We start from the raw sequence: 123031 nt of genomic DNA, 5'->3' as shown, positions 1-123031 counted from the left end.
TGATACCAGACCTTTGTGTCTGTCCATCACTGAAAATATATGCTACCTTTCAGAATGTGCTAACAAACTTATCATAATGTGCAATAAAACATGTCAGAATGTGCTACTAAAACGATATTCGCAGTTTTAAGGTTAGGATTAGGGTTTGGGGTGGGTAAGGAGTTAGTAGCCACTTACTATATCATTATATATATGACAGTTATGTTGGTAGCATATTCTGACAAGATGTCCTACGTACATTTTTATCACATTTTACGTGGTGGTAGTACATGCTGACAGGTTCTCCTGTGCCTCACGCCAATGATACTCATTTTAACTTAAAATATGACCGATTGGCGCTATAGTAGGAAAATCTGACAAGGTAGGCATGAACACTGGTATAGTCTTTGCCTGTGATCATGTGCAAATGTTTTTACTTGCGCTGACAGTGTTTATTTTGCTTTTATTTTCACAGTCACATTAGATCAGTCACATCAGAGTCAGTGCTCGGGCACGGTTCAAGGCAACTGGGCCAAGTGTGAGTACGCCCTGTGACATGAAAGAGTTATCACTTAATGAGTCATGTAGTTGTTTGGATTACATGTCCATTACTGTATGGTACGTCAATAACGCATGGTTCAAAAGGTTAGAGGAAATTATGATCAATTCATTCATCAATTCATTAATTATTCACACTTGGTGACCCAATATCTTTTATGTAGCAAGGTTCCTGCATATATCCAAATACTTAAATTACCCCATAGCATGATTTTTACATGAACGTATTTTGATTTTATTTATTTTTTTAAATTCATTTACTTTATTATTTTTATTATTATCCATCCATTTTCTGTAACACTTATCCTACATAGGGTCACGGAGAGCCTGGAGCCTATCCCAGGGAACTTGTAGCACAAGGCAGGGGACACCCTGGACAGGGTGCCAACACACACATTGCAGACACATTCACACACCCATTCACATAGTACAGACTATTAGGAAATCAGCCTACAGCACATCCTACACCACACCGTATATTTGGACTGGGGGAGAACCGGAGTACCCGGAGGAAACCCCTGAAGCAGGGGGAGAACATGCAGACTCCAGGCACACATGAAGAACCCCCAAGCCCAGAGGTGCGAGGCAAACTTGCTAACCAGTTTTGTCTTTGCTGTATACTGCCTCCTGAGTCCAGGTGAAAGGTATACACTCCTTGAGTAAATATCAACATGCCTGATAACATGCCAGCTCATTATTGAATAGTAGTAAAGTGGCTAAACAGGCTACTTTTAAAGTGATATAGTGGGATAATCTTATTTCTTTTGTCTACAGGTTGAGATTTGGATATTTTTGCACGTCTTAGATCACAGGTTCCCATCCCTGGTCCTAGAATACACCATGCCTGCACGTTTTACTGTTTTTCCTACTCTAACACTCCCACTTCAACTCAGGATGTGATATTTATTAGCTAATAAGTTAAATGTAGTCTGTTAGAGCAGGTAAAGCATTAAAATGTCCTGGACAGGGGGTACACCAGGTCCAGGGTCAGAAACCTGTGCATTAAATGAATACAAACAGTTTACTTAGTGAAAATCAATTAGGCAAGCTAATTTGCATAGCCTGTTACCCATGTGTGTGGGCTTTGCTTTATGATTCTGATTAAAAAGCAGTAAATTAACAGGTGAAACATTTGACATGTTTTATACGTTTGTTCATACTTCTATTGTATAGTTGTGCTTGTTATGCATCAGTGAATCGGTCCATTCCTGTTCAGAAGCATTCTCTATTTAAGAAAATGCACTGTACGTAATAATATGAGACCATTTTGCAACCTTGAAAGTGTTATTCATGGAAAATGCATGGTTGATTTAAAATGCTTCATTGAAAGCATACGTATGCTTCGTTTAAAATACCTATTCATTTATACCACTTAGATCCTCTTCACAAGCCAGGTAGAAATCAAAAGCCTACCTGCTCAACGAGGATTAGGCCTCATATTCCACAGCTAGCTAGCTAGCTACACTGTATGACTATATTTACACCCTTTAATGCATCTACACATAAAACCTCAGCTATAAACAGACTCACCCTTCAGACTTCTACCGTTATTACTTCCAAGTGCCAGAGAGTCTGCTTACATAGCTTATCAAAAAAAAAAAAACGTATGGCCTTCTAACTGATATGCATTCTGATTTTATTGCATAATATTATTTAATGATTACTTTAAGCCTGACTCAATTCTCTTTCTGGATGAGTTTCATATTTTAATTCCTCTATTAACATGTGCATTGGACATCAAGAATCAGTTAAACAACATTTTTCATGAAAAATAAATAAATACAGTGAATCAGAGATGCTCCTAAAATATTATTTTATTGAAACACAGTGAGATTTTAAAGAAAATCAACCTCTATCCTTCACACATTGGACACACTCTCTCACTCTTCCCTCAGACGTGCAAAGTAAGTGTTTGCTCAATATGTGTGTGTGGCTCTGTGTTTTCTGTGGCTCAAGATCTTAATATTATTTATTTGGCTAATGTGGAAAAAAAAAAAAATGTATATGATATTGACTTAAAAGCAATACCGTAATTCTGCTGGCAAAATCACAAATCACCCGTCATCTGTTTGCAAACTGGATGCAGATTTCATCCTTTCCCCCCCCCCATCACTAACTTAACTTTAATTATCCGAAAAAAAGAAAAAAAAAAGTACTTAATACATATTTACTTAAAACAGAAAGGTGGAGAACATGTCATATTCCAATGCTCCAACAAAAAATATATATATTTATACATCTATATATTTTTGTTAAAATAAGTTAATTAAATCTACAGTATGTAAAGTTCTTCTCGTCAAAGACGTACATGACAGGATGGGAACGGCGGTTGTACTCTATACATCCAAATAGAAAACCTGTAAGTGTACTTCCCTTTTCAAGGTAGCATTCATTGTTCCTTGTCTGTTAACAGTGTTTCTCTACAGGTTAATGAAACATAAAATATCCTCTCCTGTCAAGATGGTATAGAACAGCCGAGTTGCAAAACTCTGTGTGAGTGAACATGGCACAGAAACAACATCTCATCCTAAGACTTTGCAGTGCAGAACAGTTCATTTAACATTCATACAAAGTTTGGGTCAGTTTTGTAGGATATATAAAATTGTCTCAAGAAAGAAATTTTGAGAAAAGGCCTTTGGTTAGGTTCCTCTCAAAGATCGCATATTAACGTTTTATATTGCGTAGAGCATGACTTTAGCAGTGATATGGCTCTGGTTCTGTTGCTCTAGTATGTATGTGTATAAATACACATGAAACCTCAGCTATAACATACATAACAGACAAAAACATCATATAGTGCACTAAAATCCAGTCTGAAATATTATTCTAATCAAACTATGCAATCTAATGATAATTAAAAAAAAAAAAAAGGATCAATACTGACATCCTATAAAGCAGTATCACCATACCTGCCATTATTGTAGTTTATTCAGTATTAGGCACTGTAATGTTTTAAGATCCATAAAAACATACAGACAAGACTGAGAGATGGCAGGCTCGAGCATTCTTTTTTCTTTTTTTTTTTTTTTTTGGTCTGATATAATCCTTCATATTTTCCCACATTAAAATAAACTTTTCTTACCATCAACTTTCTTCTCTCGGTCTATTGCTCTCTCTCTCTCTCTCTCTCTCTCTCACACACACACACACACACACACACACACAAACACAAACACTGATACACACGCATTGCATACTGTATTCATCTTTCTCTTATTCTGACAATAACGTGAGTAAATAAAAGGCTTGGGTTGTAAATGTGTTGCTCAAGTTTGTTCTCAAATAGCAACACTGGAACAATTACATTTGCTCTCCTTCTGTATTTCCAAGCACACTCACACACGTACTAGTGCACCGGCAACGTAAAATTAGCCAGCGAGCTGATCCTCGTATTGCTTTCTGAAACAGTCGCCAGCTGGGAAGAAGTCCCAGCATCGCTCCTGGTACATTTTCCACACATAGGATTCCTACAGGGACAGAAAATGCGGATAAAGGAAATAAGAAAGGAGGGAGTAGAACAAAATAAGGGGGCCTATGCACTGTGATACCAACCTGTCCAGTGTGCTCCGTTTCATCTTTATTAATTAGATACATCAGGAAGAACCTGTTGGATAGAACAAAACAGAAGATGAGGTGATGTGTGTGTGTATATATATATATATATATATATATATATATATATATATATATATATATATATATATATATATATATATATTCTGGTTTTTTTTTTGTTTTTTGTTTTAAATCTGTTTATTATACACTATATATGTAGTGTGCTCACCATTTACAATACCATATTAGAAGGTGTGCATTAATGTAAACCTATCATTTGAATTACAGTCAGCACTACTGTCAGAGCGGCTGTTCTAGAAAACTCCTTCTAACCAATCGGATTTCAGAAATAAACCGTGCTGTGATATACTAACACGTTTCTCACCTTGCTTATCATTTTGCATTATTGTCTACGAGTGTGCCTTTGTATAGATGGTGAAGCATCTGACTTTAGATTGGAAAATATAGTGAATGTTCTCAAACCCAAAAGTATACCTTGTAAAATTCTCTTCTTAAGTGATATTATCTCTTAGACTGAGGGAAATGCGGGCTCTTAAAAAGGTTTGCTTTATCCCTGAACCAACACCACCTCCAGAACCAGCGTCCTCCTTCCCAGGTCAGTGCAAAAGGGGTATCTACAATCCCTGGAACTGTTTTACTCACATGTAGTTGGCTAAGTTGTGCTCTTCCATCGTATGTGTCTCGAAACCATGCGGAGTCGTGTCAAAGTAGTCACTTCCAATTCCACAGATGAAGCATTTAGTCTGAGGAGGAGAGGAGAGGTCAGTGTACAACTATTTTTTTTTTCCCACAGTCTTATAATTAACTACAGCAATCCCTCACAATGTTTACAATAACAATTAATATAGGATATTGGGCTGTAAACTGTAAGTTGTGAATAGAAAAGACGTACCTCCATGTCCTCTCTGACCTGTTCCTGCTGATCTCTCAGCTCACCGAAGGCATCAATGATCAGACCTATACAACCCAATATAGCAGTTAACAGTAGTATCTATGTTTTGATTGATATTCATGATAATAATCCAGTGAGACTCTATTACCATATACGTAACAAGCCTTTACTTTAAATTCCCTTTACTGACTAATCTAATAATCTGTGGAGATTAGGTATGGTATGATAATCACATACTCCAAATGTAATGTTTCCAATGTATGAAGTACTTGCTTTACATCTTTAAATGTTCAATATTACATGAAATTATACTAAACAGCAATAGTGCAGGCATTTAATTACTTGATCAGAACAACCTATGGGCCAGAAAGACTTTAAACAAGTGGTTGATATCACAGCCTTCCATTTTTAGATTTTATTATTATTAGTCAATCCATCCATCAATTGTCCATATCGCTTACCCCATGCAGGGTTCTGGGGGGTCTTGAGCCTATACCAGGGAACTCTGGGACACCCAGTATGGGGTGCCAACCCATCACAGGGCACAATCGCACACGTTCACACACTATGGACAATTTGGACTAAAATGCAGGTCTTTGGAGTAGGGGAGGAAACTGAAGTACCCAGAGGAAACCCCCGAAGGATGGGGAGAACATGCAATTCATGTTATATATAATATATATAATGTTAACTTGTGCCCAACTAATGTGTTCTACTGATGGAAATTTCAAGGGATACAAATAAAAACTATTTTTGGAGAAGGTCCATGAAGTGTACACAATATGGCCAAAAGTTTGTGACACCTGACCATCACACTCATATGTTGTTCTTCCCCAAACTGTTGACACATATTTGGTAGCACGCAATTGTATAGATTGTCTTTGTATGCTGTAGCATTACACTGGAACTAAGACGCCCAAACTTGCTCCAACATGACAATGCCCCTGTGCACAAAGCGAGCTCCATGAAGACATTGTTTGCCATGGTTGGAGTGGAAGAACTGGAGTGGAAGAGTGTCCTGCACAGTGCCCTGACCTCATACACACTAAACACTTTTGGGATGAACTGGAAGACCTGCCAGGCCTCCTCGCCCAACGTCAGAGCCTGACCTCACTTATGCCCTTATGGCTGAATGAACATAAATCCCCACAGTGGGAATATAGTCCTCCATCAAAGAAGGACTAAGTCTGGAATGTTATGTTCAAAAAACACATATCGGTGTGATGGTCAGGTGTCCACAAACCTTTGGCAATATAGTGTATTTTGGCTGCAATTTGGCAATATAGTGTCCCTGGTTGCAAAACATTTGAGAACCCCTGATTTCCTTTGCTGTGTGTAAACAAAACTGTCCAAGTCCTCACCCTGAATGATGGCCAAAAGAATGACAATGACGAAAAAGAAGAAAGTGATGTCAAAGACCACACGGTACAGCTCATATTCATCTCCAGCCGGATCCTCAATCTCGTCACCTATACCACCACCGGCTCTCACACCCACATACATGTGGAACAAGTAGCACTGAGAAGAAGAGGGAGACAGAATAAGTGTCACCTACATAACATCTTTATTATAAACCTGAAATTTCCGAAGTCACTTACAGTCATCATGTCATCACACTTCATGTCTGGCTCATCCTCATCCTCGCTCTTGTTGTAGAACTTGCGGAAGAAGTTGAAGGCCACGACAGTGTACAGGTACACGACTACAGCTAGCAAACCCACTGTCATCACCAGCTGCACCAAGAACAGATATGGAAGGTAAGCAAATATCAGATACGTTTAAAAATAAAAACAATATTAATTTTTTTGATATCCACTCAAACAATAATTCTGCTGCACCTGCTTGCCATTGTGTGTCACGGAGGACAGGATGGTGCGCAAGGTTTTGACGCCCATGGCGATGTCCAGCAGGTGACAGGCGAAGAAGAAGTTGTTGTAGTGACCGAGCAAGGACATGACCATGTACCACACCAGGTAGAGGAAAGTCTGGAATAGGATTTAAACAAAGTGAGCAGATTAAAATGAATTCAGACAGGAATACAGTAACACACACACATTTGGTAAAAAAAAAAAACTTACATTATCTGTGAACACAACTCCAAACTTCCAGATCTGGTACTTGATGTCGATGGAGGTCAGCCTGAAGACACACAAGTACATTTTCTAGTGAACCAAGTGCATGTATTTGTGTGTATGTGAGAGTGTGTAGTGATTCTGTACCAGGTGAACATGGAGTTGTCAGGTTCAGGCTTTTTCTCATGCGTCATTGCACTGACATCCAGCGATGCCAAGTCCATTCCTAACAGCTCGGCAATCCTCTCTCTGCCATAGATATCTCCGTACTTCTCCAACACCTGCCATCACACACAAATGTTTTCACAGGAATATGTGAATGAATGCGTGGTTAAGGTTGTGGGTAGTTTATTATCCAGTTGTAGGGCTGTAAACACATTTTTTCTTGTAAATTAATACATGAGCTCCGTTATGCATGAACAGTAATACACTGGTTGCATTGAATGTACATTGAAACATTCAATGAGAACAGATTTAACACTCACCTTTCTCTTGACAAACTTGTCCCAATAGTTGTTTGGGAAGGTTCTGCATGAGGAAAAGATCACTTTGAAATGGTATGTAATTACAGCTCTTAATACACAGTTAATACATTGTGTCCAGTTTATCAAGGGTGTTTACCGCATTTAAGGCTTATTTTTTTTATTATTATTCTGTTTCCAAAAATGTTATGATCCACCCATCATTTTTTAACATTTTCAGGAACGGCACATTTGCAGATGTACATAAGATTAAATATCTTACATATTAAATATCTTATAGCTCTATATCTTACGGTGTATTTAACACCAGTCTATCCCATTGGCCCTTGATGTCATCATCTTCTGGCTGTTCAGTCACATAGAGACCGTCAAATTCCATCTTACGGGCCAGCTCCTTCTCCCTCTTAAAAATAACCAAGGGAACCTAAAGCACACACAAAGAATACAAAAAAAAAAGGATAAAAACATATTTTTTGAGGAAAAAGAACATAAGACTCATAGATTTTGTTTGTAAACTGTCAAAATACCAACTTTGTCAGCTTATCTATGATTTACACATCATCGTGTCAAAATCAACAACCTACAAAAATGGCTGCCTCAAAATACAACACCCATGCTGCATCCCAAATTGCCCACTATACGTCCTAAATAGAATCCAAGATTAGAATTAACGTGTCCCAAATTGTAGTATGTTGAAATGAGTATCCCAAAGCTACCCGGATGGTCTACTATTTCCAGTAGATGTTTGTAGTAGTGTGGACCCATGGACACTTTCTCAGCTAATATTACCCACGACACCTTGTACGAAGGAGGCGGAGTTTTGTGATGGCTTTCGCCGAATTTAACCCGCAAACATGGCGAACGAGTGTAACGTCGGTGATGTGTCTTCAGTATGTAAAAGTAAGAACTTAAATGTTAAGCACTAAACAAAGTTTCTTATTGTTATGTAAAATTAATGGCTGCACGTTGTGTAAAAAGAATAGTGTAAATTATTTAAGGAATAATGAATAAAGAAAAGCTAAAATGCAACGAGGAGTTTGTTTACAGTGACAGTGTGCATAACTAGGCAACAACGATGTGTTAGTGTGTCCCAGTCCTTGCATACTCTTTTGCTACACACTCAAAAGTATGTGCTTTTCCATTTTTAATTAATTTTTTTTTTAACATGATTATAGTGCATATTATAAGTATATTTCATTATTTCAGCACTAATGTAGGAGCAGACAAAAATCAGAAACCAAGGGTGTGGCTCATTATTGTCAAGCTCATATATTTGCAAGCGAAGGTAGTTAGCTTGGTTACACTTTCTACATGCAAAACTACTGCACTGTACTAAAACCCATAGATTAACTGCATAGCACTTCTACACAGGTATAAGTGTATAAACTCACTCACCTTGAGACAGTTGTAGCCAATAATGCAAAGAAAAGATATGACGGTGTGTAAAATGCCGAAGAAGGCCATTGCAGGTTCCATGTAACCGGTGCTCTCTTCCAGGAAGTAATAGAGAGGCCCTTCTTCGTCATCTTCCTCTCCATTCTCCTCCATTCCAGAACCCTCAGGTTCACCGCCAGAGCCCTCAGGCATTCCAGAACCCTCAAACATGCCCGAACCTTCGAACTCCTCACCTGGGGGGCTGCTGGACACCTGGCAGAGTGAGAGAGACAGAGAGAGAGAACAGATTTATCAAGGCAAAGCTGTTTCAAATTCAGCAAAGTTTCTAATCTGTTTGTACTGACCTTGTAAAAGAGCAGGATGAAGTTCAGAGCAAAGGCGATGAACAGAGCCAGGAAGCGCAGGTTGTAGAAGTTGCGAGACAGGTAGTTCTAAAATTGAGATAACAATTATAGCAGACTGTCCAAAGAAAGAGGCAAATGGATTTTCTAGCAATTAGAACGTTAGTTCAACATTAAAATTCATTAAAGAACTGATCAATTGCTAAGCTCTCAAACATAAAACAAGACCTTACCATGAACTTGATCCTCTGCACCTCCAATTCATTCCAGAGCTCAAAGCTATCTCCAGCAGAATGTTTTTCTTTCTTGGCTTTGGCTTTTACTTTTGTCTCCTCCTCCTCCTCCTCAACCACTTTCTCCTCTGGTATGGGCTCAGGTTCTTTCTTAGTTTTCTCTCCATTTTCAGCACTTTGATAAATTTTTCAGCACAAAATTACCTACATTTTTCAGCACAATATTTCAGAACCCTAAACTAAATCTGAAATGACTATAAGGTAGAATTTACAATAAACAGAAGCACACTAATACTTTATCCGTCCCTAAACTGATTGTAGAGTGCTTTGATTTTTAGACTCACTCTGCCTTCTCTGGTTCTGGGGCTGGCTCTTCCTTTGCTGGCTCTTCTGCTGCCACTACTTCTCCCTCTGCTCCTTCAGTCCGCTGAAAAACCATAAGAGACAAGCAGATAGAAAATGAATCAGTACTGTTGATGAACAATGCAGAATAATAAAATGACAAACTTGTCTTAATGGGGCTCACCAGTTTCCTCATCAGCAGTGGGGTACCCTCAGGTGTTGGGGGTTCCTCAGGCTCTGTCTCTCCCATATCTCCTAGACCTCCAGGGGCATCAATTCCAGGTCTGCCTCCTCCTTCTGCCTCTTGCCCATCCTCATCTTCTACCTCTCCACCACCTGCTTCCTCTCCATCTCCTGATCCACCTGCTTCCTGGACGTTTCTAGCTCCAGGCTCAGATGCTTGGTCACCGTGCACCTCGTCCTGAGTTGGATCAGGCATGTTAGTAAGAATTTCTGTTAACGTTATCTTTTTAGCTCCCTCCACAAGGCCACCACCAAACAGCGTTTTCCATATCAGCAGGAAAAAGCCTTTGCATACGCTGTAGATAAAGTGAAGGATTCCAATGATGACGGTATAGAAGAAGGTGACCAGGCATACAATCATTTCCTTTATAGTCATCTTCCGAAGTCTGCGATAGCGTCGTCTAAGGTTGCGGAAGGTAAACATATCGAAGAAGTTCACCATGCTCTTGATGAAGTCTGCGAATGCTGAACTGGACTCGGCTGGGGCCTCGTCTCCATTCCCTTCCTCTCCTTCTTCTCCATTTGATCCTCCACCACTTTCCTCTTCTTCTTCATCATCCTTATCTCCAATTCCTTCTTCCTCTTGCTCAGAGATCTGGGAGGCAATGTTCATCTCAAAGATGGTGTCCTCGCAGAAGTTGACAAATAGCTCCATCTTCTCAGACTCACCACCTTCATTGACCACATCGAATATAAACTGCCTCTTAGATTCTCTGACCTGAGGCATTTCCCACTGGTTCCTGTTGGCCTCACTGATCTCAAAGTAGATACGCTCAATCCTCCGACTGGCGCCCATGATTTCGATGCGGCCCAGGAAGGGACGGAAATAGTTCAAGATGCTTTCAGCTTGCTCCAAGAAGTTCTGCAGGCGCATGTCATGGGGCACATGCTCTGAAAGGTTGGTGAGTAGAACAGCAATGTTAAACCCAATGTCCTTGGCTGGCTCCTGAAAACGATCAGCAAACTCTTCAAAGTTGATCATTTCGTTTTCATCAGCCTCAGAGCACGACAGAAGGAATTGGATCTCAGATGGAGAGTACTGCTTTTGGCTGTCCATGGCTTTGGAAAAGTCCTTTTTAGAGATCAGGCCACGTGGGTCAGTCACATAGTCCCGGAATGCATCCGACGCCACAATGTCTTTCAGCTTAAGGAACATGTCAAAGAACTTGAGGATCATCTCTACATTGCTAGATGACTCCACCAACATGTCCACCATCTGGCGAGCAATGGTGCCATTCACAACGTTACCTGATAAGAAATAACATACGATCCATAAATGTGGCAGCAGTACAGCCTGACTCTCACATATTCATAAGAAGCTAAGCTATTCCATTAAACACGTCTATATTAAACACAATGGGGTGTTATATAATCCACTATGGAGTGGTGTGATATGGCCTCAAGTGAGCCACTCCGAAGTGTCCTAATTTAGTTTTAAAATACTATACATTAATGAATATCATACTTTTTAAACATGTTTAGTTACATTTAATGTTGTTGATCAGCCTTATTTTATCAGCAATTCAGAAGTACACATGGCTGGAAGATAATGAGTGGAGCGGCTGCTCTTCACCCTCCCAGAGAAGACAGGAGGATATAAAAGGGCGAGGCCAGTATGCTGGAGTGAGCCATGTCTCCGTTGCTAAAACTAGTAAGATGGTGCTCTCTCTTTCATTTAAAAGCCAACCAGGAAGACGACGACAACAAAGAAGACAACGCTGCCCGGCCTTCCTGCACTCTCCGCCGGTGCCCACGTACCACTCCCGTCGCTCTGGGCACCGCTTCGACACTGCTACAACCCATACGCCATGCTCCATGCCAGGAAGGCCACACCCTGCACCTATACACTCCCCTCAAGCACCCCTCACCTCCACAAAATGACTTTTAGTGCAAATAAAAGAGCATTTTTTTTCCACGTCTGCCTCCCTTGTGTCTGTTTTCTGCCCTGCTTTTAGCTCTGAATAGCCACGCTCTCCTTTGCATATAATACGACAAAAAAAAAAAAAAAAAAAAAACATACACACAGCCATTCACGTTACCATGTTTCAGTCCTGAAAACTTTCCGGTTGCAGAAAACTTACTGACTGTTAGAGATTCCTGTTTGAGGCAGAAAACTCGCTGACACTGGTTACTCCTTCCAGAAATGTTAAATAAACAAATAAATAAAATCTCCATACATATATCTTCACCTTTTTAACAAACAACTATACCATTTTCTTTGTTAAATAACATTTTTATCCATCTATTATTAGCCTTATATTCTGTAGATCATCCACCATACAAGTCCCTGTGAACGAGTTGCTACTATAGAAACAACGATATATTACAACAAGCGCAATAATTAGATTATTATTACCATTATTATTATTGTATTATATAATCAACACCTTCTGAGCAACCCGATTTGAGAACATCGACGTAGTATAAGGTGTAGAAATATATCCTACCCTCCAGAAGTGAAAGCAGCATAACCACCATATCTTTCTGAAGGTCTAGAAGCTCTTTTAGGAGACCAATCTGACTGGAATCCTAGGAAGGGACAAACACATATACACACACATACCAAAAGGAAACATGTCAAACAGTATTTAACAATTTTGATTCATCATTCACCTTCTCTGAGTACAAAGGCAGCATTCTGTTAAAGGCATGTCATTCATTTTTATTAGATCTCGCACAACAGGAGTTTAATACCGCCTTCTCTTTCCCCATTAGAAAGCTGAAAATATTTTTATGATGACCAGTCAACACAAGTTTAACCCTGAGCAGCATTTTATTCACATTATTTTCAATGTTATGGGAATTATAGCGCCTCTAGGACGAAGCCATATGACTATAACCTTACCTCTGGGTGTGTTTTACTCCAGAAATGATCCTGGGTTTGCATTTATCAACAACAGATATAAATAGAGCATCACACATTGGAAGAACGTTTTACTGTATGTCAGGAGATATGATCGGGGATGGAGGAAAACACACAGGCAGAACTAAAAAAAAAAAAAAAAAGCAGCTGGAAAAATAGTAGCGCTGAAGTAGAACTCCAATAAAGCAGCTAATTTGGGTTACTCTATTTGCCATAACTACATGGTATCATTAAGTAGTAGTCTTAAGCACTACTGGCATTTTATTCCATGACATTTGAATTTGTTATAAATGGATGGATGTTATTATCTATATCCATCATTCATTTGTGGTGATGTATGCCAGGCAGTCTTGACGGTGTCTAGCAATTTAGGTTATAAACACGGGATAGCATGTGGATTAAAACAAGAACCAGGCACACACAAACCAATGGGTTAACTGCTGCCGACTACACGGTGAAAGTAGTACAAAGTGTAAGGAACAGGGCTAAAGGTGTAAGGTTCTCAGATAGGTACGTGGCAGCCGTTAGTCATAGAACAGCTAACACCTCACTCATTCCCTCACTTGTTCTACAATCTGCAAATGCAAGGCACATAAACTGAAGAGCACTGTCTCATTTGTTCTTAGTTGAACAAATAGAGACAAACCTGACTGATCTCAGTGTTCATGTGGAAATAAACACAAAAGCAATGACAGTACACTTCAGAAAATGTACAGCCAGAACATCCCACAAAACTGCCAGAAGCTGGGTGGTGGTGTTTGGGGTGTGTGTGTGTGTGTGTGTGTGTGTGTGTGTGTATGTCAAGCAGCAGATAATTTACAGGTAAGATAAAAGCAAAGGCGGAATACAGATCCTTACGCCATTTCGGAGTCCTGGGTCAGGGTGCATCTGGCGAGGTTACACATCAGAATAAAAAATGTTATCTAACATTTTTCATTCATTTTTGTATTTATGTCTTCTCTCCTTTGTGAATGCACTCCAATGTTAATTAAAATATACCTTTTCAATTGGAGCAAGCCCAAAAGCTGTAGTTACTATGTTTAATAATCTTAAATACAGAATCCCTGCAGCCAAGCTACAAATTTGATGACTATTTTATCAATAAAGGGCTGGCAGTATGCCTCAGATATAATTGGGCTTGGTTTGGATTTGAAGTCCAGTACATTGACCAGATGCGTTAATGCTACCGAATACTATTAAAAACGATCCACAGAAATATATTTAAAAAAAAATGTCCAGGTTAGAAATTGAAATTGGTTGGAAATGCTGGTTTTGTATATAATACTAATATTTCCAATTAATCTAGCTTAAATGACATCTAGAATAAAATCGAGAAGAGAAAGACATACAAAAATGTATTTGATCAAGAAAGATGTGTACCACACTTAGAAACAAGGGAGCAAAACCAGGCAGTAACAGGTTAGAGGGGTTAAAAGAAATAAAGAATGAATTCAATATTACACAGATTATTTTTGAACTGTATCAGTATGCAAAACAATTACGTATTATACTTTATTACGCATATACAAACAATGCAGCAAACTAGCACGGTTAGTCTCTATGCTATTTAAAAGCAGGAAGCAACTGGATTACCAAATTAAGGGAACTATAAATATTATATAAACAATACAGAGGAGGAGAGAGGGGAATATTGAAGAGTTTAAGAAATAAATAAGTAAATAAATACATACTTTACTCTGCAGTCACCATGTGAAAAGAATTTATATAATTATTAAAAGAAAAAGTCAGAAAATAAACATTATAAAATGTTGTAGGTTACACTACAGGCATCACTCAGCATAACGCTCAGAAGGTAATATGCAAGTCTAATAGTATATCATTATTAGTATAACCTGCATAAAACATATTGTATACAGTCCCCTCTGAAAGTATTGGAACGGTAAGGCCAAGTCATTTGTTTTCGCAATGCACTGAAGACATCTGGGTTTGAGATTTTAAAAAAAAAAATGAATATGAGATGAGAGATTAGACTCTCAGCTTTAATTTCCTTTAATTTCTACATCTAGATGTGTTAAATGACTTAGAACATGGTACCTTTGGTGTCAGACCACCCAATTTTAGTATTGGAAGAGATAATATTAAAATTAATAACACTTCTTTGGTTGAATATCTCTTGCTTGCAATAAGTGCATCAAGTTGGTGACCCGCTGACATGACCAAAGTGTTGTATTCTTCTTTTGTGATGCTTTTCCAGACTTGTTTTTGGGGGGTGGCTCATCTCTGTATTTCTTTGCAAATTCCAATCTGGCCTTCGGATTCTTAATGCTCATGAGTGGTTTGATCTTGTGGTAAGGCCTGTATGTTTCTGCTCTTCAAATAATGGATTGTGATACCTTTACCCGTGCCCTGTAGTGGCTGTTTGTGATGTCACTGAATGATGTTTTGGGGTTTTTCTTCACAGCTCTCACAACATTTCTGTCATAAACTGCTGTGTTTGCCTTGGCCAACCTTTTCCATGTCTGGTTGTTAGTACAACACTGATTTCTTTCTTTTTCAGGACATTCCAAATTGTTGTATTGGTTATGCCCGATTCTTTTGCAATGGCTCTGATAGATTTTCCCTCTTCACAGCTTCAAAATGGATTGCTGTTCTCCCCTAGACAGCTCTCATGTTTTCATGTTGGTTTATCTATTTTAACAACAAATGCAGTGTATACATGCAAAACTCAGGGCTCAATCCAGGAGTAGATATTCAGAGCTATTAATTGTTTAAACAATCAATCTATCAGGGCATAGCTGGCCAACAAGAAATACCTGTCAGACACAAGTTCTAATATTTGTGTTCACTTGAAAAATGGGTGGGTTCAAATGAAAGGTGCCATGTTAAGTTGTTTAACACATGATAGATTATATATATATATATATATATATATATATATATATATATATATATATATATATATATATATATATATATATACATGCATATATACATATATACACACATATATACATATACATACATACATACATATATATATATATATATATATATATATGTATATATATATATATATATATATATATATATATATATATATATATATACACACACACACACACATTTTTCCCCACTGCCAGCAGCAGCAGCGCCTTTTAAAAGCTGCCACATTCCGCCCACCTTCAGGCAGCTTTTACATAGCATTCCATTGAAAATGTGCACTGGCGGTTGAGAAAAACAAACAAACAACAAACCAAGAAAAAACAAACAAAAACCCACCACCATCAAGCTCAACAACAAAAATTCACACTGTATCAGAAAAAAACACTGCTTGTGTTGTGCTCACAGACTTTATGAACATTGCTGAACAGCTTGCCAGACATTACAACTGCCAATAAAAATCTGAGAAAAATCTATGTGCTAAAGAAATATTTTCAGGATATCATGTGTGCACTACAACCAGACATTATTCTAAACTCTTAATGTGTGAATGTTAGTGTCTCTGTGTATATGTGTGAGAGTTTGTGTTTCTGGCCTCATACCTGTGCCAATTTCATCATCATGTGTGCAAATACATGGAGGAATCCCACCACGGCATCCCACAATCTACTGTGAGCCAGAGACTGCTGGTTCCCAGTGCATGGGCCCTGAGGAACGGCAAAAAAACAAGGTTCAAGGACGCATTAAGATTATGTAGTGAACACGGACAGTTTACACGGGCTAGAAATCCTACCTGTATGTATTCCGTGAGACTGTTAAAGACCTGCTTGGCCACTGTCATTGCTTTGGAGAAGTTCCTCTTGCCTGGTGCATCGATGATGTCTTTTCCAGAATAATACCAGTAGAAGTCGCTGATAGATTCCTAAAAGTGAGTTGAGGAAGTCAAGGATGTGTGCAAGATAGACGCAGAGAGAGAGAGAGAGAGAGAGAGAGAGAGAGAGAGAGAGAGAGAGAGAGAGAGAGCATAGGAAGTAGCAGTTTAATAGCATTGTGAAATCAGTACACTGTAAAATAATACTGTAAATTTATAGTATTTATTTTACAGCAAAATACTGTTTATACTTATTTTACAGAACTGTACTGTAAACAATGATACGTCTAGAGCAGTGCAGTGGTTTACAATAAAATACCAGACAACACAATGCATAGTGGGATCTCTAAGGTTTTTCACATGGTGGAGAATGGTAAATGATGTCAGCATCTGCAAATTAGTGGATCACGTTTGGGCCCTTCAATGTAGAGACTATTTTAGACAAATACAAACCCTGTTTGAGTTTAACTTTACATACTAGTACAAACTGGTTCAGTTTGTAAGCAGCAACTAAGTACTAGATTATGTTTTATTTAATACTCTGTAAGATATTACACTTTACTGTATATACAGTCCCCTCCGAAGTATTGTAACAGCAAAGCCAATTCATTTTTTTTTTTTTTTTGCTGTACACTGAAGATATTTGGGTTTGATTTCAAAAGATGGATATGAGACGACAGATCCGAATTTCAGCACGCATGTCCTGCTATTTCAAGTTATGTGTTTAACAACTTGGAACATGGCACCTTTCACTTGAACCCACCCATTTTTGAAGTGAATAAAAATACTGGAACATGTGACTGACAAGTGTGTCTTGTAGGTCAGGTTTAGATAGATTGATTGTTTAAACAATTAATAGCTATGAATGTGTACTCTTGGTCTGAGCCCCGGGGAACCAACATGAAGACCAGAAAGCTGTCTATGGGAGAAAAGTAAGTAATTTTGAAGCTGAGAAAAGCAGGAAAATCAAAACAGAGCTATTGGATGTTAGCCATCCAGTACTTTCAAAGGGGACTGTATGTTATACGGTTATTTACAGTAAATTTAAAGCATTTTGCTGCCTGTAAATTACTGTAAATTTTTTTACAGTGAAAGTTTTACAGCACAGGGTCTAATTGTCTATTGACTTGGGTTTATAGAGCAGAATTTACAATAATAGAAGACTATTCTAAAAAAGTACATTTCAAACATCAGTTGCAAGAAGACAATATGAATGTGTAAGTGAGACTACATGTCTTACCATTTGCATGAAATATATGACCTCATATATATATATATATAAAGAAAGAAAGAAAGTGCAAATAGGTATGACTGAGGTAAGACTGAGCCAAACTTTTCCTATTTGAAATGTGTTAATTAACAATGATAATTATTTTAATTGAAAAAAAAAATAACGAGTGATTAATTATAAACAAGTAGTGGCCTCAGATGCTTAGAGAGTACACGATGTTATACCTGCAGTCTCAGCAGGTAGTCCACAGTACAGATGATAATGTTGATGGTGGTGGTGCTGCCAGTCTGGGTGCGTAGGTAGTTCTGGAAATCTGTTGTTGATACACATAAAACGATACATATAAATCACACAGCAATGTTTTATTTATGAATATTACCCATGTCTTTGAGGTATTTTATAACTTGCCGTTATTGTGGCCCTCACAAAGCAGCTGCAGGAAACGGAAGAGGTCGCACGTGAATTCATCATCTGCCATCACTTTCTCATCTGCGCACACGCACACACACACCCACAGTCAAAGCCATTAGATAGTGCTTGTGTGTGAAAACAAGTTAGACTTGAGTAGTGGCTTAAGCACTAGAAGCAATAAGAAGAAGGATTTTCCATGCGATTAAATTTGTTACATGATCTCTGAACTACAGGGAAGCAATTAAGAGAAAGGAGGAATGTATCCTGTTTAGAATATTTCAGAAAGGTTTTCTTCGGAGACAACAAAGCAATATGTGGAGAATTAGGTATGATTACAGACACACACACACACACACACACACACACACACACACATACACACGACATGTGACACAATACAATACATGCTGACAATCACAGACAGCACACTGAAAAACACTTATATTTCACAAATAAAAGGACAGACTCTGGACAAATACTGATAAATGAATATGAACATTGACATTAACTTGGTCCATAGTGGTAACAGGTTGAAGAACATGTGCATGGAGAGATCAGAGAAGAGTCATGGTGGCACATAAAGGGGTACACACAGAAACACACAATCATGCAAGACAGATCTACAGTACTGCAACTCTGGAGTATACAATGGAGTAACACTGAGAGGAAAAAAGAGGGATAGAGTGGAGGAGAACCAGAGAGACACAGCCTGAGAATAAGAATGGGTGTGAAAACCCACAATCTCTTCCGGCGTACAATAACTTGACTTGTCAAAATACACTCAGCAGTTAAGCGCCTTGCTTAAAGATCCAACAGTGTCAAACTTGAAGAACTTGGATCTGAATTGATGACCACAAATATATTTTATAACCAGTGCGGGTAAAGTGAAATAAATATAAACTGAAATGATGTTAATCGGTGTTGTAAGTAGTTGTGTAAATGTTCAAGGAATAAAAAACAGGATCTAATACAAATCTTAACACATAACTAAACGATGTACCAGGCAAATCTGTAGGACAGCCGAGTGCGATAAAATCATTGCATAAATACTCAAAACAATGTAAAAAAAATTTTAAAAAAGTGTCAGCAACAAACAAAAGTTTAGAAAGTCAAGAGAATAACAGTCCCCTCCGAAACTATTGGAATGGCAAGGCCAATTTATTTGTTTGTTCTATACACCGAAGACATTGGGGTTTGAGATCAAAAGATAGATACGAGACGAGATATAGGATTTCAGCTTTTATTTCCTGGTATTTACACCTAGATGTGTTAAATAACATAAAACATGGAACCTTTTGTATCAGACCAGCCAATTTTTAGGCGAGCGAAAGTATAGGAACAGATAAGTCTTGACGTAAATGAAAGTAAATAACACTTAATATTTGGTTGCATATCCCTTGCATGCAATAACTGCATCAAGACTGTGACTCATTGACATCACCAAACTGTTGGTTTCTTCTTTTGTAATGGTTTACCAGGCTTTTACTATGGCTTCTTTCAGTTCTTGCTTGTTTTAGGTGGTTTCTCCATTCAGTCTCCTCCTATTCTGTCTAAAACCTAACCCCCCCCCCCCCCCTCCACAATCCCCCATCTCCCCTTTGTTGAGCTGGCAGTGTGTTTTGGATGATCATTGTCTTGATTGTATGCATTTCTCAATAAATTGGCAGACAAAATGTTCCTGTAAACTTCTGAATTCATTCTGCTGCTACCATCATGAGTTACATCATCAGTAGAGATTAGTGAGAATGTTCCAGAAGCAGTCATGCAAGCCCCAGCCATAACACTACGGCCACCATGTTTCACAGATGAGCAAGTATGTTTTGGACCATGAGCAGAACCTTTCTTTCTCCACACTTTGGCCTTTCTATCACTTTGGTAGAGGTTAATCTTGGTTCCAGAACTTTTGTGGCTCGTCTCTGTGTTTCTTTGCGAATTCCGATCTGGCTTTCCAATTCTTATTGCTTATGAGTGGTTTGCATCTTGTGGTATGACATCTATATTTCTGCTCTTGAAGTCTTCTTCAAACAGTGGACTGTGATACCTTCACCCCTGCCCTGTGGAGGTTGTCAGTGACGTCATGGACGATTATATTTGGGTTTTTCTTCACAGCTCTCACAATCTGTCATCAGCTGTTGTTTTCCTTGGCTGACTCATTCAGTGTCTGATTCTCAGTACACCAGTGCTTTCTTTCTTGTTCAGGACGTTCCAAATTGTTGTAAGACAGCTCTGTGATTTTCATGTTGGCTTGTCCTTTTTAACAGCAAATGCAGTCTTCACAGGTGAAACTGAAGGCTAAAGACAATAATAGATGTTCAGACCTATTTACTGTTTAAACAATCAATCTATCAGGAAACACCTGGGTAACAAGAACAACCTGGCAGTCACATGTTCCAATATTTTTGCTTGCCTACACATTGGGTGGTCTGATACAAAATTTCTATGTTCTATGTTGTTTAACATATCTACATATAAATACCAGGAAATAAAAGTTTAAATTCTAAACTCTCTTCTCATATTCATTTTTTTAAATTCCAAGTCTTCAGTCTACAGAAGAAAAAAAAACAAATGAACTGGCCTTGCTGTTCCAATAGTTTTGGAGGGGACTGTATGGTATTAGCCAGATTAATGTTACATTTTAGAACTTGTTTTAGAAAACTACATTATATATCCAAGAGGTTCCAGGTAATTGTACACCCAAACAAGGTAAGTTTCCACTCAAAACAAGAGTATTATTAGAGAGTTAGCACCACCCTTTGCTGCTGTATCAGTCTATTCTTATGGAATAGTGTTCCATTCAAAGCTTTAAGGCTTTATCTGTTTGGTAGCCACAGACAAGGAAAGCTAAGATGCATTAGAGAAAGATGTTTTGTTGCTCTGCTCTGAAGTCGAACAAAATTAATAAGGCTATTAAGGTTCATATAGGATTACAAAACAGACAAAAAGGAAACACATCAGGAGATAAAATAATTTATTTTGTCGATCTTATAGATGCAGACATCATGTTTTCTGACAGACATTTAAATCACCCAACGTGAAAGACGTCCATGCAATAGATGGAAACTATCAGCAATTCCCGATACTATTGTAAATTGTCCAAAGTTTACCCTAAAGCATCTAATTTTCCTTCTGTGGAGATTACAATAGATGTGTCATTAATAGCTTAAAGGGTGGCTGGATACCTTTGGACATATAGTGTACTTGTGTTAATCCATGATGTGCATGGATTAATTTTTAATTATTAAAAGGTAAATTATTCCATGTTAATACATTAGCAGTTTCAAAAACAGTTGTAATTCATTGTGTACTGCTCTTAATTTTGTTTGCATTACATGCCTTTCAAAATCCCTGCTTTTGATGTCTAATCATTTGATGTCTAATCATAATTATATTGTTTTGCTATAGGACGTTTTGCTACCAAGACGTTAGCAGCAGATTCTTTAAGTCCTGTAAGATGTGAGGTGGGGCCTCCATGGAGGCCAAGTCTTGAACTCTTTGTCATGTTCCTCAAATCATTCCTGAACAGTTTTTGCAGTGTGAAAGAGGTCACTGCCATTAGGGAATACCGTTGCCATGATGGGGTGTACTTGGTCTGCACCACTGTTTAGTTGGTATGCATGTTTGGTGGTACGCGTCATCCAAACATGACACATACCATCCACATGACTGCCAACACTGTCCAGATCATCACACTTCCTCCGCCGGCTTGCCTTCCCATAGTGCATCCTGGTGCCGTCTCTTCTCCAGATAAGCGACATACACACACAGCCATCCACGTTATGTAAAAGAAAACATAATTCGTCAGGCCACCTTCTTCCATTGCTCCATGGTCCAGTTCTGATGCTCACATGCCCACTGTAGGCACTTTCAGTGGTAGACGGGGTCAGCGTGGGTATCTGACCGGTCTGCAGCTACACAGCCCCATATGCAGCAGGCTGTGATGCACTGTATATTCTGACACCTTTCTATCCTAGCCAGCATTAAATTTCTCAGCAATTTAAATTACAGCAGCTCTTCTGTGGCATTGGAGCAAACAGACTAGCCTGCGCATCAATGAGCCTTGGGTGCCCATGACCCTGTCGCCGCCGGTTCACCGGTTGTGCTTCCTTGAACCACTTTCAATAGGTACTAATCACTGCATACCAGGAACACCCCACAAGACCTGCCGTTTTGGAGATGCTCTGACCCAGTCGTCTAGCCATCACAATTTGGCACATGTCAGAGTCGCTCAGATCAACACCAACTTCGAGAACCGACTGTTCACATGCTGCCTGATCTATCCCACCAGTCGCCATTGTAATGAGATAAGCAAAGTTATTCACTGTTATTCAACAGTGATTTTAATGTTATGGCTGATCAGAGTATATCATAGTATTGGTCTTTTTTCCCATTTTTAAATTGTTTGCATTTTCTATCAACCCTCCAGGCTTAAAGGCACATGCTTGTGTTTAAAGCTGGTGGTCTAGACATTATTGAAAACCCTGTCTCTCCGTATTGTACTCAAGAAAAAAAAAAAAAAAAAAAAAATTCTGCCAACCTCAGAACTGGCCTCTGAAATGGCCGTCCAGAAAATCAACTTAAATACCTGGAAAATTGCCCCATGTTGCTACTGGAATAACTTTTACACTCAAATCTCCAACTCTGAATATGATGAAAACAAAAGCTTGCATGGACGTGTCTGGTTCTCATGAAGCCTTTATGACACTTTATCACCTGTCAATGTAAAAGACACAAATAGTGTGTGATGATGTTTTAAAAATGTTTTGTGGCTCCTAATCCCCTTATCGTAACAATAGTAAGAGGAAAATTTCTCTATTGCTGCAATTCATTTCATGATTTTAGGTGACGCTAGCCACCACAGCTCTCTGTGATCTCTTAAGAGAAAACTGGTCAGAAAAGACAGGACAAGAGTCTTTCTTTCCTCACAGCCATTCAAAAGAGCGTTGGAGTTACCGCAGATCTGTGACAGAGCACTCAAGGGACAAAATGAGCAAAGAAACATTCCAGTCATTGGACACTAATAATTCAGTAGTTTCAAAATACTTTCCATAGAATGTCTACATTGAAATCATGCTCTAGTTTTTGTTAATGATTTACAAATAATATGATTTTCTTAAAAAAAAAAAAAAAAAACATGTATGATTTAAGCTTATATAGTTAATAAAACGCTGTGCCCATGACTGAAAAGCTCTTTTCGATTTTCCCTTGAGTGCGAAATGAAATGCAGTCCAAACTACACGCCACAAAATCAAAAAGAAGTGTGTAAAATATAGGTAGAAGACAGGAGGAGATAGGACAGATGGGAAGAAAGAAGGTTAAGAATTATTTACCCCGTTCTAGCTTCATATCTGAGTACCGAAAAAAGGGGGGCAAAAAAGGAGAGGAGAGATATCAATATATAAGAAGATACACTGCAGTGGTTCTGTAGGGAAAAGAAAAGTTAGACACAATGCTAATACCTTCTGTACTTACCACGTAATGAACGCATATGTCGTAAAGTACTATATACAGTACATCAAAATAATATGTCCTGATGTTAGCATTTCTTGACATGATATTATAATGCTGCATTAACGTGGTCAGAATATGTTGGTCACTTTTACGTTACTGTCACTACAGTGCAGTGACTCACTTGTGCCCTCCTCTGAAACCATTCCAAGCCCTTCTGCTTTATTCTGCCTCTCAAATGCATTCAAGTCGAGAACACTGCAACAGACACAATAAGCATTATTGAAATCATGCTTTAAGCAAAAGTCCAGTGCAGAAATTAAATTGGCTACACTGTAAAACTGGATAAGTTCATTTAACTCAAAAAAATTTGAGGAAAGTAATTATCTCGAAATTTTTACGTCGATGAATCAATTTCTTTAAGCCAAATACACTTAAATATAACAAAAATTTAACAAAAATTTAACTCAAACTTGTTATATTTAAGTGTATTTGGCTTAAAGAAATTGATTTATCAACTTAAAAATTTTGAGATAATTAGTTTCCTCAAATTTTTTGAGTTAAATGAAATTATCCGGTTTTACAGTGTCCTTGTTTTTACATTATTAATGACTTTATTCATTATTATTTAACAGTGATTTATAATAATGCAATTTAATAATAATTTTATAATGTTATGTTATTATTAATCGCACAAATACAATTATATAATGATCATATCTATGCTCCATTTAACCCTTTCATGCATACATTATTTAAAAACATCCAGATTCTTTAGATGTTTTTTTAAAAAAATAAAATAAAATAAAATAAAATAAAATAAAATAAAATAAAATAAAAAAACACATCATTGCATGTCATATGAATTTTTTGCATTTTTTCTAAATAAATGGTAATAAATGGTAATAACACCATAAATAATGATTTTATTTATTTATTTTTTTTAAAAGATAAAACTTTCTCCTGAAATGGGAGAAAAAAAAAAAAAAAAAACATTTATAAAACAAAACATTCAGAAGAGACGTCCCCTACCTGCAGGTCTGCATCAGAGCCTGCAAACTCAGGAAGAAACCAACGTCTTTCTTATCCTTAAGGTAATCCAGCATTCTCTGTGAAAGATCAGTACACACAAAGCAGTGAAACCCCTTATAATCAGTTTAGAGCTTTTCAACCTTGGTTTTTCAGTAACCTGGATTAGGATTGTGCATTTCAACAAATTTAAAGTAGTAAGGTGTATCATAGAAAAGCCAATGATTAACAGGTAAATGTTTCTTAATAAATCTAGCTTTTCACACTCACAGACATCATGGCCACACATTTTCATACTAGTTATATCAAGCCATGTTTAATGGACATCATAAGGGCGTTTTCAGACCTGTAGATCTGCACTTTGTTACGAAACAGGACACTCACTGTATTTTCTCCTTGGCTCGGTTCTCTGTCACAAGGCAACATTTTAAAGCGTACCAAAATGTGTTTATGCAAGTCACATGTGATTAAAATGTCCTCTCATTGGTCAGAGTGCGCCTGTTTATGTTCTGGGGTTCTGCTCAATGGGGTCATCCATCAAGATGTATAGACAGAAGCTCTGTGAGCTTATTGTGGCTTTCTTGTTAGCTGTAGTAATTATAATCTATCAGTTTCAGTGGGATTGTGATTTACGTTGCAAGCCATTAGCAAAACAAACACGCTATTTACGTAATGCAGTTCCCATCATGCATTGCTATATAGGTTGGTTCGTTGGTCCGTTGGGTCGGATTGCTTTCTCAACACAAACGAACCACTCCATAGAACCACTCCTAAACAAACTGAAACAAAGGAGAAAAAACACCATGTTCTGAAATAAATGGTCCAAATGATCCAGGTGTGAAAACGACCTAAGATAAAAGCAGGGTAAAGCAGGATAGGTGTCCAAGGAAAAGACAGAAATTAATCCCAAGTTCCACAAATCTGCTCATCTGATCTGCCTTAAAAAAAAAGAAAAGAAAAAAGACTCGACCGTCAGTTAATTGTGTTCTCTGCATCAGCTGTGTTAGAGCATGGAAAACTTCAGGATTTGTGTATAAGTGAAGCTGACCTGCTGAACATCACAGTTGCCTCCGTTAAGGATGGAGATGCCCAGCTTGAGTGTGGAAGACACCATGGCTCCAGGCTCACCTGGTAGCAAACACACAAAAGTTCTTTTAGCCTGTAGATCTTTACATCAAAATGCAGTACTGTGCAAAAGTTTAGGCACCCTGTTATTTTTAGTACAAATTTTGTATGGAAAAAAAAACAAAAAAACAACAAAAAAAAACAAAAAAACATGCATTCTTAAAGGCCAGATCTGTACCTTTGCAGGCGCTTATCATCTGCAGTACCATCTCAGCTGCTCCACGGTCATGGAGTCGCGACTGCTGGTACAGGAGCCTCTGCTTCTCCATCTCCTTCTCCTGCTCATCAGAGAATAGCAAAGTGAGGAAGGAGCCTTGAGCCATATCCTCTAACTCCATTTACACACACACCCAACCATCCACACAGACACACACACACACACACGCAACACACACTTCATTTCATTCACTTAGCCTGGGGGGCCAATCTACTTGATGTTGCTATTGATAATATTTATCTGTTCAGACTTTGTTTGAATGTATTTTTTAATTCATCATTAATTTTATTGTCTGGGAACTCTTTAGACTTAATATGCAATTACAGCGATGCAATTACACCATGTTTATTTACCTATTAAAATTACGTACTTATATAATCACTTATTTATTACATATTTATTCATACTCCATTGCCCTTAATTATACAAATTGTATAAATATACAGTACATAATGCATTTGCTGTAATAAGAAATTACATTAAAAACGCACGTTGTATTGTGCATGATGTGCGATGAAGATAAAAACCGTGATTTGAAGTATGGTCATGCAATGGATCTGTCTAGACTTCTTATGCCTTTTTTTTTTCTGGCCCTGATATTAGCTTAGCCCAAGCCAGAAAAGAGCATCTTTAAATTAAACTGATCATTTTAAATAAATCTTTCTTTGTTTGGTTTATGGGTTTTATATTAACAAAAATGAATAAACACACGCACGCACAGATGCACACGCATGCACGCACACACATACACACACTCACACACACACACACACACAAAGAAACACAACACCACTATAAAACCGAGTGGTGTTAGTGAGGATTGTTATTTTAGCAGCCCACATCTGGCGACGTTTAATGATGCACAAACGTTTGACTACAGCAAACAGCCCTGGTCACGTCTATTAAATATCTAACCTGTGATCAAACATAAAAGCTGCTGAGACCCCAAAATAAACCCCGCCCACTAAACCGTCACCGTCCTACAGTCTGTTGTAAACCTAGTCAGTTTTCACCAGAGATCTTGTTCTAATAAGAACAGGCTGTCTGCATTTATATGCAGTGTGAGCATGTGTGTGTGTGTGTGTGTGTGTGTGTGTTTAAAGGAAAAGAGAGGATAGGTGTAAGGATACAGGGTGTCTGACTGACTGTGCAGGCTTTTACTGTAGTTCTTGGTGAGTACAGAGAGGGAGACTGGAGAATCCAATTAAGTCATGAAGAAGCAGCATGGCACATGGACTAAAACACAAAGCCTGGTACCAGTCCAGAGAAATCATGTGTTGTGAAGTTGTACTAATAAAGTTGGAAGATAAAATCACAGGGGTGCATTTCAATCAGCTCCATAGCTCTCAACATCATGAATCAGTATTTGGTGTACACGAGTCGGGGCACTGGAAAGGACCCTGACTCGCTACACGTTGGGACACCGATGACTCAATTTCCAGCGGCATGACTACGTAGTCGTGTTGTAAAACGCCACCACACCACCAATTTATCACCAACAGGCAGGGCCGATATCTTTCTGACATTACATGTCGTATAAATGTGTTAGCTCAATCACATACGTTTCTGTCACGGTACTTCAAGCAGGATCGTACACTAGCTAGTGGGATTTTTTCACTCATTAAACACTTCAAAGTCGTTAGACTCAAACAAACCATATATAAAACATCAAATAAAGTTAAAACCTTATCGCTAACGTAAGTAATCATTTGAGAGCTACAACAACGATAACAAGCTGCTTACATTTAGAGACAAAGTTGGCTGAGAGTTCGTCCGACAGTCTTTTTTCGAGCTGAGAGGCTTCGGACAATATGACGTCATTTCCAGTAAGAGAACATGGTGAGCATTAATGCTCCCTGGTTTTTGTGGTGCATTGTGGGATTTCTTTAGGGAGCAAATGTAAGTGCATTGGAAGGATTTTACGATTGAGACAACCCTTAAAATAGCCGACTCCCTGAGTACTGAACTAGGGAGTTGATTGAGACGCACCCTGGGTGTTAATTAGCAAAGCTTTACTACTGAAATCCGAAATCTATCAATCAAGGCATCCAAGTGACATCTGATTTCCTGGATTGGAATCAGGCCATAATGTCAAGCAATTTTTTTTTTTTTGTATTGCTTAGTAGGTAGGTAAGGGTGTTAGAGGCAAAGGGAAGCTGATGCAGAAACACACACACACACACACACACACGGCTGAGTCTGGAGAGGTGGGACAGGACTGCTACTATATTAGGGGAAATGTTAAGGACTGTTGTGTGAGTTGCAGTTTGCGTGTATGAGTGTGTTTTGTGTCTCACACACCCAAACTCTAGCACATACACACATCTACTACTACATGGTTTTAGAGGACAAAAAATGCATTATGTCTAGAAATAATTTCAAGAGATACTAATCTTTTTGCTTTTTTTTTTTTTTTTTTTTTTTTGGAACGATATTACAGTGTTCCAGCAGAGGTTTAGTGTAAATCTCAGATATACGCATTAGTGTCCTAAAAGCAATGCTGAACACGAGCACATCACTCTAACAGATGTCTGGTTCACTCTCTGAGTCTGATTTGGTCACATGTTGGTCTGTGTTCAACATGTCTCTTTTGCTCGTAGGCGTTTTGCTTTCCATCTCTCTGCACTCGCTCGGGTCAGACACAGTACACGTGTGACACGATAACCAGGACGCAAGACTCGAAAGAGCAAAATCCAGCAAAGGTGTGCACAAGTCAGTCCACAGCATAAAGACAATAGGTGCAGGGAGAAAGAGAGTGAGAGAAAGAATAGAGCGAGGAAGGAGAAAAAGAAAGAAAAAGGGGCTGTAGGGGTCTAGATGTGGGACGACGGGATGTGCAGGTGCAGTGTTTTATCTCGCTGTGTTCACTCAGTGCTTGGTTTGACGGCTCTCTCCGGTGGCGCGAGACCCCCTTGGACCCCCCATACCATCTCATTCTGCCGCACCTCAAACGATGGCTCCTCGCCCCCCTCCTCCTCCTCCTCCTCCTCCTCTCCCCCTCTGTCCTCCTCACCCATGTGGCAGCTCTGTGGAGAGAGAACAGTACAGTGACGTTTACCATTCATTACAGACCAAAAACAGTAAGTAAGTAAGTAAGTGCATAAGTAAATAAGTCAGTAAGTGCAGTACTGTGAAAAAGTATTTGATTTCTTTTTTTTTGTGTGTATATTTCATACTAAATTGTTTCAGAAATTACAACAAAATCTATGATAAAACACAGGTGACCTGAGTAAACACAAAACACAGTTTTTAAATGATATTGTTATTTAGTGAAGCAAAAAAAGTTATCTAATACCAACTGGGCCTGTGTGAAAATGTATTTGCCCCCGTAGTTACTAATTCCCCAAATCTATGAAGCTGCACTCATAATAGGGTTCAGCTGGACTAGACACAACCAGGCCTGATTACTGCAAACCCTGTTCAATCAAATCAACACTTAAATAGAACTTTTTCAACAGCGTGAAGTTGTTAAAAGGTCTTACCCAGTAACACACTATGCCAAGGTTGAAAGAAATTCCAGAAATGATGAGGAACAAGGTGATTGAAATACATCAGTCTGGGAAGGGTTACAAAGCTATTTCAAAGGCTCTGGGACCCCAAAGAACCACAGTGAGAGCCGTTATCTCCAAATGGAAAAACTCAGCACAGTAGTGAACCTTCCCAGAAGTGGCCGACCTTCCAAAATTCATCCAAGAGCACATGGACAACTCATTCAGGAAGTCACAAAAGAGCCAAAGACAACATCAAAGGACCTACAGGCCTCTCTTGCAGAGAGAATAAAGGCCACTGTTCATGACTCCACTATCAGAAAGACACTGGGCAAAAATGACATCTATGGAAGAGTGGTGAGGTGAAAACCACTGCTAACCCAGAAGAACATTAAGGCTCATCTGAATTTTTCCAAAACACACCTTGATGAACCTCAAAACTTTTGGGAGAATGTTCTGTGGATTGAGTTAAATATGGAACTGTTTGGAAGACAGGGGTCCTGTTACATCTGGTATAACCAAACACCGAATTCCACAAAAAGAACATGATACCTACGGTCAAGCATGGTGGTGGTGGTGTGGTGGTGTGATGGTGTGGGGATGCTTTGCTGCTTCAGGGCCTGGGCAACTTGCAATAATTGAGGGAAACATGAATTCTACTCTCTACCCTGAAAATCCTAAAGGAGAATGTCTGGTCTTCAGTCCATACGTTGAAACTTACTACAACTGGATTATCCAGCAAGACACTGGTCCAAAACGTAGGAGTAAGTCCTAGTCCTAGAAGCAAGTGAAAGACTGATCTCCAGTTATCAGAAGCGTTTGGTTGCAGTTATTGCTGCTAAAGGTGGCACAACCAGATTTTAAGTTTAAGGGGGCTACTAGTTTTTCATATGGGTAATAGGTACTGGATAACTTTTTTTGTGTCAGTAAAAATATATATTAAATAAAAACTGTATTGTGTTTTTTCTTAGGTTGCCTTTGTTTTATGTTGTTTGAATTTCTAAAACTATTTAGTATGATACATACACAAAACAGTAGAAATCAGGAAATCAGAAAATACTTTTTCACAGCACTGTAAGTAAGTAAGTAAGTAAATAAAATAAAAATGAGTGAAAAAATTAAATAAATAAATAAAATAGAATAAATAACGAAAACATTTACAGTTCACCTTCACAGATAGATAGATAGACAGACAGACAGACAGATAGACAGATAGACAGATAGACAGATAGCTAGCTAGCTAGCTAGATAGATAGATAGATAGATAGATACATATTTTTATTTTTACCAACCTTTGCCATAATATCAGCATATGCCATGTACAGATGATCTACATCAAGTTTTCTGCAGTAAAGACAAAATTGGGTGTAAGTGACAGATATAACTCCATTGATTACATCAGTATCAGCAGTGTCTGATACGTAAAGTATCAGTTAAGTATAGGATGAAATACGTAAAGTGAAGGCTTTACGTTTTTTCAGTGAGAGCTGTGCGGCTAAAGTGAAGAATGAGCTGATGCAGAGGATCCGGCTTGGCCTCGGTCTCCTCTTCTTCCTCCTCTTCTTCCTCCAATGTTTTCTGTAAAAAAATTAATAAAAAATAAAAAATAAATTTCCAGAACAATCCCAGCTAACCTTGTATAACCATAGTATGAAAGAAAAGCAGATGAACACACTCACAGACAGATCATTGATCATCTTATCCTCGAATGAGTAGCCCTCGTTCTCCAACCAGTTGCGTCTATAACCGTCTAGGAACATGTTGGACCCCCGGTGCCTTTAGACCGGACCAAGAAAGATATGAGTAATACAGTGGGTGTTAAATATTGCTGTAATGACCTACATTTGGAGTATCAAATGTGAGAAAGTGTGTGAAGTGAATAACCTTGGGATATTATACAATGGAGTCATTCTGAAACATGCCACAACAGCCCGGCGACGCTGCTTCGACAACAGCTTGTGCCAAACCATCTTCTTGGATTTATAAGGGTGTTCAGTCTGAGGGGAGATAACACAGTAAAATCTAAATATTTATACACACCTGTGAGTGCATCACAATAATTAATGGATACTGTATTACTGCAGCAGGTTTTAAAGCAACAATCCTCATCATTAAGGTATTTCTCTGCCCATAGAATACCTCAATCTTTGTTAAGTTATGAAGCTAACTGTTAAAAGACTACACTCCATAGCACAAGAATTGATTCTTGTGAATATTATTAGTAGTAAATATAATTATTATCGAACACTGGATTATATTACGTCTATGTCAGCATTTTAGAAAAGCAACAAGCTATTTAAGGGTGTGTGTTACAATGATTTTATCACACGTAAGTGGGTTTTAGGCACTCTGATAAAAAATAAAATTACTCTAATGCACGCCCCCATGTGGATTATTGATTTATTAACACTCAGGAGTATACATGTATAGGTCTTTTGGGGCATTACAACTCTATATAAAAATGACGAATCAGTAGTTGTTTGTGCACATGTTCGTGTGTATGTCTGCTTGTGTGTGTACAGCTTACCACTTCAATATGGTAAAGCACAGCAGAAACTTCCTGTACTCTCTTCACAACCTTCTCTGGATTTTCAGCATCCTCCGCTTTGCCTGAGGTTTCCTTATACAGAGCCATCTGCCAGCGCATGGAGGGGTCCTCCACCTACACACAGCCACAGAGAGAATGAGATACTTCACACACACACACACACACACACACGCATACAAAATCCATCCTCACCTTGCCTTGCAGATAAAGGTTATTCTGCAGGAACTCCCTCACTTCCTCATCTGTGTCTTTCTGTAATGAGCAGAGAAATGGACTCATATCTTTTCTCTCAATGCTTTCATATGTGCTTCCTTTTATCTGAATTATAAGGTGATCGCAGCTCTATATAAATAAAACGAATAGCAATGATCATACTACAGTGCTACTGAATTCTCCAGTCTGATTGTTCAGAAGGTGTTGATTAATATTCTATAACAGCAGCTGTGACAGTAGTGTAATCACATGTTTATACAGTATTAAAGGATGTACTTCTTGTTATGTGCCATCTTTTTTTTCTTTTTTTTTTTTTAATAGTAACAACTTATTGACATGGACATGACATATAATCGTTGACATTCATGTTGTTTATTCTCCAACAACAGCACACCGCAAAGTGTTTTATTCCATACTTATTGGCTGCAATTAGTCTCTCTTTACCAGAGAATAACGGATCTTCGCCAAGTTGATGAGCTCTTGATCTGCAGGAGAACACATATTCAGACCGATGGGCAGGAGTTTCTTCAGAGCAGCTACAATCAGCGAGGTCTGGACCGAGTAGCGATCACCACGCCGCTTCTTCTTCGTACGTTCGGCATCAGCTCCCCCACCCTGTAAAAATCTTGTCTAGTTAGATGGCAACCATGAATATTCCTGAGGATTCCTATTCCTGGGGAATGTATGGCTTTGTTTATTTTACCCTGGTATCGGGTGCAAAAAAAGTGTTAAAAAAATATATATATATAAAATATCTATTACAAAAATTCTGAAACAAGACAATATAGTAGAACATGTTCCAATGTATCAGCTATATCTATCTTAATATAAAATATTGAATATACAATATTTCTACATCGCCCATTTTTTAAACGATTGTAACATATTGCAAAAAAATAAATAAAAAAGTTAAAAAAATATATAAAAATATCTACCATAAATATACTGGTGGCAAAATAAGTGTATATTTACCTAAATATAAAGTAATGAATTGTAAAATATTTCTACATCGCCCATTTTTTAAACTTTTGTAGCATGTGGCATTTTTCTTTTCTTTTTTTATCTTGCAAAAAAAGGAATGAGGGTGATTTGCGTTGCGGGGAAATGAACGGTGTTATTGAACTATTTTCCGAGGTAACACCATGCTTGTCAGGTAAGTGTTATATATTAAAACCCATTACTGTAAATTGTGTATTGCAGTTTCAGAAGTGCAGTTTAGAGGCAGCGGGAGTTAGAAGTGAGAGAGCAGGTTGGAGAAAATGTTGCTACACACACACACACAATGCATTTCCAGTGTTAGTTGCCCACCCTCTGGCACAGCACACACACAAAAACAAGCAGGAGCCTTCTGCCTCACCCCAAATCCTCTCACTCACCCACACACACATACATTCTACTGCTGCAGGTGCAGGACACGGTTACTGACTGTTATCTGCTGCCGTGTGAGTGTGTGTGTGTGTGTGTGTGTGTGTCTGCATGTGCTTATGTGTGTTAGGCAAGGAGGGACCAGAGGAAATCATAGCTGATGCCCCATTAATGACCATCCTCTAGCCCAGCTGCAGAGTGTGTAATTCTCAAGCCTGTCCTCCTTAAATTGAGAGTATTTGAGCCCATAGACATTTTATGAGAATTGAGTGGGTGAGTTAGGTGACATCATTATCTACATTTTGGGTAACACTTTAACCCTGCGTAGTAAGACGAACATAGCTGTGTCATAATGGTCTCATGGAAAATGTCACATGTTGTCATGAGAATCTTTATAAAATATTTGATATCATAGGAAGGCACAGTGGCTTAATGGTTAGCACGTTTGCCTTGCACCTCCAGGGTTGGGGGTTTGATTCCTGCCTCTGTGTGCAGAGTTTGCATGTTCTCCCTGTGCTTCAAGGGTTTTCTCCCCAGTCGAAAGACACGTGTTGTAGGTTGATTGGTATTTCCAAATCGTCTGTAATGCATGAATGGGTGTGCAAGTTTGTATGTGATTGTGCCTTGACATGGGTGCAGGGTGTTCCCTGTCTTGTGCCCCAAGTCCCCTTCGATAGTCTCCAGGCTCCCCACAACCCTGTGTAGGATAATATGTACTGAAAATGGACACATGGATGAATTTTATACCATGACTATATTAATTTCTAATGGACAGCCAGGTGCCAATTATTTTCTATTAACCACAAGCCTGTTAAATAGTTCCGACTGCAAGGTTTATATTAATGTGCTCATTCTAATATGTTATTGCTTCTATCAACAACGTACACAGGGACTTATATGGCGGACGTTCAGTATAAAGGGATTTTATGAAAGTGTGTAACTGTTGATATGGTGAAGCTTTCTGTGAGGAGATTAATTTCTATGAGAAGTTTATTTAACAATTTTGGAAGGAGTCTCCAGTGTCAGTGCTTGTTACACACAGAGGGAAAGTTGTAAAAGCCACTGGAAAAGTCGTCAGGACAAACATCTTTGCAGTTTCTCTGTAGCATGAAAAGCTGCATCTTTTTGTCTTAATAACTTCAAGAGAGAGAAAAATGAGAGGCTGGTATGGGAACGACTGTTTATAGCTGCTAAACGTTGGAAAATTCATAATCGGAAGCAGAGAACGCAGGATTCAAATATACATCTAGGGCTACATAGGAAAACCCCATGCCTATGTACCCATGACATTTCACCCATAAGAAAGCTAGTGATATGTGATTACATATGTGATTACATTCTGCTAAAACACTGTAATAAACGTTGAATGTTTTAGTCAATTGAAAATGGAAACCTACGGCACATATTCAGTCAATGCTTATTTTTGCTCTATCGAAAATATACGGTATCGAGAGACCACTGTATCCTATAATATCAGTTTCAATTGTGTGTATCATTAGACCACTAACTGCTATACAACAGGACATGCAGTCAGGTCTATAAATATTTCACATTGACAAAGCTAACTAAAGTTAATTTAGGAGTTGAAATTAAATAAGGAATATGAGCTCAAACTTAGACTTTCATTTTTAATTTAAGGCTATTTACATCAAAATCAGGTGAACAATGTATGAATTAGAGCACTTTTTATATGTCTTGGTTGCACATTCTTTGCAGTTAATGACTGCCTGACATCACCAGACATCTGGGGTTTCTTCCCTGGGGATGCTCTGCCACTTCTTTACTGCAGCTGTCTTCACTTCCTGCTTGTTCTTGGGCGTTTTTCCTTCAGTTTTGACTTTAGGAAGTGAAATGTTCAAAGTGTGCTTCGGGTCACTATCCATCTGCACTGTGATTTGCCATCCAATGAGTTTTGAAGCATGTGGCTGAACCTGAGCATATAATATAGCCCCGTAAACTTCAGAATACATCCTGTTACTTTTGTCAGTGGTCACATTATCATTAGTTACAAGGGAACCACTTCCATTAGCCATTCCATACATGACATGAGGTGGTATGCTTCAGATCATGAGCAGTTCCTTCCCTTCTCCATACTCTTCTCTTCCCATCACTCTGGTACAAGTTGATCTTTGAGACATCTGTCCAAATAATGTTGATCCAGAACTGTACAGACTTATTTTTTTAAAATTGGTTTAGATGTTTTGGCAAATTCTAACATGGTCTTCCTGTTTTTGAAACTTACCAATGGTTTACATCTTGTAGTAAACCTTCTTCATTTACCCTGGTGAACTTTTTTCTTGGTTGTTGACGTTGACACTCCTAAAGGGTGTTCTTCATCTGGCCAGTTGTTGTGAAGGAGTTTTTCTTGACCAGGCAATTAGTTTGTCCGTTATCTACCACAATTGTTTTCTGTGGTTTTCTAGGCTTTTTTTGGTTTTCCTGAGCTCACCAGTATTTTTCTTGCTTCATTGGCAATGACAGCTCTTTGGACTCCATATTGAGAGTTAACAGCAACAGATTTAAATTGCAAATCAACTCTAAACCTTTTATCTGCTTACTTGTAACTGACATAATGAGGGAATAGCACACATCTGGCATCTGGCCATGGAACACCTGAACAGCCAATTATTCAATTACGTTGGTCCCTGAGGAACATATATATAAAAAAGTGCTGTAATTCATACACCATCATATTCATTATTCAATTTCAGCTCCTATAAATTCTCCTATAAAGAGTGAGAATAACAAATACTGTACATTATGTCAATGTCCAAATATTTTATGGACCTAACTAACATGTCATGACAACTCATAACAGCGTATGACACGTGACATGTTTATGATGTGGTTGGGTAATTCTTATGGTACAGAGACCAGGTAAAGTGTTACCTAAATCTGCAAATTATGTCAATTAACTACAATAAGTTGATTGAAAGGTATTTTAGAAGTACAGATGCTTTGTGTGAATTAGAATGAAGGGGGGTCAGTATCAGATGCGAAAGGGTATGAAATTATAAAGTCATGCCCACCCCTCCACAAAATACCCACATTTTCCATGATGCCACACTTATAATATACCAAATAATTTCTAAAATCTATGACCAGATGAATTATGGGCAATGATGCATTTGTATTTGTATAAAGAATAGCTTTAAAAAAAAAAAAAAAAACAAAACAGGTAATTTACAGAGAACCCTGCAAGAAAGCTTCACCACCAAACAAGAAAATGCAAGAGGGAAAGAAAAAAAAAAAATAAATAAAATAATGAAGTAAGAGGTAAACTGCAACGATCTGCATCAAACAAGATCCAGCAGGTGGCAAACCCATCAAACTCATCAACTCATTGGCAGGGCAATGGGACTCAAACCCAGCAGCAAACAAGCAGCTGAGCAGAGTGCCATGATCCTGATCCTGCAAACTAGGGCTGAGAACTTTCATCAAGTGCTTTTACAAATGCCTGCTCACACACACACACTGGCAACGAATGAGTGGCACATTCTTTAAAATGTGGCATTTACAATACATGAAGAATTTGTCCACAGCTTCTTACTGTGTATTTTCAATAAGAGTGGGTGTGTGTGTGGGTGTTTTTCCTGCTGTGCCAGTGTGTGTGTGCAAGTTTGATAGAAAGCCTCGGCGATGTGGTGCCATGCGAAACAGCACAGCTTTTTGTCGTGCAGAAATGTATTCTGACCTCTCCATCCCCAGCCTAGAGAACCCGGCGTCCACATCAGGACAGAACGCACACACACATACAGAATTCATCGTTAATATCTTGGCTCCATGTGTATTCAAAGACAAAAGATGGAGACAAAACGGCAATACCAGACAACAAGAAATACCGCTGCTGCATATCGAAAAGTTTTTTTTTTTTTTTTCCTTAGAATAAAGCAAGCAGGTGATTACAAAAGAACAAACACTTGTTGGTTACACTGATTTTAGCTAACATTTACACAATATACTGGTCCAGGTCAATTTCAGAGGCAAAAAGAACAGTATTCAAATAAATGATGGGGAACGTGATGTGGGGAAATTAATCATATTATCACACTAAAAATTCACAACACATAGAATATATAACAGTATTTAGTTTTACAAACAAAATGCCACAAAAAATAGTTATGCAAATAGTGCCTTACATAAGTATGCACCCCCTGTTACCCTTGGCCTCTTGGTCATCCTCTGACTAATGCCCTCTTTACCCAGTCACTGACTTTTGGTGGATGGCCGCCTCTGGGCAGAGTTTTGGTTGAATCATAGTCTTTCCATTTTTTTTCTATGCAAGATGTGTGTATTTGGGTGTGTATTTATATTGAAATATCACAACACTTTAATTACACACAGGTTGAGTCCATTCAACTAACCATGTGACCTCTAATGGCGATTTTGTTTCACCAGAGCTAATTTAAGGATTTCATAGCAACGGGTGTGAATACTTTTGCAATCACTGCAAAAGCACCATTTATATGTTTTTAATTTGTAAATAGTTTTGCAAACTTTATTAACTTCCCCCAAACACTGCAATATTTGTGGAGGGTGTGAATATTTATGTAAGGCATTGCATACATTTGAAAACCCACGGGTTCAATTACATTTTGATTTAATTTTATTTTATATCTATAAAAAATATATATAAATAAATAAATAAATGCAAGGGAATCAAAGTGAGAACAGCAACAAAAAAAATAGAAAAGTGTCCTGTGACATAGTTCAGCACAGCAACACTATCATCATGCCTAGCTCTATTAAGTATAAAATTGTCACTCATTAAATAAATGTGCTCATGCGGTCAGATGACACCTCACCTTGCTCATCTTACTCTTGCTGTCAGCGGTGAGGAAAGACATGTTATTAATCTCATTCATCACCACAAAGTTCTGCTCCTCACGCTTGAAGTTCTGCAATGTTCAGAAACAACAGTAGGTAGTGTTTTATCGTAGACTATTTGTAATGAACATGATTTAAAAAAAAAAAAAAAAAAAAAAAAAGCAAGATGTCTTCAAAGAAAGTGTGTTTTAAACGTGGCTGCAGTTAGACTCACATGAGATTTTGACCAGAAGATGAAAACTTCTCCCACCATCCTGAACAGGTCTTCAGCATCAGGATCAGGGCAGGTTAGCCACCTCGCCCTTCAAAAAGACGAGATTAGCTTGGTTACAGCTTGGTGTCACTCAGTCACAGACAACACTGACACTATGCTCTGTTTCTAGCCTAAGTGTACAGTATTTGGGTGAAAACTTTCCATAGGTATGTTTCGACCTAAATGTGATACACTAGTTGTCTAAATTAGCTAGCTTAGCTTTTAGCACTTCCAGTAAAAATGTTTCCCTCAGCTTAATTGGCTACTTCCTGTGGTTTTGTTCATAATCATATACTACTATAATTTGGGGTCTTACTGCCAGACACAAAATGGATGATAACCGCTGGAGTAAGGAACTAGATCAGGCAAAAAAAAATAATAATAATGGATGGGTAGGTAGGTAGAGAGAAACACATTCTAATTGGTATTTTGAAAACATCGATGCTGAGGTAATCATCTAATCATACACTGTCGCTGATTATGAAACTGTGACACTGTAACAGCCCTAACCTGCAATTTAGCTATTTGTAAGGAGGCTCAAAGAGTATCTCAGCACCTGTTGTTGTCCACATAGCGGATGAGCAGTGGATAGAGGGCATACAGATCCCTGCAGAGCACAGCAAACTCATCTCGGATTGTGCCTTCTTCACTGTCCACCTCTGTCTTGCCCTCCATACGTAACTGATCCTCCTCAGCTACTACCTTCCCTGAGCGTTTCTTCAGCTTCTCCATCGTGGGGATGAAGTGAGACTTGAGCATCTCTGGCTTGGCCCTGCTAACAATGGGCTGGGCAAAAACTGAGGGAAAAGAGAAAGAAAAACGGCAGAAGGATGAACACGTAACATCTGTGACCTTTATTCTATATACGTTTTTGCAATGCAGCGTGGGTTAATGATACTCAGTAAACAGAACCAATATAAAGAATGTGTCACCATATTCCAGACAATTTTTACAATGAATAATATACATAGTATTAAAAAAAATTAATGACACCGATCACAGAAAGAAGATTCTGGAAATGTCATATTCTAGGAGTCAATCAATTTATATGCTACTTCTCAATAAGGAATAATACATTTTCAGATCATTTTCTTGTTTATATAAATCTAGAAAAATAATTTTACCTGTTTGATAACACATACTGTACCTTGTGTGTGTGTTTATACATCTATATATATATATATATATATATATATATATATATATATATATATATATATATATACGATGACAAATCTGTGCTACCAACACGTGTTAATTATTGTGTTGCTACTGGTTTCAGTAAACGAGATCACACCTTTTAAAAACTCCTTGGCCAAAAATGGGACAGCAGATGTAGTATAAATCTAGACTTCAATACCAGATCTTACCCAAATCTAGAGCAATTCCCTTTAGAAAAAAGCTCAAATGTTTATAAGCTTATATGTAAATTCTACAAGAGGTCACTTACGTGATGTTAGTCATTCCAAGTTAACAAGAGACAGCTATATTGGAAATAAGGGTTAACCTGTGTGCCATACTAACCAGCCAATCTCTTCATCCAAGAGGCCTCATCGATGCCCAGGTTGTTGACCACGATCTTCATGATGCTGCCCAGCAGCTGGTTGAGATGTTCAGAAGTGACCTCAGTGCAGAGTTGTCCCTCCTGCTCAGGGAAGTTCTCAGACCCTCTTTCCCACCAGCGCGGGAGGTAGTTACACAGCATGGGCAGCGTGATCTCGATCACGTGCGGCATCTCAGTGTAACGAGCTCCAGACTCTGCCAGGTCACTAATCTCTTTCATTAGCACTTCCAGCTCTGGGATGTCCATGCACAACTCTTGCACCTGACTCGGGAGTCCCAGGACTAAAAGCGCAAGGAGTAGAAATCTCAGTGTACAGATATACAGAATATATGGTAGGTCCACTGTATAAACATTTTACTCCATATTCTTACATTTTTAGTTACAGTAAAGTGTAAAAGTCAAGTCTATTTTTGTTTGTTTCATCAATTCTCAAAACCAGACAGGAATACATTTTCCAGATGATTAATTATTAACGTGCGCTTACGCTCAGGCATTTTGCAAACTTGTAATGAATGGATTTGAGTCAGGGTTAGCGTTTGTAACCCTTTTCTTACGAGTTCATTCATGTCACAGTGCATGAAATCCAACGTAACATTGAATATTTTATAATAAACATATTTTAATGCAATCTAGTTACATATTTAACTCTCATATTATGTTGAAAAAAAAAAATTACCCCTATTAAGTTATGGGTCAAAATGACTTCCACAGTTTAAATACACACAAAAACAGCAAAGAACAGTAAACCTTTATTATGGCTTGTCAGAGAAGACAAAAAGAAGAAATATGAGAACATACAGTATAATTTATAAACTGCATTTAGTAATTTTTAATGTATTTAACTGTATTAAACTCTTTTTAACCACTATTTATTAAACATTTTCTTTCTCATGAACTGTGAAACTTTCCGGTAAAAAATATTTTTTTTTTTACCGTAATGTAAAGATTTTTTATTTACCTAAATAGGCTGTTTCAGAAGAAGATAATAGAGTTTACCTAAATAGGATGTTGTAAAACTTTGTAACCTTAGTTTTTTAAGCTTGGTGCTTTATAAGCATAGTTTCAGATCCTGTAGGGATGATTTCACTCGTTTTCCCTCAAAATTACTCTGTACATGATGAGCACAAAGTAACCCTGTGTATGCTTTCTGCAGATGTATTTCCTGCACTGTACACATGTGGTGCTGGTTTTATTCTGTTTCTGAAGGGGGCCAGACCTGGCATCATTTCAGTTTCTTACACTTGTATCCACTGACACCATTTCTTGCAAATATGGAGATACAACTAAGCTCCCTTTCACCCTCACAGGGTAGTGAGAACAAGACATAACAATATACATCAAAGAAATGTTTTTATTTTGGGTCTGTGCAACTACCTTTGAACATGGATGTGTAAGAGTCAAAATGAGCCATAACATCATCTTTGAATACAAACTATGTTCAGACTTTCCACAACACATCAGTGTGTCCACAATTTGCTTATAAGTTCACGACCCTAAATGAGGAAAAGTCAAAGAATTTCAAAGAGAAAAAGAGTGAATACGCAGTATTTCAGATATCTCAAATGTGGAAATTGGTCAAATTGACCCATAACATAATAGGAGGGTTAAGGATAAATGATATAAAATCTTGCTTAAGTTCATCTTTAACTGAAAACTTCTTTGATAAATATTTGTATGATTGTGATGTGAGAGCCATTATTTAAAGGATGACAAATGTGTGCTAACAACACAGTGTCAGTTATTGTGTTGTTACCGGTTTCACTAAAATTGAACAAAACTTTTTTTTCAAAACTGATATTAATGGAGAACAATGTTAACTTTTCTATGCAGCTAAATTTTCTCAAACACTGCTGTGTACTTAGGCTGGGTAGATGCCACGTTGACAGTCAACTTGTATGATCAAATACACTAAGGCAATGCATATGTGTAGTCCAATACAACTGTAAATGATGGTGGCAGTATAGCACGATATGATCTAATGTCCAGAACAACTGAACAATCTAGAGCTGTGTCGCCACACTAACCAATTTCCCTATTATTGTTAATGTTTGAATAGTAATAATAATCATTTTTAAAAAAAAAACTTCAAACCTAACATAAATTCGGTTTTGCATCTGGACCTAGGTTTGTAAACAAAAACCTAAATACTTTTTAATTTAAAGGTCATAATTGTAGATTTGTGATGCAATTCCTGGCAAAAATAAGGAGGATCTAAGACAGCGTGTGCGTGTTTAACATCTCCATGCCGCTGAGACAAAAATGTTTGCTGATTGATATAAGACAAGGGAATTGCTACTCACTGGCTCTCTCTCTTGGTGTTTTTGTTGTGTAGACCGAGTATGCATTGAACTCATTGAGGTGGGGCTCAAGATAGGCCACAGGCATGGCAGCAGCCAAATGAGCCAGACACTCACCAAGAGCAGGCCTTAGTCTAGAAAATACACATATCAATACTTAATACAGTATTACACACATCTTTCTCAATATACACAAACCTCATGCTACTTGTGTGATGAGTGAAGGTGTTAACTAAACCTTATTTCTATGACATTACAGTAAAACAAAGTTAGAAACAAAGTTACTCACTTTTCAGCATGAGGGGTCTTAACTGTACCCACTGAGTAGATGCTGCACATGAGACGATAGCAAGATATCTGCAAGTCATCCACTGGAAGAAAGACAGGTTAGTATGTCTTTTAATAAGGTTCATTTTTCATGCTAATAAAACACAAATGCATAGGATATCTCTGCAAATGTTTATGGATCATATGAGTGGACTTACAGATGACATCATCGCCAAACTGGTGCTGGGCGATGTGGTCGAAGAGTGAAGTAAGCACTGGCAGTAGGGCAATGGTAGTGTAGTTAATATTTTGGGACACACCTTTAACCTTTGGAATGACAGAAAGATATATATATATATATATATATATATATATATATATATATATAGTGAGGGAGATAATCAGTGTTATGTATTTCAGCAAAGTGAAGATTTTGTTGCAATAACTTAACATACTATAGAAGAAGTCTGTTCTGGTATCTCACCTGGTTTTTGGTGGACACCTTGCCCAGTTTAAGATTCTCAACCATCTTCTCAATGTCATCAGCAGCGCTCTCGAAGAATGAACGGAGACCTGCTTTTACGATCTCGGGTCCAGATTTCATCACAGTTCTGCAGGGAGAGGAAGTTAGTTCAGTGATTCTTGTTTTGCATTTTGATGCTTCACAATTTTCTATACAACCCTAAAATAATCTAAAATAAACAGTTTTAGATGAAAACTGGAAAGCCCCCAATCTTCAACTGTCCAGTTTGGGTGAGTCTGTGCCCAGATTAGCCTCAGATTCCTGTTCTTGTCTGACTGGAGTGGAACCCAATGTGGTCTTCTGCTGTTGTAGCACATCGACCTCAATGTTCAATGTTTTGTGCATGCTGAGATGCTTTTCTGCTCACTACGGTTGTAAAGAATGATTATAATAGAGATAATATATCCTTCTTTGCAGCTTGAACCAATCTGTCCATGTTCCTCTGAGCTCTCTTATCAACAAGGCGTTTCCACCAACAGAACTGTTGCTCATTCGATATTTTTTTGTTTGTTTTTTGTACCATTCTGTGTGAATGCTAGAGACTGTTGTGTGCGAAAATCCCAAGAGATCAGCAGTTTCTGAAATACTCAAACCAACTCATCTCGCACCAACAGCCATGCCACTGTTAAAATCACAGAGATCACAATTTCTCCCCATTCTGATGTTTGATGTGAACATTAACTGAAGCTCTTGACCTGTATCTGGATGCTTTTATCCATTGTGCTACAGCCACGTGATTGGCTGATTGGATAAATGTGCAGGTGTACAGGTGTTCATTAAAGTGGACGGTGAGTGTACATAAATAGTGGTGAGGTTTTTTTCTCTTCTTTAAAAGTAAAATAAAATAAAAGGCATGGCTTGGGTCGATGGGATATCCGTGATTAAGACATAAAAATATAAAATATAAAAACTCATCTCAACTTTACCTGGCATCCAGTGAATGAGACAGGATGTGTAAGCAGTTTACCACTGCTGAAGCATCAGTTCCTGTACACAACACATGCCATAAACAGAGGTCAGGTGCACATTAATAGATGTTAAGCATTGAAGTTTGTATCCAAGACTGTTATTTCAATGAACCCTAAACGATACTGCTCATTTCAAATCAGGATTAGTGTAACAATGAGTGTTTCAGGTCATTTTGAAGGAAATGTTAAATTGTTGATTAGTAAAAAACTTCTGCCAGTACAATATCCATGCCAAGTCACTAAGCATCCTTTGGTGTCAGAAAAGCACTATAATAATAATATGTTGTTGTTGTTGTTATTATTAATAATTATTATTATTATTATTATTATTATTTAGTAGTAGTGGTAGTAGTAGTAGTAGTAGTATTATGAATGCATCAATATATATATATATTTTTTTTTCAGACCGAAAAGGAATACATACCGATACTCATACTGAAATGAATAACTTAGCATTAAGCAATCAGGGAAGTCACTGAACATTTAATTCACCATGAACAGTGGATACAGTGGTGCTTGAAAGTTTGTGAACGCTTTAGTATTTTCTGTATTTCTGCATAAATATGACCTAAATCCAAACCAAACCAAATTAAACAAATGAGACAAAAATATGATATTTGGTACATTTATTTAGTGAGGAAAATTATCCAATATTACATATCTGTGAGTGCTAAAAGTATGTAAACATTTGCTTTCAGTATCTGGTCTGACCCCCTTGTGCAGCAATAACAGCAACTAAACGTTTGCGGTAACTGTTGATCAGTCCTGCACATCGACTTGAAGGAATTTTAGCCCGTTCCTCAGTACAGAACAGCTTCAACTCTGGGATGTTGGTGGGTTTCCTCACATGAACTGCTTGCTTCAGGTCCTTCCACAACATTTCTATTGGATCAAGATCAGGACTTTGACTTGGCCATTCCAAAACATTAGCTTTATTCTTCTTTAACCATTCTTTAGTAGAACGACTTGAGTGCTTAGGGTCATTGTCTTGCTGCATGGCCCACTTTCTCTTGAGATTCAGTTCATGACCAGATGTCCTGACATTTTACTTTAAAATTCGCTGCTATAATTCAGAAATCATCACTCCGTCAGTGACGGCAAGCTTTTGCAGCCAGATGCAGCAAACAGTCCCGAATCATGATACTACCACCACCATGTTTCACAGATGGGATAAGGTTCTTATGCTGGAATGAAGTTTTTTTTCACCTTTCTCCAAAGATAATGCTTCTAATTTAAACTAAAAAGTTCTATTTTGGTCTCATTCCTCCACAAAACATTTTTCCATTAGCCTTCTGGCTTGTCCATCTGATCTTTAGCAAAGTGCAGAGGGGCAGCAATGTTCTTTTTGTAGAGCAGTGACTTTCTCCTTGTAACCCTGCCATGCACACCACTGTTGTTCATTGTTGATCTTCTGATGGTGGACTCATGAACATTAATATTGTCAATATGCCAAAGTGAGAGAGATCTTTAGTTGCTTAGAAGTTGCCCTGGGTTCTTTTGTGATCTCACAGACGATTACACGTCTTGCTCTTGGAGTGATCTTTGTTGGTCGACCTTTGTTGGAAGGTAACAATCGTCTTGAATTTCCTCCATTTGTACACAATCCGTCTGACTGTGGATTGGTTGAGTTCAAACTCTTTAGAGATGGTTTTGTAACCATTTTCCAGCCTGATGAGCAACATCTCTCTCTTGCTGAGGTTTTTCGTTCATGCCATGATACACCTCCACAAACATGTGTTGTTAAGATCAGACTTTGATAGATCTCTGTTCTTTAAATTAAACAGGACGCTCACTCACACCTGGTCGTCATCCCATTGACTGAAAACACCTGACTTTAATTTCACCTTCGAATTAACTGCTAATCCTAGAGGTTCACATAATTTTGCCACTCACAGATATGTAATATTGGATAAATAAATGACCATGTATAATATTTTTGTCTCATTTGTTTAATTGGGTTCCCATTGTCTACTTTTAGGACCTTTGTGTGAAAATCTGATGATGTTTTAGGTTGTATTTATGCAGTTATATAGAAAATTCTAACGGGTTCAGAAACTTTCAAGCACCCCTGTACATGCATGCCCATGAAGATTCTTTATAACGTTAACTAGTTGATTTTAAATGTACATTATCTAGCTACATTATTAATCTCAGATTGAAAAGGCCTGTTATGGAAAAGAGTGGATTTTGCTTCACTTTGGAAAAGTGCTTCTGTTAAGCTTTAAATAAAGTATGTTTTATTGTTTTTAGAATCCTTCAGATTAATAGTGACTTAATGTCAATAACAATATACTGAGTAAGAGCTGTTGTTTTCACTCACCTAGCGTTGTATGTAGACATTTTTTTTTTCTCACCTAGCTAGCATTTTGCGGCTAGCAAAGAACTCATGATGAGTTTTATGTTTAATGTGCTTTACCAGGTTGCTTGTATTGTAGGAAGATGCTGTAGTTCCTCCTCTTGATATTTTCACAGAGCACAGTTTGCAGTCTGGTTTGCTTAGATTGCAAATCATTAATCATGAAATATGTTCAGATCATTTTCATTTCATATCTGCCATTAGTGTAACTTATGTCACAGATTATCACGTGGCATAAGAACATTTTATAAAATAACTGAGTATAATATCTGACCAATACTAGATAGCAGTATTGGTATCAGTGATTAATTATTATTCTCAGTCTCACAGCGCAATCATGGATGATGGGAGAGAACTGGACAGCATTGTGCTCTCTAATTCTAAGATCATAATGGAATAAAACTTTGGTTTAAAGTAACTGCTCAACAATGACTACAGTCACAATGGTTGCAATGAAAAAGCACATGCTGAATACTGCAACAAAAACTGGAGCTGGTTGTCCATTGTTCATTGTATACGATTCTAGTTATAAAACTAAGTAATGTCATCTTCATTTTATCTTCAAGTCAGCATTGTGCTGCAAAGAGTTAAGCGAAGCACAGCAAATAACAGCAAGGCCACAGCAACAATGAGAGTGTGTGAGAGAGGAGGTGTTTATAAGGGGCAGAAATGGCGATAGGTAAGGAGGAAAAGCAACATGGAAGCTTGTATGAATTAGGATAAAAGAGATGGCCAGTGGTTATCCCTTACGCAGGTTTCTTACCAAAGAGGGAAACTCTGTGCCTCACTAGAGCAGCCAACTTACAGAAGATACTGAGGCGTGAAGAAAGAGAAAGAAAGGGGGAGAAGGGAAAGAAAAGAGAGATAAAAGAAAAAAGGAAGAAGGGATGGAGGAGGAAAAAAAAAAGGGTGAAGTTCGAGCCATGAAAACAGAGGGGAAGAAATTAACATGGTCCAGTAAAACAATGAGGAGACAGAAAAAGAGAGGGCATTGGGACATGGAGTACCAGAGGCAGAAGAGAATACAAGGAGCAGATGCATCTTCATCACGTAATAGTTTTATAGTATAGTCATAGTCATTGATACTTATAATCCTAATTTTGCATCATACTGTGCAGTCTTGTGCACTTTTGTCTACAATATCTATCAGGTGGAGGTTTAGTTACCTGGCAATCATCTCTTTTTCCTTGTTGGAGGCATGACCACCGCTGCCCAGAACTTTAGCAGGAGTAGAAAGGAAGTAGAGGCAGTGGTTTTTAAAGTACTGGTTAACCAGTGGCAGCAGGATCTAAAGGTGGAAAAAATGTGACAGGAAACAACACTTTTATTGACCTGATCAAGGTGTAATGAGTTTTCCTATTAGGAAGACTGAAGTTGTCTGACCTTGGCAAAGAATTTGATCTCCTGCTCATGAGGGGATTTCTCGACTCTTCCACTACTCACAACAGCCTCTGGATTGACACACACACAATTTTTTATTTTTTATTTTTTTTTTTTAAGATATCAAGCTGAGTTGAATATGTATTTTACATTTACATTTTATGGCATATGGCAGACGCCCTTATCCAGAGCGACTTACATTAATCTCTTTTATACAACTGAGCAGTTGAGGCCTTAGTCAATTTTCCCAGCAGTGGCAGCTTGGCAGTGCTGGGATTTGAGCTAATGACCTTCTGATCAATAGTCTTAACCAATGAGTTACCACCAACCCCCCCCCCACGAAAAATAAAATATAAAATAAAAAAAAAGAGTGTTTTCACATTGAGTGTTATCAGAGACTAACCCAGGTGTGCAATGAACTCTTGAGCGATCTCCATCCACTTCAGAAGCTTCTGGAGGAAGCCATAAGCAAAACGTTTCTCAATGGAGGAGATCTCCTGCTCCATGTCCTTCAAGCCCCTGCAGAAAATGTGTACAGAGAGATGAACAACACACTTAAGGACAAATCAAACCATTAAAAAAAAAATGGTTGAAAAATTGTACAGCATTGCCAATGGCTGTATGTTTAATACTGTACCTTGTGACAGCATATCCTTCAAACTGGAGGAATTTAAGGAGGTCTTGAGCTTTTTCCCTGTCACGGGCTTTCTCCTTGGCCGTCAGAGTGTCATAAGGAACAAGCAGAGGATGGGTACCACCACCTATAACAACACAGCGTTCGTTCAGAACATTTGTGTATTCACAGTAATGATAGTATACAGCAGTGTTGCAAATGAAATACTGGATAATCAGAATACTTGTACATGAGATTTCTCATGATTCTCAGATTTTTCATTTGTCCTAGACCAGGGGTGTCCAATCTTATCCACAAAGAGCTTATATGGGTGCAGGTTTATATTACAATCAAGCAGGAGCCACACCTGATTCCACCTGTTTAATCAGTTGAGCTTAGCTTTCAATAGACTCAGGTGTGGCTTCTGTTTAGTTGGAATGAAAACCTGCACCCATACCGACCCTTTCTGGATAAGATTGGACACCCCTGATCTAGACCTCACCTTTGGCTTGAAGCTCCATCTTCTTCTTCCTGCCCCAGGTATTGTGGTAATTTTCAGCCAGTTGCTCTGCCATAGACTAGAGATGGAAATACAGAGAAAGTTCTTTGTGCAACTGCAAGCCAAGAACACAGGTATCAGTATATAATGGTTTTATCCTATTGCATACCTGCAGCTCTCTGGACAATGCCATGGTGGTTAAATCCACAGGCTGGGGCGAGTATCCCTGACTAGGATCATAAGTTGCCTACAGGAATGCACAAATACACCAAGTTTAGACCTTTTAGCACTGTTTTGCTTTCTTACAATCTGTTTTATCAGAGAATTACCTGAGCAGTTTGAGAGATCTTCCTAGTGGCGGCCTTTTCAACCTTCTCACCCTCATCTCGAGCTTTCTCTAAAGTCCACTCCCAGGCCAGCATGGCTTTAATGGATTCTTTGATGGGCCAGCGGTAGATCTCCTTATCCTGATGAGCATAGATCGATAGTGTGCTCGTGACACAAACATTTTTTTTTTTTTAATTAAATCAATGAATCATCAAAATCAAGCCTGCTAACACTATATTAGATGAAGTTTTAACCATGAAGAATCAGATTATGCTTTCCATACAAAATATATGACTTTGTATGAATATAATACACACAATGCATGCATTAAGACCTTTTCAGAAAATGTTTTATAAGGCCGGAGCATAGGATGGGTCTTCCCAATCTCATCCAGTGTCTCTCCATAGGTCCAGTTATTCTGGATCTGAACACAGAAAACATTTTGGGGTGTTTCATAATGCAGTGTTTTTTTTATTAATAAGTTAAATATTTTCGGTGAAATTTGTGGACTAACCTTTTCAAACGCCCACCTATCGTGAGTATTCTCTGCAAATTTGTTGATGAAGGCATCTAGTTTTTCTGGGATGATGGTACTGTGAGGAAGTAAGCGAAGGCTTGTTTACTCGAAACGTATATATAATAGACTTCTAATAGGAATTGTTGAGGGAGTCAATAAACAGTCTGTAAAAACGTAATTTATGTAACATGTAGAAGAAAAGAATAAACAAACAAAAAACATGAAAATACCTGAAAACCAAAAAAACATTTGACAAAATATAAGTTGCTTTTTCAATATCTATACATATATCAATAGCTTTAGCAAGACGTTCTCCAAGACAATCTTTTCCTGAAACCTTTATTGTTTAGTATGTTGTTTTCAATTTGTTTTATAAAGACACTTAGTTTAAACGGGACAGCACAATAGTGTTGCCACCTCACAGATCAAGGGTCCATGGTGTGATCCTAAGCTCTCTTTACAGTCTGTGTGGCGTTCCATGTGATATGTGCTTGGGTTTCCTCCCAGCTCTCTGGTTTCCTCCTACCTCCTACTATTCATTGTGTGTTTATGTCTCGCATACAGTGTTCCTGGGATACGCTCCAGATCCACCTTGACTCTAACCAGGATAAAGCGGTTACTGAAGATGAATGAATGAATGAATGAATGAATGAATGATTTTGAACGTTTATTGAGTTTCACACCTGCCCTCAGACATTCATTATAAGTGAGTTTCACTTCAGCAGGTGTTTTCTGAGGACTGCAGTTGCAGATGCTGCAGATGTGGTAAACAGGGATTCGGGTAAATATGCAGGAGTACTCCTTGTAGTAACAATGGCTGAATAGTAGTAACGATGGATTTTTTTTTATTCTGGAACATTTTATACTGTTTGTTTTCATATAACCAAGATACACTGCCATCATAATACTCACTTGGTAGTCTCCACCGGTCTGGGATCGAAGTTGCCCTCAGCATCAACTGTGGCTTTTTTCTCCGTGGCAGAATAGCTGGCATCTACATAGTCAGGAGGGATGGCACCAGCAATGGCACAAATGCATGGCATGGCGATCTTGAACAACTCCGCATCAAATTTCTGTCAAAACAACCAATATGCATGTCTTAGCAGTTGTGCATCCCTGTATTACTTTTTCTCAAACCTAACTTTTATGCATGTGTGTCTCACCTTGTGTGCTAGAGACTCAAAGATTCCCCAGAAAAGTTTACGTGAGAGATGCAACTCCTCCTCTGATGTGGTACCAAAATTGGCCCAGCCATTTGGTAGGCAGTAGTACTTCCAGCAGCGCTCATAGTGATTAGTCAGCAGCTGAGAGATAAGAAATAAAGAGTCACCTCGTATATAAGCATTAGAGTAAGGAAGCGCAAATGTGTGAATATGAGCAATGAATGAGTGCCCATACTTTCAGAGGCATCTTGGCATATTCGTTGAGGATTGGCACATCAAATACAAGTCTCCGCAACAGATGCTGCAGCATTGATGGGTGCAGGTACCTGAAAATAAACAAGGACGCCAAGAGAGTAAAACAGATGCTATCATGCTAACATGTAATATATCAAACTGTGGACATGGCTGAGGTGTGTGAAAAGGTTAACCGTTATGTTATGCCGTATTGTTCAAAAATCAAAAGATGTCCTGTTGGCTGCTGAGTATAGAATATGAATAGAAGCCTAACTGACTTGACCAAAGACATGAGGCAGTCCTCAATGACATCACGCTGGGCTTTGGTGAGTGCGCGGCCGCGGGACAGTCGGTAGATGGTGTGCAGCATGGAGTCAATCATGATGGCACGGTGGTCAGTACCCGCAAACAGTGGCGCACACTTGGTCAGAACTGGTAGCACAGCTGAACACAGATAACGGTTGAGTGCCAACGCCATCTCCGTGGTACTGAATGCCACCTAAACTCCAAACAAACATAAACCAATAAAGAAACATGTTCAGATATCATCACTCTATGACCTAAACCATTAGAGTTACGTTTTGTCAACCACTGTTAAAGTTATTAGAATTGTTCTGTACAGTATCAGGTAACTGAATTATGAATAATATCACTTGACTCTAACTGCAATTCTAATAAAGAACTAGGAAAGGTGTTTTGAAACTACTTTTTTCCATGGTATAACTGGATTGAGTTTTGTGGGTTGAAAGTTAAGGAATTAACATTTCTGATGGCTCCTATGAATAAATATGATGGTAGTAATTATGTTACGTGTTTTTTTTCCCCATAAAACAACTATGTGCTTATGTACTGCAAACATATGGTGTCTTTTTAATATTTAAGAAATTATTTTATTATTTTTTTCTACACTGGAAAGGTTAGGGTTTATACTGTATGTAGTCTAGATTGCTGTTTCTCAATTCTGGTCCTACAGTTTTTGGGAGCAGAAAATACATAAAAATCTGTAGGTTGGTGGTACTCCAGGACCAGGATTGGGAAACACCGGTCTAGACAAAACATATACATATACACTTTACTTGACATTCTGTGGAACTGTTTTTGATGAAACCCAGCTAACAAAGATGTACAGTATCTAAGCATAACTAGGACAGTCATTGCTATTAATGTACTTGTGCCTCTCTGTTATGTTATGAAATAAACAACAGCTCACTGTGTCCAGAGAAGCTGCGGCTCTCATGTCTGGGAGGAAGCCGACTTCCAGCACATGCAGCAGAAAGTCTTGATTATCAATGCCATACACTCTGTCTAGGAACAACACCATGGAGGCCTTGTGGTCTGGTACAAAACTGGCAGACATCTTGGGTTCAACAATCTGTTCATCTATGGAAAGGATAACACTTACAGAAGGAAAACCAACAAGGCGACAAATGTCCAAACATTTTTTAAAAGCAACATAAGGGAAGACATTTTAAATGACGGACTCTTATATTCAACATTCTTATCCCGTGCATTGTTAGCATACCTTTTCCATAGGTTGGGATCTGCACCGGAAGACTGATGACTCCCACCAGGTCTTCTATAGGAACCAAAGACCTCAAGATAGCTCTGATTCTCAGAGCCTCACCCTTGCCAGCCTGGATCAACTGTGGACAAAAGGACAGACCAATATTTATACATTTGTCCCTAAATAAAAACTTAAATTGTTCCAATTGTTTTCAGTTGTCTACAGAATTCAATATGAATTGAGCAAAATGTACACATTATATTGCACTTACATGCATCTCAGGGGCACAGCGACCCAGCAAGTCAATTAGCGCCGAGTAGAATGACATGATGGCATTCCCAAGATGCAACCTGTTCTCCTCCTGTTGCTCCTCTGCACCAAACCTGAACCAATCACAGTATGTAATTCAATTTGAAATTGCTCTAATTCATAAGAAAGTCAATAGGCATTGTGCAATGAATACATAAAAAAAATAATAATTAAACAGTACATGAAGCGTCTGTCTTTCTTCGGGGTTGGTCCATCCCTGGCTGGATCCTCCGAGATCTTAATGGCTTCCTCCATAGCAGCCAGCAGCCCAGCTCCTCCCTCTCCTCTCAGGGCGGGGCCAAAGCACTCAGGACGACGGATGAGCAGGCGCACAACCACATTAGCGTTCTCCTCCACACTCTCACCTGCAAAAAAAAATTAAAAGGCTCAGTGTTATTCTCAGGAAAACCTTTAAGCGCTCATACAGAATCTAGAATTTGATTCACCAGTTGAAATGAAATCACTAACCATTAACAAACACAGCAAAGCGGAGGAAGTCCAGATAGCGCTCTCCGCCGCCGGGGTTCCAGCCGATGTCCGGGTAACCTTTAGACAACAGCATTGGGCACATCTGCAGGCCACATCCAGCCAGATACGTCACCACCTAATCGAGAAGATAAAAACTGTGAGCATTTCAGTAGTACACTTTTTCATCTGTGCAATTTCATTACTACATGCAAAGTTATCTTACCATCTCCAGGTCTTGCTCCTGCAATGCTAAAGCCAGCTCATTGTTGTCGATACAGGAAGCTGCAGCTACATCCAGGGGTGTAGATCCACGCATTCCTGAACAAATATCCATCTTTTAGACATGGATGCCACATCATATATAATACATAACATGTTTAAAATACATTTTATAGACAGCTTTACCCAAGCCAATGCCACTGTTCTGAAGCAGGTACGAAAGGTGGTCGAACATGGAGCGTTGGTTCTGACGACTGATACGGCAGAAATAACACAGGAAGCGGCAACAGTTCGTCACCATTTGGGGGAATCTAATTTCCTTTTAGAAAGAGTCATACATAGGTTAAAAACTATTCTACTGTAAGGAAAAATACATTGAGGAAAGCAAATTTAATAAATCATCTTAATATTGTTCCATTGAGTCACCTTTGAGTCTCCTCCACCTCCGAGCACGTTGACCATGACCTCCATAACGGTCTCGTGCATCCCAAGAGCCCTCATTAAGTTGGGGTGCTGGTAGAACAACTTATTGTTCATGATGTTACTGTGAGACAAAATATACTGTAAGCATGGACATTATCTACTTCAGTTCTGAGAACAAACATGAGCAGTTGAAGAAAGTATCTCAAGAGAACTGTGAGAATTATGAAATGTCATGGTTTAGACAGTGTGTTATTTCGTAGTGCGAACCCGATGCTCTGAATCATGAGTCTCTCCTCTTCAGGACCCATCTGAACAATAAGAAGTGAGCGGATCTGGCCCAGGCACTCTAGAAGGTCCATGGTATCCTGCACGGACACAGCGTTGATGGCGTAGGCTTTGGGCAGAGCTCGAATCAACTCGCCCAGAGAGTCATACTGCCGGTGCAGCAAGCTGAACATCATTCGCACTAGCTCTGGGTTTTGGATGAATGACTCCTGAGCCCAGTGGATCATCGTGTGAGAGATCAGCTCCTGCAAGGTGCCTGAAAAAGAAGGAAATATTTAATACAAATATTTAAATATTATCCCTGCTGCATCACCTGTTGACTGAGCCCATAATCACGGTCTCTTAAAATCTTAAAATTTTTTTTTTTTCTTCTATATTCATCGTGAAAATATCTCTATATCTGTATCTCACTAGAAATCTAACCCTTTCATGCATAAACTAGTTGTAAGCATTAAAATTACATGACATCTGCATGTTGACGTTCATGAAATTTCACTTATATGAAACAGTAAATGGATTGTCCATGTGCAGGATTACCACGAGTAAACAAAAAAACAATTAACATTCATAAAACAATTTGAACACAATATAGATCAAAATCTAGAAAAGAATATACAACCCCAATTCCAAAAAAAGATGGGATGGTATAGAAAATGTAAATAAATGAAAATACAAACAGAATTTGATGGCTGCAACACATCTCAAAAAAGTTGGGACAGGGGCAACACAAAATGGTACACTTCGTCAGTTTAAACATTTGATATGTTTTCTATGTTCTATCGTGAACAACATACGGGCTTATGTGATTTGCAAATCACTGCATTCTGTTTTTATTTGCATTGCCAACTTTTTTGGAATTGGGGAATTGAATACAAATATTCTTGACATGTCCAATAAAAAAAGTTTTTAGTAATCTAATTTTTTTTTCTTTTTATTTTCTTATTTTACTTTAGTAAACATTAGTAAAGATATTACAGAAGCACAACACATTTTTTACTCACTGGGTTTAGGCTCTTCATTGGGTTCAGGCTCTTTTTCTTCTTCTTCCGGCTGCTTACGCAATTTCTTAACTCTTTCCACCAACTTGAGCAATCTTCCTTTAAGCGACATGTCCACCTCTTCCTCTTCCTCCTCTTCTTCCAGGTGTATACCTGAAATTGAAAATTAGTCATTTGCAAAATAATGCTTTCTGTCACTTTCTTAAAGATGCAGTGCATATAATTTTTTGTTGAAAAATTAAATCACAAAAAAAAAAAAAAAAAAAAAAAACAGTCAGGGGAGAACAATATAGTTTAAAGTATAACAAGTCACAGAAATTTATAGCCAGTGCTGCTGGGTTCGAGTTTGTGTACGATACTGAATACACAGTTCAGTCAAGATATGCCCACAAAGTCCTGGACTAACTGGACACTGAGGACAGTCTAGGATGAGCAGCAAGTTTAGACTCACCACAATGATTCAGGATGTCACTGTGGAAATTCTGGAGAGGTTCTCGTACTTCCTCAGGGACTGGACACTCATCATCTTCAGGACTGTGCTTGAAGTTAGTCAGCATGATAACCTAAAAAAAAAAAAAAAAAAAAACACATCTCAAACACATACTTACACACAAATGAAGTGTGTGTGTGTTTATGTGTGTGTTTACATGGTCTTGAAGAGGACAGAGAACAATGAGGTGAGTGGGTACCTGCTCTTGCGGAGGAGACCGGAACTCTCGGGTCCTTCGGGCTGTCTCAGCAGCGCTCATGGTGAACGCTCTCATGAGCTGATTGTAGCGATAACGTTGGTTGGTCTGGATTTGCTGCACAAATGTATCAGAGAAAGCAACAATGGCTTCTACACGGTGCCTCAGCTCACAGTCACAGAAATACTGCAGCAGGGTGCACATCTGGAAGAGAGACAGAGAGAGAGAGCGAGAGAGAGAGAGAGAGAGAGAGAGAGAGAAAAGCAAAAAAAAAATACAATAAGTGCTAAGAGAATGTGATGTTCCCGGGAAAAATATATTACCTAGAAATGACAAGTGAATCGTAATAAAGTGGCAACCTAAAAGTGCGTAAATAGTTAGTAGTAGCAGTAGCAATAATAGTAATAATAGTAGTAGTACTAGCAATTAGTAGTATAGTAGTAGTAGAGCTCACCTGCAATTTGACTGACTCGGGAAGTTTCATTTGCAGCAGTCCTTCCTCAGGCACCTCCTCCTCTTCCTCATGTCCCTCTTCTCCTCCTTCCTCTGCCTCTTTCTCCTCCTCTGCTTTTTCTCCATCCACTTTTTGTCCTGCCTGCTGCTCCTCCTCTGCCTTCTCTAGCTCCTCTCCCTCCTCCCCTTCCTCCTTCTTGAGGGCTTTGAGCTCCTCGTCCTCTTCCTCATCTCCTACTCCTTCGTCCAGCAGCTCCGTCTCTCCCTCAGCGGCCTCCTCTTTCTCTTTGGTTTCCTCTCCTTGCTCTTTAGACACAGCTTTCTCCGCTTCCCCCTCTCCTTCCTCCTCTGAAGCTTTCTCTTCTGCTGAGCTGAAAACACTGGGGTCAATCATCTTAAGGATGTGCTTGACGTCGTCGTCGTTGAAGATGCCCATGATGAGGAGAGTGCTGATGAGTTTAAGGATGGGCACAAAGTGGAACTCGACACTTCCCCCTACTGGATCACGCATGGCCTGACTGCCATCCATTACAGCCTCAGTGAGCATGCACAGAGACTTGGTCTTTAGCTCCTATAGGATATCATATAACAGTACAATCATTTAGGTTTCAAATAAACTATTTAAATACAAACATTACAACTTCATGATTCCTGATACAGTAACACCATCTGATTCAGTGGCACTTTCTCATACATTGGAACTGTCTGACACATTAACACACCCAGATGCACCAGAACTGGTTAATGCCACATAGCATACCTGCAGAGGGAAGGTAGGGCTCAGAGTATACAGGTCTGGATCGGTGCCCACAAAGTTAATAGCTGAGAAGTGGAGTTTGGGCCTGAGGCAGGTGGTCAGACCCACACCAGGCAGATCATGGGCTTTTTCAGCATCTGGGTAAAGAGTGATACTGAGCGTCTCCTTTGTCATGGGCACTATAAACTCACGGTTAGTGCCCAGACGGTTGCGCTTGGCCGACTCTAGATGGATGCTGATGAGCAAGTCGTAGTAACCGATACGCAGCGGCCCAGGCAGGTATGTGTTCTCGATGGCGTAGAAAAGCTGCGACTCATCCACGTGGCTGCACAGAGCGTGGGCCACACGATTGTTGCCCAGAGCACACACAGCACAATACAGCATCAGAGTGTGGTGGTGGAACTTCAACAGGTCTTGGTGTTCAGACAACTCCAAGATGTCAATACATCTGAACAGTAAAGAAGAACATACAGATTACATGGTCAACACTACAAAACACTACTATTCAGTACATGACTGTCTTCCAGTCCTGACCATCATGTAATAGTAATACTCAATAACTGTATTCAATTCAGAAGACATTTGTACTCATACAACACACATCAGTTCAAGTACAGGACATCTGTCATCACACTCCAACTTTAGGCATTAAAGAAGTCTAACTGCATGGTGACAGGGCAGAGTCACAGCCAATCAGGACAGAACATGACACAACAGAATATAATACAATAAGAAGAAGATGAAAGAAGAGAGGTAAAGCAATATTTCCCCCCTTGATGAAGAGGTAAAAAGCCAGTGATTGTCAACTGATTTATCCTCACTCTGGAATTGAAATGTATTGTTACCCAGTTGTGTTTTAGTTTAACAGATATTTATATATAGATAGTCACTAACTAGTTGAGTTTACTGTGAATTATTGCACTTCAGACCTACTTTTATCACAACCACTATGTGTATTTTATCCATTTTTGTCTATTAGCAAATTTTACCCTAATTTCTCCATCTGGGCATTAATAAAGTATTATCTTATCTTATCTCATCTTATCTTAAATGGACATGACAGTTTTGTTCTCTGTTACCAGGCTAGCTTACTACCAGCTTTAAACCAGAGCTTATATTTTAGCTACCTAGCTAATGCTGCGTGCCTAGTTCATTCTGTAAGCTATGTGCTGTTTATAATTTCACAGAATGAGCACAGTTACTATTGAGATATACTGCTGAGCGTACTTATGACGCAGATTCTCACAGAATGTGCATTGACGTGGTACTTACAGCCATAAGACTAATCTGTATGATGGAGGAGGACAACCCAAGTTATGAAATATTGTTCTATGAACTACGTAACAGGACAAATCATATTTTGACACACTTTAATGAATCTAAATCTGACCTGTTCTCCTCAGGGATGTGCAGTGCCATCAAGGTGAGTGGCTCAGTGCATTCTACCATCCAGCCGTGCCTCTCACTCACTTTACCCACTTCGGGTTTCAAGAAGTGGTTTGGGACTCGACTCCATATAACCGGTGTGAGCATCTCCACATCCAGACGAGGAGGACACTGAGGCACTGGGTTCATCCTTTCACTGCGAAACATGACCGCTGAGAGAGGCATAATATTCTAACGGAAAGAGAGAAGAAGATTTAGGAAAAGAGACAAGATAATTGTCTTTGAATTAAATAACAAAATAAATACATTATGTCTTTGAAGTTTTTCAGACACTCTGGTTATTTTAAAATGGCTAGCTCAACTAAGCCATGGAAACCGACGTGTGTAATCATGATTATGTGTTCAACGGGTTCATCGGTTCAATGTGCATTATATAATGGATGGGTAAAGATATAATAAAGACAACAGTAACTGAGAATTATACTAAAAGCAGTGCTAGAGAGACAGAGAGAGGGAGAGAATGAGGACGAGATCTAACCTTTAGCTTTCCCAGCTCAAACTGTAGCATGTTCTGGCTGAAGGGCTGAACAAACACAGCAGGGAAAAGCTTGGTGTTGGGCTCCACCTAGGAGAAAACACACATTCTATGTCATTATGCAATGCAACACAACGCTTTGTCAACAAACATGGTCCTAACATGAAGTTTGAACTGTTTCTACAGTTACGGAAACACCTGGAGAATGAGAAAATCGATTAAAAGTATTGAAAATATTATCAAAGTCCTGGAAAAGTCCTGAAAAACTCACTTATATGCAATATCAGCTGAGGGACTGCAAAAAATCAGAACATTCTCTGATATATGCAATTATATTTTCACTTCACTTATCAGATTTCAGGTAAACTGTAATGTCAACGTCAGCAGATGTTAGTTGTTCTGACTACTTGTCCTTACTTTTGGGTATGTACAGTACGTCACTGAAAATGTCCCGGAGTATGATTCCCTGAAAAGAGTGGGAACTTTGACAAAGGTTTTCACTTAACCAGGTCATTTTAAAATTTCTAGTAGTGTTCAGTCATGGTCGTCACTTACTCCTAGACACCATTATAGTTTATTTTCCTGAAGTCACGAATGCCACATATAACAGCAAGATAAAATCAAAGAAGAAAATGCAAAAAATAAAAAGATCCACATGACTCCAATGGGCATGCTCTCTCTTAACACATGACATAAGCCTATCTCACCTGGTAAAAGGTGTTGATTTCCTTCCCATTGGCCATGAAAGTCATAAGACCAGTGGCCAAGTCTACCAAGCAGCCAACTACCAGATCCTCCTGGCTGAAGCGCTGCTGGGAACCACTGATTAAGTCGCCTCCCCACACCATGTAGCAGTTGCTCCTTTTTATGCTGATGTTATGGTAATGCACATGTTCATAAACAGCAAATAACACAAAGCCATATTAACCTGACGGAATATTTTGTGAGTCGGACAGTGACGTCTATGAAGTTGCTCACTGAAGTCGTTACTTTGTGATTGCATCTTTAAGACATATGTGGTACTTTTTTTATAGCAAGTTCATATGTATTGCAAAATGATTGATGATGATTGAGAAATTGGTGCTCTTCAAGTCATGCTTTAGAAATAGTATTAGAAGCTAGAGAAGGTTGACATGTAGCAACTAACAGCTGCCTAATCTGTTTTTTTGGAGGACTGATCTATTTTTGATATCAAAAGTCACTGTTAGAGGCACAAAACATCTGCTGCCAATCCTCACCTGTCATGAATGTTGCCCTTGTCATCACCTACAGTTACTGTGACAGTACGAACTTTGAAGAGGTCAAAGCTAAGATCGTACTGGTGGTAGTCAGGGGTGACCCAACCAACCCAAACACCACCGGGCTCTTGACCAGCAAAGATCCGCACTGAGTAATAATACTAGAGAGAGAGAGAGAGAGAGAGAGAGAGAGAGATTTTTTTTATATAAAGGATGTCCCATTGACTCAAATGATCTGTTTTGATTTTAATAGTAATATATCTATTATAAAATGCTTATAATATTATAGCAGTATAAATGATATCTGTGGAAACAAACACATACTGTATTACCCTTTCACATGCTTAGGCATATTTCCCAGTGGTGTAAATAAGAATTTTATTAACACTTTTAGTTAATCTCAATGCTCTCTAGCCAAAAATTCCTTTCACTTTCACTAGAATAATGCAACCAAACATATACAGTTTCATTGGATAAAAGTACTTCAGAATACAGTACTTTTATACAGAATACACGTGTCTGAAAAGCTCACAGTAGTGGTACTGAGAATGATCTCAGGATCATCACGTTCATCCGGCACTACGTCCTCGAACAAGCGTGGCAGAACAGGGGGAGGAGGTGGAGGAGTGATCATGGCTGCTTTCTTAGCTTTGAACAGGAAACTGAGAAGGAAGGAAAAGCAATCAGAGCTGAACCCAACAATGTTCTTTTGATAAAGTTACATCCATGCACAATGTCAAGAAAAGATTTCACAATAATGTTTGTACCTAATTCATCAATCATACATTAGTTTTAATTGTTGTATTCAGCATAATAGAGCATTAGTTCCATGCTGCGATTTATCAGTTAAACCATATAATTTTCTCTCCAGGTATATCTTGGATGCGTGTCTTAGATAATGCAAAAGTCTAGAGTTGGTTCTAGATGTTTCTCAGTTGGAATTTGTAGTCCAGCACTGTCGTTTTTGAACATTTGAATAAAAAATAAATAAATAAAAGAGTCTATGACAGTAAGACAGGCCACTGTCAGGCTGTCAAATGAGAATAAAGCAAGTAGATATACCAGAAAACTATTAAGAAGGAAGAAAGAACAGGTGGAATAATTGGTAGAAACGGCTGTACTTTTAAACTGACTGTTTGATTTCAGACACAAATTACCGTAGAGTCAAAAATCGAATCGCTATATAAAAGGGCATTCTGTGTCACTAGTCTATCCTCACCCTTTCTTTTTGCCTTTTTCAGAGGCAGTGTCCTTGTCATTCTCCTTGACACCAGGTATGTCTCTGGGCACAGACGGCTCCTTCTCTTTCTCCTCCTGCTCCTTCTTGCAGGCTGACTTCTTCAGCACTTCGTAATCAGAGTCAGGATCCACCTCCAACACTTCATCCTCCGGGATGGTTAGGGTTCGAGTGAGGGGTGTGGTGCCTGCCTGCACTTTGAAAGTCTCGTGGAACTCGATAGGTATGCTTAGCCTCAGGAACAGCATGTCTGTGTTGGCATTCTGGGACCCAAAGGTCTTGTGTGTGAGTTTCAGACAGGGGGCGCAGTCCACCGTGCCATCCACACGAGACAGCTGAGCAATGAATAAATTTCAGTCAAAAACATGTAAAACATTCTTCTGATCCAGTGTAATACAATACAAATTTGTATAGCTTCAGTGAAGGAGATTGTCTTGAGATGCCATTACACCAAATTCTGTACAATTCTAATCAAATATTACCCAGGTATTTTTGCATCCTTGGAAATACTAGGAAATACTATATACCTTTGACTATGTTCAGAATAGTTTCACTTGCTAATGTTATTATTATTATTATTATTATTTTACACTGGAAGGAGGTAGCAGACACAACAAGCATACAGATAAATATTATTTCATATTACCAAGGAAGTATCTTTCCTTTATCAGCACATTTTTTTCTAATTCAGTGTCACTTTTTTGCAATATTTAGGCATTTCCGTTCCATTCAATATTTATAACATTCTATTATAAATGAAAGACAAGACCTCAATGTGATTGTGGTTAGTAGGCACTGGGATGAACTGGGGCAAACTCTTGCTGAACCACATGGTGATGTCCCTCTTCATGTTGATGGCAAAGGGCTCAAATCCCTCCTGCAATCCACAAATGGCAAAATAGCGCAGACTGCTAACATTCTGGCCCAGGTTGATACGGCCCATCTGAGACAGCCCCAGTGCACACACGGGGATGAAACCTGACAGACAAGGAACAAGACATGTAAGGAAAGGATAAATTAAGCTAAGAATCAACAAAATCCAAATACTGTATATAAAAATAAATGCTATAGTTGAGTTCTATCCATCCATCCATCCATCTTCTACCGCTTACTCCTTTTCAGGGTCACGGGGGAACCTGGAGCCTATCCCTGGCAGCATCAGGCACAACGTGGCGTACACCCTGGACAGGGTGCCAGTCCATCGCAGGGCACAATCACATACACACTCACACACCCATTCATACACTACGGACACTTTAGACACGCCAATCAGCCTACCATGCATGTCTTTGGACTGGGAGAGGAAACCCGAGTACCCGGAGGAAACCCCCCAGCACGGGGAGAACATGCAAACTCTGCACACACAGGGCCCCAGCGGGACTCGAACCCCGGACCCTGGAGGTGAACTAATTCTGAACACCACCCTGTTGAGCATAACCTCTCCCTATGTCTACTACTGAAAAAGATTTAAATCCCTGTTATCCAGCTCACCATCTCCAATCTCGATGTCTTTAAAGGCCATCTCAGAGCCAGAGTCACTGATCAGCATCTCTCCATTCAAAGTGAACATGATGTTCATCTCTACCAGGTCAATCATGCAGCCCACCACGTCTCCTGACAGCCACTGGCGCCCGAATGGCTCATTTCCAATGTGCCAGCGCTGAGCCTGGAAAAGAAAGCACCGCATGCAAATGTTCAATACATAAACACCACTATCCTTTTCAGCAGCAAGCTCTCTCTGATATGGCTGACATAACAATTTGGAACTTAAACTATCAAAAAACAGTGGGTTTAGTGGATTAATTCACATTCATTATCTAAAGTGCTGCTTATGCACCAAGTATTTAAAGAGCCTGTAATGTATATGTCATATCCTTCAAACAATCCCAGTGTTGTTGAAATAATGCGAACTGTACTGTACACTCTACTGCATGATGTTGCCATATGGCAACATTAAATTTAGATCCAAATTTTTGATAGGCAATAATACAAAACTACTATTTTCCTTTGTAACTGGTGAAAGAGGGCTTTAACGTTGACATAACAAGAAAATGCCATGTCACATGACCAGGAAGTGCTGTTTTCACTTCCTTTTCGTCAATCACATGGCATGGTGAAGGTCATTATTATCGCAGGGCTCTCAAAATGTTATTAATTTTTTTTATACCACAGTGGTTTGCCAGCGATGAATTTTTTTACATTTATTAATGAAATAGGTCATGCTTTTTACCGGTTTATAGTTATGTATCATGTTGTCCCTTATACAAACCTGTGATTTGAATTACAGGCAGCTCTACTGAGCTGCAGTTAAGGAAAATGAACGAACACCATCTGATTAATCAGATTGAAGAATTCATCAGGGCTGTGCTGTAATTAAGATGACCTGTCGTTATTTATGGACATCTACGTATATGTAATCCATGGACAGTATAGTACGACTATCGAGGAACAGTCATGGAGGAATTACAGGTATAGCAGACGCAAAACCCCATGGGGCATAGACAGAATAGATTACATAAACTATTATGTACCCTGTTTCCATTGAAGACGTAAGCCAGTTCATCAGCTCCGAGTTCAGTGCCTGCACGCACGTTCGGTCGAGCCCAGCCTACCCTCATCTCTCCCGTCGTCACGGCCTCAAACTCAAAGTACCATTTCCCTGAGGTCACGGCATACTGCTTCTCCGCCCTGAAGATCCGCACCTTATCCCCTCGTCTGCTGTCCAATGAGTGGCCACCTAGAAGAATGAGAAACATAATAAGTTTATGTTTAGGGTGTGTGTGAGTTGAGGTATTAGAACAATAGAACAAACTCAGGATGGACAATTGGAGGAGAACAAGTTGAGTATTTTTATACAGTTTTATACACTAAGGTCTAGAAGTCCACTGAATTCACTTCCAAGTGAGCACTTATTAAAACGTATTAATAGTTAATACGATTTCAGTCAGTTCTTATTCAAGAGTACAATATAAAATATGTAGTTTTTAGCTGTTTTCACTCTTGTATGCAAATGTAAAAGTCGAATAATGAAGGTTTTGGGTCCCTACTGTGTAAGTGTAGATTTTACTGTATTATTGGCTAAAGAACAGTAGGTCAATAGAATAACTGTGTGCAGTGTGTGTGCAGTGTGTGTAATGCTTGCTTACACTGTCACAAATTGAAAAACATTAATATGGTGAGAAGCACGGTCTAAAAAACTAAGACAGATAAATTTCGATGCCTGATATCATCAGTACTTACTACTCTCCTGGTCTGGTGGCTCGATATTGTATCCGTAGCCAATAAGGGTGCGTACAGCATTGTTCACACTGTCTCTGTTGGTTTTCTTGGTTCTCTCATCCAGCAAGACGTACGGTACCAGACGAGGGTTACGTTTATTCAAAATATCCTAAGGATAACAGTGCATGAGTAAGGACGAAAGGATGAAGACATATGACTGCTCCACACTTTAATTTAATTTAGCAAAATTCAGTTCAAGTTATGAATAATTTCAATGATTTATGACATCGGTAAGTCAACTGTTCTTATTATACACAGGTAACCAGTACAAGATTTGGTACTTTAAAAAAAAAAAAGTTGTAATAAGCACCATGGCAGTCGTACACAATATTAGACCCCCAGTACTTCAAATTTACAATTCCCTGTATGATATGTAATAGTGAAAAAAAAGTTGAAACAATAAACCCTGAATGATACCTGTACGATGCTGTAAGTCCAACCCTGCCTCACACGGTCTCGTGCCCACACGTTGTGTCCATTCTCCGCCAGTTTCTCCACCAGCTGGTTCTGGTTGGGAGTCAGTTTCACATGGCTGAGGTCCAGAGGAGCTGGCTTATACCCACTGCTCATCACATACCTGAGAGATAGAAAGAGGCAGGAAAGGAAAATAAATGTGGTCTGTTATGTTCACACACACACACACACTCACACACACACACATATACATGTGTGTGTGTGTGTGTGTGTGTGTATATATATATATGTATATATATATATATATATGTATATATATATATATATATATATATATATATATATATATATATATATATATATATATATATATATATAAAATTTAGTTTATTTCTTTCCTGTGTGTGTATGGTATTTATAGTTGCTTTCACATTTTTTCACCAAGTGACAAAAAATATTTATTTATTTTATTATAATTTGTTTGAATGTAGAGTTAGTGTAAATAAACTCAATATAGAATGTAAATGTATATCCCTAACAACTCTAGTTGTAGTAGAGAAAACCATCTATATGTGTGGTGGTCTGGGAAAACCATTAAAAAAGATGTCAAAACATATGGATTTTTTTTCTGCCTATAACATCTCAACTAAAGAAAACTTTATGAACTATAAACTATATCATCAAACCAATATGTTTTGTATACCCTTGCTATCTTCCTGCAAATATCATGAGGAATAAGGAGTTAAGCCAGTTAAACAAACACAATGGATAAAACATTCAGTCTGCCTAAAGATACCTAAAATCTTGCTACTGTAACTAATGGATCGAGAGGTTTTTGTTGTAATTCATGACTAATTAAGTGATCGCTTTTTAAAGCAACGTGATGTTTACTGCGTTGTGACATATCTAAAAATGATCCCACTTTCTTCTTTGCAACATACGTTTTGGGCAGCTTGATCTTCTTCAGATTTTCTTCTGCTTTCTCATCTCCCATGCCCACATGGCAGCCCAGAGCCAGAAGTGTCCTGAGAAATTGAGTAGAAGCAAATAAGATTATAGCCAAATAGATTTTTTTTTTTTTTAAATAACAATAACAACAAAGACTGAGATTATTTGAGTGTAAGAAAATGATTCACTTTAAAGTTTCTCCAGACATCTGCAAGTTGTAGTTTCTCTCAGGTTCTGGCAGGCTCTGGAAGTCCACCAGGCACGGGTGCAGTTTCTTATTATCATCACGGAACTGACAAAGAGAGGAGATGATGTATTTAACTCAACATATTCGGTATAAGTGAATACTTGTGTGTGTCGTGTGAGAAGGCAGGAAAGAAATTCACTTACTGGACCATAGGTCCAACCCTGTTCGATGCGAGTGACAGCCCACAGCTCATGAATGTTTTCAGCCAGTTTTTCTCGGATGCGCTCCAAGTGTGGGGGCAACACAATCTACTCAAACACAAATGCAGAAAAGCATCTTTTTGAGATTTATTGCTTCTTTTTTAACCAAAACACAATTCTGAGAAATGTGTAGAACAATGAGTACTTGTCATTGAGAAGGAGAGATGGAAAGTGTGGGTGAAAGCACCTGAGCAGTGTCCACAGGACAAGGTGTGAATGAGGTGTGTGTAAGCGACTGTGTGGGGCCCAGGAGGTTTCTGACTCCATTAAAGTCATGCTTGTACTCTTTGATGGGCTCAATTCGCATCCTCTCTCTGGGCAGGAGAGCCTCGTAACATGGAGCATACCCAGGTGGAGGGAAGAACTTAAAGTCACCATGACGTCCACCCAATAGAAATCGAGCTCTGGAAACGTTAATGAGGGTTAAGAACATACCCCAAGTGAAAATCTCTCTCAATAAATTGAAAAAAAACACAGATTTTACAAATTATCACAGAATTGTAAAGTTAAAAAGAAATAGAAATTTCTCACTTGACCCCAGCTGAGAAGCTAATAACAGGGAAGAAGAGGCCGTCCAAATTGAAATTCTCAAACATGCCCTGAACAGGATGCCCATTGATGCGGAAAGAGATACTGGGCACACTCAAATCCAGACAGCAGCTTACGACGTCATCAGCTGCCAGGATGTGCTGATTGGGTGATGCCACCTGACGAGCCACATGACCTAGGAACAACACATTCTAATTTGTCTGGGAATTCTGTATGTCACTAGTCATCAAGTCATACTGTGAGAAACATTCCTGAAAGATGTCAGAGGAACCTTTAGGCATCCACACTATATAAATATTTCAGGCTTGCACACTCACCTGACCACAGGTGAAGTCCATCAAATCCATAAGAGTAGAGGTCATCACCAACTCCATTGCTTCCCCAGCCTTCTCCTCCTCCAGGGTAGGGACTATATCCTTCTGTAAGTGCCCAGCCAACACGCAAATGAGTAGCCTGAGCCGACACAAACGGCTCCACGTAGTCCACAATCATCTCGTAGTACCACTTCTTATACTGTGTTGAGCCCTCACATGTTCCTAGGAAGATATTTGGTCTTACACTGTGAGGGAAAAACAAATAGTAAGCCGTGTTAATCTTTTGAATTCTCTTGGAAACAGAAGAAAAGTTAATCCTTCATGTTTTATCATCAAACAGAGAATTTGATGTAAATTAAGTAAGCGAGGAGGCACGGCGCAAAACGGGCTGGATGCAGATGTAAAATGCACTCGCAATGTGTCTGAAATTAAATGTTCAGTTTATTAATGTTGCAGCTCATCGTGCAAACTGCACCTGGGACCAGCTGCTAAATGCACTCTGTACTGGAGACTAAATTGCAGTTAAAAGCCATAGTAAAGTGGTGACGCTCCAAAACACAGAGCTATCAGAAAATTCGGTAAAAAAAAAAAAAAAAAATGAATCAACGTTGATAAAGACTCAACACAACAAGTAAACAGTGTGAAAAGCATTAACTCTCTACTGAATGAATTATTACATTTACAGGAAAAAAAAATGTTATAAAAGTATAAAGAATAAAACTATTTTAAAAAAATGAAAATAAATTTGGGGGCGGGGTCGAAATTGTGTTGTGCAATGGTGGAAAGTATCTTATAGTCAAAAAATAATAAAATGTATGAGATTACAATTCCAATTACTGCATTTTCTCGACTATAAATTGCAGAGGATTTTTTTTTTTTTTTTTTTTTTTTAAAAGTAAACAGGAAAAAGTTTGTCTAGAAAAGCCTCTGGAAAGGAATTACAGTTGTAAAAAGTATTACATTTAGAAAATAAGATGCAATTGCAAAATGTCTGAAATTACAACAGTTTTTCTTACTTTGCGAAAATATTAGAGAATCCTAGTGTCTTGTTTACTATGTAGACCTGTTTTAATTCATGATTACACATACCACAGTTCCATCATCACATGCTGTTGCCACATGGCAACAATTATATTTGACCATTTAACAGAATACTCAACATATATAAACTTGTTTAAATGACCAAAAATAAAACGTTAACTTATCACAGATAGTGTTTCATTGGTTTCCCTTTAAGTAGTTTGGCCTAAATATTGAAAAAAATTAATTGAATTCTGAAAACCCTCCGATGATGACCTTCACCATGCTATGTGATTGCAGAAAAGGAAGTGTAAACAGCACTTCCTGGTCATGTGACATGGTATTTTTTTGTAATGTCAAAGTTAAAACCAGCAATTTCTAGTTACATAGGAAAATAGTAGTTTTGTCTTATTGCCTTTCAAAATATTGGCGATAAATTAATTAATGCAATAAAGGGTTAATATGGCTGACATGCCATCTGATTACTAAATAACGACTGGGTACTAAATCATTTAGCGTCTTGTGTGCAGTTAAACTATACTTTATTTACTAAGTTTACTCAGCTGTGCCTTTTATAACACAGGGATAATTGGTAGTGTCACAAAAGCTTTGTTTAAAATGTTGAATTTCATTATGTGCTATGATCAGGGTTGTAAAAAAAAAAAAAAAAAAAAAAGAGCAACAAAAACAGGCCAACTGACAAGCTGTATTAAAACATTAGTATTAAACAGTTCTTTCCCCAAGGTCCTCCTATGGTCTGATATTATTACTCACATTGCTATAAATTAAAAATATCTCTGAGGATGAAAAAACTTACTCCGGCATTCAAAATTCTGTGAGAAAACCATGAATCTGGCAACACCTACCTTCCCAGTTCCAAGCAACACACTTTGTGCGTTTACATAGGAAGAACAAGCACAAGGCACTTTACCTAGTGACGTAATTTACGATGTTGGTCTGGAGCAGAAGCTCACGACGTGGTAGCAGATTTTCTGTGATGAGGTTCTGGTTGGACCTCACGGCCACGCCGTTGCATACACACAGAGAGCGCAGCACGTCCAATACCTAATCAGAAAAAAGATGACATCAGCCCCTGCGTGTCTGAATGTGCATATGCTTAGATCGGTGTAACTATGTAATGAAGAACCTGGTCTCTTGAAACATTTTTTTTTTAATCAAGGGAAACCCCAACCCACCTCAAATCGCAACCTTTGTAACTTTTCATCCAAACTAAGTCATGTAAATAGTTGAATGCAGAGATACCATATTAGTAATGACGGTACGCATATACGAGCGATTCGAGACTAGCGGACCTTGTGATTGCGTCCGTGCTTGTCCAGAAGAGAGATAATAGACTTGATGTGGTTCTCCTGGATGATGTTCAGGACTTCAGGGCTTTCAATCAAAATGCAGTACAACACCTCCAGAATGCCTGTAGAGAGGAAGTACCAAAAGGTAAAATGGTGTAAATAAAGCAGCACCCTACGTACATGAGGTCATTCGTATGATGTCTGAGGGCAGAGAGCTGTGTACCTGAGGAGGCCTCCAGACGGTCCAGTTTACTGACCAACCAATCCAGATTATCGCAGAACAGAGCACAGTTAGCACGGTTCCCTCTGATAAGCGAGGCTGCATAATAGATAGTAACATGTTACATGAATACATATTCATCGCAATTTATTAAGGATACAGCATTACATTATGGCAATTATAGAACAAGAAGTATACAGTATGTAAGGAATAAAAAAAAAAATGATAGAGCATGCTGTTACAGAAAATGAATCAACAATTATTTTCTAATATTTGCCACGTGCCGAAGTGTTTTAATCGTCTTATACAACAGCAACTTGCCAACACTAACAATCTTTTATTTATTTATTTATTCATTCATTCATTCATTCATTCATGTTATCAAGCAATCTTAGTCAGTAAGCGTGTTATACAGTCCCTCCGGGATTTCACGATTTTGCAATCGTAATTAAGGCAAACTCTGCTATATTCGGAGGAGCTTGGAATATTTCAAAATTACACTGATTTTCTGCAGATTTGGGCACTTCATGTGACATCATCACGACGCGCATTCAGGCAAAGCCCTCTTCGATTCACGTGCGTCGAACATGAGTACAGCTAAAAGGTCTCATTTACCAACAAATGTCACGGCGAAACAATTTTGTGCAATCGCAATTTCGCCTTTTCGAGTAGTTTTCAGCAAAAAGAAATTATTTAAAAAATTTAAACTCTACTTTAAACTGTACGAACTCGTTATGAAGCACTAACACTGGAGACTCCTTCCAAATACGATAAAGAAACATCTTCTCACAGACAAAACTTTACTATATATATATATATATATATATATATATATATATATATATATATATATTAATGTATTAATGTTGAGTGTCTGCCATAGAAATCCCTGTGTACATTGTCACTACAGAACTGATAACATAAGAACTAGTGCATTAATTTAAACCTGCTATTTCAATTACAGCCCATTGTAGACCTACTGCCCAAGCTGCTGTTATAGAAAAATGAATCAACACCTTCTGACCAATCAGATTTGAGAATTCAACAGCACTGTGGTATAAAATATTTTATTTGGGTGTAAATGAGAAATGAAGTGTGGAAGCCATATTCAGGCAATTTTTGTATTTATTTATAGTCTACAAAATTGCATGATTTATGTGATGGCACATAGCAGCGACAGAATCCAGGTTCTCACCCAGCAGTTCATAGAGCAGGTTGACTATTTCCTTCCAGGACTCAGCTGCCTCTTCCCCAGCAAACTCGGAGAAGTGAGCAGCAGTGTTGTACACATTAAGCCTGTCCACACACTCCAACACGATGGTAATCATTCCCTAGAGCACAATCAGCGTTGATCAGAAACATGCAGTCAACTGAGTCTAAGGAGCAAATCTTATCAGTGTAGAAGGTTTGTTTAAGTTTTTCTGTGACTGAGATGATCTGAATACGAATCTCGTTGTGTAGTACACTAGTCTATTACACTACTTTGAATGATCCAGATAAATAAATTTTATAAGAAAATATACCTTCAGTACAGTACAGTCTTGTGCAGCACACACACACATGCACATACCTCTTCTTGGAAGAGGTTCTGCCGGTTGCGCAGTGAGCGCAGTTTTGTTTGCTTCTCCTCATGCTCCAGCTCCTCCTCAGGCGGCCGGAAGTAGTGGATGAGATCCTGAAGGGAGAGAACCACTCCATCCAGAGGCAGAGAGACCGGACCTGCCGCCCTGTTCTTCCCACTCAGAGAGTCCAGCCCCCTACACAGAAACACACAGTGAATAGAGCTCGATCTTTCTCATATTCTCATACTAAGGTATGACGCACAGGCAAAGAACAAAGAGAACAGTTTAGCCCTACAGCTTTTATCCTTCTGACACCTACATAAACAGAGCAAATCCAGGGTGGAACATTTTGAACAATTCATGGTAAATGGTCTGCACTTATATAGCGCTTTTTTAACCTTAGCGGTTCCAAAACTCTTTACTCGTTCTTATTCACCCATTCACACACACACTCACACACCAGTGGTAGCAGAGCTGCCATGCAAGGTGCTAACTTGCCATCGGGAGCAACTTGGGGTTCAGTGTCTTGCCCAAGGACACTTCGGCATGTGGAGTCATGTGGGCCAGGAATCGAACCGCCAACATTACGAACCCTACGAGCCCACTGTATACTATTAGAGATTCCAGCATTTTCTACAGTATATTCCGTATTTACTTATAGATAATTTTGAAAGAGGATATTGTTATATATTTAGCATTTTATTTAGGAAACAAACTTGTAAAATGATCACGCTTAGCCATCAGTAGGTGATCAACAGTGTTTTCACCTGGTACACGGATTCCTCAAAAAGCATTTCTTTCGAAATTGTCTTGAAATTAATTGGGTGCTAACCCAACGCAGACAATCATACACTACAAACAATTTTAGAGATGCCAATCAGTCTACAACGCATGTTTTAAGGACTGGGAGACTGCACTATATTGGATTTACAGCCAGTTGTGTTAGAGCTACGATACTTTCATCATGGTAGATCTCCACAGATGAGGTTGGGTCACGCTGTTTAAGATCATGTGTTTGTCTATTCATATTAACAAAATGGGTAAGTAATATTTTTTTGCTTGCTATAATAATAATAATAATAATAATAATAATAATAATAATAATAATAACTATTTGTCTGCATTTTGCAGTCCAAAAAACCTCCCACAGTCCTACTGAATTGTATCTGCATAGTTAGTACTGTATCTTGAGGATTTATAAATCTCAGGACTTAGCAGGCAGTGAAATGTACTGTTACATACTTGATAAACTGTTTAAAAAGGCCTGTGGTGCTGTAGATCATGCGGGCTGCCTGAGACTCCTCCGTCTGAGAACGTGACATCACCAGCGCATCATCCATGTGGCCTTCCTGATGCAGAGTAACCTGAAGGAGAGCAAGAGAAAGACAGAAAGAAATACAGACATTTATTAATTTATATATAAGTTGCTTTAGATTTTTGTTCAGTCAGGGTTTACAATACTCAACTGCACATGTATCAGTTATACATTAATCATGCAGGGCAGACAGGTTAAGTGCTCTTGGAGTCTGTACTGTACCTTTCTTTTCAGAGTACCCAGACGAGCTGCTTTGGCATCGAGGGCAGCGTAGGTGAGCCACAGACCCGTGGAGACGTGCTGTACAAAGCACATCGACTCGCCATACTTGATCTCTGCAATCCCCATGCCCTCAACATCACGCTTCTTCACCACTTCCACCTTCTCCTGCTCAGAGGCAACAACAAATCACAGTAAGAGTGAAAGAATGGGAGTTGTTCTGATGATTATATCATTTTATGTTAATAAGTGATAAATAAAAAGAAAATTGTTTGAGTAGGTGAAATGAAAATCTATTTTAGCTGTAATCAAGAATTTAGACCATATAGAGACCTTGGAGGCACGGAAACAGAAAGCTGACTGCTTGGTGTTGGCTTTCTCAGGGTCGAGCACCATCAGACCTTTCTCTTCATTCAAACAAATGTAGCGTCCAGTAGTGATGTGGCGTATGCGGAATGGCTGACCCCACTTCATATGACCACCACTCCAGCTACAGAAAGCACACATTTAACCCTCTTCTGCATGAATTATTACAAATACAGTACATAAAAAATGGATTTGAATTAGTTCAAGTAATAAAAATATATATATTTTTAAATAAATTAAAAAAAAGTGTTTGTGTGTCCGTGGGGGGGGGGGGGGTTGGTTGGGTGGGGGTTGGGGGGGTTGTCGTATGGCAACAATGTATCATATAGACAAAAATGTATGAAAAAGTTATATCTTCTAGAAAGGAATTACAGTTGTAAAAAGTATGTGGAATACATACAAAAAATAGATCCAAACATGTTTTGGGTGAAGTATATTTTTAAATCCTCTCTCTTGAATTCTTAATTCTTTCTCTTGAAAATAAGGTGCAATTGCAAAATGTCTGAAATTTGTGAAAAAAAAAATGCAAATATACTATTAGAGAAGCCGAGTGTATTTTTTGATATGTGGGCCTGTTTCAGTTGATGAATGCACGTACCACAATTCCATTATCGCATGCTGTTGCCAATTACATTTTAGCATTTAACAGAATACTCAAAATATAGAAACAAATGACAAAAATAAATGGTAACCTCTCTCAGATAGTGTTTCATTGTTTTCCTTTAAGTACTTTTAAATATTGAAAAATGTATCACATTTTGAGAGCCCTCCGATGATAACCTTTACCGTGCCGTATGATTGCAGAAAAGGAAGTGCAAACAGTACTTCCTGGTCATGTGACATGGCATTTTTATTGTAGTAGAAGTCAGCGAGCTTTACTTGCACATGTTCTTGAAGACATTTCGCCACTCACTAATTCCCACCTCTGCACTTCAGTGGTTGTCATGTGACCTTCAAGATTTTCATGTAAATTTCCAGATCATTTTTGTACAACTTATGAAAAATCTCAAATGGATGACACAACCTTTTGGAAACCGTATGTGCTTTTGTGTTTTGTACATGTTCCAACTCATTTTTACTCAAAACAAACAAACAAACAAAAAAAAAGACAAATACACATAGAAATGTTCTTGTCAATACCAAGCATTTAAGCTAATATAATAATATTAGCCACTGTCTTGGATCTTTATCTGCTGAATTTACTGCTCTGTAAGCTCAACCGTTATATTTGTATATCTGATCATCCAGACATCACAGAGCTGTAATAAAAGTTGTCCTTGCCTGATTCTCAAAGGTTCAAGTCTCCACAAAGAGCGTGCTTGACTACAGACGGCTCCTGACTCATACTGTGCGATCCTGAGAACGCAGAGAACGAGACCAGAGGGAGAAGAGAAACAGAAAGGGTTGTCAGAACACATGAAAGAGAAAACGAGAATACATTTATGCCAAAGCCTTATGCTCGCGAACACTGTCTTTGTTTCTCTTACTTGCGCTGATCTTCTCCTTGATCGGGTGGCGGTATGGCCAGACACTCGTCCATATGACCGTGGAACAAGCGTAGAACATGGCCTCCAGTCAAATAACCTATTGAGGACATATACATTAAAACAGAGAACTACTAAATCAACAAAATTGCTAGAAATATTGATTGTTGAAATATTGATATTGATGGCTTGGAATCAGAAGTGTGAGTGATATTTTTGCTGACCATCATGTGTCATACATACAGTGAACGCATTTACTGATATGTTATAATGAGTATTTCAGAATAAATTGACAATTATACTGCTGTAAAATCAAAATAGATGCCATGGATCATTTAGACAACCTTAGTCAAGTAGTAATCACAACAGGAAGGGATAATGATAATGTAAATGTAAAATACATCTTACCCTACATTAATACTGACAGCATTTTCTCTTTGCTTTGCTCAGATCGCTTTGGTTGTTAGTGGGTGTTCCTATATTTAGTTTACTGTCATGGTTTCCCTGGTACTGTCTGGATAATGCACCATTGACATAAAAAGGACATTACTGTGATGAACCATAGGCTTGTTTTGGCTTTTGGGGGGAAATCAGAGGAATCAAATTATTATTATTTATCAGTGAGTCCATCTGGAGCTGGTAGATTTTCTTTGTTTTTATCCTATCCTATTTCATACAGCTACTTTATTATATTGATTGTATGGTTTTGTCTTTAACATACTAACAAAGCTAACCTTGGGCTAAAAAGACCCCCAAAATTTCTCACAACACATGTGTCCCTCTTATTTGTCGTTTCCCTTTAGCCAGTGCTGTGCTTAAGATGAGATGTCTTGACCAACATGACCACAAATAAAAACATCCTGAGAGAATTCTTGTGTAGTATCAACTGGACGCATTGATTTCTGCCAGCTTTTTCTCAATATACATGGAACTGACGCACATCATGTCATCACAACGCACATTCAGCCAAAGCCCACTTCGATTCATACATGTCGGACATGAGTACAGCTAAAAGGTCTCATTTAACAACAAATAAAATCACTGCGAAAGACAATTTCATGCAATTGCAATTTCGCCGATTCGATTCAATTCACAAAAAGAAATCCACAGAATCCTCAAACTCCACGTCAGAAAACACAACGCTGCCATTCTGAACACAGGGCCAGGACCTAAAATTAAACTGCAAAAATTAGATTTGAAAAAAATTGATTAAACAAAAGCTTACCCTCTGCTAGCTCACAGCCTGAACACACTGGATTCATGTTCCACAGAGTTTGCATGAACGAGGCGTCTACCATCAAGTCCCCGCTGGCATAGGACAGATGCTGCAAGGACACAAAAATCACAGGAACTCATAATCAACAACCAAACAAGATACTCAGAATTACATACACATGCTGTAACAACAGTGTATATGCCAGGAGATATGTGTGTACCCAAAAGGAAGAACCAATAGCAGGAAAAGATGACAAAGGAAGAAAGCATTTCCTACCAGATATCTCTCAGATGACACGCTAACCAGGATCAGGTCATCTCCCACTCTGACCTTCTCACCTTCTGACCTCTGCTTGGATGCAGGGTGGATGGTCCACCAGCACGCTTCGCCTACGGTAAAGCCGTGCCATATTACGTAACCCCATGAACCACATACTCACAAGCATTATAGAAAATATAGCTAACAGTATATGGCACATGTCCATTCTGTGTAACGCCTTTATTATATAAATAAATCCACCGTTTATCATGCCAGCATGTGAAACCCCTGACTTAGCAATATTTTGTGTATTCTTGGCTAGTTTTGTAGATATTTTGGTAACACCTATGAAGTCTCATAACTGTTCTTACTTTTTAAACAAAGTGCTCATATACAGTACAGTGTATGCTGATATATACTGTACATGTGTATATATAAACAACCCCAATTCCAAAACAGTTGGGACGCTGTGTAAAATGTAAATAATTAAAACAAATGTACGTTACATTTACATTAAAATAAATGTAAATAAAAAACGAATGCAGTGATTTGCAAATCTCATAAACCCGTATTTTATTCACAACAGAACATAGAAAACACATCAAATGTTTAAACTGAGGAAAGGTACAATTTTAAGGAAAAAATAAGGTCATTTTCAATTTGATGGCCGCAACGTGTTTCAAAAAAGCTGGGACGGGGGCAACAAAAGGCTGGAAAAGTAGGTGTTATTAAAAAGAAACAACTTGAGGAACATTAGGTTCTCATTAGGTTAATTGGGAACAGGTCAGTAAGATGATTGGGTATAAAAAGAGTATCTTAGAGAGGTAGAGTCGCTCAGAAGTAAAGATGGGATGGAATCTGGATGGAAGCAGATTTTGCTCTAAATATACCTCTATAGCATTGATGGTGACTTTCCAGATGTGCAAGCTGCCCATTCCATAGGCACTAATGCACCCCTGTACCATCAGAGATGCAGGCTTTTTTAACTGAGCGCTGATAAAAAGCCGGATGGTTCCTCTCCTCTTTAGTCCTCTTTAGTTTAGAGGATGCGGCGTCCACAGTTTCCAAAAAGAATTTCAAATTTCGATTCGTCTGACCACTGAACAGTTTTCCACTTTGCCTCAGTCCATTTTAAATGAGATGATGAGATATTCAAAGTCTTCGCAATTTTACGGTGAGGAACATTATTCTGAAATCGTTCCACAAATTGTAGACAGTTTTTCACAGATTGGTGAACCTCTGACCATCTTTACTTCTGAAAGACTCTGCCTCTCTAATATACTCATTTTATGCCCAATCATGTTACTGACCTGTTGCCAATTAACCTTCAGCTGTTTCTTTTTACTAACACTTACTTTTCCAGACTTTTGTTGTTTGTTGCCCCCGTCCGAACTTTTCGGAGACATGTTGCGGCCATCAAATTCGAAATTTCCTTATTTTTTTCCTTAAATAGTACATTTCTTCAGTTTAAACATTTGATATGTTTTCTACGTTCTATTCTGAATAACATATTATTTCTGGTTCTCATCCTTTTTATCTCCAGCTCCGATTACCCAAACATTTTTTCAACCCTGTCAATCTGGACTCTGCCAGTATCATACTACAGCATCCTCAGTTTCGCTAAACAGCAGCAAACTGCACCAAAAACTGTGCTGTGAAAATTTCTGCCCATGTCAGAAGCATGAATGTTCCTGTGTGTGTGTGTGTGTGTGTGTGTGTGTGTGTGTGTGTGTGTGTGTACCTGTAGAGTCCTCTTGCAAGCCCACATCGAAGGCCAGCTTGTCCGTGAGCGAGCGTGATGTGGTCAGGCAACTGAGGTACTGGAGGTATGAGGTATGATGCTTAGTATATACAGTATGACAGTGTAAACTAACTATCATTGTAATACTGTGATAATAAAAACATCGTTATCAATCAATCTCAGGTTCCGCTGTACATTGAAAATGTAGAATGACTGAATGATTTGTGGCTCACCATGCCAGAGTGGCTGTGTCTCAGCAAGATGGCGTGGCCATATAGAAGTGTTCGATGGCCTCCTCCCTGCGAGGACTGGAGATGGAGAGCCAGAGGAGAGAAGAGAAGAGTATTAAACATAGGCATACACTTATTTTCCTTCATACCTGGGAAAGGAGTGTGACTGGGTGGTTATAAACATCTGTGAATAGGTGTCTGTGCATGCGCATGTGTGTGTGTGCCTGAATGTGCTGTGTACTGTATATGCCACAGCATCCTCCTTTTAAAATGGATGTCTTCTTCATTCTTCATACATTAAAAACAGAGATAAGTAGCAGGACAAACGATGAGAGGAGAATGTAAAACACACAGAGAATCATGGGAAGAAAGAAGGAAGAGAAGCCGCACAAAGGAGGAATGGGCATCTCTTCACCTCCTGTCAAGCTTGAAGGAAGTGAGTTACGGTACCACAGGAAAGACCACACATGAGTACAAACAAAGGTCAAACAAAGGTCACAGTCCACACCAAACCGAAAGAGTTCACAAAAGGCTTCCATGAGGTCACAAGTCACAATACAGTATGTGGTCAGTTTACCTTAAGGTTTAGGAATGAGGAGACACAATGATTATTGTTATTAGTGATTATCATCAGCGTCACTATCACCGTAAACATCGTCATCTGTGTGAGTAGCATGGCTCGGGTGAGAGAGAGTTTGCACACTGCAGGTCTCTGTGGTTAAGCACACCTTAATCCACCTGTGTGGGTCAGTGTGTTACGCCACCATCTGTCATTTTATTGACAGTAGCAGCGAGGGGATTTTCTCTCAGCACCTCAGTGTCAGATTCAATCCCCATTGACTCCGCCCCTCCCTCCTGCTGGGACTTCCACATGCCATGCTATTCTCATTATCATGGGCCATTGCTTGTCTCTAGAGACAGGTCCTGCTAATACTCTCACACTCTCTCTCTCTCTCTCTTCATCTCTCGTATCAAATTAATACCCAGATATCACTACTGCTGAATTTTTATATCCTGAAGTACTTATAGTTCCCTCCAAAATAATTAGAACGGCAAGGCCAATTCATTTGTTTGTGCTATACATCAGAAATATTTGGGTTTGAGATCGAAAGATGGAAATGAGACGAGAATTTAGGATTTCCGATATGATATCTAGATGTGCTAAACAACACAATTTTGTGCTTTTCCCTCTTTTCTCAGCTTCAAAATGGCTTGCTTTTCTCACATAGACAGCTCTCTGATCTAAACGCTGGGACAAGTGTATTGCACCACAAGGAAAGTACTTTGAAGGGGATTAAAGGAGAAATGCTGTATGTTGTATACCTTTTTTTTTTAATAATTCTGGGAATTTTTGGGTTGCCCATCATATACCAGGTATCTTATCCTAAATGGTATTTTTGTTTAAAGCAAGTACTGTATATCCACTGGTAATTAGTTAATCGGACATGTGGGTTAATCTTAATCTTCCTCTTCCTGTAAGTCATGAGGAAACAATGGAATGGATGAGAGATGAGGGAAAAGAAAAGAAGGAAAATTATATATATATATATATATATATATATATATATATATATATATATATATATATATATATATATATATATATAAACAGCGACGCCATGCTGTGTTTGACCTTAAGGAGGATGGCGAATGTTTTAGTATTAGTAATGATTACAAAACCATGATATAGTAAATGAAAGCTTGTTATCAGTGAAAAAAGTAAAAGATGGGATGGTAGTTAGTGAAAGGGTGAAGGTGCTGCATGAAATGGCGGTGTGGCAGGCACTAATCCAAAGACAACTCTGTAATTCTTTAAGAAAATGAAAAAAAAAGGGTTTTAGTTGATTTGTTTTTATCCTCAATTAGTTTGTAAAATGTACAGCCATGGTAAGCTTTATGTGAGTAATGGGCAGGTGACTAAGGTAAAAAAAAAAAAAAAAAAGCAGGGGATTTCTAGCCTTGACCACCAGGATTTGAACCACTGGATCTCTCTCTCTCTCTCTCTCTCTCTCTCTCTCTCTTTCTGATGTTTACTCGGGGACTATATCTTGTCGGAAATGTCATTTGGAAACCAAATGAGATTCCGGCTATACAGTCAGTATGAGGAACAGGCGTGAACAAAGCTGAGGAGGAAGAGAAGGCTCAGGGGAGGAGGACAGTAACTGCAGCACCATTTCATTTCATCTAAACGAGACACACTGGGAAAGAAGGACAGGAAGAAGTGGAGGAGAGGTGCTTAGATCAGATTGGGGTAGACAAATAAACAAGAGACATGTGCAAGGACATACCCACTGGTCCAAATCGACTGCCTATGGGCGGCAGAGAAAGGGACGAGGTGTCGGGGGAAGAGAGAAAAAATGCAGATGAAGTTAAGATACGCTAATAGAAGCTCTACAGATGTGTTGTCCAAAGGCAAAGACATGAACGTCCCTTACATCACCTCCATATGCCCTAACGCAACCTTTAGGTCAACTCTAATCAGAAACTAAATCAAATAAATAAATAAATAAATAAATAAATAAAGAACAGCTGATTAGATTATTAGTAAAGCGTATCTTGTAATAACAGAGCTTATCCTGGAGCTTCACAACTAAAAAAAAAAACAAAAAAACAACCTTTTCTAACTTTTTTTTTCTAGTTTAAAATCTGTTCTTCGTTTATTTTTACTTTGCAGCACAACTAAGGTGGGCTCATCATGACAATTTTCACCCAAAGACTACACAACGTAATGCAAGACTACACACTTTACATCGTCTTACCTACACTCTATTATGAAACCAGGCTCTGCTTAGTTCACAGTCACCTAGCACTTCAGCTACCATCTCATTTCATCCTCTCTACCTTTGACTCTATTATTCCTCAATCCTCTGTTCCTTAACATCTCTGGCTCTCACCTCCATCTCCATGGTGTTGGCCAGCATCTCCTGTAGCGCCCGAACCGAGAGTGACTGCTCCAGGATGAAGGCGCAGATAGCCAAGTCAGGGGGCACATTCTGGACAGAAGACAGAAAAAAAAAATGTGTGAATGTGTAAAAATAGAAATTTACACTAGCACTCTTAAACTCGAGGAGCATTTCCCTTAGGTTATGGAACATAATATGTGATAAGAGTCATGTTTGTTGTATTAGAAACGTCTTTTTAAAATTTCATTTCCTGTTTCGATATGACTTTAAGATTTTTAATAGCATGCTTTCATTTAGGATGTTTCCTTTAATAGTATCAGTCATATCTGTCCTGCAAAAAAAGATGATAAGCTTAGAAATAGTTTAGCATGCTTCACTTATCATCTACTCCCAGAAGCTCCCATTTTGAAGAGCACTAATTGCCTTGTATATATTAGCTAATGCTGAAGTGAGAAGTCAGAAAACATGGAATGGTTCTGTGCTTGGAATCATTTTTGACCCCTGTGGAGCTAAAAAGCGGGGGGAGGAATCATGAATGCCTCCATTTTCATCTTTTCTCAGCAACAAGCTAGCAGGCTTTTGCATACCGCTTATCCTACACAGGGTCACATGGGAGCCTGAAGCCCATCCCAGGGAACTCAGGGTGCAAGGCTGGGGACACCCTGAACAGGGTGCCAACCCATTGCAGGGCACAATCGCACACACTACAGATAATTTGGAAATGCCAATCAGCCTACAACGCATGTCTTTAGACTGGGGGAGGAAACCGGAGTACCCGGAGGAAACCCCCAAAGCACGAGGAGACGATGCAAGCTTCTCGCACACAGGCGGGATTCGAACCCCCATCACCAGAGGTGCGAAGCAAACATGTTAACCACTAAGCGACCATGCCCCAACCCTACAGACACATGCATCCAACTTTGAGGATTGATCTATGACTAAAACAATGAACTGCATACTTGAAGTTATAGATTTAACAAAGCAGTTATGCTTGTATGCGTATCTAAAGCAAATACTAGAACATGTACATACAATATAATGCATTTAAAGGTAAGAAGTGCTGCTTTGTTGACCGTTGATGCTGGGAGCAGCCAGGGTTGAGTTATGCGTTTTAGTCAAATGCAGCATAACAGATACATATTATTGGCTACCATTGCTCTGATTGACAGAGGAGAAATTTAGACCATCCCTCCCACCCAGACAGCAGGACAAGTATGTTGTCCTGGACTCCAAATCATGGACAGCTGTGGCATTTTCACAATTCGAACTTGTGCCCTCCAGAGAAAAGGGCGAATGCTTAGACAGTTGTGCCTTTCAAAAGACTTTCTTTAAATACTTGAGTATCTACAGTTTGTGACCACTCTATTGTCTTAGGCCAGAAGATACCTGGGCATTGGATGTTGTTTCAAGGAAGCACAATCGGTTCCCGAAGCCCTCACAAGACAGGCACAGCTTGATCTGCTCCTTCAGGATGGTCGCTGTACACTGGAGCACCACCGTGTCATCCTGAGATCGCACAGCACCGATAAGAAAAAAGGACACATGTTAGTAAAAATCAGGAGCATAGGACAAATAAAGCCAGACAACTGAGAGTGGTGCATGACAATGGGCTTATGGTTAATTAATTTTCCTAATGTGGGACATTAATAGGTACAGATTTGAGTTCTTCTAACACACACACACAGACAGCAAGACAAACACAAACACACAGGCCTGTCTAGAGGCATGGTGGGGTGTAAATACACCAATAAACACTCCCAGATCCAACTCTCCACCTGACACAGTGCATTCTCAGCTGTTCCCCTGTCACTCATTATGCAAGCATACTATATCCCTCTCTCTAGACATCTTTTTTTTCTCTCCACTTGGAAGCATGTAGTTTCATTCTGATCTAAGCTTGTGAGGTCATGTGTGATTAGCCATTGTCCTATTGTCGCTGATTGACAATAGTATCAAATGTGGCTTTGATGTGGGGAGAAGAAGGGAGCATGGCCAGACATAGGCAGCATGTGTCATGTACATGTTACATCATTACACAGAAAAAAATAATAATACTGGAAGCTCCTTAAGAGTCAGCTAGCTTTAGCATCCAGTCATTCCTTTGTTTTTCGCTTAATGGGATTTGAGCCCCCAACCCCGGAGGTACGAGGCAACCGTGCTAACCACTACACCACCATATAGGATACAATATAGGTGAAAAGGAAACACATATTACGAACAACACGACAATTGATTTTTTTCAATCTTGAAGCTGCAGACAACATGCTGTCTGTCCAACTTGATAGACATCACGATAGTTGGAATCTACTGTATCTGCGATTCTCGATACTATCGTTAATCGTAACAAGCCTATACACATCATGTCTCTCTTTAAAAAAATGTTAGACACTGAGGACTTGTCGCCAGTCTTTATGAAATGTCATGTCTATTTTATGATGACACTACCATGACATATTCTCAATGCCATAGAACTTCCCCAGGTCCAGTTCTACAGAGCGTGTGTAATCTCCTAATGCTTTCTTCCTTTGGAGTTAGTCCAACGTTTATCTTCTGACAGCCCAAATCTGTCTGCTGAACTATTCCATACACAGGAAATGGGGACAGGGTGCCCTTTATTATTTTCTACAGCCTCTACCAACCTCCTCAGATACACAGACACACACACACAAGCACACACACACACACAATGTACTGTTTCTAGTTTATTAAGAATTCCAATTAGCTGCACCAGAAAGTTCTAAATATTCCAGACTACTTCAATTACAATCTGTAAATACTCTGGACTATGTTTGATATATATATATATATATATATATATATATATATATATATATATATATATATATATATATATATATGTTGAGATGGCTGATGGATGAATCTGATATTTAGATATTTGGTCCAGAACAGACAGTGTGTGTGTGTGTGTGTATATATATATATATATATATATATATATATATATATATATATATATATATATATATATATATAGCAGTAATTTTTAAGTCTCAGTGTTACTGTGAAGGAGTGTGTGTGTGTGTGTGTGTGTGAGAGAGAGAGAGAGAGAGAGAGAGAGAGAGAGAGAGAGAGACCTGGCCCTGATATGGAGATGAAGCAGTGCTCTAAATTTCTAAAACGAGCCAGCTGCTCCGGTGACTCACACTCCTCATCGGTTTGAAAATATCAGATAGCAGTGTAGTCACTGATGAAGGAAGATAGGTCTGAGATGATTATACAGATTAAATACAATGGGCAAATCATTTCTTTAAGCACATGTGGGTAAGGATAATAAAAAAAAAAATGTAATTAAGTTGATAAAACGCCTACAGTATATCAATATCATCTAAACATAAACGCATACATAAAGAAGACACATCAGTCGATAAAGATAAGCTTACAGTTTAGGGTATAACAATTTACACTGATCATCCTGTTCAAAAGTTTACACCCCCCCACCCAGGCTCTAAATGTATCGTTTTGCCTTCTTGTGAAAAGATGGATTTCAGCATCATATATGTGCAGATTAACTGCTCAGGACAAAGAAGGGACATATGAAGAACTATCACAAAACATGAAACAGCCGCTTATCATCCAAGTAACAGCACGCAGTATTAAGAATTGAGCGTGTGTAAACTTTAGAACTGGTTCGTTTGTGTAAATTCAGTTATTATTATTTTATTAACATTTTACAGATTCTGCAAGGGGTATGTAAAATTATGAGCACAACTGTACCTAGTTATGTGTCTGGGCAAAAAAAAAAAAAGCAACAAACCACAGGCAGCACATCGGAGCTTGTACTTGTAGTCTAGTCTATGATCAAAACATTTTCTTACAAACAGTAGACATAGAATCCAGTCTGCAGTCTTCTTTGTGCCAGACAATAATGCCATGTTACAGTAATAAAATTCTAAACAAACACAATAGGCTTTAAGGCTTTTTGAAGATACAATTTTATTGTTTCTTTTTGTGTATGTATCAGAATGCACACTAGTATGCTTTTTTTGTTTTTCTTTTAACCAAAACTACATATGCTTCATTCATTCATTCAAAAAGCACTTTATTCTGGTCAAGGTTGAAGAACTTATGGCGTCTGTCCCAGGAACACTGGGCATGAGACAGGAATGCACACTAAAAGGCATTGCAGGGCATCATGCACACACACACACACACACACACACACACACACACACACACACACACACACATTCACACTTACGTGTAATTTAGAGTGGTCAATCTACCGTACCCACTGTCATGTTTTTGGGAGGTGGGAAGAAACCAGAGAACCCGGAATAAATCCACACAGACAGTCACCTCAGCTTCACCACCATTCCACTTGCATTTGCTTTGTATTAACTCCAAAATAGCGGTCATGTTCAAACAATGTCAGCTATAAAAGGATTTAATGATGTCACACTCATACAGTTCTATCCATAGATAGCTAATGTTAATTTGCTTCAGCAGGATGGCTCTAACAGCTATTAACCACTACTCTATAGTTAGCCAAGGGATGAGTTATAAGATATATGTCAATCTGTCTGTCTATCTATCTATCTATCTATCTATCTATCTATCTATCTATCTGTCTGTCTGTCTGTCTATCTATCAACCATACATGACTTTTTTTAAACTTTGTGACAGATTTATACCACTCTTTACTCATATTTTCCTAGCGTGATCAAAGTGTTTGCGATTCTTATATTTTCATAAATACTATTTATTTTATGTGATTACTATGTAATATGTGACATTTGGTATGTGATTATGCGATATTGATCGAATACTAAATAGTATATTGACAGAAAAGCATGAGAAAGAAATATGTACCCTATGCAATACAAGTATGATGGGGGGGAGGGGGGGGTATTTTAAGGTGCAATGCATCTATTTAAATATATTTCCCAAGTTTAAAAAAAAAAAAAAGAAAAAAAACTGCCTTCAAAATACAAGAAATCCCTCAAGGTTGACACAAGGTCGTTTGCGTAAACAAAGCCCAAAGAAAAGCAGAGACAGTCTTTATTTTGGCTCAAGTGTTTTGGCTGATGGGCAAAGGGATGCTGAGAGCATTCACAGCAAGCCTAAGTAAATTTACTAATCCTTAGTTCAAAGTTGTGGGTTATTGAAAGACATGGAAGCGCTAGTTAAGTTGACACGTACTGGACAAATCCAACATTTCTGGACTATAAAAGTGGAAGAAAAAAAAAAAAACATACTAAAACAATTAGTCGAAAGGTTTCTTCTGCTGAACCAACACAAGCAGGTCTGCAAATGAGCATATCAGCAGCTTCACTACGGAGACATCAATGTGCAAAGCTGCAATCCTGAACACCCAAACTCACAGGCTTAACCCATGGCCATACAAATACACCTAGAACCATGAGGGGATTTGGGGGATCTACAGTGCTTTACATTATTCTCCACACACGACCAATAGCAATATGCCATTCCAAGGCTTCACAATTCACAGAGATTAAGGTGAACAAATAGGAATAGAAAGCAAATAATGTGTGTATGATTAGTTCCAAAGACAGGCTCAATGAAGATTAAAGAATAGTCAGCTAAGGCAGGTATAAGATTACAGCTAAGCCATATTTAGGACAGGATTCAAGTGACACTTAGACACCCAGTAAAAGTAGTACAGAAAATAAAAAACACACAAACAAGACCTGACTTCATTGAGACTTTTGAGAGTTTATTTAGAATTTAAATTTAGAAATTAAGTTCTGATGAATCTGAAAACCAGGACTTTGTTTTTAATGCTGTGTTATTTAACAAAGCATAATATAATTATTGATAGGGTGAAGAGTTCTTGAAGATATTTAGTTAGCGATTATGGAAGGAGTCTCCAGTATCAGCATTTCAGTAGCAGTCAGTGAGTTTTCTGCAATAGGAAAATGCTGAGTTTTCAGCACTTTCAAAACTTTCACTTTCTGGTTTCTCCGCTATAACTAACTTGTTTTAAGGGATGTTCCACAGCATTCAATGTAATTACTTAATTATTCAATTAAAGAAATGTAATATCAATGATAACAAATTGCTGCAGTAAGAGAGGAACAAATCACTTTTGGGCATGCTGTTACAAAAAAATAAATAAATAAAAAAAAATCAACTATGAAATTGTAATGTGTTCATGATTTATGTAGGTAACAAAGCTCAGATATATAATTAAAATTGAAATGCCTGTCTACCATTTAAGTTCATGATGTTCATTTCAAAGAACAGCTACACTGGTTGTTCTTTCGGACTCATTTTTTACCCACTCACAATTTACAATGAGAGTCTTTAGCAGGTTAAGAGCCCGTGTGGTTTGAATATTCAGCCCACGGTGAGTCACCTGAGTGTCAACAAAGTCTAAACTCTGTAGTGTGACTCAACGGTAGTCAACCAAGGTGCTGTGATCTCAGTGGGTGCATGTGCCCACCATGCTACTTTCAAAAAAGACCTCCCAAGGTCAGCTACAGGTGGTTGGCATCAAAGGGACCTAACAAAACCAGCTACAGTCTCGTGTCTCGAAAAGATGAGAAAGAACTGGACATTTATTATTATTTCTTTTATTTTTCAGCACAAAGCTCTCAGCACATGGGCCAAACTATTAACATGTCACTCCAAAATATGGGTACTTCCGTGGAATAACTAAAATTAAGGCAAACCGAAGGCAAAAGGACTCAGTAAGGATTATATGCATGATATGAGGACTAAGATGAGAAATCCATCATTCCTTTAGACAGCTTCCAGTTGCTTTTTAAGGCTCCCTTGCACAGACCCACCAACATCAGTGACTTACAGTCTGTACTGAGAGACAATTGAAGGATTCCCCCTTTGCTGAATTGCTGATTTAGATCTTCTCATGCCAAATCTCCAACTTACACCCATTACATTGACTACAGCCCTTCCAAGATTGATAGAAAGATAGATGAAGTGGGTGAATGTGCAGACTACATTGCACAGAAGATGAGGCAGGGAAAACTGATACAGGTTGAGGGGTGAGTTTGAAGGGATGACCTTTTTAAAATGCTTTTGTATCCCTCAGACTAATTCAAGCTGATAAACCACAGTGCTCTTGGGCATTCAGGACGTCCTGTCACATGTGCCCTGAACTGATTGTTACTTCCTCTATGGCTGAATAGCCAGTAGTCTCAGTTGGTGTGGTATTTATGGGGGGCAGGATGGTCTATTCCCCTCTATAGCACAACAAATTTCCAAATGCTTACACTGACATTGCCAACTATGAGCAATTAGACAGCAATGAAATGACAAACCATGCAGACATTTTGATCAAATCCTATACATTTTTGGCTTACCCAACCATCATAACTCATCACCCAACATAACTCCAACCTAACCATAATATTAGCAGACCCCAGGAAATTAACCACTGTGTTCTGTTGGAAAAAAGACGTTTGTCTGATGTATTTTTACTAATTCTAACACACAGTATCTGTAAGCATAAATGCCACAGTAAGACCGTAATAATAAAATGAAATGGTGGCAGTATCATTGTTACAAAATGGTCCAGATATATAGCAGTTACCATAAACTCTTGTATTATCTTTGATCAACCCCTGTGGTTACTATAATACACCACAGTAAAACCATAGTTTAATAGCATTAAAAGTTTAACATACTGTATATTAAGCACAGTTGCCATAAAGTACTATAGTCAATTATGGTAGTGTTATAGCTCAATCAATCAGGCTTTTTTTTTATTTAGCACATTTCATACAAACAGAATGTAACACAAAGTGCTTTACACATTAAAATACCAATGTCCCACCCCATCATAGACACACAAAGCATTAAACAATATTATAAATACTAAGGAACTGAGAGATTAAATTGACTTAAAAGCCAAACTAAAAAGAATGGTCTTAAGTTCGGTTTTAGAAATATCAATATTCTCTGCTACCTTCATATGAATGCTACCTTCAGCTAAGTAATAAATGCTTAAATGTAAAATTATTAAAACATATAACATAAAACCCTTATGCCCCTTCTGTTTAATGTTGTGGAACATCTGTAAAAAAAAAAAAAAATTAAAAGCTAGTTCCTGGGAATTGGCACCCTGTCCAGGGTGTACCCCGCCTTGTGCCCCATGCTCCCTGGGATAGGCTCCAGGTTCCCCGTGACCCTAAAGAAAGGATAAGCAGTATAGAAGATGGATGGATGGATGGTTCCTGGGATCACATCCGTATAAACAGTCATTCTTTCACCAACTACTGTATTTTTTCTTTTCTTGAGGTTAATAAGACCAAATATTTCAGCTTGTCATCTTATTGAGAAACTGGAAAATTGTCCATCCTAAAGACTTTCAGCTCTACCTCTGACTGTCAAATGCACTGATGCTGGAGAGTTGTTACTATAGAAACAATAAGGTATTAGTGGCAGCACATTAATTTTAACCTGTGATTGCTTTGCAGCCAGAACTAATGTCAGATCTGCTATTCTAGAAAATTAATCAACATCCTCTGACCAATCAGAATCAAGAATGCAATAGTGGTATGAATATAACTGTCCTAAAGCACCATAGTAAAACCATGATGGTCTCCCTCCATCCAATTTCAATAGCACACAGGGTCGCAGGGAAACCTGGATCACATGGAACTCAGAGCACAAGGCGGGGGACATGCCTGGACAGGGTGCCAACCCATCACAGGGCACAATCGCACACACATTCATACGCTACGGACAATTTGAAAATGCAAATCAGCCTTCAATGCATGTCTTTGGACTGGGGGAGCAAACTGGAGTACCCGGAGGAAACCCTCAAAGCACAGGGAGAACATGGAAACTCCACGCACACAGGGCAGAGATGGGATTCAAACCCCCAACCTCGTAGGTGTGAGGCAAAGCCACCATAGTAGCATCATAAATAGATAAACATAGTTACCCTAACACACAACAGAAGTATTATAGTTTAATATATATTAAGTATAGTTGCCATAGTTACCACCAATGGCAATGTAATAGTTTAAAATATGCTACCAAAAGCATCATAGTATAAACACATGAAGTGTTATGGTTTAATAATGTCCTAACTACGGTTACAATAAAGTACCACTGTGAAATTATGATAATATATGGGTTCAGAGTTGGATAGCAGTGGTTGAATCCAAGATGAATTGTAGTGAAAAAAGATAACAACAAAGTTCTAGCATCTAAAGTGTATCATTTTAAAATACTCCACTTTACGAGACAACCACCATTAAAGTCATTACCAAATTAGAGCAAATTACAGCAGAAGCACGAACAAACTGGACTCTTCCATGAGACGCTGCCATACTGAGCAAGGAACACACTTAGAAATACATTCCGGAATTTATGTGTGAGCTAGAGAAAGAAAATAGAGGATAAGGCACACAGTAATATCTGGCTTAGATTGTATGTGCTGAGCAAAGTGAAACTGAGAAAATTGACCCTGGCCGTGAACTCTCAATCCCCATCTGACAGGAAAGAGCTTTTTTTCTCTTGGTGAAACATGACTCTGGCTTCTATCACACTTCCAGACAACAAGTTCACAATTATTTTCCAATTTTCTCAGTTTTAACTCATTTCCTCACATCGTCACCTCCTCCTTCTCCCCGTTCTCCTGTTCTCTCTCTCTCTCTCTCTCTCTCTCTCTCCTCGACTCTATTTCGGTGACTGCACCTGTCACTCTTGCATTCCCCTGCACTGCTGACTGGCAGATAGTTTGGAGGCACGTTCACACTAGCTCAAACTTCTAATCAGGAGAACTATACTCACTAACTACTGATTATGCACAACATTGAACACAAGCCCAGACACATAACACGCATATACACATATACAATTAAAAAAAGCCTCCTGAGCAAATGTTAGACAAATTTAACTGTATCTAATAATATATCAGATGTCGTGGGTGCAATGTGTGTTTATTAAGGGTGTAATGCAATGACAATCTGTATCTTTTTAGCTTTCTAAATATCATTGTCTGTATTCAGTATTAAATTAGAGGTTAAATTCTAACTCTGATAGTTCCTCAACCTCAGCTATGTCCCTTGAGTTCCTAATTGCTGTGAAGGAGCAAAAGGTTTTAAATCTTGCGTGTGCAGGTATTATTTTTGTTTGTATCCACTGATATGTTCAAACAAATTTAAGTGGTTCTGTTTTCCAAAATACAAACTAGTTGCCTAATTTAAAGCACCTTGGCCTAGACCATTATTTAGACCACCTTGGCCTAGATTATTATTATTATTATTATTATTATTATTATTATTGTTATTATGTTTGCCTCACACCTCCAGGGTTGGGGGTTCGATTCCTGCCCTGCCCTCTGTGCGTGGAGTTTGCATGTTCTCCCCATGCTTTGGGGTTTCCTCTGGGTACTCCGGTTTCCTCCCCCAGGCCAAAGACATGTGTTGTAGGCCGATTGCCATTTTCAAATTGTCTGAAGTGTGTGACTGCATGTGTGAGTGTGCCCTGCGATGGGTTGTAACAAAGTGCAATTACTTTGTTATTATACTTAAGTGTTTAAGCATCTGTAATTTACTCGAGTTTTTCCTTCACCTAATACATCTGACTTTGACTTTCTACATTCCAGAAGAAAAATCTCTCTTTCTGCTCACTACACTTTCAAACATCACTCCATTACTCTACAATCATATATTTGTAAAAGTCATAAGGTGACTTTTAGCATCAGATGGCTTCCAGGAGTTGATCTACATGAACAGATGTGACAGTAAGAATAAAACCTAATACCCATCACTGTAATCTATCTGCTTTTACATGCACTTTGTATTTATCACGGCTGTATGTATTGTGGCACCTAGCGATTAGTATTTTGGGGCTAGTTTGTATGGTCATGATAATAAGTAATTATCATGCTAGATCAAATTTGAGAGATTAGGAATGAAGCTGTTATATCACCTTTGCTTATGTTTCCCCATGCTCCTTGGTCCCTTGGTGATCATGGAATTAATTTACCAACAGTAAGTAAAATCAGTGTGTGATTTGAAAAATTAAGCAGACGTCCTTTTTCTTTTATGAACCTTTCTTGTCTTTTTTTTTTTTTTTTTAACTTGACACTTAAGGCAAGTTTACAACTTTTCTACTTTAACTTGAGCAAAGATTTTTTTTTATTTATTTTGATAAGAAATTGCATTTTTTTTTTTTTTAACTTGAATAAAGAATTGTGGTAGATTCACTCTTCTGCTACTGGCATGTGAAATTTGGAATGTGATTTTTTTTATTAACTCAATTCATTGCATTCTGGTTATGTTTACTTGCTTATTATTTACAGCCTATTAATTTTGTTGTTGTTGTTGTTGTTGTTGTTGTTGTTGTTGTTGTTGCAATATCTTATTTTCACTACCTAATCAATATACTTGTTTCATTATTTTCCCCATTATAATGCACACTGAACTACTACTTCTAATTAATAATAATAATAGTAATAATAATAATAGTAGTAGTAGTAGTAATAGTTCTAGCAGCAGTAGCAGTAGTAGTAGTAGTAGCAGTTGTAGTTGCAGTAGTAGTAGTAGTAGTAATAGTTCTAGTAGCAGTAGTAGTAGTAGTAATAGTAATAGTTCTAGTAGCAGTTGTAGTAGTAATAGTTCTAGTAGCAGTAGTAGTAGTAGTAATAGTAATAGTTCTAGTAGCAGTTGTAGTAGTAATTGTTCTAGTAGTAGCAGTAGTAGTTGCAGTAGTAATAGTTCTAGTAGCAGCAGTAATAGTAGTAGTAGTAATAGTTCTAGTAGCAGTTGTAGTGGTAATTGTTCTAGTAGTAGCAGTAGTAGTTGCAGTAGTAATAGTTCTAGTAGCAGCAGTAGTAGTAGTAGTAGTAGTAATAGTTCTAGTAGTAGTAGTAGTAGTAGTAGTAGTAGTAGTAGTAATAGTTCTAGTAGCAGTAGCAGTAGTAATAGTAATAGTTCTAGTAGTAGCAGTAGTAGTTGCAGTAGTAGTAGGAGTCATGTTACAGGGTTACATAATCAGGATACAAAAAAAACTGGTAACTGTAATCTGTTACAGTTACATCAGAAACAAAGTAATCAGACTACAGGTACATTTTGTAAAAAATAGGGGTTTTTTTTCCATTTAAAACCAAAGAAATTAAGCTTTTGACATAACACAATGTAGACAGCTGCTTGATTATAGTCCTGGTCTCTTGCCAGTCATGGCTCAGATGAGCAACCTCCTGGTGTGTGCGCGAATAAATTTCGCAGACGGTTAATTCATCTGAAATCTAAGAAAATATAAAGGGCGAACCTCATGCTGCAAAATGCAATTCTGCAGTAAATGGGACACTTTCAGGGACTTATTAAGCTGAGTCGCCATATAGTACATCATTTATGAATAGCTGAAATACCCTATGAAGAAAATAATGGAATTATATTTCTTAGAAAACAGTCAATAATATCAAATCTAGCATTTTAGGTTTTGTAAATAACTAGATATGAAGAGATTTTGTAGGTGCAGCTTTAATGCTTAAAGACACATGCGTATCATATGGCATTGTTTTCCTGACACCTGCTTAAAAAAAAGCAGATGAGTAATATCTAGGATGAATATTTAATGTTTGTTTAGAGATGACTGTCAGTAATAATTTTGCTTAAAATGCAAACTGAACTCAGTTATTACTCAAATACAGCTGTAGCAGACACTCACATCATATATCACACGCATACAACTATCAATTAGGGACTGATATCAGCACGTTAAACTCACACGCTTTAAAAGCATGCGAAGCAACAGCTGAGAGCACCTGTTCATTGTTTTAAAGCTGATCGTGACAGATTGAATGAACACCAGTGAAACAGGTGCTTGTACTTCCCCATCCATCTCTCCATCACTCTCTCTCTCACACACACACACTCTCTCTCTCTCTCTCTCTCTCTCTGCCTCACTATACCGTGATCATGTGTGTGCTCAGCAAAGCCAAACCCTAGCACCCAGTTAGAAATAACTGTCTTTATATGACTGGGACCACAGCAGCACTTAAATAAAATTAACTCTTTAACGCTATACACACTTTTACTGTATATCTGGAGGCCAGTGGTGTGGTGTGAGGCAGGAATGAATTTCAGGAGCAGGGTGAGGAAATACACTAAATAAAAACCGCTGCATATTGATAAGTGCAGTGCGCTCATGCATTTTGGGTGGATGCCATGCCACCCAGTAGTAGGAGTGGTGATGGTATTTAGAATGAAAACAGACACTAAGGGCTTTAAGAATTTGCCTTTATTTCTTTTTTTTTTTTTAACCTACCCTACTAGATTTAAATGTTAGAATTTCATTGTGGCAGTTGTATAGGGTGTTTTACAATAATAAAAAAAAATGTTTTAGTTATGCGGCCTGTTTTATTTCTATACCAATGTTATTGTAGTGAATTGTTTGGCCAGCTGCGGGCTCACACCCCTCCCCTTTCCCATCGCCCTGCTCACCAGCAGCTATACAGAGAGTCACGATACTCTACACACAGAAACCCAACAGTGTTCTGACTAATCTTTTAACAGAGTTGCAGCGATAAAATAATGCACGTTTATACTGATTGAGATTGATTGTCCGATACATCAGTTTCCATTCTGCCCGTGGAATGGAACGCTAGTGTTCTGCAAGAACGGGATAATAACGTCGCCATACATGGCATCACCTCTGAAAATTCTTCAAATAAGATGATAGTATTAGGGGAAAATGCAAACTTATAAATGTCATATAAAACAAGATATACCCTTTTTTTGTCGTCCTGCAGTCAAATTTCCGTACTCCGTGTCAGTATTCTTATACTCAGCTAGGAGTGTAGATGGATAGCTAATAGCTTTGAAAGAGAAATGGGAAAAATGCACGATCCTGATTGGTTAATCCAGTTTGCCACTGGTAGCTTTCAAAGAGATGGTCGATGACTTTGTTGAACTTTTATGAACATCATTATAACAGTTTCTGAGGAAAATCTATTATTCGATATATACATACATAAACAGCTGTGCTATATGGGTGCAATATTAACTACCATTTAACCAGCAGGCATTTGGTTAAAACCCTCCTAGCACCCACACCTCTGCTGGACCATGTTATTTCTACATATCTTCTTTACATTCAACCAAGCTTCAGTTCCACCTTTTCCCTTGGATATGAATGTGCACTTTCAACAATTCTGAGGTAAAAAAAAAATGGAGAGGTGTATTAGGTGAGGACGCTTCTCCTAGACAAATAGCATCACACTTTAACAGTCTTAAGTTACTAAAACGTTTCCTTTTCCTCTCTGAGCTGCTTTCCTCTCTCCATTTTGTGCACTTGACATAATTCAATAGCTTAGAAACATAGGCGGACTTTCACAATTCATACAAACACACGTAGAATCCTCCCGAAAGATTCAAGCGACGAAGAAGTAGGACACAGGCTTTCTTGCTCTCCTCCCCCTGAGTGTCAGACACTTATAGTGGCAAAACTATAAAAAGAAGCATCTGTTATAACCTGGAGCCTGGACACCCCCTGAAAGCTATCCAACATTTCTTTTAGGGGTGATCATAATGACAGTATACCACGATATGGAAATCAGAAATAGTTAACCAGTTAAGTTAAGCGATCAATGATCCAACAATAAAAAATAAAATAAAAAGTATTTGAACTAGGCTTTCATATTTCTAGAACAGTGTAGCCTATTTTCTTTTTTTTTTAAAGGACAAACATGCCAAAATACAGCGATGTTTTAATATTTATCAATGGTGCGATACTGCTCTTGTACTGCATGTCATTTCATGCTGTCCTCTTTAAACATACAGAGTGGTAAGAACTTGCCATGATGTACAGAAACCACATTTTTCATATAAAATAAATATCATTTCTCTCTTAACACTTACTCCAACCTGATTTACGTCATAGTGTTAAAAACTTCCACTCACGCACGTTATAAATCACACACCCAGCATGTATTAAGTGTATCTTGCTCTTATAATGTCTCAATGTAATACGATCATTACAATTCATTACACTGACCATTCAAAAATGGGCGTAAAAATTGCACAACAGAGAAACTATTAACTATCCTAGCAAGGACACACACAGCATCATCGAGGCATCGTAGAGTGTTATTAGCACCACCTTATTGTTCAGCATGTAGAAAAAGATCATTTGTGTCATTCTGAATGGATTTACTCCCAACACTGGCATTTCTGTTATTGCGTTAACAGCTTTCATCACTGTTTATACAGCAGCCAATGTTTGTCCAAAGGCTCAAACAATCCAGATATGAATTTGCACAGATAATTATTACGACAGATATTAAATGGTTACCCAAATTCTCGGTCATCTCTCATAGAGTACATAAGGACCATTACACATTTCCTAGTGCAGTTTGTTTACATTCAGTCTGATATTATAAAGAAACACACTTTTTTGTATATATATATATATATATATATATATATATATATATATATATATATATAGTGCATCCAGAAAGTATTCACAGCGCTTCACTTTTTCCACATTTTGTTATGTTACAGCCTTATTCCAAAATGGATTAAATTCATCATTGTCCTCAAAATTCTACAAACAATACCCCATAATGACAACGTGAAAGAAGTTTGTTTTAAAACTTTGCAAATTTATTAAAAATAAAAAACAAAAAAAAAGCACATGTACATAAGTATTCACCTTAAGTATTCAGGTGCATCCTGTTTCCACTGATCATCCTTGAGATGTTTCTACAACTTGATTGGAGTCCACCTGTGGTAAATTCAGTTGATTGGAAAGGCACACAGCTGTCTATATAAGGTCCCACAGTTAACAATGCATGTCAGAACACAAACCAAGCCATGAAGTCCAAGGAATTGTCTGTAGACCTCCGAGACAGGATTTTATCGAGGCACAGGTCTGGGGAAGGGTACAGAAACATTTTTGCAGCATTGAAGGTCCAAATGAGCACAGTGGCCTCCATCATCCGTAAATGGAAGAAGTTTGGAACCACCAGGACTCTTCTTAGAGCTGGCCGCCCGGCCAAACTGAGCGATCGGGGGAGAAGGGCCTTAGCCAGGGAGGTGACCAAAAACCCGATGGTCACTCTGACAGAGCTCCAGCGTGTCTCTGTGGAGACAGGAGAACCTTCCAGAAGAACAACCATCTCTGCAGCACTCCACCAATCAGGCATGTATGGTAGAGTGGCCAGATGGAAGCCACTCCTCAGTAAAAGGCACATGACAGCCCACCTGGTGGACTCTCAGACACAAAATTCTCTGGTCTGATGAAACAAAGATTGAACTCTTTGGCCTGAATGGCAAGCGTCATGTCTGGAGGAAACCAGGCACCACTCATCACCTGGCCAATACCATCCCAACAGTGAAGCATGGTGGTGGCAGCATCATGCTGTGGGGATGTTTTTCAGCAGCAGGAACTGGGAGACTAGTCAGGATCGAGGGAAAGATGAATTCAGCAATGTACAGAGACATCCTTGATGAAAACCTGCTCCAGAGCACTCTGGACCTGGGGCGAAGGTTCATCTTCCAACAGGACAACGACCCTAAGAACACAGCCAAGATAACAAAGGAGTGGCTACAGGACAACTCTGTGAATGTCCTTGAGTGGCCCAGCCAGAGCCCAGACTTGAACCCGATTGAACATCTCTGGAGAAATCTGAAAATGGCTGTGCACCGACGCTCCCCATCCAACCTGATGGAGCTTGAGAGGTCCTGCAAAGAAGAATGGGAGAAACTGCCCAAAAATAGGTGTGCCAAGCTTGTAGCATCATACTCAAAAAGACTTGAGGCTGTAATTGGGGCCAAAGGTGCTTCAACAAAGTATTGCGCAAAGGCTGTGAATGCAAAATTCTACAAACAATACTTGGGGTATTGTTTGTAGAATTTTGAGGAAAATAATGAATTTAATCCATTTTGGATTAAGGCTGTAACATTATATATATATATATATATATATATATATATATATATTAGTTAAAAAGTAAGATATTATTGCAATATAAAATTACTTGGCTTTGACTCTTTGACTTTTCTTAGAAATCCAGGTGCTTCTTTACATTTTTTGTTCATCCTTCATGTATGTTTATGCATTAGATCTGAATTAATACCATAATATTTATTTTCATATTGAGGGAAATGTATAAAATATATTTATTTTACCTACATATTGTATTAAATATATTATTATTATTATTATTATTATTATTATTATTGTTATTATTATTGCATACCTGAACATTGCTATTGTAATATTTGTTGTTTTGTTTTATATTTATTATGGGTTTTTTTTTCAATAATTGACATTTCTCCAAACACACACTACATTAATATATAATAAATAAATAAATACACATTAATACTACATTAATATTTACTCATCTAGAAGAGCATAATATGTATTGTCTTTTAATTTATTCACTTTTTATATTTATTCTTGATTTGTTGTGTGTGTGTGTTTTTCTTATTGTTATGTATTTCTCATTTTCTCATCATCTGATATTTCTATTTTTTTTCTGGAAATACCAGAATGCCATAGTATTTGCAGCATCTCATCATCATCATCATCATCATCATCATCATCATCATCAGCCACTTGTTGCTATTTTCTACTCTCTACTTTATGTTTAATGTATTGCCATAACAACAAAAAATAGACAGGCATTTCAAGGTTATAAAATTTTGCAATAAAGACCATGCTGACAATAGCTACAGGATTTCTGCAATATGAATAACAGAACTGAAAGTTTTCCAAAGTATAACGTGAATCAGAATAATGACAGCTACAAGCCTTTGCTTTAATCTCATGATGCTGTCTATAGAGCTGCTCTCTAAACTCGAAATTCTCCAACACCACTTCTGATGCATCTTAATAACCCTATTTAAGCAGATTTCAGTGGGAATATCTTCAGTGACTTGTTATTGTTGACCTCCCCAAGAGTACTGGCTTCCAAGTCTCAGTCCAGTCAGATGAGGCGATATAGACGAGCTATACCCTCCTCCACCTCCCCCCATCCCCTCCCACTTCTGGGTCCTATGAATTGCTTGCTCCATCTTCTACCCTCACTCTAAACGTCTCCCCTTTCCTCTCCTTGGGTAAAAATAGATAACGATGCCAACAGATGTACCAGCCTTTCCTCACAAGTGCTCGAAGGAAAGACGATTCTGGAACAAATGGCGGAAAGGTGCCATGAGGCTGTAGAGTTTAGGATGCTACTACAGAAAGACACAAGATCGATAAAGGCAAAGTAAATACATGATACTGTTAAAATGGTGAAACAATCAAAATAAAGTTAAAGACTCTTGAGGGGGAAAAGGAAAAGTTGGGTTCCTTGCTAAACTGGGGCAATGTCGATGAGGAGGCTGACATTTATAGATATCAGCCAGTCAAGGAGCAAGGTGTCAAATCCACCATGAGCTCAAGAAACATGAGTGTTCTACTAGAGGAGTGAAAACTTTCACAATAAAAAGACACACACACACACACACACTTCTTCTCAGATTACGACATGTCATATAGTGTAGGAATCACAATACCAATAAATAGCTGTAATGCAAACACTATTATATGAATAAGCCCCCATTTTCCAGCCACACACACACACATACACACACACACACGATCAGAAGAAGTAAGACACACTTACCGTTCGCAGGAACTGGATCTCCTCATCCCCTCCCTCTCCTTCCGCCATCCTACTCCCAGCGTTAGCAGCAGCTCCTCAAGAGAAATCAAAAAATCCTTCCGTTGTTGTTGTTTCTTTTCTTTTCTCTTCACAGAATCTCGTTCTCTACCTTTCTCTCCCTGCTCTCTCACACACTCTCTCTCTCAGCTCTGTGTGTAGGTGTGTTGGAGGACACCATGTGTCCTGTGGCTCTCACGGTGGCGTGGGAGAGAGTGACAGGAGATTCACTAACTCTTCTAGTCTCTCTCTTTCTCTCTCTCTCTTTCTCTCTCTCTCTCTCTCTCTCTCTCTCTTTCTCGCTCAAAGCCTGTCCATATTTGCACAATTGAGCCACCCCCTTCTCTAAACCTGGTCCTCCCTCAGGGTCTGGTGGCCTATAAAAGGCACGTGTGTGCGTGTGTGTCTGTTTGAAATGCGTGTGTGAAGGGGAGTATTAAAGAATTATGTATAAGAAATTAAATTATATAACAGACTTGTGGCCCAAACAGTGTTTACAGGGGAGTCCTATTGAATATTTATATAACAGAAGATTCCAATGCTAATGCAAATACTGAACCATCACAATGTCCCATGATTCTCTTGCTGAATAATGTATGACCCTTACAATTATATGTGACTGACAGGGTGTTTTTTTTTTTTCTAGTAATATCTCTCAATTCAATATTTAATCCCCTAACTGAGGGGGCACTAGAGTAAAAATCCAATTTCTCTCATGAATTCATACAATACTGTATGTAATGAAGAAAACACTTGGGGGGAGTGTTGTTATAGGAAAATAATCAATGACAGGGTACTGTGAAGAAGCGGAGTTATCATTACCACACCAAAATTCCAATAACAGCACGCTATGCAGTGTTTTATTCCCTATAAACACCACAGCAATTTGTCAACAGTTGCATTTTTAAATTTAGTAAAGAACAACATTGTATTTTTAACCATTTAGAGTTACATTTAATGTTGTGGAACATCCGTGAGACAAGTGAGTTTACGTCGTAGCACCTACGACAACCTCACTTTTTATTCCCTCTTTAGACGTTAATACGAAAGAAATCGCAGTGTGTCATGTTACAGAGAAACCAGGAAGTCCTGAAGAGTTTCCACTGCTGGAAAACCTACTGACTGTTACAAAGCGCTGACACTGGAGACACCTTCCATACGTTTTACAAAAAACCTTCACTATATCAACGATTATGCAACTTTGTTTAATAACAAGTCATTTTTTTGATCCATTTATTATTGGGCTTTTTTTGGGGATTATGCAGAACATCTGCCATACAAGTTCCTGTGAATGAGCTGTTACTATAGAAACGATTACATGTTTGGACGTATTAAACCCCGTGATTTGCCTTGCAGACAGAACTACTACCATTCTGACCAATTAGAATCGAGAATTCAACAGTGCTGTGGTACAAACAGTTGAAATATTCCAGAATTATGTTGCAGGAGGTGAATATTTAGGATATTAAAGATGCAATTAGTAATTTTTAAACGTGTTTCTGGGCCTATAACATTCATATACCTTAAAGATAGCTTAGAAAAAAGACAATTCACAATATTGGGATGTGATGGATCTCACAAAATTTATAATTTCTTACTTCTATTTCCTTTTTTTCTGGCCCAGAAATTAGCTCCTCCCCCCAGCCAAAAAAACAGACCTGTGTAACTGCGTGCCTTTTTGTTGAAAGGACCCTACACGGCATACATGATTTAACAGAGGAGGCAGGGTCGGTTGCACGGAAGCAGAATGTTTTCATTGCAATTGCAATTCACCTCACAGCAAGCAGGGGGCCCTTAATAAAACTGCCCCTTTAATTCAAACAAATTGAAAATTTCCAAAGAAATTGATTTCTAACTGGAATTTAATTGTTTACATATTTATTTAAGAACGTCTATCAACTCATACGTGGAGAAAATGAATTAGACAAGATAGTTCAGGATTGAGGTAGAATCAAATCAAATCAACATGTCTATACAATGCTTTGCATAAGTATTGAAGTTTTCTGTGATTTGTAGTGTTAAAACCTGGAACTCATATTGAGTTAATTGGGATTATATGTCATGAATCTACACAGAATAGTCCACGGTATTGAAATGGGGGAAAACTTGATTGTTTGCAGAATTATTTATATTATTGTTATATTTTATATATAAGTTAACCTCCCTATGGGCACAGCAGTGGGTTGCAGGATTTGAGATCACAACCTTCACGGATATATTTTTTTCTATTTACAGCCTTATTTACCACAATCTTCAGCATTATTTTTATATGATTATTTATAGATCTTACAAGAGTGCATGCGTCAGTCTATGCATCATTCTACTGCTTAAAAATAGCAAGAATAATGATCAAAACATCCAAACAGGCTTGTCCAGACGTCCATTGTCCAACTGTCCACTGGTTTTGGCCTATTTATTATTATGCATTTGTTACAGTGCCCACTTTACTGTTCTGGAATAATACAGCAGGAGTTCAACATTAAAGTGTTTTGAAAGTAAACAGCTGGGCATTAGGCCAGAAGATCAATTTACACGTTTAAATGAATGAGTAGGAGGATTTTTGAGAAAACAAATGACAAACAGGGGCTTGATCTGCAGAATGAAAAACACGAGTCTTTGTGTGTGTGTGTGTGTGTGTGTGTGTGTGTGTGTGTGAACATGTTTCAGTAATACATGCAATTGTGCATTTATCAATCTATAGAAATAAAATATTTATGCCGAAATACACACTACAAGTCAAACATGCACATACATGGGCAAACACACACACACACACACACACACACACACACATACATACATACATACATAGACATACAGACATGCATACACACACATAGACAATGGTGTCTGTATGCACCGCACCTGCACAATCCCCATCTACGTATCCTCTCTCAGAGCCATCACTCGTTCTGGATGAAGAGCAGCTGAAACACCAACTACAGTCTTTTCAGAGGCTCCTCTTGGCAGCTCAGACATCAACTTAAGAGAGCATGCTCAAACATGACATCAGCGTCTGTAGTCTCAAAGGAATGCTGGGAAATGAATTTCTTACAGAGTGTGTAATGAATTGGGGAAAGCTCTATGAGTAGTGATTGAGAATGCTCACTAGATGGCAGTGTTCCATCTCCAAATAAATAAAAACAGTACAGAAGGATGACAGTTTAACAGAAAAACCAATACAATGTGTATTAGTAAGGCATTGGGCCACTACAAGCCACCGGAACAGCTTCTACTGCTTCTATATGTCTCTGGAAGTGTACTGGAGGGAAGAACACAATTCTTCCTAATATTTCCAAAGATATTCCCAAAATAGTTGTGATGGCGACAGAGAACCCCATCGCTGTCTAATACATCATTACAAAATCTCTCATAAGAGTTCAATTGGGCTGAGATCTGAGGACTGTGAAGGCCATAGCATATGGTTTACAACATTTCTATCCTCATCACATCATTCAATGCACTGTACATGGGGGTGGAGTCATCCTGGAAGAAACCACACCCAACAATATAGAAACATTTCCTCAATAAAGGTGACCAGTCAGAAGCAATTTTGCATTAACTTGCACTTCACTATAAGGAAACAAGAGCTGCCAGTACCTCAGTTGAAAATGTAAAATCTGGTTTATAATTTGCTGATGGTTGATAATGGCTGGTTAATGTATGTATCTGAATTTACAAAATATTAGAGCTCTGGGCGTGTAGAAATTTTGTCAGGTGTAATAGCATTCAAACGATTCAAGCACAACGTTATGTCAATAAAAATCTGACCGTAAAAACTGAGAACAAAAATCGGCCTCCTGCTGGAAAAAGCCAACCGTCAACTGTCATGAAGTAAAGCGTAAGCAGGACTATAGACCTCTATGAAATGATCAGACATAAATACAGTGGCTTTCATAAGTATTTACCCCCCTTGAACTGAAATAGACGTGATGTGGAAATGAGCTCATATGTATGAACGTTAGGCTGCACACAATTAGACTGTCCTTGCATCACACATTGAAGATTTTACTCAAATCTGGATAGTGTCTGAAGTAAAAAAGGTTTTTTTCTTCCGTTTTCTGGATATTAAACATACTTATCCGAATACAAATGTCCATCCATCCATCTTCTATACCGCTTACTCCTTTTCAGGGTCACGGGGAACTTGGAGTCTATCCCAGGGAGCATCGGGCACAAGGAGGGGTACACCCTGGACAGGGTGCCAATCCATCGCAGGGCACAATCACATACACATTCACACACCCATTCATACACTACAGACACTTTGGACACGCCAGTCAGCCTACCATGCATGTCTTTGGACTGGCGGAGGAAACCGGAGTACCCAGAGGAAACCCCCGCAGCACGGGGAGAACATGCAAACTCCGCACGCACAGGGCCACGGTGTGAATCAAATTCCCGACCCTGGTGGTGTGAGGCGAACGTACTATGCCACCGTGCACCCCCGATTACAAATTTAATTTAAAAAATAATAATAGCCTGGACACAATATCTACTTGTCCCAGCCTACTGATTTGTCCAACTCGTGATGTTTAAAGCTTACTCTATAGTGCATCCAAATTATACATGAAGATCTGAAGATCTGTGAATATGACTGATAGCTCGATCAGAATTAAAATAGAAAATGAAAGAAGAAGTAGACTTGTTTAGAAGATCACTTTTAGTTTTCAGGAAAACAGTGTATTGTTGTATAGCACTACTAGAACACAACAGCAGAACATTCAACTGATTACGTGACTTCTGATGGAAACGGGTTGCATCATAAATAATTTCAAGGTCTCACAGCGACAAGGTTGAACACGTATGCAATCGTTACTTAAAATGCTATACTTCCTTTTGTAATATTGTAAATAGTTGAATCATTTCAGGTTATAACGCAATAAAATGTGGAAGTTCATTACTTATGCAAGCCGATGTACTGTATGCACTCCAACAACACTGTTATTGATAACCGTGTTAATGAGGAAATAGTAATTTGTTGAAATGTTCATACCTATTGATGTGGTTTTGTTAAGATTTCATTCCTTAGGGTTGCTTAGGCTCTATTTGATATATTTGCTTTTATCGCATATAGGTAAATATAGACTTTTGGTCCATGCACAATACAGAGAGCGTTTAATCAAAGGCAGGTGGCCAAAGCACACACTTTAGCTTCTGTAGCTTCTGTTTTACATGAGAAGATTACTTGTTCTTGACCACTGACTCACAGTGTTAATTCTCTTAGCCTATAAGCTCCTTCACTCAAAACCCCACTAATGTGAGTGCCTCAAGTATGAGAAATCACGCAGGAGGAGTAAATGGACATGGACAAGCATTAGGCCTATTGTGAGCCATAAACACAAAGATACAAGGAACATTTCTTTTCAGTTTATTGTTATACATTATCTACGGTAAATTCGATTAGCCTATTAACGATATGGCCGTCACATGAGAATCAGCTCTAGCGGGGAGGAGTTTTCTTCACACAAAATAGCTGTAACTCAAAACTGTTTGCATGGATTCACAGAAAACTTGAGCAGCATTTTAAGAACTATTTTAAGACGTTTGTGGCATGGTCATCTATAGAGGGCGGAGTTAAATTCAAACAACTTTTTCAAAGGATCAGATCGGATTGAAATTTGGTAGACTGTATCGCTATGCTAAGCTGTAATTCTGTACCTAATAAAGACTGGAAATAATAATAATAAAAAAAAAACATCCATCATCAGCCAATCAGATTTCAGCAGACATTTGACGGGGTTAACATTGAGGTATCATCACAAAACAGATCAGAATTTCCATCTCCTGCCTGGGAGGGATATTTACAAAAATGGGTGTTTGGATCCAACATTGTAACTTGCAGCTAGAAGAAGAAGAAGAAGAAGAAGAAGAAGAAGAAGAAGAAGAAGAAGAAGGAAGAATGAAATGTCAAAAATGCAGAAATTCAGATAACTGAAATGTCTTTAAATAAAACAGAAAACTGTCAACATCCATACAAACAGATCAAATAAGGCATAGTTTTAAATGTACTGTTTAATGTACATGTACAAAAACGAATTACAAGCCACAAAAAAATTCACTGATGAATTAAAAAAATCTTATTTTGCTATTATAGTCACAGATCTTACATTGTGAAACTGTATGTGTTTAACTCTAAGAACTGGTTTGTATTTGTATGCATTATTCAATTTTATTTTCAATTCATCAATTCACTCATTTTATATATTGGAGTAAATGGGAATAAGTTGTTTTACTTTAATGTTAAACGCTCTTATGCAACCACATTTGTCTTTGACACACACACACACATATGTAAATGACATTTCTTAAAAGCACAACATGTCCAGAAACCAGAAGCATAAGTCATTAAAAAAAAACTACCTAAACTAACTACCTAAACTAACTACCTAAATAAATAAACATTGAAAACAAAACAAAACTAAAGTGTTCAAGAAGTTTATTATTTAAAAGCTTATCGTTTTCCTTAAGTCAGAGTTTCTGTTTCTTTGGTAGGCTTCAGTAATTTTTATTCTGGTGTTTGATGAACCAGCGAGTGGGCCGTAGGTCAAGCCTAAGCTGCTCCATCACCCACGTGTCTCTCTCTGCTCCTTCTATAAACTCCTCCAATGAAATCTGACCTACAAAATTTAAATAATAAAAAAAGCACCTTGGTGCACAAATATGAGATTGCACTACTATGAATACATTATTTATAAGTCCTGATTTCTGATTTTAGACCGGACTGTACCGACTTTATTTATTTATTTATTTATTTATTTATTTATTTTCCCTTTCTAATAGTTGTAACAAGCAGGTAATGACAATGAACCATTTGATTTGGGAACTTACCATCATGATTTAGATCAACAAGCTCAAAGATCCTGTCACTTATCTGATCTGGATTGAGTTCTTCAGGGTCTGAAGGGTTCTCATATTTTCTTAATTTGTAGATTATCTAAAGATGGAAGTATCGGGACGATATGGTTAAACATACCCATGCTGTAATGAATAAATAAATAAAAAATCATTTAAATAGTCAACATGTTTCCCATTTCCAGTTTAAAATTAAATTAGACATTTAGACCCCCTGCCACACACACTCACCATCTACTTTAATAGGAACACCTGTACACCTGAACACCTGCTCATTCATGCAGTTATCTAATCATCCAATCATGTGGCAGCAGCACAATGCATCAAATCATGCAGATGCAGGTCAAGACCTGAGGTGGATGGGCTACAAGATGGGCAGAAAAGCTTCTCAGAATGCACAACACATCACACCTTGACGTGGATGAGCTACAACAGCAGTAAACCACGTCAAGTTCTACTCGTGTCAGCCAAGTACAGGAATCTGAGGCTATCATGTGCACAGACTCACCCAAACTGGACAGTTGAATTCAGGTGAGTCTGTGCCCATGATAGCCTCAGATACTTGTTCTTGGCTGACATGAGTGGAACCTGATGTGGTCTACTGCTGTTGTAGCCCGTCCACCTCAAGGTTCGGTGCATTTTGTGCATGCCGAGATGCTTTTCTGTTCACCACGGTTGTAAAGAGTGATTATTTGAGTTATTATATGCTTCCTGGGAGCTCGAACCAATCTGGGCATTTTCCTTTGACCTCTCCCATCAACAAGTTGTTTCCAGCCGCAGAACTGTCGCTCGCTCAATGATTTTTCACACCATTCTGTGTAAACTCTAGAGACTGTTGTGTGTGAAACTCCCAGGAGATCGGCATTTTCTGAAATGCTCAAACCAGAGAATCTGCTACCAACAACCATGCCACAGTTAAAGTCAGAGAGATCACACGTTTTCTTCATTCTGATATTTGATCTTTGCTCTTGACCTGTATCTGCGTGATTTGTTGCATTGAACCGCTGCCACATGATTGGCTGATTAGATAACTGCATGAATGAGCAGGTGTACAGGTGTTCCTATTAAAGTGGATGGTGAGTATATGTGTACTCCTGCTTCAGTATGACAGACGAAGAAAGAATGTGCCACTGATTTCACTACTGCAAGTCAGAATTACCTCAATTACATGTGCCACCTCTTCTCTGTCCAGTCGTCCATTTCCATCCCTGTCATAAACTTTGAAAGACCACTTCAGTTTATCCTCAAGCTTGCCACGAAGGACCAGATGCAGTGCAGCCACATACTCCATAAAGTCTATCGTGTTATCCTCAAAACGTCGGGGTGCACAAAGGGGCAAATGTTAGTCTGAGACCAAAATCGGTATTCGTTGAAGTTCACTAAATTCTTTAAATGTTGAAATGATTTAAAGTAAAGCAGCTTCCTTGAGGGTGGTGGAGTTATAGGAAATAAATCAAAGGTGCAATGGTGTGAGGTGGCCTGTCACAAAGTGGAGTTACTGATGTAACCCTGAAATGATTATTATTTTCCTATAACAGCATGTCCCAACTTGCTTTATTCTTCTTATACCACAGCAATTTGCCAATGATTACACGTTTTACTAATTGAACAATAAAACATTTCTTTTAATCAGTTTAAAATCTGTGAAACAAGCTAGATCCTGTTATCACTCGCAGGAGCCTCTCTTTTTTTCTCTCGAAGTCAGAAGTGCAGCTTGTGATATTACCAAGAACTGCAAACCGCAAAAAAAAAAAAAAAAAAAAGCCAGCTGTCCTGCAGACGTCTGGAGATATATTACGTACAACGAGCTCATTAACATAAACCTTGCACCTGGAAATACTGTCAGAGGTGCTGTTATAGAAGATTAATTAATACCTTCTGACAAATCACGAACAAGAATTCAACAGTGCTGTGGTATAATAATCCATAATTAATCTTATCCGGCTAGAGTGGCTTTACATTACGTCGATAAAACGTCCTGCTCTATGAATCGGATCATATTTACCTGCACCATCATGATACTTACATGATTAGCATCGAATGATCTAAACAAATTCTCCATGTAGGCAGATTCTTCAACAGATGAGTCACAGGTGATCCCGAAGAGCCGTTTGAATTCATGCAGGTGCAGGTTTCCACTTGGGCACTCACTTGCAAACTTCTTGTACATCTCTTGAATCTGAGAAAGAGCTACTTCACTGTTCTCCGCGCCCTGTGATTGTCCCATTATTCTGTAACACAGCTGCGGATTTAGGCAGGTAAAATGGCTTGTGTAAAAATGTTCAATGGTCTATGACGATCCATGACGTTCTAGCCATTGTCTCTTGATGGTACAAGGTGATGTGAGCCCCATTCACTGCTGTTAGTGGATTAAGTCTTGAGTGCTCAGTATTTTTAGACGCAGATTCCAATCCAATCGTGTTTCAATGGTCTCTGCTTAATCCCCAGCTCGTGTGGTAGAGGGTCTCTCATACATATGACGAGACATACTAGATTCTTAAAAATCACTAAAGTTCAATGACTTAGTTATATGTGCAGTAGCCTTTGAAAACCCTTTCACATGGTGAAATATTTATATACATATAAATATATAGTTCTAAAAACTATGAACTGAAATATGTCTCACTTGTTCATGTATCAAAGCAGTTGTAAAATTCGAGCATTTTAAATTCTGGTTACTCCAAAAGTGTGGTACAAGAGCATCATGGACATTTTTTTTTACATACAGGCAGAATCTGATTACGGGGATCAAAAGTAATGAGCGATATGTACTCTCATTACAGTACTCGAGGACTTTTTTGTGTGTGTGTGTGTAATTAAATAATATTATTTTTACTTGGGTTTATTTTTACATAAAATAATAAACTTTGCTACATTTATTTTGTGATCAATATTACAGAGTAAAAAGTTAATAATGTCTTCAACTTCAAAAGACTGTAAGACGATTAAAAGAGTATGTGCAAATTCTAAATAATTCAATTTCAAGATCCAATCGGGGGGGTTAGCACGTTTGCCTCACACTTCAGGGGCTGGGGGTTCGAATCCCACCTCCGCCCTGTGTGGGGGTGGAGTTTGCATTACTCCCCATGCTTCGGGGTTTCCTCCGGGTACTCCGGTTCCTCCCCTAGTACAAAGACATGCATTGTAGGCTGACTGGCATTTCCAATTTGTCCGTATTGTGCAAATGGGTGTATGAATGTGCCCTGCGATGAGTTGATACCCCGTCCCCACTCCTCGTGCCCAAAGTTCCCTGGGATACGCTCCAGGCTCCCTGCGACCTTGTATAGGATAAGTGGTACAGAAAATAGACGGATGGATCCAATCAAAATAAAGCAGGTTCTTGTAGAAAGTGTACTCTCTAAACGCTTAGCAGCAATGTCTGAGACAGTGGAGAAAGACAAGTATAACTGGCCCAATTTATCAGGAATCTTCAGTTTTAAATGCTTCAAAGTAAACAGTGTGAAAATGATCTGCAAATGATGTGAACCAAAACCTGTGGAGAAATCAACATTTCACAGCTCAACATCAACCTGTGGAAACCAGTAAGCAATTAGCCATCTGTGTGAACTAGACTAGCTAGCCAGATATTTTGATCTTTTAGAGTATGAAAGCTCCGTATTAAACCTAACATGTCACTTTCATGTTATTTATACTGTATATATGCTACAGCCTATAGATAATGCTCAAGCTATCGTGGAAGGAGCATATTTGCTAGATAGCTAACTATGTAGCTGGAGACATGTATGAATGAACACGTGCTAGCTAGCTAACAAACCTAGCAAGCTATTGAAACGTCAACAGGATTTTGCTACGCTAGCTAGGCAGCTACAGTTAGCTTTGTTTATGTACTGTTGATAATGTAGGTGGTGTTCACTTCAGAATAGCTCACTTGGCTAGTTAGCATAAGAAGAAAATAGGTCCTAGAACATTTTCAGATTCGTGGTGTCACTTGCAGACATTAAGTAATTTGTACAGTAATTACTTTGTAAGGCGTTACTTTTCTTGATCATATGTCCTCATACAAAACTATACAAAACTTTTTTGAAATTGTGACATTCATTATGTGAGAACATTACACTTAGCTAGCAAAGACATAAACAATTTGAAAACACAATTCATAATCACAGAGTATGAGTTTGAATGGGAAAACAGTTGAGTTTCAGTGGGAAAACAGTAGGAATTCGGCCTGAAATTTTCGGAGGATGAAGAAAACAGCGACATGGCCGATACACCTGTATAAATAGGATATTACCCCAGGACCCCATGTAAATTTAATCCCAAATACAGCTTTAGATATCATTTTTATGGGGGCTTTATCTTTGCTATCTCTAGTATGTATGTTTCACTTGGTAATGTCGATATAATCTACCTTATGAAACGATTTAAGTTACATATTCCAACTGTAATTACTTTTTAGAGTAAAGGCTTAAAAGTACACACTGCATATGCACTTCTCTAGGTAAAAGAGAACGCTATAATAGATGTATGCTTGAAGCTACAACTCCACTGACAAAGAAAGGTACAGTTTAGTACACATATTTTCAGAGAGTATTGACACACTATATTGTTAAACAGTTAAAGGCATCTGTTAAAGTTTTAACTTAAACTGAGTCCTTATATAACATGATATTTGTAGGAAGATAGCCTCGGTGTCAAAGCCTTTTCCCACAGATCACCACACACACACTGTATCTAACACGTAAAATCGTGAAACAACTTTCTAATCACACTTCGAGGCGCCATCTTTTAAACAATGTATTAAAAACATGTGCACTACCTTGTATCTTAAAGATTTTTATTTATGCATACAAACCATCATGCAAATTATAACAATATCATATTTAGCTGGAGTCTGTTAGTTCAACTGAATCTGAATTATTTTCTTTATCAGTAAGATCACATGACAAAAGATCCTGGTTGTGTGAGGACAGCTACAGTGTGACACAGCCATGTAATCCCTGATTTATTGTGATCCCTCCTTGTGCATGTGCAGACATACACACACATGTACACACACGCTTAATTTACTAACACGTCCTTTTTGTTAAGTTGCTCATCAATTTTATTTTGTAAGTTGTTTTAAATGGTCTCTCTTATCGTTAAAAATACTTAGCTGTTTTAAGTTTTAAGGTTAAACTTTATGTTATGAACTGTTTTATTCTGTGACTTGCTCTTCACAGCCACCTTCATGGCCATTTCCTAACCAACATAAGTGCATGTGTTGGAACTATTCGCTGAATTTGTAGCCTTGCATGTGCTGCCATCTTCTGGAATTTGTTGCATATTACATGTGAAATGTTTAAAGTAATGAAAATGTTCTCAATAATAATAATAATAATAATAATAATAATAATAATAAGTGGAGGCAAGTGGACCGGGAATCGAACCGCCAACCCTGTGATTAGTGGACAACCCGCTCTATCACTCTACCACCTATGCCAGTGAAGATGAAGATGATGATACAGATGATGATGATGATGATGATGAGCTTCTGTTGAGCAAGATGTTTTCTATCTTTCTGCAATTGTTTGTCTTTTCTGTCTTTCTTGCATCTTCAGTAAGTACTTTATCCTGGTCAAGATGGAGGTGGTCTGGATACTATCCCAGGAACAGTGGGTGTAAGGCAGGAATACTGTATGGGACACCAGTTCATCAGAAGTGCACCATGCACACACACATTCAAACACTCATTCACACCTAGGGGCAATTATGCAGAGCCAATACACCTACCACCATGCTTTTTGGTAGGTTGGAGGAAACCAGAGACCCTGGAGAAAACCCATGCAGTCATACAAAGTGTAACCCGAGCTCAGGAACAGGGACCGGCCCTGGCAAAAGCTTGACTTTTCTGAACCCCTCTGTTTTAACTCTGTCAGATACCATACAATGTTAAGTTTAGATGAAGTTTAGATGATGTCTTATTGCAGAACATACCCACATCTATCTAATTTTAAACTGCTAGAATTTCAAATTGCATCTTAGAGGTACACTTTTCTGTTTTTTTTTTTTTTACTCAGACACCAGGAAGTGTGCAAACTTTTGCACCCAACTTTACTCCCATCCATTGAAACTGTTTGTCCAGCATTTAAAGCCAAGTTAATTAAGGGAGATTTGACACTAGCTTTCTGTGTGCTGGACTCGTGTCAAGGGACAATCAGGTTGAAAACAATAGCTTACTCATTATCCCTTATGCAATACGATGTTATTAGTCACATAAATCTGTTACATAACCAGCTCATCTTACCCTGAGTCCCACTCCATCCGGGGGCATTTTAATCCTTCTGCACCCAATTTGCCCACTAGCCATTTCAGCCTGCAGAATAGTGATGCCTTGTTCGTAAGCGAGTCGACTCTTTTGAGCTGATTCTTTTATGTGGATTGGCACCCTGCACAGGGTGTACCCCGCCTTGTGCCCCATGCTCCCTAGGATATGCTCCATGTTCCCCGCGATCCTGAAGAATAAGCGGTATAGAAGATGGATGGATGGATGGTTCTTCCTGTTGTTTTAAAGCTCAAAGGCACAATCACTTTTCTCAAATTGGCTACAATAAAGTGGCAAACACTTACAGATCTGATCCAGTAATGTTGGGACTGTGCAGTTAACCCATATAAACAGACACAGATTTCAAGCTCAGAATATGGAGTGCAGAGAACACACCCACACACACCCACACACACCCACACACACACAGTGTAGTGTTTGTGTTGAGAATAAAACAAGTTAAATGAATAACTAATTCCTATGTGATTTTTTTTATTATTATTTATTTAGTAGAACAGAATTGTATTGTCCCATGTCAAACAGTTATTATAGTTAATACAAATAGATTTTCAGGCTCTTGTGCAGTGCCACTTTTCATGTAAAACCACTTGAATTAGGGCACAGGGCACTGCACAAGAGCCTGGAAATTGTGCTCAATGTTATCTAAGCAAGTATTTATTTCTCATGGGCCCCCTGACTGGTTCTTGGTACCTAGTCCACTCCATTTAAGAAATCCTGCAATCGCCCCTGCAATCAGCCCACAGTGCATGTATTTGGACTTGGGGAGAAAACTGGAGTACCGGGAAGAAACCCCCAAGACACAGGGAGAGTATGCAGGCTCCACACACACAGGGAAAAGGTAGGATTTGAACCCCCAACCCTGGAGGTATGAATATAATATGGAGGTAAAATATAATATTGTCGGTCATCTCCATGATTAGGCTCCTCGGCCCACAATGGTATATTTCTATTGATTTTCTAGCCTTAATATCTTGCCCACCATATTAAAAAATAACCTCAATACCACCTTATTAAAAAATAACCACTATGCCAACTTGGTACTCCGTAATACCAAAATTTACTGAGGAAAATGTAAAGGAGCCGTTACAGAGTCCAATGAGTCGACTCTTATTGGTGAATCAAGCCATCTGGAGACCCATCACCATTAGTACCTGTGCCAATCCAAAGAGGATAATCCATGAATCACATATTTATGACAAATCCTACAAAAGGCTTTGCACACAAGAGCAGATGAGCTGGCTGGTATGATGATGTCATGCTCAATATAAGATACAAGATATATTTTAAAATATATAAGATATATTTTGGGAAGCGGTCAAGCAGATCACAGTAAGGTGATATATAAGTTTAACTCTAGCATTTCCTGTATAATGTCAAAATGATTATAACTGAACAACACATAAATGTGTGTGTGTGTGAGAGAGAGAGAGAGAGAGAGAGAGAATACTGTATGCAAGTGGAGCTCAGATTGAGATCATGGTTTACTCTCTCTTGGTGTAATCATTGCATTTTCATCTTAACAGTGTAGAACTAATTCTATTAATTCTTTGTCCCAAAGGGTCCTAAAGATCAATCATTCAGGGAACCAACATCGGCAAATAAATATCAGGTTACTCAGGTAAATATGTGTTAGAAACTATATGCTCTATTGGTGCAATCGCATTATCTACACACTCATGGATATTCTTTTAAGCACTAATGTTACCTATAACTACGAAAAACAGGGTCTGGAGCTTTTAATACCACGTCACCCTTATGAGGATGGAAAGTTATTGTCTTGTCTATTCTTATTTGTGATGAAATCTGGTTTGCGCTGTTGAAACAGTAGATGTCTGATGTGAAATCATTTTAGCAAGCTTTTGAAGCACTGTTTCAGTACTGTCTTAGTCAGGAGTGAAATTAGGAGGGAGTACAGGGTAGCAGAGCTCAAATACTATAAAATAAAGGAAATGAAAATCAATAGTACTACTACTACTACTACTACTACTACTACTAATAATAATAATAATAATAATAATAATAATAATATTAATAATAATAATGTATATAATAATGTGTTCCAGTCAAGCTCTTAAGATTGATTAAGTACTGTATACTGATTAAGAGATTAAGTACTGTATCATGCATCTTTAACAGAAAAAAATCAGAAGAATAAAAAAGAAAACTGACATTATAATCATGAGAAGCAGAAATATCAAAACTTGTTTTTTTCACAATATCGTATCAATGCTTTCGAACTCCTGACAATTAAATTTGTGGTATTGTTCTCAATTTTTTTTTGTCGCTTCTCCATCATAGATTCATAATAATCCTAATTGAATCCCTGGTTATAGTTATATTAACCCTTTCATGCACAGTGTCCACAGTTATCGACACATGCATTTAATATATTTCAGCTTTGAAATCTCTTGGAGTGAAATTGTGAGCTTTTATAGATGGGCATGGAGTGTAAATAGGTTTAGTCTTGGTGGACTAGATCTGCTACACTGCTGCTGCTGCTGCTGCTACTGCTGAGCGAGTACGAATACTTGCTCTGAGAGACATGGACACACATATAAAAGAAGAGAAGCCTGCTGCTGCTGCAAAGGGTACGGAAGGAGAAGCCCCCCCGTAGCAGATCTAGACGGTGGTGCTGGGGAGGAGGAGGGTAGGGTATGAAATTTATTAGCACGCACAGGCCGTAATCTTGCGAGTTGCTTGGGATTAAAAAGGGTTTAAATGGGTGGAGAGGCGTGTTGAGGGAGCCAATCAGGGCTCAGATAGAGTTTCATGGCTGAACTGGGCAGATAGATAGATAGATAGATAGATAGATAGATCGATAGATCGATAGATAGGATAGATAAATAAATACAACTCATAGGCATAAAAAAATTATATTTTATTACTTTTTTATTGAGACATTATAGCTATACTGAACACATACTGAATGTATAGAAAGTCCATGATTAATGCCATCTATTAAAAACAATTTTCTTATCATACATACTGATAGTATTTGTGGAGAAAAAAAAATCTAGTACAATACAGCTGATATTGGAGCATTCAGGATTTCCTGCAGAGACATTTTCATCTCAGAAATGAGCACTTTTCCTCCTCTGTTCCGCCACCCAAATATACGGATTCATGTCTAAACGCAACATGTTAAGAATCCATGGATCTTTCTGCGCGCCTGATAAAAACTCCTGCAGTGTAATCTGACCTAAGAGAGACACACAGTCATCTAAACATTCAGTAGACTGGTAAAAATAAAAAAATTAAAAAGTCAAAGAGCACAAGAAGACTTTATAGAGCATTACATGTGGATTGTTCTGTACAGAAGCCCTGAACTGCAAGGTGTGTGTTCTGTTATTTTGACTTTGCAACTCATTATTTCAAGATATTATCTCATTATTGTGACTTACTTACTCATCTTACTCATTATTATAACTTAGTAATTCATTATTATGACTTAGTAACTCATTACTAATGCATTATTTCAAGATATAATCTCATTATTCCAACTTACCTAGCAACTCTTTATTATGGCTAACACTTTATTCCAAGATAGTATGGTGTTATTATAACTTTACTACAACATACTTACTAGCCATTCAAAAAGTTATCTTGGTATTTGATTTTGATTTACTAACTCATTATTTCAAGATAATATCCATTATTATGACTTACTAACTTGCTATTTGGACAAGTGAGTACACGAATTATTAGGTCATAATAACAAGCTATGAAGTTATAATAAAGAGTTCGTATTACAGCTTATTACTAAGTCATCATAACTAGATCATATCATGAGATATGAGATAACATCTTGAAATAACAAGTCATAACAATGAGTTAGTAAGTTGGTCTTTTGAGTTATTAAGTCATAATAATGAGATAATATCATGAAATAGTATTTATTCCATTAATTTAATGCACAAAGACATAAATAATTATCATGCAAGTTCAGATTTACTCACCATCTCCATCCATATCTACCACTTTGAAGATTCTTTCACAGATTTCATCAAGGGATACCTCTGAATCTTTCCTGCCTATCCTCCTGACACAATATATAATCTGAAGTGAGAAAGTTAATAGTTTGTAACTGGAACAGTCTAAATATCCATCTAATAGAACACCTTCTTTGTAGTATTGTATTAAATGAATCTTAACTTAAAATCTGTGAGTAAACCATGCGTTATCAATCTTGTGGTTAATTTTCCATTAGTTTATTCATTCATAAACACTTTATTGTGATTAGTCATCTGGTCTCAGATAACAATTTACAGAAGAATTTGAATTTGGGTCTAAAGAACATAAAAATAGAAATAAGTAGAAGATTTAAAAAAAGGGGGGGAAAGGACCTACTTCAACAATCGCCCTGAGTTCAGCTCTGTCTATGAAGCCGTTGCCATCCTTGTCGTAGACTTTGAATGACCATCTTAGCTGGTGCTCTAAATCTCCCCTGAACACCAAATTCAGAGCAGCCACAAACTCCAAGAAGTCAATAGTGTTGTCCTGAAGGATAGACAGCAAATATGGCTTTCATGCTAGAGTATATAAATGGAGTAATATTACTTCAGATCTACCAGAGAAACATGGTCTCGCAATTTAAAATTTGTAACACATGGTTAAGGTTTAAGTAGAGTTAGCACTCTTACCGTCATATCACTTCATTCTCATCCAACCACATCAACTTCATTCTTTCAAATGTGTACAAATTTCTCATGAGATCTGATCAACCTAACCAGAGCATTATAAACTATATTCATTGGTTACCATTCACAAATTCTTTCCTTGTTATAAAAAAAAAACATGCTTCAACTCATCGGTTAATAGTGTGTTACACCAGAAGAATCTAAACTAGAAAACTAGTCTAGCTTTATTTATTTTTTTAGTTCTTAGCTTTTCATAAATTTTGCAGATAAAAAAAATACCATAAATGTTGGTTAATAGTTCATTTCCAGGCTATTTCTTGCCTTCTAGGTTCCATCTTTGGTCCTTTGCACTCTCAGAAATAATGGTATCAGACTGTACGTCTCCTTGTTGGCAGAGTGACTCTATCAATGGTACGTATTTCGCAACTTTGATATGTATCTTTATACCTCTAAAAAAAAACTTATGGTCCATAATTGAACCTTAAGGACCACTAAAAGCACCCCTCATAATAGAGACATGTCGTATTAAAGGCACTAATTACAATATGTACATTTTATGGTACCACTCTAGCGTCAAGGAGAAGTAAAGTTTGGTACCTTTATTTTAGACAATGGGATAGAACCTACAGGACAAAAAAGAACCTGGAAATAATCTATTAACAAACCTTTATGGAAAAATGGGTTTCTAATACATTTTGCAATGGAACACATGCAACAGTAGTAAATAGGCGATTAAAATGCACTAATAACAAGTCATTTTAAAGCATTTCTGAAAAGAAAAGAAAAAAAACATCGAACTTTTGTATTATACGTAATATGTTTACGTTTTTATTCTTCTCTGGTCTGTATTGTCCAGTGGGACTATTGGTATCCGGTACATGCACTAAACACGTGTATGTCTTTAGAAAGACCAAAAAAAGCTACTTCTCACCCCATTCTTGTCAAAGGCACGAAACATATTCTCTGCGTACTCTGATGCTTCCCCAGAGGGTCCCACTCCGAAAAACTTCTTAAATTCATGCAAAAACAACAGGCCGCTAGGGCACTCAGTCACAAACTTTTTATACATGTCCTGAAGTGTAATGACATCAATCTCCGCATGTTCGGTTTTCTCCATGTGCTGAGTTTGTCCCATGTTTACTCTTTACAGTGTGTGGTTCTAAAATCCCATCCTGAATCCTGCTCTCACCATGCAGCCAGATTGCTAAGAAAGTTTAATGGAGATTAGTCTTGAGATGGAGAGAATGAAGAGAGAGGAGGAGACCCAGTGGAGGGGGTCTGCGTTAGATAAAGTCACACAGTCAGAGCATGGACAGCGCTCTTCAGCAGTTCTCTGTTTCTTTGTATGTGTTACCTAGAAAATTGATTATTAGACAGCAGACAACGTGTACAGGATAATAATAATAATAATAATAATAATAATAATAATAATTATTATTATTATTATTATTATTATTATTATTATTATTATTATTATTATTACTATTATTTATTCAGTAATGACACACCTTCATCAACGATGCTATAAACGGTCTAAGACAAAAGAAATGCCAAAAAAAAAAAATTGTTAAATGACAACCCATTGTAAATTTGTTCCTTAATAGACTCAAATACATAATATCAAGAAATAGAACAAAGTGATAAAGGTACGATTAGTACCCACTGTAAACCAAGTTCTAAATTAATAATAGAGCACTGTGAAATGGCTTCTTCTTCTTATTTTTTTAATCAGAAGACCTCGTGAAATTCTTGAAATCAAGTCAGATTGAGTCCACACTGTGACCATGATAGTTTTAATAGTCACCTTTGCAGTCTTCATAAATCTTAGATTTCAATTCAGTATTTCTGTCGAAGCTACATTCGTGCAAGTGAGTTTTAGAAAGAGCATAGTGACCGGATTCAAACCAACAGATCAAGCTGTTTCACTTATACAGAATATTCAACGACCAGGTTGATCACACCATATGTCAAAGCTTATTTTTAGCATGCTCCTCAGAGGGAATGGAGAATCCTGCCATTTGATGATTAATATGATTTACATTGGGCTTAAAAACCAAGTAAAAAAATAAATAAATAAGTCAGATATATAAAGCATTAGAATTATAAAAGGAAAGACAGCAAAATAACCTGATCCTTATGATACAATCCTTATAGAAAGGTCATAATGTGGATAATCACATGATTCACTTGGGAGATTTACATGTTTGTTTATTTATTTATTTATTTTTAAGAAACATAACATTATATTTAACATAAAAATGTTCATTATTTTTATTTCACACATGATTTTCTTCCCACATAATTCATTTGTTTTGTGTAAACCGTTATTTATGCTTCTTGTCATGGTGACAGCACAGTTACACCGTGTAAGTAGCATTGATTTAGCACTGAATTGCTTAGGTATCTTGAGATACTGTATAAAAATGTTGTACAACTAACTACAAATTAATATTTGGAATGAAGTTAGAATTAGAAATGTTTATTTCACTGTCAGAACTTCTACACTTGAGTAATATTCATCTAAATAGAGGACGGAATGAGCGTGAAAATGTAATGAATGCTGGTCATGTAGAAACTCTAGATCTGAAGTGTCCATCAAATTGTTCACAAGTTACTGCTGATTTTAATCATCGAGGTTCTTAGTGAAAACTATATCGAAAACGTGTGAGCTCAGATTTTAACTCTGCAAATGCAACAACTGAGATGACTCTGCTTGTCACATAGTGACCTTGTGGAGATTAAATAAATCATCACCAAGAGGGGGTGCTGTCTTACAACGCTTGCGTAAAACACACATTATAGTACGCACATAAGGATGACTGAAAAAAGCAGACAATTTAAAATCGACATGTCGATGTCTTCCCTATTAGCAAACAAAATTGTTGTAATGTTTTTGAGATGTAAATTGCATTGTATACTATGTGGGATATTATGAAAAAGAGAGAGAGAAAAAAGTGCTTGTCAGCATTTTCCAGAATTTGTAATAATTCTGTAAAACGATGTTTGTTCCACTGTAACGAGTGCTGATGTGCTGCAAAACTGCAAAACTGCTACAAAACTGCTGCATAAGTGGATCCATTTTTTTTTTTTTTTTTTTAAACAAATGAGCTTTGTTTACAATTAAAGCACCTCATTTTTTTTTTCTTATAGAGGATTTTTTAGAAGAAGAAGAAGCCTTTATTTGTCATATACACATTACAGCACAGTGAAATTATTTTCTTTGCATATCCCAGCCTTGTTAGGAAGTTGGGGACAGAGTGCACGGTCAGCCATGATACTGCACCCATGGAGCAGAGAAGATTAGGGCCCGACAGTGGCAGCTTGGCGGTGCCCCCGACCTTCTGATCAGTAACCCAGAGCCTTAACCGTTGAGCCACCACGGCCCGATTTAACGAAACCGTGAAGTCAAAACTAAAAATATAAATATAGCAACACATCCCACAACTGCAAATTCATATCAATTAGCACCACACCTCTCACGTGAAAACGCAACTGCAAGTGTCAAAACCGCAGGCTTTGTTTTCGATCCACGTGCGTGACACAGAGCCACAATTACCGCGAGAAGCGAAGTTTGACGTGGGATTTTGTCAAGTCTGTGTAAATTAGGTGTGATATGGCAAAGCGACAAATACGAACGATTATGTCAAATGTTACAAATGTTAACCTTTATAAAAATCCTCATTCCCAACACCATACAGTTTAAATCAATACCTCTTTTGAGTACACAATGATTTTAAAAATTGCTGCTATTTGACAGATATAAGCCAACATTCCATTGATCTTAATGCGCAGTGTTCACTGCCCCATTTAGCACTACAGAGTTATCATATACAGCCAAAAACTGCATCAAGCACTAATAGAGGCCTACTGGTGCAGGAAACATGCTGCCCCATGCTTACTCTATGAACATTTTCATTGGAGCAGCAGTCAGGGCAGGTTTGTGCTTTGTACACCAATCTGGGCTAGTTTTAAAATGCTCCTTGGCAGCCAAGCAAACAAGTGGAATTAAATTTAATAAATTTCTGCAAACAAAAGCAAAATGTAAGCGCAGACATTGTGTCAGTGCTGCACAGAAACATTTCTATTATAAGATGTACTGCAAAGATTGAGAGATGGAGTGGGGGAATAAGGAAATGTGTGTGCACCACAGTGACCTTCTTCTCCAAACAAAGGCTTAGAAAAGAAATGAAAAGAAAAGAAACATAAGTTTCCCTTCATCCCATCCATCCATCTTCTATACCGCTTATCCTTTTCAGGGTCGCGGGGAGACTTGGAGCCTATCCCAGGGAGCATCGTGCACAAGGCGGGGTACACCCTGGACAGGGTGCCAGTCCATCACGGGTCACACACTCACATACACATTCACACACCCATTCATACACTATGGACACTTTGGACATGCCAATCAGACTACCAAAGACAAGACTACCACGCTTGTCTTTGGACTGGGGGAGGAAACCGGAGTACCCGGAGGAAACCCCCGCAGCACAGGGAGAACATGCAAACGCCGCACACACAGAGCAACGGCGGGAACAGAACCCCCAACCCTGGCGGTGTGAGGCGAACGTGCTAACCACTAAGCCACCTTGCGCCATGTATCCATTTACCCATGCCTAATTTTGGGCATTTTAGTGGTTAGCATGTTTGCCTTGCACCTCCGGGGTTGGGGGTTCGAATCTCGGCTCCACCCTGTGTGCGTGGAGATTGCATGTTCTTTCTGTGCTTTGGGGGTTTCCTCTGGG

The 123031-nt window shown here is 38.3% G+C and overlaps 3 protein-coding genes across 9 annotated transcripts; all 3 read right to left on the bottom strand.

Moving 5' to 3' along the window:
* Positions 1–2333: 2333 nt before the first annotated feature.
* On the bottom strand, positions 2334–101094 carry LOC128606446 (ryanodine receptor 1). 7 transcript variants are annotated; one of them, XM_053622571.1, is made up of 107 exons: positions 100479–101094; positions 83288–83407; positions 81893–81991; positions 79002–79076; positions 78769–78847; positions 77046–77158; positions 76779–76878; positions 75557–75653; positions 75351–75425; positions 74037–74193; positions 73707–73871; positions 73412–73533; positions 72178–72364; positions 71803–71938; positions 70611–70706; positions 70391–70509; positions 70009–70142; positions 68061–68302; positions 67726–67918; positions 67382–67598; positions 67138–67242; positions 66936–67039; positions 66741–66824; positions 65803–65962; positions 65347–65494; positions 64638–64843; positions 63598–63772; positions 62876–63084; positions 62089–62441; positions 61402–61531; positions 60870–61030; positions 60339–60501; positions 59635–59721; positions 59101–59327; positions 57714–58158; positions 56955–57524; positions 56504–56704; positions 56266–56377; positions 55818–55967; positions 54799–55072; positions 54535–54652; positions 54295–54427; positions 54113–54207; positions 53890–54025; positions 53603–53786; positions 53384–53495; positions 53131–53251; positions 52819–52988; positions 51887–52107; positions 51610–51700; positions 51375–51515; positions 51124–51284; positions 50209–50287; positions 50029–50118; positions 49697–49834; positions 49537–49614; positions 49371–49446; positions 48893–49016; positions 48659–48774; positions 48259–48326; positions 48042–48163; positions 47639–47688; positions 44478–44538; positions 43513–43639; positions 43247–43355; positions 43051–43132; positions 42765–42895; positions 40425–40745; positions 39457–39697; positions 38862–38949; positions 38626–38718; positions 37515–37529; positions 32900–33070; positions 32435–32494; positions 32222–32356; positions 31579–31691; positions 31374–31470; positions 31166–31272; positions 30987–31038; positions 29152–29232; positions 26168–26267; positions 25913–25992; positions 24868–24944; positions 24020–24093; positions 23718–23735; positions 18388–18468; positions 18204–18292; positions 16671–16799; positions 16480–16584; positions 13835–13864; positions 12561–12642; positions 10055–11361; positions 9873–9955; positions 9529–9703; positions 9299–9385; positions 8955–9206; positions 7853–7983; positions 7563–7605; positions 7225–7358; positions 7084–7144; positions 6844–6990; positions 6604–6738; positions 6367–6523; positions 5006–5070; positions 4756–4856; positions 4090–4141; positions 2334–4004 (listed from the first exon to the last, which is right to left on the bottom strand). In XM_053622571.1, the coding sequence occupies exons 1-107, from the start codon at positions 100524–100526 to the stop codon at positions 3906–3908; spliced, it is 15240 nt and encodes a 5079-aa protein (XP_053478546.1). In that variant the 5' UTR covers positions 100527–101094; the 3' UTR covers positions 2334–3905. The 7 variants fall into 7 exon arrangements, with proteins under 7 accessions (XP_053478546.1, XP_053478549.1, XP_053478548.1 ...); XM_053622574.1 differs by lacking the exon at positions 13835–13864; XM_053622573.1 differs by lacking the exon at positions 23718–23735.
* A 5842-nt stretch (positions 101095–106936) lies between these two features.
* Positions 106937–109967, bottom strand: guca1g (guanylate cyclase activator 1g). The gene is made up of 4 exons (XM_053622251.1): positions 109396–109967; positions 108529–108678; positions 107346–107451; positions 106937–107134 (listed from the first exon to the last, which is right to left on the bottom strand). The coding sequence occupies exons 1-4, from the start codon at positions 109594–109596 to the stop codon at positions 107013–107015; spliced, it is 579 nt and encodes a 192-aa protein (XP_053478226.1). The 5' UTR covers positions 109597–109967; the 3' UTR covers positions 106937–107012.
* Positions 109968–116646: 6679 nt separating this feature from the next.
* Positions 116647–119618, bottom strand: LOC128606216 (guanylyl cyclase-activating protein 2-like). The gene is made up of 4 exons (XM_053622250.1): positions 119221–119618; positions 118000–118149; positions 117609–117708; positions 116647–116851 (listed from the first exon to the last, which is right to left on the bottom strand). Exons 1-4 carry the CDS (start codon positions 119422–119424, stop codon positions 116724–116726), a joined length of 582 nt encoding a protein of 193 aa, XP_053478225.1. The 5' UTR covers positions 119425–119618; the 3' UTR covers positions 116647–116723.
* Positions 119619–123031: the final 3413 nt, after the last annotated feature.

This window comes from Ictalurus furcatus, chromosome 4, assembly GCF_023375685.1.
Source record: "Ictalurus furcatus strain D&B chromosome 4, Billie_1.0, whole genome shotgun sequence".
Classification (NCBI taxonomy): domain Eukaryota; kingdom Metazoa; phylum Chordata; class Actinopteri; order Siluriformes; family Ictaluridae; genus Ictalurus; species Ictalurus furcatus.
This window is presented reverse-complemented; position numbering and strand designations above follow the sequence as displayed.

What these genes read in the sequence shown, in the direction of transcription:
- LOC128606446 (XM_053622571.1), bottom strand. Translation starts at nt 100,526, where the DNA reads ATGGCGGAAGGAGAGGGAGGGGATGAGGAGATCCAGTTCCTGCGAACG. An exon ending in AAGGGCAACATTCATGACAG is followed by an intron (nt 60,502 to 60,869) that starts GTGAGGATTGGC and finishes CCATAACATCAG; the next exon opens with CATAAAAAGGAGCAACTGCT. An exon ending in ACCCAGGACTCCGAAATGGC is followed by an intron (nt 12,643 to 13,834) that starts GTAAGGATCTGT and finishes GTCCCTTCCTAG; the next exon opens with GATTCCAGTCAGATTGGTCT.
- guca1g (XM_053622251.1), bottom strand. Translation starts at nt 109,596, where the DNA reads ATGGGACAATCACAGGGCGCGGAGAACAGTGAAGTAGCTCTTTCTCAG. An exon ending in GATCATTCGATGCTAATCAT is followed by an intron (nt 108,679 to 109,395) that starts GTAAGTATCATG and finishes CGACGTTTTGAG; the next exon opens with GATAACACGATAGACTTTAT. An exon ending in TGTTGATCTAAATCATGATG is followed by an intron (nt 107,135 to 107,345) that starts GTAAGTTCCCAA and finishes TAAATTTTGTAG; the next exon opens with GTCAGATTTCATTGGAGGAG.
- LOC128606216 (XM_053622250.1), bottom strand. Translation starts at nt 119,424, where the DNA reads ATGGGACAAACTCAGCACATGGAGAAAACCGAACATGCGGAGATTGAT. An exon ending in GTGCCTTTGACAAGAATGGG is followed by an intron (nt 118,150 to 119,220) that starts GTGAGAAGTAGC and finishes TCTATCCTTCAG; the next exon opens with GACAACACTATTGACTTCTT. An exon ending in AACTCAGGGCGATTGTTGAA is followed by an intron (nt 117,709 to 117,999) that starts GTAGGTCCTTTC and finishes TTCTCACTTCAG; the next exon opens with ATTATATATTGTGTCAGGAG.